A 144179-nucleotide genomic window follows, 5' to 3' on the forward strand; every position below is an offset into this window, starting at 1 on the left:
TAATTGTGCTATTATGTGGTCGATGAACACTTACGACGTGGAAGATGTGGACACTCGCATAGCCCCATGATCATGAGGGAGAGTGCACATCAGACCACTGTTTTGTCGTGTTGGTACCGTGATCATTTTTTACTGGTCTTATGATATTTGTGCATATTGCATGCACATATACATGTACATGCATCATGGATGAGGAGTGCATGGTGTGTATGGTGTGATCATGTGGAGATCATATGCATGTGGTAGAGGATGTTGGTACGAGGTGCACATGATGTAGTATGTGCAGATGTTATCTGGTCCGAGAGACCACGGGCTTGGTCCCTGGGTTGAAGTCCCTAAAGTGAATATATTGAGCTTGGTCCCTGGGTTGAAGTCCCTAAAGCTCTCTTGATACTGCATTATAATTTATATTTAAGTTGATACTGATATTACACTTATATCATTTCCATGATGAGTATGGATTGCGGTTAGATGTGGTTGGAAGAGGAGCCCGATTGGTGTTAGGGTGGCTTACATGCATGGCATTGCTTGAGTGCAATTATACTGCATAGTGTGCTTGTGAATTATCATTACATTTTGCATAGAATCCTTATGTGATGGATCGAACACCACAACAACACCGAGGTTATATTGAGGAGACCACCACAGCGGCATCGTGGTTGGTATATGTGGACACTGCAAATTTGGGTTTCTTTATACTGGGTCCCAAACCCCTGGGTGAAACTCCCTAAACCTCGAGTGGTACCCTCGAGCCTCATTGTCAAGACTGAGCAGATGCCATGGGTCACCTGGTGCCGAAGACCATAGTAGGCTTGACTCCCGCTTACGCCGTCGGGTGAGAAGAGGTTCAGCCATGCCTAGCTGAAGAGTTAGAGCGAATGCGATTGGGTTTGACTAGCCCCTAAAATGGGTCAACTACTGGTGTGTCAGGTGGGTATAGGCCCCCCACTGAGAAGGCGAGTATGCGAGGCCTCTATTCAACAAGTTTCGGACTTGCTCTGGATACTAGGCCCTGGTGATTCCCAATTATGATAACTGTATTGTGATGTGGACTTTTAGAGGAGGACTTGCATGCCTGCATACACTTGGCATACTTTTGTATATCATCTCTTGCATTGCATCCTGCCCACTTGGCTTTATGTAGCATTACCAGGTCACTATGTTTCAATTTGTGTACTCTGATATTTTGATTGTTACTGCATGCTTGTATACTACGCACACATGAGTGTACTCACTGGGCTTTTAGCCTAAGCCTTCCTTTTCCCATTTCTTTTCAAGGCAGGAGTAGCTTGGAGGAGTTAGCTTTCTCGATGCATTGTATCTATTTTCTGATTTGGCAATATTGACATTGTGTACCTTTTGGAAAGTATTGTACTTGTAACCATCTAGATTTATAATGGAGACTGTTGCTTGGTATTGCGATCATGAATCATCATGCTCAGGTATTATAGAATAAAAAAATTCACTGCAAGAAAATTTTAGTAAAAATAAAAAATAAAAAATCTTCCTTGTGGTGCGCTGAAGTTAGGACTTGGTGTATGAAAGTCGAGTGCTGAATTTGGGGCATTACAGAAGCTGTCCGTTCTAAGATTTGGGGCGGGACACTCTATCTAATTCTCAAGATATTCTAGAGGTTCTTAAACAAGTGAAGGCTAATATCCCTCTATTGGATGTCGTTAAACAAATCCCTTCATATGCCAAATTTTTAAAAGATCTATGCACTACCAAAGGATGGAAAAATATACAAAAGAAAATCTTTTTGACAAAAAAAGTGAGTGTCATCCTCAAGCAAGATGTGCCACAAAAATACAAAGATTCCAGTAGTCCAACCATCACTTGTGTAATTGGGAATTACCGGATTGAGCATGCACTTCTTGACTTGGGGGCGAGTGTAAATGTCAAGCCTGTATCCTAGATTGTACCATTCTGTAGGCTTCTGCGGTCCTCCGGTCGAATTCCGGTGACCCGCGATGCATAGATAATAGTTGCGCGTGACCCTGAATCGTATCCCATATTCCAAAGTCGGTTGGACCCGACACTCACACCCTTGTGACTACGCCATCGCCGCGGTTTCAACGTCTTGTCTCCCATGCCGATGTGATACCCAGGCTAGGAGATGTGGGTCCATGTTCAATTCAAGAAAAACACCGCGCATTTGCAAAACCCAAGAGAACATGTCAAATCAATCAATTAATCACATCAATCAAGTACACATCACTTGTCAAGTACATATCACATCACTCCATTACCAAAGCAACCCATCCCTTACATGTCAAGTACACATCACTCCATCACCCATCCCTCTCTCCTTACAACCCTTTCTCTCTCATTTCGGTACCCATCTTCCAAGCTACCATGAGAGCAATCGTCCAAGCTCCCCAAAGAAGCTAGTGTGGCATACCTTCCCACCACCCAATCCTACCCTCCATGATCAATCTCAACCATTGAATCATGTTCCATTAAAGCTCTAGGATGCATTGGTGGAAGAAGGAAGAGGAGATCTAAAGATGGGTGTTCATAGCATATTAAATTGTTGATTTTGTATATTTAAGGGCCCACATATGGTGGGACCCATCTTGATGTATGCATTGTATAGGGAGGGCCCATGGTGGGGGGTCCCTCCCCTTCTCACGTCTCTCTCTTCCTTTGTGTGTTAGCATGTGGCCCACTTGATCCACACTGCATAGCCGTGTGGGCCCACCTGATATATGCTTTTCATCCATGCCATCCAACCGTCCAGATGTTTTGGATAGTGGGGCCTTGCCTTGTGTTCTGTCCATGTTGTCCATATTGGACGTTGGATGAAGGGGAAATACAAATATCAGTTTGATCCTAACTGGTGGGCCACACTGGCATGGCGTCACCTTGATTTATGTACTCTATCCCCACCGTCCAAACCAGCAAAGGACGGTGGGCCTGCTATGATGTATGCGGTTATCCACACCGTCCCAACAAATGGACGGTCGGACCAATTGACATATGTGTTATATCTGTACCATTCGTGGTACCCACCTCGACGATGTATTATATCCTCACCTTCCTGAGAAGGTGGGACCTCTTAGCACGTGTGGCATCCACACCGTCCAGCAAGGATGGTGGGACCCACCATAATGTATGTATCCTCATCCAGGCCATTCGCCCAGATGTCCAGGGCCTGGATGTTGGAATACTTAAAAAAAAGTAAAATAATATAATAATAATAGTATATATAATATCATATGGTTAGCCCTATGTGGGACCCACCTTGTATGTGTGTGTACACACTATCCAAGGATAGGGACTGGATGATTTCAATATATATATATATATAATATATTATTACATGGCAGGTGGGTCACACGTGGGACCCACCAGATACATGCGTTTTATCCACTGTCCATCTGGACGTGGACACCACCATGATGTATTTATTTCATCCACACCATCCAGATTGTGTTGGACGGTGCTGGACAATGTTTGGACAGTGCTGATTTACATAGACAATGTTTGGACAGTGCTGATTTACATAGATAATGTTTGGACGGTGCCGTGGGCTCCACTGCGATGTATGTTGTACGCACGCTGCCCATCTGGTGGGGTCCATTTGCTGTGTATGCAGGGCCCACCTGTTATGTAAATTAGGCCCATGTGATGGGGCCCACCTTGGTGTACGTATTCTATATTCACACCGTCCACCTTTAGACGGTGCCACTTGGGGCCTACCATTGATACATGTATTATATATCTATGTCATTCATTTGTGCGACCTACCATGATGTGTGTGCTGCATGCACATAGTTCATCCACTTTTTTAGGCCCATTGGTGCGGCCCATTGATGCGGCCCACTTGATGTATATGAGGCCCATTGGTGCGACCCATTGATGCGGCCCACTTGATGTATATGAGGCCCCATTAGTGCGGCCTATTGATGCGGCCCACTTGATGTATATGAGGCTCGATATGATGTATTTATGGCCCATGTGCCAAGGCCCATTGTGATGTATGTGCGGCCTATGAGTGAGGCTCATAGTGATGTGTATTAGTTCCTTATGTAAGGTCATGGGCCCATGATACGTTTGGCTCTATGTGGGCCACTCATTGGGAGCATTGATGGTTAAATATCCACATTGATGGGCGATGATGGTTAAATGTCCACATCGTGATCTTCCCTTAGGCCCTTTGTTAAGCTGATTATCAAAGTCGAATCTGATTGTCGAGGCCGATTCTAATTATCGAGACCAATTCCAATTGTCGAGGCTGATTCTGATTATAGAGACCGATTCCAATTGTCGAGGCCGATTCCGATTGTCGAGGCTGATTCCAATTATCGAGACCAATTCTGATTATCGAGGCCGATTATGATTGTCGAGGCCGATTTTGATTATCGAGACTGATTCCAATTGTCGAGGCCGATTCTGATTGTCGAGGCCGATTCCGATTGTCGAGGCCGATTCCAATTATCGAGGCCAATTCCAATTGTTGAGGCTGATTGTATAGGCCGATTATCGATGCCAGTTGTCGATACCGATTATGAGTATGTGACAGCATAGCATCATGATACATGCCCATACACATCATCCGCATGTTTGTTATGAGACGTGACTAACCATTGCATATGTCATAGGACAGGTTGTTTATAGGACTCCCTGAGAGACGGTGTTACCCGCATGAGCGGACGGTATGCACAGGATTGATACATAACTGGATTATACGACTCACGCATCTTACATTGTGTATTATGACTACTGTATGCCCTAACGACATCAGGGTCGTAGCCTCCACAAGCATGTCGTGGATGGACAGACGAGACACCAAAAATCTGTTACTAGCATCGAGGCACCATAGATGTTCCTGGGTGAAAGTCCCTAAACCTCCATGGCCAAGAGACGCCCCAACGACTAGACCGAGTGGATACATGAGCGCCTGAGTGCCGAATACCAGTAGGCCGCATCTCCCAATATGTAGTGGTCGGTTGGGAGGGGGTGTGGCCTTACCAGCCCGAGGGTAGTGGGCATAGCTAGGCTGAGTTTGACTAGCTCATAATTGGGTCCGCTATCAACGTGTTGGGTAGATATTGGCTAACTACTGGTCAGGCAGATAGTGAGATCTCTTTCGCTTGTATGGTTGCACGTCCAGTGGGCGGCGATTGCATATAGAGTATACTAGACCTTGGTGATGATCCCAGAGATGTACGGTATTGATATGTGGACTTATTGAGCAGGAGTTACATATTCATTCATGCACCATCCACTCGGGCTAGTGGTGCGCAACTATTTATTACGTGTACCTTCGCAATAGCTAGGATTTCGGTTGGAGCGCATGACTAACCTGAGATCAGGAGTTTACCACATTGAGTTTGACTATCCAAATTTAGGTATGGGACTAGTTTGGATAGAAGTCCCTTGTGGTGGACCCTATAACCTGTGATACTACGTACTATCATCCCGACTTCACACTTCAGCTTGGTCATTTCATTCGCATCGCATATTGTATTGCATCCTCAGCACATAGCATTTGGTTTATTGTGCTTCTGTATTGCATAACATACTTAAGGTTGATGATATTCGTGGACTCGGTATCTGATTTTTGGCTTACTATGTCTCCACATTGCATAACTGATCTACATTCTTTCCTCAGTATATGATGCTGGCCTATTATGATTTTACATTGCATAGCCTGGATAAGGTTGATGATATTTATGGACTTACCAGCATGTTTCCACATTACTTTGATATTGTATGATTTATGGATTGCCAGTATTTTCACTTACTCTGATATTTATATGCTTAGCATGTGCATCGCACACACTTTCACTACCCTCTAAGCTTTCTATAAGCTTATGCACAATAGATGTGTGCAGGTGGCATTAGATCGCAGTAGCATTGAGCTTGGAGCATGCAGCTATCTTTTGGAGCTTTGATTTTTGATATATGTATTTCCCTTTCAGCACTGTATTCAACTGTTTATATTAGTGGATATGTGATGATGATGTTGCCTTTGTGATTTGGGTAAACTTGTGGTTATGCTTCTTATGAGATAAATGTACATTGTAAAATCTTCCTTGTAGGATCCTAAGATTGGAATCTGGCATATGGGCGCTGGGAGCTGAGAATGGGAGACTACGGAGGCTATCAGCATCGGATTTAACAATCGAGAATTTTATGAGTCCGATTTCCAGGTTTGGGGTGTGACAGTAAATTTGATTCCTTACTCAATCTACGAACAACTGGGTCTTCGTAAATTAAAACCCACCGCACCACGTTACAACTTGTTGATCGATCAGTTCATATACTGAGAGGGATGATCGAGGATGTGTTGGTCTAAGTTGATAAATTTTACTACTTAGTAGATTTTATTGTTCTGGATACTCAACCCATCGTGGATGTGAGCACTCAGATACCCATCATTCTTGGTCGCTTATTCCTTACTACATTAAATGCTATCATTAATTATAGGAATGGGATTATGAATCTATCCTTCGAAAATATGACATTGGAGCTCAACATCTTTTTCAATATGAGCAAACAGTCAGAGGATAATGACGATACCCATGACATTAACATGATAGATTCTTTCGTGGAAGATAGAGCACTTTTGACTCTATACTCTAACACTCTAGAGACGTGCTTGGCCCACTCCCTTGATTTGGATGATGACACGATTAAGGAGATGGATGTCATAGTTGATGCTACACCGGTACTTGAAGTTAACCGGTGGAGGCCACAATTTGAAGAATTATCCCAAACTAATGTAGTGCCTCTACCATCTAGCCTCAAAGCGTCGAAGCTTGACCTAAAACTTTTGCCCTCTGATCTTAAATATGTCTATTTAGGTCAAGATGAGACATATCCGATGATGATTACTTCTGACCTTGAGCAAGATAGGAGAGTATGTTACCTCTACTCTCATTAAGTATAAAGGAGCCTTTAGATGGTTGATTGCGGACCTCAAAGGAATTGACTCTTTAATTTGTACTCACCGCATTCATCTTGAGGATAATGCGAAGACATCCTAATAACCACAACGCCGATTAAATCCAAACATGAAGGAAGTAGTTAAGGCCGAGGTACTTAAGTTGTTGGATGTGGGTATCAATACCCCATATCCGATAGCCAATGGGTGAGTCCAACTTAGGTGGTTCCTAAGAAGTCCGAAATCATCATTTTAGCCAATGTCGACAAAGAACTCGTGCTAACTAGAGTTACTACTGGTTGAAGAATGTGCATTGACTACAGAAAGTTGAATACCATCACGAGGAAGGACCACTTTCCGTTGCCCTTCATTGATCAAATCTTGAAAAGGTTAGCTGGTCACTTTACTATTGCTTCCTTGACAGATATTTGGGCTACAATCAGATAGAGATAGTCCTTGAAGATCAAGAAAAGACCACATTCACATGCCCCTTTGGCACCTTTGCTTATCGAATGATATCATTCAGACTGTGTAATGCCCTCACCACTTTTTAGTGATGCATGTTGAGTATATTTTCTGACATGGTAGGGCAATATTTAGAGGTCTTTGAAAAGGCTAAGCTATATGTCTTAGATGGGGGTGAATAGGACTATGCCAAATTAAACTTTTAACAGCGGAAACTAAAGAATATGATAGCCAACAAAAGAAATGAAACAAATCCCAATATAGGAATGTAAAGCAACCTCAAATTCAAGTCTTGAGAGGCTGATACAAATGTTGTTCTAAGGACAACCTTACACCATAAAAACTAAGGGTTTATGGCAGGACAACCTTACTAGAATGATAAGTATCAATATCCCAAACTGAAGAGGAATAATAAACGGAAATAGCAGAAAATAAAGTCTAAACTATTACAACATTCCCACAATGCTTGAAATGTAAATATTACAACATTCACATCCACACATACATCCCACAATTCTGAATGATAAAATATAGAAAAATTAAACGAACATTCAAACCACAAGACACAAAGAATTATAGTGGTTCGCGTGCGTGTACACCAACTGTTAAACAACAGCCACACAGCTACTCCACTCCTAATATCCTCACACAGGGGATATCAGCGTTCACTATCAAATTAGGTTTCACAGGTTCACCTAAAACCTTCACAATTGTGTCTTTTATATAGGCTTACACAATTCAAAAATCCCACTTTCTGAGTTTTCTGGCTCTCCTCAGATAACCAACACAATGAGATTTTTCTGGCTTAACCTCAAACAAAACCAAAATAATTGAATTTATAATAAATGTAAAATACCTGGATTTCTCCTTTTGTTGTAGCCTGGAAGAACCAATCGGAGTAGAAGTTCGAATGTGAAGTTCAATGTCCAATACTCACTTTAATATGGTTCTAAGTTCTAATTGATTTTAAATTAAACCAGTTGGGCTAGATATATTTGACTTTGATTCTAAGAAGAAGGAACACAACAATTCTTCTTTTCAATTTAGATTGGAATATAGAAACAAAATCAAATTAAATAAGCTAACAAAAGAGAATATTAAATAAGCATAATGTAGCTTAAAAATAAATACAAACTTATCTCAGAGTGATGCCTTGATTTTACTTCAATTGAGTTATCATTCTCTAAAATTCGTTGTCTATTTATAGATGCAAAAATCACGCCTACGACTGGTCCTGAGTACTCCACGACTGGTCGTAGATGAAATGGATTTTTGAATTTTCAAGCGGGATTGAAATAGACGGTTACACGATCGGTCGTAGGGTGTCTTTGACTGGTCATAGGACCTCTACAACTGGTCGTAGAAAACCCACGACTGGTCGTAGGACTCAAGGATTCATTGTTGTAGTTTGAGTTGAAGAACTAGGATTGGTCGAATGACTAGTCGACACTGTTCACACGACTGGTCGAACAGAGTCCAGGACTGGTCGTAAATGAACAGAAAATTCTGAACAATTGCAACAAACTTAGGACCGGTCCTGAATTTTCTAAGATTGGTCGAACCAGTGCTAGGACTAGTCGAACAAGGTCCAGGACTAGTCTTAGAACAGACCAAATACTTATAAAGTGATTCAATATGAATTATGTATTCAAAATGACCTACCCTAAGGTCAATTTAAGGTCTATCATACCTGAGACATGAAGTATGAACATTGAAACTTCATTCAATCAGATGAAGGTTGACCTTTGAACCTTATGAAGCTTGAGATCTCTACTTGATGTAGCTTAATCTTGAGATCTTCTATAGCTTGGATTTGTCTTCTTAGAATGTACTTCATTTTTTAACATCATCTTTAGACTTGAACAAGCTCTCTTCTTATTGACATAGTTCTAAACATTGAAGCTTACAGAAGAGGATCAAGTACATGACCTTGCATTTCTTGAAGTAGATCACTGTACTTGACTTGAAGCATTGATACAGTGTCTTGAACATCCATACAACAATAAACTACACAAGACACATATAGAGGTTTTGGCATCACAAAATTTGACAACCAAAGGAGCATGAGAACATAGCACTTACAATCTCCCCCTTTGTCAAATTTGTGACAAAACACACTCCAAAGAAGAGAAGCACAACTCATATATAAAAGAACCAGTTACAGCCTGATTAAAGAATTATGCACCAGTTGTTAACTTAACAAATCATGCACCAGTTGTTAATAAGCACAAATATTATAGCCTGGTTAACGAATCATGCACCAGTTGTTAACAAGCACACCAGTTGTTAACAAGCACCAATATTACTCCCCCTGAGTAACACATATAAATCCAAAAGAAATGCTTATGCTACTACTTCCACAAGTATCAATCTATATACCCAATAAATTCTCCCCCTTTTTATCACAATATGACAAAGGAAGAAATAAAAGGATAATTAGCAGGAGAGTAAGTAATGGATGAAGTAGTCAAGATATAAGCAAGTTAAAAAGTTCACACACCATAAGCTAGTTCAGACAAAATATAGTTACTTAAGGTTCATACACCACCAAAAGTAAAAAGTAATAAAGTTAATACAGACCAATATAATCACTTAATCAGATCCTGAAGAAGGAGTAGGAATAGAAGGATCAAGTTGATGAAGGCCCTTGTTTATATGCCTGAGACACTTGCGCATATATTTAAACCTTAAATCGTGGGCAACATTCATATTTTCTACCTTCTCTTCCAAAGCACGTAAACGCGCATCAAACTCAGATGGCTCATAATCAGGATCATTTCCAAAGTCAGATACTATCTCATCAAAAATGTCATCCATGTTAATATCATTAGGAGGAAGATCACTAGCATCTTCTTCATTCCCAGCTTCAGCTCCACTTCCACCAACATCCACTTGGCCAGGAGCCAATCCCAATTTCATCTTGTTTATATTAGAATTGTTGAAAATGAGATGATGGATAGGAGCCTCTGCAACAAGCATAGCCACTAGCATATGATTAGCTAAAACAGTCATAAGATATGCAAACAGAATATCACTATGACCTGGATGGAGATGAAACTGAATAATTGAATGACATATCAAGGAAGGCAAACAAACTTTAGTACCAGAAATGACAGAATGCAGGACCCGAACCATAAAAGAAGTTAGTTCAGTTTTGTTACCTAAACGAGGATACAGATTTGAAATAAAAATTCTATGGAGCACCTTGTATCTGGGTAACAAATATTTTATGGGGAGTGCATTCCCTTTATACATCCATTGCACATTCATATTGCATAGATCTCTAGTTAGCATATGTTTCTATGATTCAGAGGGTTTTTCAGTTAAAGTATGAATAGAAATACCCTCATCATTAACAGGAATATCCATAAGGCCAGATATCAAATAACGATCTACATGAAATGGCCCTTCTCTAGCATCAATCTTAAATGATAAATTTTCAGTAGAAAAGTCAGAAAGACATGCAAACATGGCCTGTGCAATAGATTGGAATGTTGGCCCACCCCAATGTAAGATGTTATCCTATCCTACAGCTTGGAGTAGAGGTAGGATACCAAACTGAGCAATATGATTAAGATCAACCGGATGTTCGACAATGACATTGTACATACGCAAATCCCGCACATATGAGGGATCATCTTCGAGAGACCGAAGAGGTCATCGAGTAAAATTCGACCTAGAAGAGGAAGCACCACGTATTGTTTTCTTTTTCCCTCTGGAGTCCATTTGCAACAAGAAACTCAAGGAAATAAGAAGATACAAAGGATGTAGAGTGGGGTTTCGCTAGATCAGATTTTTCAAAATAAAACCCCAAAATTGCAATGAAAGATCAAATAGATTACTCCAAGAGTGAAAATGAAGTAATATAGACTAGAATCTACAAGAAAAAACGTAAATAATGCACTGAGCTTGAAGATCTAAGTCGGTGGCTTCGACTGGTCGGCTCGTTGGAGAGGGAATAGGAAATGAGGAAGATGAGATTTTTTTCCCAAATTATAAAAGATCCAACGCGCTTCACAACAGGTCTTGAGCTGTCCTCGACCGGTCGTACCACGACCGGTCGAGTACACCCACGACTGGTCATGTACAGGAAAAAACATGTATTTTTTCATAAAAATTTGTAATTTAACCACATAAAGTATTATATATATATATATATATATATATATATATATATATATATATATACACACTATGATACATACATGCATGAATAATCAATTTTGAATGAACATACCAAGATTAAATTTTAATTTATTAAACTTGCTTTTGTCAAGTGGTTTAATGAAAATGTAACAAGTTGAGTCTCAGTCGGAATGTATTCTAAAGATATTATTTTTTCTTCCACTAATTCACGAATATAATGATACCTAATGTCAATGTGCTTGGTACGTGAATGTTAGATTGGATTTTTTGAAATATTTATCGCACTGGAATTATCACAATATAATATCATTGATTCCTGTGCAATTTCATAATCGCTTAACATATGTTTCATCCAAACAAGCTGAGTACATGCATTTCCTTCTGCGATGTATTCAGCCTCAGCAATTGAGAGTGATATAGAACTTTATTTCTTGCTGAACCAAGAAACTAAACAATTTCTAATATAAAAACAACCACCACTGGTTGATTTCCTATCATCGATATTACCAGCCCAATCAGCATCAGAGTACCTGGCCAATTGAACACTAGTATCATATGGATACCAGAGACCCAATTTAGCAGTACTTGCAACATATCTCATAATCCGCTTGACCGCAGTTAGATGTGACTCTTTAGGCTTAGACTGATATTTAGCGCAAATACCAACACTTAAAGCAATATCAGGTCTACTAGCAGTTAAATAAAGTAGACTACCAATCATACTTCTGTACAGTCTAGGATCCACATCTTTACCTGTAGAGTCTTTTGAGAGTCTTAAAGTTGTACTCATAGGAGTATCAAAGTTCTTACCATTCTCAAATCCGAACCTTTTAATCAAGTTCAAGGCATACTTGGTTTGAGAAATAAAAATACCATCAGGTTGTTGTTTTACTTGCAACCCTAGGAAATAGTTTAATTCCAACCATGCTCATTTTGAACTTAGATTTCATTAAATCTACAAACTCAATAGTCATGTTAGTACATGTTGATCCATAAATAATATCATCAACATAGATTTAAACCATTAAGATATCATCATTATGTTTCTTAACAAAGAGCGTCTTATCGACACTACCCATTTTAAAATTATGACTTAGTAAAAACTTAGTCAATTTTTCGTACCATGCCCTGGGAGCTTGTTTTAAACCGTAGAGAGTCTTTTTAAGGCGATACACATGATCAGTGTTCTTAGGGTCTACAAAACCCATTGGTTGTTCCACATACACTTCTTCATGTAGATCACCATTTAAGAAGGCACTCTTTACATCCATTTGATAAATTTTAAACTTCTTAAAGCATACAATGGATATAAAAAGTTTAATTGACTCAAGACGAGCTACTGGGGCAAAGGTTTCATCATAATCAATGCCTTCTATTTGAGTGTACCCTTGTATAACCAGTCTAGCCTTATTTCGAATAATATTACTAAGTTCATCAGACTTATTTTTGAAAATCCACTTAGTTCCTATAATGTGTTTATCTTTAGGTTTAGGAACTAGATACCAAACATTATTTCTCACAAATTGGTTAAGCTCTTCTTGCATCGCAACTATCCAGTTTTCGTCAGAAAGAGCTTCTTTTACATTAACCGATTCTATCCGGGATGTGAAGCACATGCAATTACATATGTCTTCTAGTTGTCTATGAGTGTGCACACCAGTGAGAGGGTTTCCAAGAATCTGAGTAGTTAGATGATCTTTAACTGACCTCTGTTCAGTATTAGTTTGATTTGATGAAGTATCTGGTTTGTCAATTAAAAGAACTTCATCATTATCTGAACTTGAGGCAGGTGTATTCAAATGATCGTCTATGACCACATTTATAGATTCTTGAATCACACCAGTCCTTTTGTTCAGTACACGATATGCACAACTGTTTAAAGAATATCATAAAAAAATTCCTTCATCACTTTTTATGTCAAATTTTTCGAGATTTTCACAGTCACGCAAAATATAGCACTTGCTGCCAAAAACTCGAAAGTATTTGACAGTAGGCTTCTTATCAAACCAAAGTTCATAAGCAGATTTATTATTAGATTTACATGTATAAACTCGTTTAATAATATAGCATGCATATTTACGGCTTCAACCCAAAGATTTCTAGGGAGCTTCATACTATTCAACATTACATTTCCCATTTCTTGAAGCAATCTATTTTTCATCTCCACAATTTCATTTTGTTGTGGTGTTTTGGGAGTAGAGAATTCATGCAATATTCCCTGATCGCTACAGAATTTCTCAAAACTACTATTCTCAAATTCAGATCCATGATCACTACAGATTTTACTGACTTGAGAACCTTTTTTAATTTGAATCCACTTAAGCACTCTTTTTACTTCATCAAGGGTTTCTGATTTATCCCTTAAGAAGGCTACCCATGTGAATCTGGTATAATCATCCACGATCACTAGAATGTATTTTTTACTACCTCTACTCTCTGACCCGGTTGGTCCTATAAGATTCATATGAAGAAGTTTGAGTGGTCTTGATGTGGCATTGGAGTTCACTTTCTTGTGAGGGCTCCTTATCTATTTGCCAATCTGGCATTCGCTACATTTTTGTCTACTTTCTGTATTTTTAGGTAGACCTCTTATTAGTTCTCTTTTGCTCAATCTAATAGATTACGGTAGCGTATATGTCCAAGGCGTTTATTCCATAATTTCGTTTCATCGGTATGGACCATGTAACACAATTGATTAGATGAGCTACCATCGCATATAATATAGCAGTTTTCAGAAGTCCTGCGACCAGTTAATATTATAGAACCCTTTTTGTTTAAGATTTCACAACCTTGATTTGAAATTTTCATACTATGATTGTTATCGCATATTTGAGATATGCTTAACAATTTGTGTTCTAGTCCCTCAACATATAAAACATTCTTAAATAAGGGAAGATTATAGAGTTGAACCATACCTTGGCCAATAATCTTGTAGGTGCTACCATCACCAAATGTGACTGGCCCATCAGTTATATCTTTAAGATCAGTAAATAAAGCCTTGTCGCTTGTCATATGCCTGGATCATCCACTATCTAGGTACCACTTTGAATGACTTGTAGCTTTGAAAGTAGTATGGGCAACCAAACAAGTAACCTTAGGAACTCATTTCATAACAGTTTTGGGTTTAGGAGAATAGTTGGTCTTCTTCTATCTGTTGTTGTAAGAATGACCTACTGAGTTAGATTTTAAAAGCTCCTTAAGCAAATCAACTATTTTTTTGGCTAAAGGACTTCGGTTCTGATTTTTATAGTTGACAAAATTGCTTTTAGGTTTTTGAAAAGTTTTAGCATTTTTAGAAAAACCTTGAATAGTACTTTTCCCTTTTGAGTTAGAGGTTTCTCCTTTCACAAACTTAGAAGGAGAATTCTTTTGTTTAGAAGGTATATTCTTATCGGAGCCCAACCTGGATCTGTCATCACATTTTCTAGATCCGGATAAGAGTTTTTCAAACTTTGAATCTCCTTGGGCATACCTCCATGTATCCTTTAAACTCAAAAGTGAAGAGTTTTCAAGTTTAAGTTTGTCATTTTCAGATTTAAGATTTTCAATCAGGGAGGTTTTGAATTCTAAATCGCATTTAGTCTTTTCAAAACAATCTGAAATATGGAATTTTTCTAAAATAAGAGACTCATAATTTTCTTTAAGCTTTGAAAATTTTTCTTTTTGAAGTTTAAGTTTGACAGCAATTTTACAACTTTCCTTGTATAGGGCATTGTAAGCATCTTGAAGATCATCTTCATTTTCACAATCACTATTCAGATTTTCTTCACTTGTTAAATCATCATTATCTGAAAATGTGAATTTGGCCAGAGTTATAAGAGCTTTAACTTCACTACTTGACTCGGTTTCAGAATCTTTTGATTCAGAAGAGGCTTCAGAATCAGAGGATTCATCCCAAGTAACCAACATACCCTTCTTTTTGGGTTTGTCCTTTTTAGGACACTTGTTTGCCAAATGCCCATATTCTTGGCAGTTGTAACACTAACAGTCTTTTAATGATTTTTAAGATTTAGATTTAGGTTTAGATCTTTTCTTATCATTTGCTTTTTGAAAATCAACCTTCTTTTTACTTTTGAAAATTTTGTAAAACTTTTTCTCCAAAAGGGCCATATCATCTTTAGAGTTTTCTAAACTAGAATTTTCTTGAAAACTATTTTTAGAAGATTTAAGAGCAATTGATTTTCCTTTTGGACCTATAAACGTTAACTCATAAGTCTGTAAAGAGCCAACTAATTCCTCTACCCTCATATTGTCCGTATCACGAAGTTCCTGAATCGCGGTTACCTTAGAATTGAACCATTCAAGAAGTGAGCACAGTATCTTTGCACACACTTTACTTTCTGGGATTTTATCACCAAGACCCCACATAGAGTTCACAATGTCATTTAATCTAGTGTAGAAGTCCATAACATTTGATTTTCCTCCATATAAATTTCTTCAAATTTGGACTTTAGATTTCTTGATGATTGATGTACCCTCGTGTGTCATTTCTAATATATCTCAGGCTTGCTTTGCAAAATCACAAGATATAATTCTTTTGAACTCATCCGGTGATAGTGCGCAAGTGATTGCATTTAGTGCTTTTGCATTTGCACTACTCTCACTTTTCTGAAGTGTGGTCCAAGAAAAATAAGCTATTATTCTCATTGTTTTTGAACCATCAATACCAGTCACTTCAGTGGTAGGAGGGGTCCATTCATTCACTGTGGCTAGCCACACACTTTCATCCATGGATTTAAGGAAAATCCTCATCCTGGCTTTCCAATAGGCATAATTGGTGCCATCAAATGGTGGAAGCCTAGTGACTGAAAGGCTATTAAAATTTGACATTTTATATATAGCTTAGATCGTTAGCTCGGGAAATGAATTCAAGAATAAAGAATTAAAAACGAGCTATTAGGCTCGAATACCACTTGAAAAGGCCAAGCTATATGTCCTAGAGGGGGGGTGAATAGGACTATACCAAATTAAACTTTTAACAGCGGAAACTAAAGAATATGGTAGCCAACAAAAGAAATGAAACAAATAACAATACAGGAATGTAAAGCAACCTCAAATTCAAGTCTTGAGAGGCTAATACATATGTTGTTCTAAGGACAACCTTGCACCATAAAAACCAAGGGTTTATGGCAGGACAACCTTACTAGAACGATAAGTATCAATATCCCAAACTGAAGAGGAATAATAAAGGGAAATAGCAGAAAATAAAGTCTAAACTATTACAACATTCCCACAATGCTTGAAATGTAAATATTACAACATTCGCATCCACACATATATCCTACAATTCTGAATGATAAAAGATAGGAAAATTAAACGAACATTCAAACCACAAGACAAAGAATTATAGTGGTTTGCCTGTGTGTACACCAACTGTTAAACAACAGCCACACAGCTACTCCACTCCTAATATCCTCACACAGGGGATATCAGCATTCACTATCAAAATAGGTTTCACAGGTTCACCTAAAACCTTCACAATTGTGTCTTTTATATGGGCTTACATAATTCAAAAACCCCACTTTCTGAGTTTTCTGGCTCTCCTCAGATAACCAACACAATGAGATTTTTCTGGCTTAACCTCAAATAAAACCAAAATAATTAAATTTACATTAAATTTAAAATACCTGGATTTCTCCTTTTGTTGTAGCCTGGAAGAACCAATCGTAGTAGAAGTTCGAATGTGAAGTTCAATGTCCAATACTCACTTTGATATGGTTCTAAGTTCTAATTGATTTTAAATTAAACCAGATGGGCTAGCTATATTTGATTTTGATTCCAAAAAGAAGGAATACAATAATTCCTCTTTTCAATTTAGATTGGAATATAGAAACAAAATCAAATTAAATAAGCTAATAAAAGAGAATATTAAATAAGCACAATGTAACTTAAAAATAAACACAAACTTATCTCAGAGTGATGCCTTGATTTTACTTCAATTGAGTTATCAATCTCTAAAATTCGTTGTCTATTTATAGATGCAAAAATCACGCCTACGACTGGTCCTGAGTACTCCACGACTGGTCGTAGATGAAATGAATTTTTGAATTTTCAAGCGGGATTAAAACAGACGGTTACACGATCGGTCGTAAGGTGTCTACGACTAGTCGTAGGACCTCTACGACTGGTCGTAGAAAACCCACGACTGGTCGTAGGACTTAAGGATTCGTTGCTATAGTTTGAGTCAAAGAACTAGGACTGGTCGAATAACTAGTTGACACTATTCACATGACCGGTCGAACAGAGTCCAGGACTGGTCGTAGATGAACAGAAAATTCTAAACAATTGCAACAAACTTAGGACTAGTCCTGGATTTTCTAGGACTGGTCGAATTAGTGTTAGGACTAGTCGAACAAGGTCTAGGACTAGTCTTAGAACAGACCAAATACTTATAAAGTAATTCAATATGAATTATGTATTCAAAATGACCTACCCTAAGGTCAATCTAAGGTTTATCATACCTAAGACATGAAGTATGAACATTGAAACTTCATTCAATCAGATGAAGGTTAACCTTTGAACCTTATGAAGCTTGAGATCTCTACTTGATGTAGCTTGATCTTGAGATCTTCTACAGCTTGGATTTGTCTTCTTAGAATGTACTTCATGTTTTAACCTCATCTTTAGACTTGAACAAGCGCTCTTCTGATTGACGTAGTTCTGAACATTGAAGCTTACAGAAGAGGATCAAGTACATGACCTTGCATTTCTTAAAGTAGATCACCGTACTTGACTTGAAGCATTGTTGCAATGTCTTGAACATCCATACAACAACAAACTACACAATACACATATAGAGGTTTTGGCACCACAAAATTTGACAACCAAAGGAGCATGAGACCATAGCACTTACAGTCTTCATGGACAACTTCTCTGTCTTTAGTCCATCCTTTAGCGAGTGTTTGAAAAATCTGAAAAATGTGATGAAGCAATGTTAGGAAAAGAATTTGGTATTAAATTGGGAGAAGTGTCATTTCATGATTTGTAAGAGAATTATTCTTAGACATATCATCTCATCCAAGGGAATTGAGGTAGATAAGGCTAAAATTGATCTTATCTCTAACCTACATCCACCTGAGAGCATACGAGACGTGCGATCCTTCTTAGGACACACCAGATTTTACAGATGATTTATAAAGGAATTCAGTCACCTCTCTTATCCTTTATGTAATCTACTTCAAAAGGATGTACGATACGAGTGGACTAAGCAATGCCAGGAAGCTTTCACTAAGCTCAAGGGCATGTTGACTACTGCACCTATCATGAAACACCTGATTGGAGCATTCCTTTTAAGATTATGTGTGATGCGTCTGACTATGTTATTGGGGTAGTGTTAGGCCAAAGAAAAGAAAAGAAGCCTTACATTATTCACTATGCAAGTAACACTTTAAATCCTGCTCAAGTGAATTACTCTACTACGGAGAAGGAACTCTTAGCTGTAGTGTTCGCTTTGGATAAATTTAGGTCCTATATGATCAGATCCAAGAACATCATCTACACTAATCATGTGGCATTGAAGTACCTTCTCTCTAAAAATGATGCTAAGCCCCACTTGATAAGATGGATCCTCCTAATCCAGGAATTTGATTTGAAAATTCGGGAAAAAAGGGAGTAGAGAACGTAGTGGCTAACCATCTTTCGAGACTTGATCTCCCCGATTCCCTTGAAACGCCACCTATAAATGATATGTTCCCTGATGAACAATTGTTTAAACTCTCCTAATTACCTTGGTTTGCTAACATTGCTAATTATCTTGCCATAAGTGTCACGCCGACTTATTGGAATGCGCAAGATTAAGAAAAAATTCTTTGCCGAGGTTCATAAGTTCTTCTACGATGATCAGTATTTATTCAAATATTGCCCAGACCAAATTCTAAGGAAATGTGTGCCCGACAATGAATATCAAAGTGTCATCTCCTTCTATCATTTACAGGCTTGTGCTGGTCACTTTTTTGTTAAAATGACTATGGCCAAAATTCTGCAGTGCGGCTTTACTAGCCCATTATGTTCAAGGACACTCATAAGTTTTGCAAAGCTTGTGAGCGTTGTCAAAAATTGGGTGCATTGTCCCATCGAAATATGATGCCTTTAAACCTCATTCTTATCATTGAAGCATTTTCATGGGTCCATTCCCACAATTCTTTAGGAATTTGTACATTTTTCTAGCAGTAGACTATGTCACTAAGTGGGTCGAAGCGATCCTGTGCCGGAACAATGACCATTGTACGGTGATTCGATTTTTAAAAGAAAATAACTTTTCTCGGTTCGGAACGCCTCAGGCCATCATTAGTGATGGAGGTTCACACTTCTGTAATAGGCCATTTGAAAACTTAATGAAGAAATATGGCATCTCTCATAAGGTGAGCACTCCATACCACCCACAGACAAGTGGGTAAGCTGAAATTTCCAACAGGAAAATTAAACACAAGATGGTTTACCAATGTTTTATAGGCATACCATATAGCTTTTAAGACCCCCATTGGAATTTCTCCCTTTAGACTCGTTTATGGGAAAGCTTGCCACTTGCCTATAGAGTTGGAACATAAAGCCTACTGGGCTATTAAAAATCTAAACTTCAATTTGAACAACTCTGGTTCACAGCGCAAACTACAGTTGAATGAACTTGAGGAAATCTAGAATGATGCATACGAGAACTCAAGAATTTACAAGGACAAGATGAAGGTGTTCCACGACAGGAACATCCTTCAGAAATCATTTATAATCGATCAAAAAGCCCTTCTGGACAATTCTTGGTTATAACTTTTTTCGGGTAAACTCCAATCTTGATGGACCGATCCTTTCACTATTACTAATGTCTATCCACATGGGGCCATTGAGATAAAGAATCCAATGAATAGCCATGTTTTTAAAGTGAATGGACATCATTTAAAGCCATTTGTTGAGAATTTGACTCAGAGGACATGTCCATGCCTCTGAATGATCCTGTGTACTAGGATTGATCTCCTAGTCTGATGGAGGTGTAGTTAGCTTTTATTGCTTTCGTAGGATTTAGGATTGGGATAGCTTGCTTTCAGTTTGTTTGAGTCTTTGTGTTAACCCATCTTCAAATTGAGAACCTTAGAAAAGCTTCAATCCCCTTTCTTCAGGTACTACTTTTCCATCACTTCTCATTTCTTTTCATTGTCTCATATGCATTGCATGCTTATATTTTTTTTACATTAAAGATAATGTAGATTTTAGGTTGGGGGTGTGGATCAGGTAAACTAATAAGTGTTTTCTTAGTTCTGAGCAAAAAAAAAAAATTGAAATTTTCAATGTTTCAAGTTGAAATCTGTTTGGAAAATGATAAATTGTGTGTGTAAAGTATGATGATAAGATTGAGATTGAATTTTGAATTGTTGGAGTTTGATCAACTAAATAGTCTATCACCTACAATTCTTGAACTCAATTGATTAAAAAGAAGTTTGAATATCTTGTTAATCTAAGTCACAAGACACGTTCAAGTTGCTTTTTGTGAATTATGCTAGAATTTCTGATTGTTAGTATGAGAAGCATTGATAGATGTTTGTGAATTAAGTCTGGAGAATTTTATCTACCTTAAAAGATGAAAAGAACTAGTTAAAAAAAACAGTGAGATCAACGAAAAAGTCATATATGATGAAAAGACTGGAAATGAATGAAAAGACTATAAAAGAATGAAAAAGAATGGAAAGTCTAAAAAAAATGAATAAATAAAAAGAGATCGTCGATATAAAATCAAAAAGTGGAAAAAGAAAGAAAGGAGGATAAGTTCGGAATCAGTACTTGATTATTCAATTAATCTTGAGGTGATGATCATGGTTAATATTATGTAATGATAATATATTTTTGTGAATAATAAGCTGGAATTCACTAAGAACATTAGAAAAACTTGATATATGAACTTATGCTCTCATTTAATCGATAAAGAACTATTTGATGGATTGCTTATATGATTCGACTCTAAGTTTTCAAAATCTCACTTTCTCGTCTTAATTCTACTCATCCATACTTAATTGCACAAAGGATTGATTTCTGAAAAAAGGTTTAAACATTGAGAATTGAGAATTACTTCACGTATGTTTTGCTCGAGACTAGCAAAATGCCAGTTGGGGGGTGTGTTGAGTGTAAAATATTGCATATTTCTCTCTATTTCCACCTTGGTTTTATAAACATGATAGTGCTTAATGGATTTAATTATACATGTTTTCATGTGCGAGGTGATTTCGAGAGCTTAAGGTGAAATTAATGCCAAAAGGAAGATTTATAATTAAAAGATTACTAAATGAAGATTTGGAGATTTAGAAGTCATTAACGAAGAATTCACAAGATCCAAGAAAACCAAGTGAGGAAAGAAGAGAATCAAAGATTTGAAGTAAAGAAAAAGAATCCTGAAATTGTCTCGAAAACAAACATATTCCTGAAATTGTCCTGAAAAAGCATATTCTGAAACTCGAAGTCTATTTTACCTGTGCAGAGTGAAGTATATTTTGGAAAACTGCACTAAGTGAAGTTTAATTTAGCAAATTGCAGAGAATGTGTAAATTTGGGGTGGTTTCTAGGTTTTTCCAATTAGGTGCGAAAGTTAGAGTTCCACAACTATAAATAGGACTCCCTAGGATGCTCCAAAGCATCTTCTAGGGTTTGGAAAGGTCCCAAGGAGTATAACTAAGGGGTGAAGCAACCGCCAAAGAGTTTTTCTTCTTCCATAGTTTATTTCTCATGCTATATTTAAGATATTTGGTTTCAATCATGTCTACGGTTGGCTAAACCTCTTAGCCAGATATAAGAGGTGAAGCTTGTCGTGTGTTGGGATGTTTATTTTGCTTTAATTCTTGTTCTTATTGAACTTCATTGATTTCTAGTTTGATATTAAAGGAATATTTTCAGTTTTCTATGACTTATTATGACTCAAATTACAATACATGTTATGATAGCTTTGGATATCTTTTTTTCCTGTTATAAGATAGTGAGATTGGTAAATTCCATTATTCACCATCGTCTCATGGTCCTGATAGGGTGATGGAATGCCTTCCAATTTTCACAATTCTCCTCCATTGAGAATTAGGTCAATGAAAAGTTCATATTTGATTTAAATTGTTTTATCTTCCAATTGGATAGGATAGGACTCCAATTCCAATTGTGTTTGTTGAATCAATCAAGGTAGCATCTTAATAGCTACATGTGGATCCTTAGCACCCCAGTTCTCACCTTTAATTGATAGTTTAAACATTATTCATAATTACTCTCTGTTCACAACCCCAAGTATATTGTCGCAATGTAGTAATAATCTTTGTCAGACTAAGGTTGAATCCATAGGGACTAATCTTGTGTGTATTCTAAAAGTAACTAGAACTAGAACTAGAAGAAGATGTAAACCTAAATCTAAAATATTTGAGAGAGTGATCTTGAATAAGGTAATTAAAATTTATAAATTTAAAAGTGGTAACTAGGATTTTCAAGGATCCACTTGTTCGTTCTCAGGATCCTACCTTGCTTGATTCAAGGACACAACTAGAATCAGAGTCCTATCCTATCCAATTTGTAAGAAAAGATTTGTCAGATCTCTAAACTTCTCATGGATCTAATCATCAATGGATGAGAGTTGTGAGGATTTGCAAGTGATTCCATCACCTAACCATGCCCAGGAGACAAGTCAAACAACAGGATTTACCAATCCCACAACCAACATAAGAGAATTGTGAAGGTTAGGAAGAATTCCCTCATCCTGCCATGCTCAAGGGACGATGGTGAACAATAGGATTTTCTAATTTCACAATCTCAATTTAGGAAAGGAAGATATTTTAAGTTATCGCAGATCTATTGTCATTTGTCACAACAAACCATTAAAAACTAAAAATATTCCTTATAATCAAACTAAAATCCAAGAGAGTTCAACAAAACATGAATCAAAATAAAAGAAATATCTCAATCATGCTACAAGCTTCACCTCTTAGCCTTAGCTAAGAGGTTTAGCCAACCATAGACATGATTGAACTAAGAACTCATAAGAAAAGCATAAAAACAACTAAGGAAGAAGAAGAAAAACTCCCATATGGCGGCTCCACCCTTTTGTTCCACTCCTCCAACCCTAGAAGATGCTTAGAAACGTCCTAGGGACTCCTATTTATAGTTTTGCAGCACCTCCTTTCGCACCAACTTGGAAAAATCCAAAAACTGCCTCAAATTTACGCAGTTCACGCAAAATCTGCATAACCTTAGACTGGTCGAGGACAACCTTCAACTGGTCGAGGGTCACCTTCAACTAGCCGAGCGTCTCCTTCGACTACTCAAGGATGACGGGAATTTAGAGGATTTTCTCACTGGAGTTCGAGTCGAGAGGCAGATTTTAGGGTTCCTCTTCTTCACTTCAAGTCTTCAATGCACTTCATTCCTTATTTGGTTTTCTTGGATCTTTGGCATATAAATTCTTCATTCTTGATCTCATAAGATCCATCTTTGGCTTTGGTGATTCTTGAGCGTTAAATCCATGCTTTTAGCATCCTTTTCAATCCAAGCTCTTAAATTCACCTTGCAACACAAACATGATTAAAATAGAATATTAAGCATTATTATGTTCATAAAACCAAGTAATAAATAGGGTCCAATATGCAATATTTAACCCTTAACACAATCCCCAACCAACATTTTGCTAGTCCCGAGCAAAGTATGCGAAAATTATTTCGAGAACCACAAGACAATTTCTATAAGCTCAAGTGGTCTTTTAAAAACAATCCAAATAATACAATTCTAAGATACATCAATGTTGAGCATCACCTTCTCATCAACTCTTGCACTCAGTAAATTTCACAATCTAGTTCAAAGTATTAATCCTCTAATTAGAACAATTCTTATCATCGAGTTCCATGAGTGTATAATGAAGCTTAGACTTATCACACTCAAATGTTCAATTCTCCATTTTCATGATAACATTAATAATTAAAAGAACATTCAGACAACCAAAACCTAAACCAAAACTTGCCTTACAGTTCATCTTTTCATTCTTCTAGCTTTTTATTTTTTCATTGATGGCTTTCACGTTATGTGAACCTTTTTAAAGATCTTTAATAGGTACCCATTTTCGATGACAACTGCTTTTTTTTAGCTGGGTATTTTCTTTTTCTTTCTTTTCAATTCTTCCCATTAAACATGATGGACAAATTCCCTAGGTTGGTTCCTTCCATGCTTAATAATCATCAAGTTAACAATTTAATATCAAACTGACATTTTAATATGTAAGCTGGATGTGACATATAAAATCATGACTCAATCAATGTTTAAAACTTCTAATCGAGGATCAATGACTTAACTTAATTTTGAGACCTCCTAAGTGACTACAATCCAAGTGACATAAGGTATCAACATTAAGTATCTTGTAATTCTAATTCATGTATTAACTTCGAGATCACTTAAATTTGTAGAAATTTCAGAATTTTTTTTAATTTTTCACAACTTCACCCAAAGACTAAGAAAACAACTGATTAGCCTGCTTAATCCACACCCCCCCAACCTGAAATCTACAATGTCATTAATGTAAAAGATATAAGCATTCAATGCAAATGAGGTGATGAAAAGAAAAGGGAAGTGATGGAGAGATAATACCTGAAGAAGGAATTTTGAAGCTTTTCCAATGAACTTAATGCGAAAAATGGGTTAGCATAAAAGACTCAAACCAATGATAAGAAAACTATCCTAAAACAGCTGAAAGCAAATTATCCTAAATTCCATGAAAGTAATAAATTAATCCTAAACTAGGAAAGCAAGGGAAAAGCTACTCAGTCATGCCGCAAGGTTCCTCCTCTAGTCAATATCTTGATAAATTTCTCAGTAGGTTTCTCAATAAGATCATCCAAAAGCCCTTTTTACAATAGGCTTGGATGCCCTGGAGCATGAATTTGTAGAGAAATTTATGGACCTCAGTATAAGGTTTCCTTTTAATCTCTCGAGGTATCCAAAGTATATATGATTCACCTGTGACAGAGAAAGTTTTAGAGTTAGTACCCCATGGTGAATCAGAGACTACAAATAGATAAAATTTAAAAAAATTCTCAGTAGATGATGTAGTCTCAATACATTCTGAAGTTTTAGACTTCGGTTTAATTGTCAGCTCTCCCTCTTGTAATGGTAAACATTTAGGATCTGGGGAAGGAGGGGCTTCAGACTAAGGGTTCTCTCGGTCAGTGACAAATATCGAAGTATTGTCTTGTGAGGCATCTACTATTTCTTTTATCATAGGATCGTTTGAATCTGTAAAGTGTGACAAGTAATCTTTCGAATAGTTGGGAAATTCAATTGAGAGTGGCTCATTCTCCACATTGAAGTTTGTGATGATCTTCCTAAGGATTCAATCATCTTTAAAAGTGGATGGACGCATGCTCTCTTGCTCTTGCTCTACATAGACAGATTGAGGATCAATAGGCAAAGCCTTGATGTGAAAACTCTATTCATTGGTACCACTCAATTAAGGCATTGTATTATTAATGGTTGACAACTAAGATGGTGGCCTCAACTGGATGGTTTCAAATTCCAGAGTCATATCGAGCAACTCATCCATCTCCCAAATCATATCATCATTTAATTCAGGAGAGTGGTCTAAACATACCTCAAAAAAGTTGGAATGGTTAGTTGAAAGTGGTTCATCTTCCACATTTAAATTAGCCATGTCAGATGGGTGGAGTAGATCACTATGGTCGACAACTTCATGAACCTTTTAATCATTGATATGGGCCAAAATTGAGATTGATTCCAGGGGAATTTAAGTTATACATTCATGATTGTCATCCCAATACTCATCATCTTCCAATTTAGTGCAGTACACATGTGCAATAGGATCGCTTTCCTCACATTCTGTTTCTAGATTGGGTTGAGGTTCGAATAAACTAACCTCTTCCTCATCATTGAAACTAAGTGTGTCATGTGAGTGAAGTGTGTCAGTATCATTATATTTAAAAGACACCCACGTCTCTTGATCATACCTTTGGACCATCATTGAGATCGATTCTTTGGGAAATTGAACCATATGCTCATTAACACAATCCAACTCTTCATTCTCAATTTCAGTATTCTCCACAATCACATCATGTGAACCCCACTGTTGTATATCTTTGATAAGTTCTTGGAATCTTTGGAGTGTGTTTTGCTGGATGAGTTCTAAAGTTTGTGTGAAATTCTGAAGTGAATTCTCTTGGATCGTTTCTTGTTGGATCTTAGAGGTATAGGACCCAAGAGAATTGTCACTATGATGCATTGTTGATTCAACTTCCCAATCTTGATGTTTCCACTGATCATAAGTAAGGAGTTGGGAATGAAGAATTGGATTGGGTTGAGGCTGGGGTGAACTAGCCTCCATTAGCTTATCGAGGTGCAATTCAAGTGCTTCTATCGTTCTTCTGATGCCAACAAAATCGTCTGTGTCACCCTGAAGTGACTCCTCTTGGATCGTTTCTGGTTGGGTTTTAAAGATAGGGGAGCCAAGAGAATTGTCACTATGATGTATTGCTAGTTCATCTTCCCAACATTGATGTTTCCACTGATTATAGTCATACGGGTCATAGGTGGGAGAATCTGATGGTTGTTGCTACATTTATCACCCATAATATAATCTCTCATTGTTTTCTTCTTGTCTGATGGGTGATAATAATTTTCACTCCCATATTTATGATAAACCCAACACTCACGTACTGTTTTCTTAATCCATGGGGTGTAATTGTTCTCCCGCATATGATTGCGTAAGGATTTCTTAACCAGTGGAGCATTGTATTTTGGTTAGTTCTCGATGATATTTTCAGAAAAATTTTGAGACACAAGCTGTTTCTTATCATAGTCATCATACATCCCTTCCCAATGTCTCTTAGCTATCTCAACATACTGACGTTCCCACTCTTGCATGGTGAAACCCTAACTCTGAATCTAATCCTAAAAAAGAATAAAAGAAAAATCCTACAGCAATATGGAAAGTAAGTAGAGGAGAAGTTAGAGGGAAGTTACCAGATTGGAGGAGATCTATGTTAAGACCCTACAAAAGAAAAGGGAAAGTGAATTAGTTTTTAAAAAATAAATAAGAAAGCAACCTAGTTCCTAAAAATAGAAAATAGAAAGTTTCTAAAAAGAGAAAAAGTTAGTTTCTAAAAACAATTAGGAAAGTTTCTAAACCTAAAATTAGAAAGTTAGTTTCTACAAACAGAAAAGGAAAGTTTCTAAACCTAGAAATATGAAGCAAGGTTAATTTCTAAAATAATTCAAAAAACCCTGATTTAGAAAAAAAAATCCTTAATCTTAAACTAATTCCAAAACTAGTCAATATCAGAAAAATGCAACCGTTAGTCCCCAGCAACGATGCCAAAAACTTGTTCACAACCCCAAGTATAGGGTCACGATATAGTAATAATCTCGGTGAGACCGAGGTCGAAAGCACAGGGACTAATCTTGTGTGTATTCTGAAAGTAACTAGAACTAGAACTAGAAGAAGATGTAAACCTAAATCTGAAATATTTGAGAGAGTGATCTTGAATAAGGTAATTAAAATTTATAAATTTAAAAGTGGTAACAAGGGTTTTCAAGGATCCACTTGTAGGTTCTCAGGATGCTACCTTGCTTGATTCAAGGACACAACTTGAATCAAAGTCCTATCCTATCCAATTGGTAAGAAGAGATTTGTCAGATCTCTAAACTTCTCATGGATCTAATCATTAATGGATGAGAGCTGTGAGGATTTCGAAGTGATTCCATCACCTAACCATGCCCAGGAGACAAGGCAAACAACAGGATTTACTAATCCCACAACCAATCATAAGAGAATTGTGAAGGTTAGAAAGAATTCCCTCATCCTACCATGCCCAAGGGACGATGGTGAACCAGAGGATTTCGTAATTTCACAATCTCCATTAAGGAAAAGGAGATATTTCAAGTTATCATAGATCTATTGAAATTTGTCATAATAAACCATTAAAAACTAAAAATATTCCTTATAATCAAACTAAAATCTAAGAGAGTTCAACAAAACATGAATCAAAACAAAGGAAACATCTCAATTACACTACAAGCTTCACCTCTTAGCCCTAGCTAAGAGGTTTAGCCAACCATAGACATGATTGAACTAAGAACTCGTAAGAAAAGCATAAAAACAACTAAGGAAGAAAAAAAAATCTCCCAGACAGCGGCTGCACCCTTTTGTTCCACTCCTCCAACCCTAGAAGATGCCTAGAAATGTCCTAGGGACTCTGTCATGCCCCAAACTCAGAAACCGGGCTCACAAAATTTTCAATTGCCGAATCCGGTGCCGACAGCCTCCGTAGTACCCCATTCTCGGCTCCTGGCACCCATACACCAGGTTCCAATCCTTGGATTTTACATGGAGGATTTCTAATATGATTTTGATTCGTAATGAGCATAACCATAAGCATAACCCACGAACAATAACTGCAAGAACACCATCACAAAATACACAATGATAAAAAAAACTTTGAGTACAATGCATATGAAGGGAAATACAAGATAATAATAGAAACTCCTGAATCCCGACTGCACGCTCCTACTGCGGTGAAGCTACGGCTGCAACCTGGCATCACCTGCATGCATCAATCGTGCATAAGCTTATAAAAAGCTTAGAGGGTAGTGTAAGTGTGTGCGTAATGTGAACGTGCTCAGAATGCAATGTCAGAGTAATGCGGAATCATGCTGATGGGTACATGAATGCAATCAGTCGTTCCAAGGCTATGCGGTGCAAGATATGAATGTTATCGGCTATATTAAGACCATGCGATGCGAGATGCAACTCAAGTATGTCAATCTCATCCAAATCCACATATCAATGCAGCTCATCACTAGAGCATCAAACATTAGTACAGTTCTCATTTTGGATAATCACCAGGATTTAGTACACTCCAAATGACACTGTCCCTTTTTCAGGCGCACAGCCCAAGTGAGCATAAGAAACCTCACTATCCGCATGGCCAATAATCTGCCAATACCTATCCGGCACGTCGATAGCGGATCCATTCATGAGCTGGTCAAACTCAGCCTAACAATGCCCCCTACACTCGGGCAAGTAAGGCCACACCCCTTTCCAACTGACCACGACACAGTGGGAGACGCGGCTTCCTGGTATTCGGCCCGTGTGCGCTCATGTATCCACTCGGTCACGACTTTGGAGTCATCCTCTGTTACCATCGGGTTTAGGAATTTTCACCCAGTGACATCTATGGCGCCCTGATACTAGAAATAGTATTTTCGGTATCCAATTCGGCAACCCACGATATGTATGTGGAGGCCACAGCCCAGATGTCGCTAGGGCACACAGTAATCATAATCACACAAATGCAAATGTGCATGAGTCACGCAGTCCAATCATGCATTAATCCTGCGCATACCGTGCGCTCATGTGGGGTAACTCTGCCTATCAGGGAGTCCCATAAACCACCCGCACTAAGGCATATGCAATGGTTAATCACATCTCATAACAAACATACAGATGATGCATATGAGCATGTATCATAATGTTATGCTATCACAAATTCATAATCGGCAACGGTAGTCGGTATCGGCAATCGGTACTGATAATCGGCATCAATAATCAACCTCGACGTAAGGTAGGGTCCATAGATGGATGGCCGATGATGGACCACGAAAATCAATGGGGCCCTAGCGTTTGGGTTAACCCATAAGAGAATGATGAGGAAGGGCCTAACATGGCCTAAGGGAAGGTCACAATGTGGACCTTTAACCAACATTACTCCCAAGGAATGGCACTTCTAGGGCCAATTGGATAGGGCCCACGGCCTAACACAAGGGCTTAATATACATCATCATGGGCCTCAATTACATCGAACGGGCTGAATCAATCAAATGGGCCAAATCAATTGGGCCGATCAAATGGGCCAAGTCAATTGGGCCGAATCAAATAGCCAAGTCGAATGGGCCGAGTTGAATGGGCCGGTCAAATGGGCCAAATCAATTTGGCCGAATCAAATAGGCCAAGTCGAATGGGCCGAGTCAATTGGGGTGAATCAATTGGTCCAAATCATTTGGGCCTAATACACATCACTATGGGCCTCTACCCATGGGCTCCACATACATCACAATGGGCCTCAACCCATGGGCTCCAAATACGTCATATTAGGCCTCTCAAATACAATAAGTAGGCTGCATTGCTTGGGCCACACCATTCATCCATCTATAGAGATCATTTTAGAGCATTATCCAAACAATGAATCAGATCAAAAGATCAGCTAGACCATACCACAAATAACAGTGGTGATAATGATTTCCACTGTTAAAATTTAGAGGGGCCCACCATAACATTTATTTTCCATCCAGTCAGTTCATAAGGTCACAAAGACCTGAATTGAGAGGAAAAACAAATATCATATTGGTCCAAAACTTCTATAACCCAAAAGGGGTTTCAATGGCAGACGTTCAACTCCACTGTTTCTGCAGTGTGGTCCACCTGATAATTGGATCTGTCTTATTTTTAGTCAAGCTAGCTAAATGGATGGACGACTAGATAGTCCTTAGCATCAGGGTGGGCCGCTGGATGGCATGACTAAAACATATACATTAAGGTGGGATCTCCACCGTCCCAGTCAGCAGACGATGGAGATGAACAGTCTAGACGTTACACATACTCCGTGATCAGACCCTCTTGTTGGCGTCACCACAGCAGGTAGGTGGGACCCACGGAGTTGCTGACGTCAATGCAGCAACCCCACAGCTGGTGCAAGTTATGCTAGTCAATCTGCTTCTATCCACATCCTGGATTGGACGGTGTGCATAGCCACATATCAAGGTGGCTCCACCGTCCATAGCTGGACGGTGGATGAATGGATGAAATACATGCTTCTGGTGGGTTCCACGTGGAAGTGGCCCACCATCTCATCTCTTTAAATATAGTATAATATATTATATAATATTATATATTATATATAAATACATAAAGAAGAGAAAAAAAAGGCAGAGGGCTGCCCAGAACCCACCGTCCAGATGAATCTGGACGGTGCAGATATATATATATATATATATATATATTAAAGGTGGGTTCAACGTGGGAGTGGCCCACCAGCATAAGGTAATATAATATATAATATTATATTATATAACAATATATTATATTTATATATGTATACGTGTGTGTGTGTGTATGAGAGGGAGAGAGGCCAGCGTCCAGACCCACTGGACGCTGGATGGACGGCTGGATGAAAGAAGCACATCCATCATGGTGGGCCCCACAAGAATGGATAGTCTGGATGACCCCATGCCACACTATGGCCCCACATCCAGTGGGCCACACTGTGGAACAAGCTGACTTTGTGTTTCCTTTCATCTAGGACCATCCAAATGGACTGTCAGGTGGGCCCATTCGGTGGACGGCATGAATGAAATACTTCATAGTGGGCCACACACACACACCATCCATACAAGAGAGAGAGAGAGAGAAACGATGAGATGGAGGGACCCCACCACTATGGGCCCCTCTCTCATACAATGCATTCATCAAGTGGGTCCCACAACAAGTGGGCCTTACAAACCAAAATCAATGGTGGATCACCCACCTATCGGCCTTCTTCTTTAGCTCCTTGGACTCGTATGTTTCGTGCCTTCAATTTTGATGGAGGTTGATGAAGAATGAATGGTTGAGATGGGAGATAAGAGGGTGGGCCACACTTGGCTTTTGGAGAGAGCTTGGGGAGTTGGACGTTGGATTTTTTTTATTACTTAGGAGTGAAGAGAGAGAATGAGAGAGAGAGGGAAGTAATGGGATGAAAAGATATGGAGTGATGGGTGATTGGTGATGGGTGATTGGTGGAGTTATAAGAAAGGGATGGGTGGAGAGAGAGAGAGAGAGAGAGAGTTGACTTTGGAAATGGGAAAGGGATGGGTTTCTTATACTTGTGTTATGGTATATAGTTGACTTGATTGATTGATTGATTGATGGGATAGGTCATAGAGATTCTCTCAGAATTCGCACGCGCGACGTTTCTTCGGAATGAACGCGAGCCCACATCTCCTGGCCTGGGTATCAGATCGGTGCACGAGTCACGACGTTTGAACCGTGGCAATGGCGCGGTCGCTAAGGTACAAGTTTTGGGTCGTGCTGATTTTTGTATGTAAGACTCAGCTTAGGATCACGTGCAAATGTCAGATACAGGTCGAGGGTTGCGAAATTTAACCAGGAGGACCGCGGAAGCCTATGGAACGGTACGGACTAGGGTACGGGCCTTACAGACTCCTATTTATAGTTTTGCAGCACCTCCTTTTGCATTGACTTGGAAAAATCTAGAAATCACCTCAAATTTATGCGGTTCGCACAAAATCTGCGTAACCTTAGACTGGTCGAGGATAAACTTCGACTGGTCGAGGATCACCTTCGACTGGTTGAGGGTCTCCTTCGACTAGTCGAGGATGATGAGAATTTAGAGGATTTTCTTGCTAGAGTTCGAGATTTGAAGAATGATGAAAATCGAAGTGAAGATATCCTAATTGCTTGATTGGTCGAGGAATTTTTGACTAGTCGAGCAGGATCCTTCGACTAATCGAAGATGGGCTTAAACTAGTTGAAGGATGCAGATTTTTAGGGTTCCTTTTCTTCACTTCAAGTCTTCAATGCTCTTCATTCCTCACTTAGTTTTCTTAGATCTTTGGCATGTAAATTCTTCATTCTTGGTCGCATAAGATCTATCCTTGGCTTTGGTGATTCTTGAGTGTTAAATCCATGCTTTTAACATCCTTTTTAATCCAAGCTCTTAAATTCACCTTGCAACACAAACATGATTAAAATAGAATATTAAGCATTATCATGTTCATAAAAGCAAGTAAAAAATGGGGTCCAATATGCAATATTTGACCCTCAACAAAATCCCCAACCAGCATTTTACTAGTGCCGAGGAAAGTATGCGAAAATTATTTCGAGAACCACAGGACAATTTCTGTAAGCTTAAGTGGTTTTTAAAAACAATCCAAATAATAGAATTCTAAGATACATCAATGTTGAGCATCACCTTCTCCTTAACTCTAGCACTCGGTAAATTTCACAATCTAGTTCAAGGTATCAATCCTCTAATTAGAACAATTCTAAACATTGAGTTCCATGAGTGTATAATGAAGCTTAGACTTATCACACTCAAAGGTTCAATTCTCCATTTTCATGATAACATTGATAATCAAAAGAGCATTCAGGATGACCAAAACCTAAACCACAACTTACCTTACAGTTCAATTTAATTTTTTATTCTTCTAGCTTTTGATTTTACTATTGATGGCTTTCACGCTATGTTAACCTTTTGAAAGATCTTAAATAGGTAGCCGTTTTCGACGACAACTGTTTTTTAGCTAGGTATTTATTTAATTTTCTTTCTTTTCAATTCTTCTCATTGAACATAATGGACAAATTTTCCAGGTTAGTTCCTTCCATGCTTAATAATCATCAAGTTAACAATTCAATATCAAACTGACACCTTAATGTGTAAGCTAGATGTGACATGTGAAATCATGACTCAATCAATGTTTAAAACTTCTAATCATGGACTAATTATTCGAACTTAACTGTGAAATCTAACAAGTAAATGAACCTAAGAGTCATAAATCACGAGCATTAAGTATCTTATACTTCTAAATCATGGATGAACTTCAAAATCACTTGAATTTACAAAATTTTTAGAAAATTTTTACAATTTTTTTCTCAAAGACTAAGAAAACACTGATTAGCTTGCCTAATCCATACCCTCAACCTAAAATCTACATTATCCTCAATGTAAAAGATATAAACATGTAATGCACATGAGACAATGAAAGTAAAGGAGAAGTGATGGAAAGGTAGTACCTGAAGAAGGAATCTAGAGGCTTTTCCAAGGGTCTCAAAGTGAAGATGGGTTAGCAGGAGGACTCAACAGACGATAAACAAACTATCCTAAAATAGTAGAAGCAACCTACTCTAGTCCTATAAAATTAATAAACTAATCGTAAACTAGGAAAGTAAGGGAAAAGTTACACATTCATGCCACAAGGTTCCTCCTCCGGCCAATATCTTGATAAATTTCTCAATAGGATTCTCAATGAGATCATCTAAAAGCCATTTTTGCAATAAGCTTGGATGCTCTGGAGCATAAATTTCCAAAGAAATTTATGGACCTCAATGTAAGGTTTCCTTTTAATCTCCCAATGTGTCCAAAGTATATATGATTCACCTATGATAGAGAAAGTTTCAGAATTAGTACCCCATGGTGAATCAGATACTACAAGTAGATAAAATTCAAAAAAAATCTCAGCAGATGATGTAGTCTCAACACATTCTGAAGTTTCAAATTTTGATTCAATTTCTAGCTCCTCCTTTAATGGTAAACATTTAGGATCTGGGGAAGGAGGGGCTTTAGAATAAAAGTTCTCTCAGTCAGTGACAACTACCGAGGTATTGTCTTGCGAGGCTTCCACTATTTCTTTTATCATAGGATCATTTGAATCTACAAAGTATGTCAAACAATCGTCCTAATAGTTGAGAAATTTAGCTGAGAGTGACTCATTTTCCACATCGAAGTTTATGATGATCTGCCCAAGGATTCCATCATTTCTGAAAGTGGATGGACGCATGCTCTCTTGCTCTTGCCCTGCACAAGCAAATTGAAAATCAACAGGTGAAGAATTAATGTGAAGACTTTGTTCATTGGTACTACTCAGTAAAGGCATTGTATTGTCAAGGGTTGACAACTCAGATGGTGGCCGTAACTGGATGATTTCAAATTTTAGAATCATATCGAGCAACTCGTCCATCTCTCGAATCATATCATCCTTCAATTCAGGGGAGTGCTCTAACCGTACCTCACAAAGGTTGGAAGGGTTATTTGAAAGTGGTTCATCTTCCACATTTAAATTGGTCATGTCAGATGGGTGGAATAGATCACTATGGTCAACAACTTCATGAACCTCTTGATCATTGATATGGGCCAAACTTGAGATTAAATCCAGGGGGATTGGTGTTATACATTCATGATTGTTATCCTAATACTCATCATCTTCCAATTCAGTGTAGTACACACATGGAATGAGATCGCTTTCCTCACATTCTATTTTTATATTGGGTTGAGGTTCGAATAAACTAACCTCTTGCTCATCATTGAAACCAAGTGTGTCATATGAGTGAAATGTGTCATTATCATTATATTTGAAAGATACCCACATCTCTTGATCATTCCTTTAGACTGTCATCGAGATCAACTCTTTAGGAAATTGAACCATATGCTCATTAACACAATCCAACTCTTCATTCTAAATTCTAAAGTTCTTCAAAAGCAAGTTAGGATCACTTTCCTCACATTGTATTTCTGGACTGAGTTGAGGCTGGGGTAAACTAGCCACTTCCCTCTTATCGAGGTGCAATTCAATTGCTTCCAATGATTTCATCATGCCTGTGACAAGTTGGTTGAGTTGTTCTCGATAGTCCGTGAAATTCAAACGTGAATCCTCTTAAATCGTTTCTGGTTGGATCTCAAAGGTAGGGGATTTAAGAGAATAATCACTATAATATGTTTTTAGTTCATCTTTCCAATTTTGATGTTTCCACTGATCATAGTCATATGGATCATAGGTGGGAGAATCTGATGGTTGTTGATACATATTATCACCCATAATATAATCTCTCATTGTTTTCTTCTTGTCTAATGGGTGATAATAATTCTCACTCCCATAGTTATGATAACCCCAACACTCACGTAATGTTTTCTTAATCTATGGAGTGTAATTATTCTCCCGCATATGATCACGTAAAGATTTCTTAACCAGTGAAGCATTGTACTCTGGTTGGTTATCGATGATGTTTCCAGAAAAATTTTGAGACATAGGTTGATTCCTATCATAATCATCATACATCCCTTCCCAATATCTCTTATCCATCTTAGCATACGGACGTTCCCACTCTTACATGGTGAAACCCTAACTCTTAATCTACTCCTAAAAAAAATAAAAAAAATAAAATCCTATAGCAATATGAAAAGGAAGTAGAGGAGAAGTTAGAAGGAAATTACCAGATTGGAGGAGATCTATGTTAGGATCCTGCAAAAGAAAAAAGAAAGCAAATTAGTTTTAAATAATAATAATAAATAAATAAATAAGAAAGCAACCTAGTTTCTGAAAACAAAAAAGGAAAGTTTCTAAAAGCAGAAAATAGAAAGTTTCTAAAACCAATTAGGAAAGTTTCTAAACCTAGAATTAGAAAGTAGTTTCTAAAAGCAGAAAAGGAAAGTTTCTAAACCTAGAAGCAAGGTTAGTTTCTAAAATAATTCAGAAAAGCCTTAATCCTCAAAAAAAACCAGAAAAACCCTAATCTTAACCTAATTCCAAAACTAGCTAATCTCAGAAAAATGCAACTGTTTGTCCCCGGCAACGGTGCCAAAAACTTCTTCACAACCCCAAGTATAGGGTTACGTGGTAAGACCGAGGTCGAATCCACAGGGATTGAACTTGTACGTTTCTGAAATTAAGTAGAACTAGAACTAGAAGAAGATGTAAACCTAATTCTGAATATTTTAAGGGAGAAATTGTAAATAGATTAATTAAAAACTAATAAATTTAAAGGTGGTAACTAGGGTTTCCAAGGATCCACTTATAGGTTCTCAAGATGTTACCTTGCATGATTTAAGGACACAACTGGAATTAGAGTCTTATCCGATCAAATTGGTAAGAAGAGATTTTTCAGATCTCTAAACTTCTTATGGATCTAATTATCAATGGATGAGAGCTATGAGGATTTAGAAGTGCTTCCATCACCTAACCATGCCCAGGAGACAAGGCAAACAACAAGATTTACCAATCCCACAACTAATCATAAGAGAATTGTGAAGGTTAGGAATGATTCTGTCACCCTACCATGCCCAAGGGACGATGATGAACAATGGGACTTACTAATTTCACAATCTCAAATCAGAAAAAGAATATATTCAAAGCTATCGTAGATCTATTATAATTTGGCACAACAAACCATTAAAAACTAAAAATATTCCTTCATAATCATACTAGAATTCAAGAGAGTTCAACAAAACATGAATCAAAATAATGCAAACATCTCAATCACGCTACAAGCTTCACCTCTTAGCCCTATGTAAGAGGTTTAGCCAACCATAAATATGATTGAACTAAAGACCCTTAAACAAAACAAAAAGACCAACTAAAGAGGAAGAAGAAAAACTCCTGGACGGCGGCTCTACCCTTTTTCTCCACTCCTCAAACCCTAGAAGATGCCTAGGAATGCCCTGGGGACCCTAATTTATAGTTTTGTAACTCCAACTTTCGCACTGAGTTGGAAAATTCCAGAAACTGCTTCAATTTTCTGTAATTCATGGGCTGTCTACGTAACCTTAGACTAGTCGAGGATAACCTTTGACTGGTCAAGGGTCACCTTCGATTGGTCGAGGGTTTCCTTTGACTAGTCAAGGATGACGAGAATTTAGAGGATTTTGTCACTAGAGTTCGAGTCGAGGAATTTTTGACTGGTCGAGCAGGATCCTTCTATTGGTCGAAGATGGGCTTAGACTAGTCGAGGGATGGAGATTTTTAGGGTTCCTTTTCTTCACTTCAAGTCTTCAATGCTCTTCATTCCTAACTTGGTTTTCGTGGATCTTTGGCATGTAAATTCTTCATTCTTGGTCCCATAGGATCCATCCTTGGCTTTGGTATTCTCGAGTGTTAAATCCATGCTTTTAACATCCTTTTAAATCCAAGCTCTTAAGTTCACCTTGCAACACAAACATGATTAAAATAGAACATTAAGCATTATCATGTTCATAAAACCAAGTAATAAATGGGGTCCAATATATAATATTTGACCCTCGACACTCAATGATTCTAGCCACGGGCTCGGCTTCCACCCACTTTGTTAAATAATCGACCGCTATAATATCGTATCGAGTTTGCCCTTTGCCCGGGGGTAATGGCCCTATGATGTCGATACCCCACTGAGCGAACAACCAGGGTCCATTTATAGGGGTCAGCTCTTCAGCGGGTTGTCTGGGAATGGCAGTGAATCTTTGACACTTGTCGCACTTTCGAGCAAAGCACTTGGCATCTTCTCAGAGGGTCGGCCAGAAGTAGCCTTGCCGGATGACTTTGTGGGCTAAGGCTCAACCGCCAGAGTGATTGCCACATATTCCTTCATGAATTTCTCTCAGGACGTAGTCAGACTCTTCTGGTCGGAGGCACCTGAGATAGGGTAAGGAGAACCCTTTTTTATATAGGACATCTCCGATCATCATGTACCGGGTCGATCTGAACCTGAGTCATCAAGCTTCCAGCTTGTCTTTGCAGAGCTTTCCTTCCTCGAGGTATTCTATGATTGGGTCCATCTAGCTTCGAGTCACGTGCACGGGTTGAACGATTTCCTGGTTGGCTTGATCAATGCTCGGCTCACCAAGGAACTCTATCGGGATGACCTCTTTTGTCGCAGATTCCAGTTTTGCTAACGCATCTGCCCATGAGTTTTCCACCCTTGGGATTAAATTGATACTATATTTCTAGAATTTGCCTATCAATTTATGACCCTCACTCAGGTATGCGATCATTCGCGTCTACTTCACTTGATATTCTTTGGAGATCTGGTTGACGACAAGCTGAGAGTCGCAACGAACTTTAAGGACCTGAGCCCCATGGTTATTGCTATTCTAAGCCCTCCTAGCAGCGCTTCGTATTTAGCCACGTTGTTCGAAGTGTAAAAGCTAAACCTTATAGCGTACTGGATGCTGGATACCGCAGGCATCCTCCTCAGAGAATGTTAAGCTACATGGGCGCATTCTCTACTCTTTGGATGGCTTGTTGGCAAGATGAATGTAATGGCCCGGGTCAGTACTTCGAGCACGGGACTTCCGAGCTCAGTTTGAGTGACCACCTCCTTTGGGGCCGCCATAGATAGTACGAATTTCGAGGCTACCATCGGTCGCTCTACTGGGCTGCTCGTCTTTCTGACTTGGTCGTTCTCCTTTGACATACTCTCGCAGATGCCCACTGCGGATGAGGGTCTCGATCTCTTCTTTGAGGTCGAAGTAGTCGCTGGTGTTATGGTTGTGGTTGTTGTGGAAGCAACAGTATTTCCTCTTGTCTCGCTGGTCTGCACTAGTTTTCATACAACTCGACCATTTCAGTAGCTGTTGATCCCGTACTTCTAGGACCTGTTCTAATGAGACGTTAAGAGGGGTGTATGAGCTAAACCCGCTCTCAGGACGTTTGCTTGGTTGTTGTCCTCTCGTGGTATTCTTATCTAACCTCTTGTTGTTTGAAGACGCTTGATCTCGGGAGTTAGGCTTTGCTCGACACTCAAAATTCAGGGCGTTACACCTACGCATCGCGACAATTGAGGAAACACGAAGAGAACTATCCCACGAATGACCTGGAATTGGCGGCAGTCATCTTCGCATTAAAGTTCTGGAGACAGTACCTCTATGGAGAGGAGTTCGAGCTCTTTTGAGACTATAAGAGCCTCGAATATATTTTTACGTAGAGGGACCTGAACATGAGGCAACAACGATGGATGGAGACCTTGAAAGACTTTAAGTTTGAGGTCCCCTACCATCCTAGTAAGGCCAACCTTGTGGCCGATGCGTTGAGCCGCAAGAAGACAATAGAATTTACAGCTTCGCTGATGATAGAAGAGTGGAATATGGTAGAGTTTGTGTGAGACTTCGAACAGAAGCTTACAATTGAGGAGCCTTTCAAGAGCGTCGCACATATCCACATATAGCCACTTATCGATGATCGGATCATTGTGGCTCAAAAAGAGGACGAACTGTTGGTGATGATGAGAGAGCAAGCAAGTGACAACGAAGAATCTGAATGGAGAGTTAGCTCCGACGGAGGGTTACGATATCGTGGCCACCTGTGCATCTCAAATCTCCATGACTTGAGAAGGGAAGATGCCGCTCACAATTCAAGGATGGTGATGCATCCTGGCAGTACGAAGATGTATCGAGACATGAAGCGTTGGTATTGGTGGGACAACATGAAGGCCAACATAGCAGATTATGTATCCTATTATCTCACGTGTCAGCAAGTCAAGGCCGAGCATCGCCGACGTCCTAATTTACTTCAGCCCATGCCCATAGCTGAGTGGAAATGGGATTTCATATCTATGGATTTCATTTCTAGATTACCGAAGATGAGAAAGGGGCATGACTCCATCTGGGTGATTATGGACGAACTGATGAAATCAGCCCATTTCCTCCCGATCAGAATTTTTAACTCCGCAGACGATTTAGCCAAGCTTACATCAAAGAGATTATTCGGCTACATGGAGTGCCTATGGAGATTGTGTCGGATCGAGACACGCGATTCACGTCCATTTTCTGAACTCAAATTCAAGAAGAATGGGAGTGAAACTGAATTTCAGTACCGCGTTCCACCCACAGATAGATGGGGAGACGAAACGAGTAAATCAGATATTATAAGATATGTTGTGAGCTTGTGTGCTCGATTTTAATGACAGTTGGGATGACTGTCTTCCCTATGTTGGGTTCACTTATAACAATAGCTTCCAACCGAGCATTGGCATAGCTCCTTATGAAGCCTTATATGGGCGCTCATGTCGAGCACCACATTGTTGGGCAGAAGTTAGCGAAAAGAGTTTGGTTGGCCCAAATTTAGTACAGGCGACCTCAGAGAAGATTGATATTATTAGGCATTGACTTCTTGCAGCCCAAAGCAGACAGAAGAGTTATGCCGATACAAGACGGTGGCAGCTAGAATTCAAAGTTGGGGACCATGTATTTCTTAAGGTTTCTCCCATGAAGGGAGTCCTTCGATTTGGCAAGAAAGGGAAGCTTATGCTGCTATTTAGTGGTCCATTTCAGATTCTAGACCGAGTGGGTGTGATAGCATACTGCCTTGCTTTGCCCACACCACTCGTAGGCGTGTACAATGTGTTTCATGTATCGATGTTGAAGAAATATGTTCCTGACCCTACTCATATTATCAAATGGGAGCAGGTGCAGCTAAGTGAAGATGCTACCTATGTACTACGACCAACACGTGTTCTCGATAGGAAAGAATAGGTGCAACGCAGTAAGCTTATCCCGCTTGTGAAGCTATTGTAGACGCACCACACTGAGGAAGAGGCTACTTGGGAAACGGAAGCCGAAGTCCGTAAGAACTATCCTCAGATCCTCGAGGAGTACGAAAAGGTACTAATTTCAGGGACAATTTTTTTAAGGGGGGTAGATTGTAACGTCTCGAAAAAATCCGTACAAGGCCCGAGTACCACCTCAGGCAGAAATCCCTAAGGACCGTACCCTGTAGAAATTAGACGAAAATTTAGTTAAGTACTAAACTAAATAATCGATGGATTTGGATCGAACCACTATCTATACAAATGGCAAGACCCAAAATCGTCAAAATCACTAACTCAACACTACTTAAAAACCTAAGAGGAATCTCAAAAGTCGGTTGCTCTCGGGAGCACATTAAAACTCCATATCGGACCTGGACCGCACGTCGAAAGTTCGATAACCGTGAAACTATAGGATTATGACCATCTTCTTGGGCTTAACAACCATCGCGGGAATCGAGCCCAGATAGTATCCTGAAGTGCACAATTTCAGCCCTGAGAAAAGTGTGTGAGAAACGCAAATACCTTTGAAAAATACATTGAACCTTAAGTGAATTGGGCTATTAGCTTGCGGGTGAAATTGAAGATTTCAGACCTTCAGTTTCTGACTAAACTGCGCCTATGGATCAGAAAAATTTTCCTGCACACTGTATACTTGTGGCCCTGATCGAGCGACAACGACCATTGATCTAACACTGGTCCTCCTCGGTTGATCCGCTAATCCGATCGTACCGAAATCATAACTTGGCTTAGATCCATGGTCAGGGAACTTGCTCCATGCCGTAGGTGAGTAATGGACCTCTAGATGAGCCCCGCCTGCCCGAAACAGACGCCCTTTGGATACAAAATAGGTATACCATGGCCCTGGGGCCAATTACATCAGTTCTGGGCCTATATAAAGCCCTTAAACCACCCCATTCCCATTCCATACGAATTTCTCTAACCCTAGGAGAGAGAAGAGAGAAAAGAAGAGAAAAGAGTGAGGAGAGAAGAGAGAGTTCGGGAGATCATTGTTGGGATTCCTTCCCACAACTCCACGCACTAAATCGCCTTCCTATTACACTACATGATCCATCTCAGCTATGATTTGGGTAAGAAATCCTAACCCTGATCTTGATTTAGGAATCCAAATAGAATAATCGATGAAATAGCTAACCTATTTCATTGCTTAGGTGCCCGTCATTCAGTTTACAAGAACGTAGGATTCGAACCGCATCCGAGTCGAGTATTCCGACGAAAGGTGCAGACTATAAACGTTTAGGTTATGGTTTTCAAGGCCTTCAATGTCAGCAATGATTTATGTCTGACTTGATTGCTGCCATATGATGTTAGTTACGACATATTTGATAAATTATATATGTGTGTGAGATATGTTGAAAATAAGATGCATTCTATGTGTTTGTTGAAATGTTTGAATGAATATGAAATTGTGATCTCTGCTTGCCATGCTTTCTAATCTAAGATCCATGTTGTTATATGCTTTATAACCAATGTTGTGTAATGAATTGCTATAGTTCATGTTGTAACTAATCTAGTTTATGTATTTAGTAATGTGTAATCTAAGTGTTTGATAAAATGTCTGAATGAGAAATGATTAATGATTTGTATTTAATAAGAGTATTGAGATAGGATTCTCAATTACCTTATCTATATATAAAGCTTCCTTCATGTAATTATAATTTCGATTACGAAACTTATGGATGAAATGCAGATATTTGGTAACATGTTCAATGTGTTGACAAAATGATCAAACGAGTGTTATATTTGGATTGTTCGTTAAATGCTCATATGATTATCACATGTATCTGCCTATTGCACATGAGTGAGATTGAGGCCATAACCTGACCCAGGCAATTGGTAACAATTCCTATTTGAGTGGCGGAATTAGTCTCGCCACATTTGATACCTTTGATGAATCCGGGTCATACGACGATTGTCGACAACAGTTAGGCCACGTAGTGTAAGACCCGTATCTTAGTCCGTACTGTTCCGTTGACTCCCATGATCCTTCCCATCGAATTTCGATAACTTACAACCGATACTCGACGTTTGTGCACGATCCTAAGTCATATACTGTAAATTTGAATCGGCTTAATTTGAGACTTGTACTATTACGACCACACCGTCACCGCGGTTCCAACCCCACATCTTGCATACCGATCCGATACCCAGGTCAGGAGATGTGGGCCCGCGTTCAGTTCGAGAAAAACACCGCGCGTTTGCAATCCTAAGAGAATCTCTACAACATGTCTCATCAATCAATCACTCAATCAATCACCTCATGTCAAGTACACAACCCATGCTTTCTTTCTCCCTAAGTCAAGCAATCTACCCCAAAAGTCAACTAATCTCTCACCTCACCCATCACTCACCTCACATCCATCACTCACACCCATCACTTCTCTTACAACCACCCCTCTCTCTCTCATTTCTCAAACACAAAATCCAAGCAACAAAAAAATGCACGTCCAAGCTCTCTCAAGAGAGAAAAATTGAGTGTTGTGTGTCCCACTTCCCACCCCAAGATCTATCATCCTAGCCCTTCATTTCTCATCTTTTTTCATCAAAGTGAAGCACAAGGAGATCGGCGTTCCATCGGACCACGAAGATCGAACGGTGGGTGCTTTATAGGCTAGATTCTCATGTTTTGATGATGGGCCAAGTGAGGCCTACCGATTGATGGTATGGATCTCACTTTGGACTCTAGGTGTGGCCGATGGCCCACCTTGATCCTCATGATCATTCCATGATGGGGCCATTTTCCATGGACCCCATTATGATGTTTATTTTCCTTACATGAAAAGAGGTCATCTAGTCCTTTCATTTTGGTGGAGAAGAGATCTCCACCGTTGATTTTAATTTGGTGGGCTCACCTATATTGGGACCCACTTGATGTAGGATTGAATGCATGGAAGGGAGGGCCCATAGTGTTGGGGTCCCTCCATCACACGTGTCTCTCTCCCTCTCTCTCTTTTTCTTTTTATGTGATGATGTAGTTGTGTGGACCACTCGGATGGACCCCACCTTGGTGTATGTCTTATCCACACCATCCATGCATATGGTGGCCCACCTGAGCAAGGCCCACCTTAAATGCATGTGTTATGGCCAAACCATCCAGTGTCTAGAGATGCTGGACGTGAAATGAAAACCAAAATATTAGCTTGATTCAATAAGCTTTTGGGTGGACCATTCATGTAGGCCCCACCTTAATGTATGGGTCCAATCCACGCCGTCAATTCCATTCCCCAGCTCATTTTAGATGTTGAGCTGAGAAATGAAGTTAATTCGATTATCTGGTGGGCCATTTCATAGAAAACATTAGTTCTTACCATTAAAATCTACTCTAATTTTCTACACGCCAAAACATACCGCATATTGGGCTTGTTTGGTCTGTCTTGAGCCATAGAATGCAATGGCTGGAATGGATCCACCTGATGCGGGCCCCACATACGAAAAACTATGGAAATACTATTTTAAAAAATATAATAAAATATATGTGCAGCGCCTGTTACTGACGCTGCTGCGTGTGAGGCAGGGACGGGGTCCTAGCCATGGGCCCCCATCATGATGTGTGCCGAACATCCACACCGTGCATTTGGTGCGTCCCCACCGGACCTCCCAAAAATCAGCCGTATACAATACTCAGGTGGCCCACGTTATAGGAAACAGTGGGATTGGATGGCTGCCATTGAAACCCTGTTTGGGTTCACAGAAGTTTTGAATCCATATGAAATTTATTTTTCCTCTGCATCCAGGTCTGCGTGACCTTATGAATAGATTGGATGGCAGATAAACGTTATGGTGGGCCCCACATGGGACCCACAATGATGTATGTGTTTTATTCACACCATCCACGGTATGGGACGGTGGAACCCACCATGGTTTATGTGTTTTAACCACACTGTCCACACCACTGGACTGTGGGACCCCCAATAATGTATGTGTTCTCTCCACACCGTCCATACCACTGGACGGTGGGACCCACCATGATGCATGTGTTGCATCCAATCTGTCCAACCATTTTGACATATCATTTCATGATATGAGGCAAGGAATGAGTCAGATCTAAGGTTCAAATGGACCCCACCATTTAAAATAGTGGGCAGTGACCTCCACCGTTCAAACTTCTAAGGGCCACTATAGTTTTCAAATAAAGTTGATATTTGTTTTCACTTCATCTATCACTATGTTAACTTATGAATTGGTAGGATCTCAAATACATTACGGCGGACCATACCAGGATGTGTCCAGCCATTGATCAGGTGGACCACACCACAAAAATAGTGAGATTTAAACGTCTATCATTGAAACCCATTTGAGTCACGAAAGTTCTGGGTTAATGGAGAATTATTTTCCCTCTTAATCCAGGTCTTTATGACCTTATGATTAGATTGGTTGGAAAATAAACTTTATAGTGGGCCCTGTGAATTATTTAACCGTGAAAATTATTATCTCCATTGCTATTTGTGGTATGGTCTAAATGATCCTCCAATATGATTTTTGGGGATGTATGAGGCCCATCTTGATTTATTTGTGGCCCGTTCATTGAGGCCCACCTTGATATATATGAAGCCCATATGATATGGCCCATTTGATGTATCTAAGGCCCAATGGGATGTACATAAGGCCCATTGTAATGTGATTTCACCGTGGTTTATGTGTTAATGTTTAGGGTGGGCTATGCCTTGGGAGCAATGATGGTTTGACGCCCACATTGTAAGTACAATGTTGGTTAAATGTCCACATTGTAACTCTCCCTAGGGCCCATTGATAGGCCCATAGTTGTTGTGTGTAGGCCGTCTAGGCCCATCTGCGTTGTAAGGATAGTTCATTACTTTATAACATGCTTAGTATAATTCTATGACTCATGCCATACGCATCATATGTATGCTTGATATGAGTAGTGACTGATCATAGTATATGCCATTAGGCAGATTATTTATGGGATTCACTGATAAGAGTTACCCACATGAGTGCGTTGTATGCGCAGGATTGTTGCATGACTGGACAGTGTGATTCATGCATCTCGCATTTGTGTGTTATGATCATTATACGCCCTAGCGACATCAGGGCCGTGGCTCCACAGACACATCGTGGATGGCCGTATCCAAGACCGAAAATACTTGGTTCTAACACTGTAGGCACTTAGGATGTCCTTGGGTGAAATTTTCAGAACCTTTTTGGTACCAGGAGATGCTCCAACGTCTAGACCGAGTGAATATACAAGCACAAAGGTGCTGAATACCAATAGGCCGCGTCTCCCACTATGTCGTGGTCGATTGGAAGGGGGTGTGGCCTTATCCACCAGAGTGAGGGGGTTGTAAGCTAGGCTGAGTTTGACCAGCACATAAATGAGTCCGCAATCGATGAGCCGGGTAGGTATTGGCAGACTACTGGTTATGTGGATAGTATGGTCTCTTCCACTTACTAGGCTGTGTGGCTAGGGAGGCAACAGTCAGTGTGAAGTGTATTAGACACCGGTGATATCTCAGAGAGAAACTGTACTGATATGTGTACTTGATGAAGACTGACATGCTTGTTTTGCATCTTGCATATGACATTTGGCTATATAGACCTCGCATCGCATGGCCTTGGTATGGCCGATAACATTCATGCCTTGGATCACATAGCCTTGGTATGACTGATAGTATTCATGGACTTACCACATATTTCTACATTACTCTGATATTATATACTTGGACTTGCCTTGCGCACATACTTACACTACCCTCTAAGCTTTTGTAAGCTTATGTACAACTGTTGCATGTAGGTGTCATTGGATCACAGCAGCGCTGAGGCAGAAGTACGCATCAGATTATTTTAGAGTCTTTTAATCACCTTGTATTTCCCTTTCCATATTGTACTTAAAGTTTTTTATATAGTAGATATGTAGTGATGTTGTTTTGTGACTTGGTTATGCATGTGGTTATGCTCCATTACAAAAAAAAATCATACTGAAATTCCTCCTTGTAGGATCCCAGGATTGGAATCTAGCATACGAGTGCTGGGATTCGAGAATGGGGCACTACGGAGGCTGTTGGTGCTGGATTCGGCGATCAGCAATTTTGTGAGCCCATTTTCTGAGTTTAGAGTGTGTCACGTGGAGTGCTTATGCTCTCCATGTCGATTAATTCAGCGTGCACTCGTACCATCGAAGTTATCTAACAAAACTGATTAGCATATTATGTGTTTACCATGTATGGACATTCCTGCTTGAATCTAAGGTACCACTTACCAATGTAAAGACCCGTTTCAACCATAGTACCTCGATCTGCTAAGACTCATAAGCCAGGCATAGTGGTATGGGACACCGTGGTCGAGCTGTCGGCCTACGCTGGGGTGACGAGCCTCCCTGTAGTGACCAGTGAGCAACTCAAACTCGTTAGCCGAATATAGTGGTATGGGACACTGTATTCGAGCTATCGGCCTGCGATGAGGTGACTAGCCTCCCCGTAGTGACCTCGAGTATAAACTCTTGAATTTGCCTATCCACTACTTTCATTAGGAGTGATGCCCTACAACTTGCCTATCGTATGTGATTAACTTGGATTAACGACCCCAGATGGATCTTCGTTTGAGTTAATGATATAAAGGGAGGTACCTTAGCTTCCCAAATCTGCTATGTGAATGAGCCTAATTAAATACTTAGCTAACATGACCATGTACCACATCGTATGTGCTTTGGCGAGGAAGTATACGTTTAGGGAGTTTGTCATGCGCGAACGGTTGATGGAGTCGCTTGTGAGGGAACTTCGTGCGAGGGCATGCATCATTACAGCATACTATCCCTGCATTAACAAGAATATTTAGGATATGATTGTTGTAACATTACTTCTTGACTGAACTGATAACATGTTAACCTTTGCCTTGTAGTACCACTGAGTTAAACACTCATTCCCACCTTGGGACGGTATTTTAAAACACCAACCAGACTCTGGTTTAGATGCAAGTGATGCTGGAGTTTATGTTGTTGATCTGGACTTCATAGATGAGGAGGAATTCTCCGATGTTCAACTATCAGGCGGGTCTATATAGACCTCGTGCTGATTCGACGGGATTGCAGGGATATATGAATTAGTCGAACACTTTACATTTGGCATTTTGTATATTGTGAAACAACTTTTGTATATATTAAACCCTGTTACATCATCATACTCTGGAGGTTGTATAACATTTACCGTTCTGAGATACCTATATTTCAGTCTTCTGCTGCTTAATTTAATTACATCTAGAGTATGATATGTTGTTTTAGTATAATCCCACTCATGTTTAAGACATTAATATGGACAACATTTAAACATCATTATCAATGTTGCATAAGTGATGCGTTGGATCTTGGGAGTTGAGCTTTGCTCGGCCCTCGAAATCTGGGGCGTTACAAGTTCGTATCAGAGTATGATTTGGATTAAACTGGACCTGGGTTATAGGTAACACGATGCACTCTAACACATTTTGACTTAGAAAGGGGGCGATGAAATATAGAAATGACCATAGAATCCCAAATTTTCACCAACGGGCGAGATTGACCATTGTAGTGTAGACCTACAAATCCGAGATCATGTGAAATGATCTCAGCCCTTTTTTTAACCATCAATCGACGGGTTTGAACGATAATTCGGCGAATCCCACACTTGAAATAATCCAAAAAGCGTGAATACGCACTTGTTGGACTGAGAAAACACATCACACGGGCTTGGGGGGCCCGAATCACAAAATACCGTGAGACCCAGGGGGTCCCCCGCACCTGTACAACACACCGGGAGGGGGTGGCCACCTCCCCAGGGCAGAGCCATCGCCGGCCAGTCTAGGGAGGCGCGGCAGCACCAACCGGCCCTCCAGCGGACCGCGGCGGCACCGCGCTGCCGGTGGCGCACTGCCCACCGCTGACTGTGTGGGGCCCTCTCACATGTAGGGCCCTCTATTTCACTCCCCTAGCCCCATCTCACCCCCCATTTCATGCTATTCAACCCTCCAAAACCCCATTTCCCTCTCAAAACCTCTTTCTCTCTTAAATACACTCTCCCATACACTCAAGCTTCCTTTTTCTTCCACATCTTGCATCCATCTACCACCATTACCCAAAACTCACTCCTTACAACTCTCCATATCCCTTATTTCCCCTCATTTAAGCACACAAACCCATCTTTGTGTCTCATAATTCCTAAACTCTCCCACCCACTTCAATCTCCAAGCTTTTCATCCTTCATGGCTCTCTTTGAGCTTGTCACCGCCATCTTTTCCATCTCAACGCTTCTTTCCCTTATGGGAAAGAGAAGAACAGCCCCGGATGAGGCCGGGCTGAGCTGTCCAAGCCGCTCGAGGAAGAAGACGGGCGCCGAGGCTAGCACAAGTGCCGAGCGAGAGCGAAGAACGAAACGGGATCTCGATCCCCAAATCCCGCTCGAAAGATCTCTACCGACGGGCACCGGACTTGGTAAGTTTTGTAACCACAAGGTTATATTTGAAGCACACATCGATGAAAAATTATTTGGATTATATCCAGTAATTGACCTCTTGTTGGAAACCGGGTGGGGTCCCATATTCGAAGGCAAGGCTCATGCAAGTGAAGGCACTGTCCGAGCCTTCTATGCCCATATACGGAACCCACTGCTAGAGCCACTTTAGTTTACTATTCCTTTGGGGAGGAAGGAAGCCAAAAGTTAATGTGGACGTCATAGCTTGAATTATGAGAATTAAATATGGTGTGGTACATGCTAGTGCATCTCATCTCACTAGTCGATGAGCGAAAGATCACCGCACACGTTTTCTTTATGGCCGACTGGCTCCTTGGAGGCGAGACAATAGCCTCGCATCGACTAAGATGATTGCAGATTTTCGCCTACTCCACCACATATGCACGTACAACGTGTATCCTAGGTGGAGCAACCGTACAGAATGCACTCTTCAGATGCTAGACTTCCTGTATAGAGCTGGATAGGGAGACAAGCTGTGTCTGCCTACTTTCGCCCTAACACAGATAATCAGGACCCCACGCTCTACTCAGGTGACGCCTCACTCCCATTCGGTGGACTTATTTACAAGATTGCTCATAATTTCGGCTTCAGACTTAATATGAATGATCTTGTGCCGATTCATTTCATTAATGATACTACACTCAACAACATGGGAATTGGCCCTAGGTAACACCAAGCCCTGGCTCGATGAGTATGGGGATGAGATAGAAGAGGAAAGTGAAGAGAAAGAAAGTAGTGAAGATGAAGAAGGAAATGAAATAGAAGAAGGCAGTGAGGAAGAAGCAAGTGAGGATGAAGGTAGTGACGATGAGGAGGGAAGTGAGGAGGAAGAGCAGGAAGAAGAAGGGGAGACCCAAGATTAAGATGGGGGACCTCCTCCTGCTATACATGAAGACCAACATGATTGGGCTGCCTTAGAAGCCCGCATGACCAAGATTGAAGAGAACCAGGCAGCCCTGAGACAGGAGGTCAAGGAGAGCCGGGCTTATCTGAAATAGAAATTCAAGAGAACGTCACGCACCATGAAAACTCTCCTATGTTGTATACAGGATAAGGGTGCGCCTCCACCTTCGCCAAAGTCAACGGACTAGTCCTGTGCTGTAGTGGTCTTTTAGCTTTCTTTGTTTCTTGTTTTTCTACGAAATAGCCAATGTCGGCTTAGTTAGATGTTAGAATAGTTGCTGTTAAAACTTGTACTAGATTAGCTCACATGCATCTTCTGTCATGATTTTTGTAATGCTACATCATATGTATCATGATAATTTTGGCCAAATGAAATGCATGAAGATTCTTTTGATTTGAAATGTGTAGAATGTTTGGAAAAGTGAGTAATATTATTCTAAATCTTACACACGTTGCACCCTATGTTGTAGATAGGGAATGCCTCTTAAAAATACTCAGAACATAGCACGTCTCGCACTTGGCGGATCGAATGACGGGGCACCTCCCCCAAGCAATAGCCATACGGACCCTAGTTTGGGCTCGGATAGTGATACAATGCCAGATTCACAGCCGGCCACTAGCCCCACCAATGGGCCAACACCTTGTGCACTACCAGTTCTAAAACAGAATCGTGCATCTACATCAACGCCACACATGCCTCAGGCGGCTCCTCCCCCTGATAGGTTGGAGCAAATGATGCTCCTAATGTAGTAACAACAGCAAGTTTGGGCCATTATTACGGGGGCCATTGCCCAAAACATGAATGTGGTCCCACCTATGCCACCTGTGCAGCCTGCTGGAGCCATGAACACTAGTGGCTTATTTGAACGCTTTCAGCATTTCTGCCCTCCTACTTTTGCGGGTATTCACTGACCCGAGGAGGTGGAGTATTGGTTGGATCGCATATCTAAGATGCTGAAGTCATTGCACTGTACTAGGCAGAGCAAGTAGAGCTAGTTACTCATATGTTTGAGAAAGAAGTCAGTCTTTGGTGGGACAACATCCTCCAAACTGTTCTCGTAGGATACGTGTGGACGTGAGACGAGTTTGAAACTCATTTTCACGGAAAGTACTTTCCCCTCACTTATCGTAATGAAAAGGAGGGTGAATTTCTTCACTTCCGACAAGGGGATATGACAATGGTTGAATACGAGAACTGCTTTACGGAGCTGGCCAGATATGCTCTACTAATCCTAGCAGACGAGTCGATGAGAATGCGGCGATTTTCTGAGGGTCTGCGGCCCGATATCTACATGAAGATGTGTTACGCTAGCATTCCCAACTATATTGAGCTAGTGAACCGTCCCTACGAGCTGAGCAGGATGGAGACAGATTGTCCTGGAACCGTATGCCCATGGGCTCAAGGCTTCGACCTGAATTGCCGAACCGACCATTCCTCAGCAAGAGACCACGTGCAGATTCGCCTCTCAGGCTTATAGCTCCACTAGCCCAGCAAAGGCGATCGGACCTTTGGTGCACCTACTGTAAGAAGATGGGCCATAACGAACCCTTTTGCTTTACTAAGATGAGGGACAACGACTTTATGCCGCTTCGAAAGATCAACTGCCAGCTGCTACAAGTCATTTTGGCTCCACCTCTACAATCTACGCCACCAGTACAGCCGTACAACCGACCTCCCGTATCCCAAACTAGGCTGCCTCAACAACCTATGACAGCGCAACCCAATCATTCTCAACAAGCGCATGCACATGCACTTGCAGCTGAAGTATCTGAGTCAGCAACTGGGGTGCCTTTAGCCTTTGAAGCCACTGCCCACATTCAAGGTATACCTGTATTTTTGTTGGTGGATACCGGGTCCACTATTTCGATGATATCATACTCTGCAGTCAAGCGTTTGGGGTTAAATACTACCCCTATGGTTGAAGTGAGGGTTATCACAGCAGCAGGAACTTTTACTGACACCACTAAGCTGTGTAAGAATTGCTTAATAAACTTAGGAAGCAGGGTGGTGTGCATTGACCTGATTGTCACCACGATATACCATTACGACGTCATCCTCGGCATGGATTGGTTCACCAAAATGAAGGCAGAGATCAATTGTGAAACCAGATTAGTGACAGCTCATGGGCCTGAGGGCACAGCCTTCACTTTCCCAGTTCAGGTCAGTTGCCCTTTCCGCATCCGTTGTTATGCTTCCTTATTGAAAAATGTTAGGGGTTCGACACTTGGGAATATGCCAATAGTCCAAGACTTCACGGTTGTGTTCAGAAAAATCCCTGGACTATCTCCTCAGTGCGAGATCGATTTTACCATCGACCTAGTGTCGGGTGCGACACCTATCTCTTTACCGACGTACCGCATGCCTCCATGTGAAATGGAGGAGTTGAGGACACAGATTGATGATCTATTGAATTCAGGTTTCATATGACCTAGCATATCTCCTTGGGGAGCACCTGTGTTGTTTGTTAAGAAGGACGGATCATTGTGATTATGTATTGATTATTGCAAACTGAATCACATCATCGTTAAGAACAAGTATCCTCTGCTTATGATAGATGACCTGTTTAACCGGTTGAAGGGGGCACAATATTTCTCCAAAATTGACCTACAGTTCGGGTATCATCAGTTACGTGTCAAAAATGAAGACGTGTAGAAAACAACATTCAGAAACAGTTTTGGGCACTACGAGTTCCTCGTGATGCCGTTCGGACTAACAAATGCGCCGGCTGTATTCATGGACCTCATGAACCAGGTGTTTCGGCCATATCTGTACCGATTCATTATCGTGTTTATAGATGACATCTTGATATACTCCGCGAGTTAGAAGGATCACGAAGAACACCTGCGAGCTGTCTTCGATACTCTCAGGAAGAATCAATTGTTTGCACAATACCAGAAATGCGACTTTTAGAAAGAAGAAGTCAAGTTTCTGGAACACGTGGTTTCCAAGGAAGGAATAACCGTGGACCTTTCTAAGGTGGCCATGGTTCAGGACTGGGAGCAGCCCGGTTCGGTTACAGAAGTGAGGAGTTTCCTTAGACTTGCTGGCTACTATCGCTGATTCATTAAAGATTTTTCCAAGATAGTCAGGCCGTTGCCTCAACTCACTGGGAAGGATCTTAAGTTTGCTTGGAACGAGAAAGCAGAAGCAACCTTTCAAGAATTAAAGGACAAGCTGACATCCGCACCTGTACTAGTATTGCCAGAGCAAGGGGTCAGATACACTATATACACTGACGCGTCTCATTTTGGTTTGGGTTGTGTTATTATACAAAAGGACAGAGTAATTGCCTACTGTAACGTCTTAGAAAAAATCCGTACAAAGGCCCGAGTACCACCTTAGGCAGAAATTCCTAAGGACCATATTCTGTAGAAATTAGACGAAAAGTAATTAAGAACTAAACTGAATTAATCGGTGGATTAGCTTGAACCACTATCTATACGAATGGCAAGACCCAAACCCGTCAAAATCACTGTCTCAACACTACTTAAAAACCTAAGAGAAATCCCAAAAGCCGGTTGCTCTCGGGAGCACATTAAAACTCTGTATCAGACCTGGACTGCACGTCGAAAGTCCGATGACCGCGGGTTATGACCGTCTTATTGGGCTTGACAACCATCTCAGGAATCGAGCCCAAATAGTATCCAGAAACGCACAACTTGAGCCCTAAGCAAAGTGTGTGAGAAACGCGAATATCTTTAGAAAATAAACCAAAACTTAAGTAAATTGGGCCATTGGCTTGCCGACGAAATTGAAGATTTCAGACCGTCAATTTCTGAGCGAACGACACCCATGGATCAGGAAAATTTTCCTGCATATATCGGTATACGTGTGGCCTTAATTGAGTGACAATGACCGTTGATCTGATACAGGTCTGTCATGGTTGATTGGCCTATCTAAACGCACTAAAATCGCATCCTGGCCTAGATCCATTATTAGGGAACTTATTCTGTGACATAGACCGGTAATGGACTGCCAGATGTGTCTCGTTTGCCCGAAACAGACACCCTTTGGCTATAAGCTAAGTATACTATGGCCCTGGAGCCATTGACATTAGATCTGGGCCTATATAATGCCCTTAAACCACCTCATTCCCATTCTATACGAATTTCTCTAACCCTAGGAGAGAGGAGAAAAAAGGAGAGAAAAGACTAAGGAGAAGAGACAGAGTTCGAGATATCGTTGCCGGGATTCACTCCCACTACTCCACGTGCTGATTCACCTCCCCACCATCGCTGCACGAATCGTTTCAACTACGATTTGGGTAAGAAATACTAACCCTAATCTTAATTTAGGAATCCAAATAGAGTAATCGACGAAATAGCTAACCTATTTCGTGATTTAGGTACTCGTAGTTCTGTATACGGGAACGTAAGATTTGAACCACGTTCGAAACGAGGATTCCAACGGAAGGTGCGGACTATAAATGTTTATGTTATGGTTTTCAAGGCTTTCAATGTCGGCAATGATTTATGTCTAACTTGATTGCTGCCATATGATCTTAGTTATGACATTTTCCATATATTATACATGTATGAAATATGTTGGACAAATATGCATTCCATGTGTTTGCTGAAATGTTTGAATGAACTTGAAATTATGGTTTTGTGCTTGTCATGATATCTAATCTAAGATCTGTGTTTGTTATATGCGTTATAGTTTATATTGCGTAGGAAATTTCTATAGTTCATGTCATAACTAATCTACTCTATATATTTGGTAATGTGTAGGCTAAGTGTTTGATAAAATGTCTGAATGAGAAATTGTTTGATGAATTGTATTTGGTGTTGAGATAGGATTCTCAATTACCTTAATATATGTATGATTTCCTTTATGTGACCTTAACTTCGACTACGCAAGTTATGGATGAATTGTAATGTTCAGTAACATGTTCAATATGTTTGATAAAATGCTCAAATGAGTGTTGTACTTGGATCATTGTTAAATGTTTATATGATTGTCACATGTATCTACATGCTGCATTTGAGTATGATTGGGACTACAATGTAGTCTAGGCAATCGGTAACGGTTCCCGATTGAGTGGTCGAATTAGTCTCGCCACATTAGATATGTTCGACAAATCCGAGCCGTACGATGATTGTCGATAGTGGTTAGGCCATGTGGAGTGCTTATGCGCTCATTGTCGATTAATTCACCGTGCGCTTGTACTAATCGAACTTGTCAAATAACTCGATTGGCCTATTGTGTGTTTACCATGTATGGACATTACTGCTTGAATCTAAGGTATCACTTACCAATGTAAAACCTGTTTCAATCATCGTACCACGATCCACTAAGACTCATGAGGTGGGCATGGTGGTATGAGACATCATGGTCGAGCTATCGGCCTGCGCTGGGGTGACAAGCCTCCCCGTAGTGACCAGTGAGCAACCCAAACTCGTGAGTTGAATACGGTGGTATGGGACACTGTATTTGAGCTTTCGGCCTACGCTGAGGTGACGAGCCTCCCTATAGTGCCCTCGAGTATAAAATCTTGAACTTGCCTATCCACTGCTTTCATTAGGGGTGATGCCCTACAGCTTGTCTATCGTATGTGATTAACTAGGATTGACGACCCTAGATGGATCTCCATTTGGGGTTAGTGATATAAAGAGAGGTGCCTTAGCTTTCCAAATCTGCTATATGAATAAGCCTAATTAAGTACTTGGCTAACACGACCATGCACCGCATTGCATGTGCTTTGGTGATGAAGGGCTCGTATAGGGAGTTTGTCATGTGCGAATGGTTGACGAAGTCGCTTGTGAGGGAGCTTCGTGTGAGTGCATGCATCATTACAACATACCATCCATGTATTAACAAGAGTACTTAGGACATGACTATTGTACTGCTTGACTGAATTGATAGCATGTTAACCTTTGCCTTATAGTACCACTGAGTTGATCACTCACTCCCACTCTGGGACGGTGTTTTAAAACACCAACCAGACTCTGTTGTAGATGCAGGTGATGTTAGAGTCTATACATTTGAGATGGACTTCTTTGACGAGGAAGAGGAGTTTTCTTATGTAAAGCTATCAGGCGGGTCTATGTAGACCATGCGCTAATCGACGGGATCATAGGGATTATATGGATTAGTCAGACATGTAAATTTTGAGATTTTGTAAATTTTGAAACAATACATGTTTATATTCGGCCCGGTACTATACTCATACTCTAGAGGTTATCAAACACGTATATACTTTATATATTTATCTCAGTCTTCCGCTTGCTTAATTATATTAACTCTTGAGTATGATATGCTGTTTTAGTATAGTCCCCCTCATGTTTAATGCACTAACATGGACAACATTTAAACAACATTATCTATGTTGCATAAGTGATGCATTGGATTTCGGGAGACGAGCTTTGTTTGACCCTCGAAATCAGGAGTGTTACACCTACGCATCCGACAGTTGAGGAAACATGAAGAGAACTACCCTACGCATGACCTGGAATTGGCGACAGTCATCTTCGCATTAAAGTTCTGGAGACATTACCTCTATGGAGAGGAGTTCGAGCTCTTTTGAGACTACAAGAGCCTCGAATATATTTTTACGTAGAGGGACCTGAACATGAGGCAACGACGATGGATGGAGACCTTGAAAGACTTTAAGTTTGAGGTCCCCTACCATCCTAGTAAGGCCAACCTTGTGGCCGATGCGTTGAGCCGCAAGAAGACAATAGAATTTGCAGCTTCGCTGATGATAGAAGAGTGGAATATGGTAGAGTTTGCGTGAGACTTCGAACAGAAGCTTACAGTTGAGGAGCCTTTCAAGAGCATCGCACACATCCACATATAGCCACTTATCGATGATCGGATCATTGTGGCTCAGAAAGAGGATGAACTGTAGGTGAAGATGAGAGAGCAAGCAAGTGACAACGAAGAATCTGAATGGAGAGTTAGCTCAGACGGAGGGTTACGATATCATGGCATCAGTCTTCTGCTGCTTAATTTAATTATATCTGGATATGATATGCTGTTTTAGTATAATCCCACTCATGTTTAAGATGTTAATATGGACAAAATTTAAACATCATTATCCATGTTGCATAAGTGATGCGTTGGATCTCGGGAGTTGAGCTTTGCTCGACCCTTGAAATCCAGGGTGTTACACTGGCTATCATGGTGGTGAGAGCTATTTTGTTTGAATAGTCGTTGACTTGCACCGCTTCGCTGTTAAACCATATAATGTAATCGTTCAAAGTTTCACCTTCTTTTTTACTTGATAGTGAGCAGGTGAGTAGATGACTTTCGCCGTTCTTTCCCGATAATAAATTATGTTAGGAATGCTTTACTGAGGTCGGCGAAGGAGCTGATCAACCTCGGCTTTAGCTACCTGTACTATCTCTGCATAGCCCCCATCAAGGTTAAGGAGAAGGCGCAGAACATAATCGATTTGGATGCTGATTGAAGTTCCATCCAAGCTTTATAGGACTCTAGATGCTCAGTAGGATTCCAGAACACGAGTATGGGGTGATGGGCGGCATCCGGAACCTTAAGGGTAAAGCCGAGCTAGAACACGAGTATGGGGTGATGGGCGGCATTCGGAACCTTGAGGGTAAAGCCGAGCTAATGATCTCGCTGGTGAACGACGGTTCCATTTCTTCCATCATTGCATCTATCGAAGCTGGGGCTTGCGCCCGCTAAGCCTGGTGCATGATACCAATCTGACCCCATAGCTCGTCAAGTTGGACCTCCTAAGGATCCTTGTTTTCGACGACAATTTCGGGGCCAAATCTTCCTTGGGCGTTTTTTCATGTCTCCTCTTCTCTAGTTCTTGACGTAGATCAGAAGGCGCCAACACTGAGGTCCCTGAAACATGGAACGGTGCCCAGGTGGATACGCCCTGAGACACTTCTCTCGCAGAACCATCAGGCGTAGAGTTTTTGGCAGCTACCGGGGCAACTGCTTCTCGATTAGGGAGGGGGAGTTGTCTTTCTAACAGTTGTCTCATCTGGTCGAGCTCACTGGCCAACGTTTCAACCTGGTTTTGCAAGGAATTGTAATAGCCTCCCTGGTTCTGAGATCGTTACATCGGGCCTGTAGGAGCGGACTCGGCTTGGAGTTGGGAAGACGAGTTTTAAAGGTTAAGCTGTCCAGCAGGCTCGGGGCTGATAGTAGCGGTAGTGGGAAGTCCTTTCTTTCTTCCTTTTGCCATTGTTTTTTCTTTGGTAAAGCAGGAATGACTTTGATGTCGTTCCCATAGATGACGCCAAAAAATGTTGATGTAAAAATCTGGCTCACCCTCCCTGGACAGCTGGACCTTCAAGCACCTGTACAGGAGGAAGACAAAAGAGACCCTAATTAGAGCAGAGGACCCTCCGATGCCAAAGTCAGGCTAGGAATCCGGGTCTGGTAGTACGAGGGGTTTTGGGTGAAAGATTTTGCGTACCTTTTCCTATAGATGACCCCCTTATTTATAGTATTCATAGGGCAAGATAGTCCGTAATCTTAAGCACGATTCTAGCCATTAGGCGAGATGTGCGCGAGTAATGAATGTTGTCTGTTACCCTGGAGTCACGCAGTGGACGGTTACGCTCAAGTGATAGATGTTAGCAGTTACTTTTAAATCGTGCATAACTGAAGAGGGTCGTTCACTCAGCCAAGGAGGTAGGTCGGCACGATATGGATTCCTCTTTGTTTGACAGGATATGGACTAGGTTGAGCTGATCCGAGACAAACTCTATCGGTCAAACCGAATATGGGCTGAGCGGAATTGAACTGAACCGAACAAATTTGAGCTGAACTGAAACGACTTGAGAGTCCTGATTTGATAGTTTGTGCCATTAGCTTTTTGAACTGTAGGTTGGACCTATCTTCCTGTGAATTTCATTTGCTCTTGACGGGCTTTCGTCCGTTTTCACCTCGCCGAACCAATGCTCGGGACCTGCTCCTGAGCCAAGCTGGGCGGATCGGAGTGCTGTGGGGGACATAGGAGTGCTGTGGTGGACATTGGTGGAAGCTCTCAGAACAGCTATAACATGTATGGGCGAGATGGCAAAAGGCTGCGCTTGGGGACGCGAGCTCTAACATCTCTAGGCGAGATGGCGCACGAGTGTACACTCGTCAGCCCAAGCCGACCTCAACTGTGGTCAGGTCATATTTCCTATAACATCAACTGGACCAGTGTACTATACTTGTATTTTGGTACTAATCAATGGCTGGACATTGTTTCAGATGACGTGATTCGCCTTAGTTGTATATTGAGCTGATTTTTGCTATTAGTGAACCTCCCTGAGGACCGAACCTATTGAAAGGGTTAGATTTCACATTCACTTGACAGATCGGAAGTTATCCGGTGGGTGGACCATACCTTGTAGTCCAACCAGTTGGACTTGAGACCTCTTTTTTCATTAGCCGTGGTTAATTCCAAGAGAATCTATTTACATTCTACGCCCACCGGATTGATTTTTCCAACCCCTATTTGTTATATGGGAATCAATATAACACAGACTAGTAGGAGGATTAATGAGAAGAGAAATAGGTGATTGCAAGCTAACCAGGGTGGGTTTACATATCAATTCCTGTAATCTGTAAAACGAAAGCTAACCACGGTCTGGTCTGGTCTGGTCTGGTCGTTGCCATTCGCGGTCTTTTTCAGCTTCCGCATCTTTCCGGAGAAAACGCCGGAGAGAATGGCGTCATGGCATTCTCTTCCCCTCGAAATCTCATACCAGGTTCTGGGTTGGATCGCCTTTTTCTCTTGGTCTTTAAGTTTCTACCCTCAAGTCATCCTCAATTACACGAGGAAAAGGTATTTCATTTCTATTCATCTTTCCTTCTGTCCCTTTTCTTGGATATCTATTTTCTGGGTTCTGTTTCTTGAACTGCCTTGGGTTTGATTTCAGCATCTTCTCTTCTTTTTCTTTTTCTTTTTTTCTTCTTCTTCTTTTATTATTATTATTATTATTATTATTGGGTTTTGGTTTTTGTAGCATACTTCCATTCATTTTCTGTAGCTTATATTCTTTTTCATTGATTTTAGTTTCTGTTTTATGTTTCTTTCTGTTGCATTGGGTTGATTCAGTATCTTCCCTTGTGGGGGGTTTTTTTTTGGAAGTGTTGTTGTATTGGATTTCGGCATCTTATCTTCAGTTCCATGGATTATAACTAGTGGGTTATTTTTTATTGAGTTGTTGTGGGATTTAATTCTTTATCTTCTGTTAGTCTTATTGATGCAATCACCCCGCATCCCACATGTGCAAACACCATATGTGTGCACAAGAAAAGACCCACTTTCCTTTTTTAGCTTGTTCTTAATTTCCTTTCTTTCATATTAGGAAATAAGTATTATTTTTTTTTTCTTGTTTAAGGGTTTTCTTATTTTAGAGATATCTAATTTCCTTTTTTTCATATTCCTAATTTCCTTTATTTCATATTTCTATGTTAGGAAATAAGCATTACTTTTTCTTGTTTAAGGGTTTTCTTATTTTAGACATTTTTATGTTAGTTAATAAGTGTTATTAGATTTTTCTTGTTTAAGGTTTTCCTTATTTTAGATATCTTGGCAAAGAATCCTAATTTTAGATTCTTTAAATTATGTTAGGGATGAGGAAACCCTGTAAACACATTATTTATAATACGTATGTCCTATGGAAAAAACACAATTGAATGATATTTTCTTTGAGCTAGTTCTCTTGTTTCTCGACGTAGTGTGTTGAGGGTCGGGGGGTTGGATGTAGTGATCTCTAGTAGAAGACTAGAGAACTGATTAGCTTGCTCACAGTCATTGCATCTTTCTCTTGTGTGATTTGAACTTTCAATATGGTACATTGAACTTCATTGCACTTAGTTTTTTTCTTGATTTGGCATCATAGCAAGTTTTGCTCTTGGGTGATTCTTTTCTTTCACTTTTCTCTTCTCTTACCCCATATATATATATATATATTTATATATCCACAAATTCTGTCCCAATTTTCATTCCAAACCTACTCTTAAATCAGTCCATCCATCATCGACACATTGATTCGACCGTTGGATTGCGATCGGGGACCATTATCACCATCGGATTGAGATTGCGACCACCTGTGGGGCCCAATGGATGACATATAGGGCATTTGATGATAAATTTTTTTTTTTAAAATTTTTTATTTGTTAGTTTATTTTACATTTTGGACCTTTTATGAGCTTTATCAAATTTTGGTAAAGGTATAACAAGTACCAACTCTAGGGGAGGTAAGGTGTTCCAAAATGGTAACGGTGGCTGTAACGGCCACCACCATTACTGTTATGATACGGGCCGTAACAGCCGTTACGGCCCCCATATCCACTGTTATGACCATTTTTTGTTTTTGAAAAAACTGTTACAGGACCGTTACGGGGCAGTTACGGTTCCATTACAGGCCGTTATGGCCGTTTCGACCCTGTAACGCGTAAGGATTATGACTATTTCTGTTACATAACAGCCGCTACGACCATTACGTAACCGATTTTGAATACCTTGAGGGGAGGTGAACAAGTGCAATGTTTTAATTGCCAAGGATTCAGTCATTTTGCGCATCAGTGTCCCTCGAAAGAGAGGAACAAGCCCCTCATGCTTGGCAAATGTGAAGAAGAGGTAAATGAGTAGGGCAATTAAGAAGAAGAAGTATATCAACCTGATGCGACTGGTGCTAGTGATGAAGATGCAGAGGAATATGAGAGAATGCCATTTGCAATAGTCAGATGTGCCATAACGTAGGCTAAGGAGAACAACGATTGACATAAAACAGCCATCTTCCATACTTATGTCAAGTGTGCAGACGAGTTGTAAAGTGATTATGGGTAGCGGTAGTTGCACCACTGTGGTCTCAGCGAGCACAGTGGCTTAGCTAAGTTTAAAGCCCATCTCTCATCCTTGACCATATCATGTTGCCTGGGCTTGACACATCCTCCATTCTAGTGTCCCAGCAGTGTCTTATCCGTGTCCAGTTTGGATCTTATAAAGATACGTTGCTTATGAATGTTGGCCACATCATCTTGGGTAGGCATTGGTTGTATGATAGAGACGCAACATAATTTGGTCGCTTGAATGTGTATTTATTTATGTATGAACGCAAGAGGATTATCTTGAACTCTCTCCCGCCCAAGAGCACCTCGGATAAGAAAGTAGATGTCAAGAGGGGTGATCAGAAGGATGTGAAGAAACCTCAGTCCAGGTCTTTGCATTTTATAAACACAAAAGAATTTAAGAAAGAGACTAAGGATGATTCCGAGGTGTATGCCTTGGTGGATGGAGAAGTTACACCCTAGGTTGATGTAGAGTTGCCACATGAAGTGATTTCGATGATAGAGGAGTTTAAGGATGTTTTTCCTAATGACCAACTGGATGAGCTACCACCTAATTGAGACATACAACATGCCGTTGATCTTGTCCCGGGGTCAACTCTCCCTAATCTCCTGCATTACCAAATGAATCCCACAAAGCACGTAGAGTTAAAGAAGCAATTTGATGACCTTTTGAGGAAATGATTCATTCAGGAAAGCATGAGCTTGTGTGTTGTGCTTGCCCTTCTCATTCCTAAGAAAGATGATACGTGGCGCATGTGTGTAGATAGTAGAGCCATCAATAAGATCACGGTCAAGTACCAGTTCTCATACTGCGTCTTGATGATATGCTAGACATGATGGCGGGTGCTACCATTTTTTCAAAGATTGATCTCAAAAGTGGGTATCACCGAATCCGTATACACCCTTTGGGTTGAACAATGCTCTAAGTACATTTATAAGGGTTATGACCCAAGTGTTGAGACCTTTCATAGGGAAGTTCCTAGTGGTATAACGATATCCTCATCTATAACACCACTAAGGAGCAGCATCTCAACCACTTGAGACAAGTTAACAGTGTACTTAGGACTGAAAAGTTATATGCCAACCGTAATAAATGTTCCTTCATGATAGATAGAGTTATTTTCTTAAAGTTCATTGTGTCATCCAAGGGAAAGTCAGTGGATCCAGAGAAAGTTAAACTCATTGTCAGTTGGCCTGAACCGCGGAATATCCATGATGTGTGCAACTTTCACGGCTTAACTACATTTTATAGGTGGTTCATTAGAGGGTTTAGTTTCATTGTGACTCCCATCACCGATTGTATTAGAAAAGGGGAGCTCTAATGAGTGAATGCAGCCTCTAAGGCTTTCAAGGAGATAAAAGTTAAGATGACAGATGCTCCTGTCATGTGTCTTCCTAACTTTCCAAAGTTTTTGAAGTTGCGTGTGATGCATTAGGTGTTGGTGTAGGTGAAGTACTAAGCCAAGAAGGACATCCAATTGCTTATTTTAACGAGAAACTAAATGAAGATAAACAACGGTATTTCACTTACGACAAAGATTTCTATGCAACTGTTCAATCATTGTGCCATTGGCGTCATTCTTTGTTAAGGCAAGAATTCGTCTTATTATCTGATCATGAGGCCTTGCATTACCTTAGTTCCCAGAAGAAACTAAACCCTAGGCATGCTAAAAGGGTTCAATTTCTTGAGGAATAAAATTTCGTTCTCAAATACAAGGCCAAGGTTGAGAATAAACTAGGTGATGCCCTTAGTCGTTGAGTGGGCTACTACAAAGCATGAGTGTAGAAGTGATTGGGTTTGAGCAACTAAAGGAAGAGTATCCTATGTGCCCAGATTTTAGAGAGTTATATGCATCATTGGGGGATTGCCAGTCGAGAAAAAATCGTGGTTTTATCATCATTGATGACTTCTTATTTAAAGGTGACAAACTCTTCATCCCCCGTACGTCCCTCCATGATTTTTTTAGTTTGGGAACCTCATACTAGAGGAGTAGTTGGTCATTTTGGGAGAGACAAGACCATTGCCTTTGTGGAAGATAGATTCTACTAGCCATGTCTTAAGCGAGATGTAGCTAAGATCATTGAGTAGTGTATGACTTGTCAACTAGCGAAGCAAAAGAAGCAAAATGCGGGATTGTATACGCCTTTGCCAATGCTCCGTGCTCCGTGGAAAGATATCAGTATTGATTTCGTGTTCGGCTTACTAAAGACTATCAAGAAATACAATTTCATCTTTGTTATTGTGGACCATTTTTCCAAGATGGCCCAATTCATTCCGTGCTCTAAAGCATTGGACGTCTCCAATATTGCAAAACTTTTTTTTTTTGGGAAGGTGGTACGCTTATATGGTCTACCTAAGACCATAGTGTCTGACTGTGATGTGCGCTTTATGAGCTATTTCTAGAATACACTATGGCACATGATGGGAATGAAACTTCAGTTCTCGTCAGCTTATCATCCCTAGATAGACGGACAGACTAAGATCGTTAATAGGAGTCTTGGAAACCAGCTTAGATGCCTTGTGGGAGATCATGTCAGGACTTGGGATACCGTTTTGCTTGTTATTGAGTTAACATATAATAGTTCCATCAATAGATCCATAAGCATGAGTCCATTTGAAGTTGTGCATGGATACAAACCTAGGAAGCCTATAGATCTCATACCCATGTCAGTGTCTCATAGGCAGAGTCTACACAAGCATTTGCACGCCACATTCATGACTTGTATAGTGAGATCAGGAAGTGAATAAATCTATGTAATGAAAAATACAAAATACTTGCTGATTCTTGTCTTAAATTTCAAGAATTTTTACTAGGAGACTGATGATTTGTATGATGCCTGAAAAGTTTGCACAGGGAGCCATTAAGAAATTACAAGCACATAGTGTAGGACCATACAAAATACTAAAGAAATTGGATCCTAATGTTTATATAGTAAACGTTGCACATACCATGGGAATTAGTGTTCACTCCCCAAGTGTAGGGTTGTGATGTAGTAATAAACTCGGTGAGACCGAGGTTGAATCCCAAGGGACTGGAACCTGCACATAATCTGAAACTAAATGGAACTAGAACTAGACTAAGATGTAATCTAAATCGAATGTAATTGAGGGAATAATGATGAAATATTTATCTAAAACTTAGAAAATTCAAAGGAAGGAAACTAGGGATTCAGAGGATCCACTTGTAGAGATCAAGGAGATCTTATGCCTGCTTCAAGAATTCAACTGGACTTAGAGTCCCATCTTCATCCAGTTGAAGGGTGTACCCATGAAAATCAAAACTGAACTTCCTTTGATCTAGTTTTCAAGAGATGAAAGGTATAAGAATTAAAATGGATTTCATCACCAAACCATGCCTAGGAGACAAAGTAAACAACAGAATTAAACTAATTAACAACCAATCAGAGGATATATGAAGGTTAGGAAGGGTTCCGTCATCCAACCATGCTCAGGAGACGATGGTGAACAACAGGGCTTCCTGACGTCATTATCATAAAAAGGAAAGGAACATGCTCAAAGCTATGCAGACCCATTATAATTTTAGTCATAACAGACCATTAAAAACTACAAACATTCCCTTAATTAAACCAAAATCAACATCAGTTCAGTCTAAACAAAGGGCACAAGCAAAAAGTCTCCCATTGCGCTACAAGCTTCACCTCTTAGCCCTAGCTAAGAGGTTTAGCCCGACATGAATGGGCTAGATCTTTCAAAAAGCATAAGAAAACTAACAAACCAGAGAAAAAATATAAAATTCTCTCCCTCTTCCTCTCTTCCAGACTGACGTCTCAAAACTTGGATGCCTCCACGGCTGCTCTCTCCCAGCCCCTTTTCTCTCTCACGTCTTCTTACTTTTATAGATGATGCAGTTGGCTACATGCATAGTCGGTGGAGTGGTCGGCTGCGTAGCCCTTCGCAGCAACAAAATCGGAAACATCTTGTGTAGCTAAGAACTCCCCTGCGTAAGCTCTGTTACGCAGTCAAGAAGACAGTCCAAGAAAACGCCATTTTTCCTTGCTTCTGTCCAAAAGAACACTGTCCCTTGGGGCGTTTTGGACAGGCCTACACGATGGACGGTCCAGATCGGCTGTCCGATCATGGCCATGATCGTGCAATGGCCAAAAAAGTCATCCAGCGTTCGTGCAAAAACAGGGCCTGCAAAAGGCACTTGCGCTGATGCTTGGTGGGTCCCACTGCGTCTGTCATTTGAGAAATCCACACCGTCCATCAACTTCGTGACGAAATTTCAGCTGGAGGGTTGGTTTTGGATTGCTGCTGACACAACCCGCTTGATTTTCCATTTTGCTGTCCATCCTACGTTTTGACGGTTGAAATCTAATACATGCTACTTCTTGGAAAATTTCCACCTAGGTCTTAATTGTTGGCTCGTTACACTTCGAATGGACGGTCTAGATCATCCATGTGGACCCCGATGTTGGGCCACAGCGAATCCCAACTGTCGTCCGTGCTGACGCTGTTGAGAGGAAAACATAACTCCCGTTTTTGTGAAGAAGACTCGGTCAAATCGAGTTTGACTGGCTTAAGCGGTCCGGTGCACATCCGGTATACATGTGCTGGTGTACACACTACTCGAGGTGGGGTCCACAGTGATGTAGTGTGAGATATCTGCACCATCCATATCCTTCCTCATCTTATTTAAGGGGTTGGAACCAAAATCAAGGCATATCCAGATATCAGGTGGGCCCCATGTCATGTTTTAAAGGGCTAATCCATCCGTTGAGCCACTTTCAGAGGGATCCAATGGCTCAAATTTGATGTGTATGGTTAATTTATGGTTCTCAGGCCATATATGAAGTTTCGAGCCGAACGGATGGTTGGAACCCTGTGATCTTGCATTCTGGACCAATTTTGGGCCACTTGAACTTCAGTTTCTCGATTTTCTCGGATCTCTGGCGTGTAAATCCGTCGATCTTGGTCCCCTGAGGTCCGTCCCTTGCCTTGGTGAATTCTGAGCGTTAAATCCGTGCTTTAAGCATCCTGTTTCAGTCCAAGCTCGTAAGTACACCTTGTATCACGAACACGATTAAATGGGGCCGTTAAATAGTACCATGTTCGTAAATCCAGACGATAACTGGGGTCTGGTATGACTATTTGACCCTCAACAATTAGCTCTACTTTCAATGTGGAAGATCTAGTACAGTATAAGGGTTCTGTTACTTCACCTTTTGGCCCGTATTTAGATCTTCACATAGACCCTGACAATAGTGATCCTGACCTATCCCCTGATTCATGGCCTTTACCTGATCCATCATCCTAGCCCTTGCCACCCTTACCTTCCTTACCTGCTAGAAGCATGATGTGTCGTAAAGGCCGTTACGTAAAGGTAATGGTGGCAACCGTCACACATTACGGGGTCGTAACAGTCGTTATGGAAAAAAATGACCTATAATTGCCGTTAACAGCACGTTAAATTCCCTATAAAGGCCATAATAGCCCCATAATGATCTATTATGGGACATACATGTTTTTCGTACTTTTTAATCAACATTACGGGGCAGATATAGGTTTTTTTTGGGTTTTTTTAAATTAAAAAAAAATAGAGACCGTAATGACTGTTATGGGGCCGTAACAGTCGTTATACCCCATATCGTAAAGGTAATGGCGGTGGCCGTTATGACCACCGTTACCATTACGGAACGCCTTGGCTAGAAGTGAACAAATTGAAGACATATTGGATGAGCAAGTGGTCTCCACCTGTTATGGGGAATTTTGAAAATTCCTCGTCAAGTGGAAGAATAGGTCGATTTCCGATAACATGTGGATCATTGAGACAGAGCTACAACGTTTAGACCCGAATATCCTCTAGCGATACAGGAGCTTTAGTTTGCCAGAGGCGAACTCTTTTCAGCCGAGGAGAGTTGATGAGGACATTTGCACATCATCTGTCCGAGTGTATGCGAGGAGAAGGGCATCGATATCTCTTTGACTAGACGACCCGTACATGGGGCCCACTGGGCCCGAATAATCATGAGCTACATTCCAAGGAGTATTGGGCCATTGATCTTCATTGACACATTGATTCGACCGTTGGATCGCGATCGGGGACAATTATCACTGTCGGATTGAGATCGCGACCACCTGTGGGGCCCGATGGATGACATATAGACCATTTGATGGCATAGATTTGTTTTAGGGTTTATTTGTTAGTTTATTTTACATTTTGGACCTTTTATGAGCTTTATGTCATGTTTCTTTTTAAAAAAAATAAATTTAGGGGTGATTTGGTAAAATGACAATAAGGGCATAATTGTAATTTTCTCCCAGGTTCTCTCTTTCTTCATGCGACTTGAAGATTGCTTCCAAGTGATTTGGATAGTAGGTTTGGTGTGAAACCATTCCTCTTCGAGGTAGGTGCGAGGCTTCATTTTATTTTTCATCTTCTCTCTCTTTGTCGAAAGGTATTCTTCTCAAACTTTCACCATTTTACTCTTCCCTTTTGATCTATACCCATCCGAATCCCTTCCTTCTTCCTTTCATCGTCCTAATTAATCCCAACCAAACACAAACCTTGAAACCATCAAACCCTATCCAAAATAGTCCACACGTGTGACCGTATGGCCACACGTGTAAGCCATCATAGCTGGTTGTACGGTCAAAAATACACCTCCCTTACTCCCTTACTTGTTTCCCCATAAAAACACATTGTATCCCTAACCCTAACCCTAATTAAACCCTAGATCCCCAAATTTCCCAATTTCTCAAATCGTCTAAACCCTAGGTTCCTAATTACCCTAATTGGCCTAAAATCCCAAACACCCAACCCTCCAATTCTTCAATTCCTAACAATTAAGACTTAAAACCCCAAATCCTTCAGCCAACCAAACAACCTAAACCCTAACTGATGCAGGACATGAAAATTAAATATGATATGCGAGATTTCAGGCTTAAGATCACGTTAGTTTATAAATAATTACACAAATTCCATATCCCACACGAAAGTTCAAACATTCAATTAAGGGGAATCTATGCGGGTCCAGGCCTACACATGATAGGTTTGGATCAATAAAAATTATGAACCAAACGATACTCAAAGAGAAGAAATAATCATCCACACATGCATAATAATCAGTCCCTAATCCAAGGGATTCACCAATTTCAAATCAAGGAACCCTAGGGTAAGAAAAGGAGCATAAAATTGGAGATTTGAGTAATTTAGGGTTAGGTTTAGGGATTTTGGGTGAAAGCGGAGTGAAAGAGAGGAGAGACGAACCAGAGAAATACCGCACGAGTGGACAACAACAATGACCCAAACGCAAGTGTATGATCCCGGCCGCACGTGTGTGAGGCCCACTATTCAGAAAAAGGCCACCTTGGCCCTGGTCGGCCAGGGATGGACTCCAAAACCCCCATATCTCAGCTCGATCTGATGTACGGTTTGTGCGTAGTGCTCCGTTGAAGTTTCAACCCTCTTGTAGGGTCAGATTTTGAAATTCTAATGTGAGGAGGAGAATTATTGCAATAGATGATTGATTCAAAGTGTAGATGATGGGGTGAGATGAGAAGTAGGGATGATAGAAGATGGGTAGTAGAGATGACGATAGTTGGGGGCGAATCGGGATAGATGTGGCTTCGCACCACGGTAGTTAACCCTTCAATGAAGGGAGGGCTTCACACCCAATTAGGCTTCACAACTCAGAGAGTAGGAAAACGCAGATTTTTTTATTAATCTTCAATAAATGAAAAGAACTACAAGGGGTGTCTATTTATAGGGAAAACCCTATACCCCAAAAACTCGCACCATGTGCGCAACCTATTACTTGGCGATGAAGTAAACTAAAATAAAAACCAAACAAAGAAATCTAAAGCATTCACGATGTTCTAAATAATAACAATAAGCAAAACCTAAAATATGAAATCAATTCGACGAGTGGGTCATGATCATGAGATCCCATGATGGACTTTTCTTGACTATCGGGCCCATCCTTTTGAACCAAAACTTTGTCTTCTAGCTAGGAGACCCTTCCTAGACGTCGTCATAGAGCCAGATCGATGGTGGGGCCCTCCTGCGTACATACGTGCGTAGGGGGGTAGTGTGCGTGCACGTGCGCGCATGATGTCCCCATCACTAACTTCAGTTTTCCTCTAAATCCCATGAATCCTAGGTTAACCTAAACCCTAATTGAGAAAACCCTAACTAGTATTAACTTCCCCTTGAAGGTAAATTAATTCCTATGCTAATTGGATGTTTCTACATCCATAAGATCCTATCAATTAGTGTTTTAATGGTCATGCAATGCATAATTATTACATGTGGACTGAATTTCTCATAATCAAATGCTCAATTCTTGATGTGTGATGATTTAGCGTGGTTTGTGAAATTTAATTATTTAGATTAAATTGCTGATTGATCTCAATTGATTATTTAACCACATGCATGCCTTCTGCATCAGTAGGCCATTGATTAAGAGTGTTTGTGGCTCAGACTCTATAATCCTGGTCTTGAGATTCAATTGTGTGAAAAAAAAAAAATCCAACTGCATGATTACTCTGCACACTTCAGAAGCAAATACTCTGATGAGAGTTACTCTTCTTCTAGACTACCAACCTCATTTCCCAATGTTTGTAGTTTGTCTGTGCACGCTCATCGAGACCTACTTAGCAAAACTATTTGATGCTTACTTTGGTATTTCGACATTTGTGAACAAGAATATCATCGCCAATAGATTGCTTGAATGCAAACAACATTCCTTCCGACTCCAGACGCCACTTCTCCGTCTAAGCATGATTTGACAATAATCTATGCTAGATATACACATTGTTGATGCAGAAATCTGGTTAGCCCCTTCCTGGACCTGTTCACCTGCACAAGGAATGGACAAGGAAGACCCTAGCTAAAGCAGGGGACTCTCCGATGCCTAAGTTAGGGACAGGATCTATGTCGAGTTGAATATCGAGGGTTTAGGGCTAAAGATAGTGCATACCTTTCACCATTAGAGGCCTCCCTATTTAAAGTTGAGGAGAGGTGGTAGCATGGAACAGATTTTCCTGTTAAGTAGGAGGATCCCCTGAGATCCTCGGAGAGGATCTTGGGTTCATGATTGTGTCACGGATGAATCCCATGATCTCTGGAGAAGATTTCGGGTCTATCTTCCTTAGATAAGGTCGGACCATCTGGAATTGACATAGAGATGTTAGTTGGAGACGGAGCTTAATTGGACTGACCTCCCCTTGAGGTCGGACCAAGGAAATGGCCGCGCACTAGAGACATGTTGAGTATTGTCTGAGGACATGAGGGAGCTCGTCCACGTATGTCGAAAAAGTGATGGCCTTCCATTTATAAAGAAGGTCCTTCTGATGTCCAATTTTTATAGCCTTTAACTTCTTCATGAGTCCTGATAGCCTCTTCCCATTGCTTTTACACGGGTTTGCTCCGATCTTCCAATCCAGAGAGAAGTAGGGGATCTGGGATGTGTCGACCTAGGTCGTGTCGACCTTAAGGTGCTGACCTTGAATGCCGACCTTGAGTGCCAACCTAGGTCGTACCGACCTACTTGCTTAGTCGGGCGGCTAGGCTTCCTCGGGGTTTGTAGTACTTCCTCCATCGAACTCGATCTCATCCCTTGGGCTTTGGAACTGTTTGTTGAGTTGGATACGTGGGTTCCTGACCACGGGATTCATTTGTGACACAATCGTGAGCTCGAGATCCTCCTACTTAACAAGGAAATCCGTTCCATGCTACTTCCTCTCCTCAACTATAAATAGGGAGGCCTCTAATGGTCAAAGGTACACGCTATTTTTAGCCCTAAACACTCGATATTCAATTAGACCCAGATCCTGTCCCTGACTTAGGCATCAAAGGTTCCCCTGCTCTAGCCAGGGTCTTCCTTGTCCGTTCCTTGTGCAGGTGAACAGGTCCAGGAAGGGGCTAACCAGATTTCTGCATCAACACACCTCACCTTCATAAGATCAAGTATATTTACAAGCAGTTCAATCTAAAACCAGATCATCAATGTGATTTAACTTTAATGGTCAGATCCATACATAAGAGTTGTTCAATTTGAAGTAGACCTCAAATCTAATCCTGTCCAAGCAAATGCCTACAAGCTCCATTCCTACAATTAGAACTAATGTTCTGATACCACTTGCTCAATCTCACAGAATGGAAAACTTACTTTTCTTGGGCACACTCATTACATTGAAGCCAAAATCACACGATCTTGCCATATTGAGACAACGAGTGTAGGAAGATTGCGAATAAATCATGTTTTTTCTTGAAGGAAAATAATGAAGGGGAACCCTCTTGTCCCTACCACTGTTTGCATGTAAATAACATATTTCTCAAGGCAAGAACGGGAAAGCTTTTGTGGAGAATGCAATGCTGGTTGCTTTGACAATGCCCACAAAGTGTGGGAGGAGAGATGTATTTGAATGGGCCGTGGTTCTTATACATATTGACTTGTCTATAGCTCAGTCTATTTTGTTTCCCTAATCTTCTGTTCTTGTTTTTTCTGCTGGCTTTTGCTGGTTTGCTTTCTAATAAAATTCCATTCATAGCTCTTCAAAAAAAGAACGGGAAAGCTTTCAAGACCACTAGAAAGGGTTTTCTCTTTTATGAAGAGAACAACTTTATTTTTTAAAATATTTATTAAGTATAAAATGCAATGGGGAGGACTCCTTTATATAGAGGAGAACCAAGCATACCTTCCCTCTATGAAGTGTGAGACTAAAAAATTATTGTCGTCATCATCATCATCATTGAAGCCTTATCTGTGAATTGGGGTTGGCTCACTACCTCTGTCATCATTGAAGTATGCCTTCAATTAATTGGGGTTGGCTCCATGAATCTTGTTCTGCCGTTCCACTCACTACCCCCATCTATGTCCTTTTGAGCCTTCCCCTTGTCCTTTTAGAGCCTTCAACTTGTACAAGCTACTCCTAACCAGCATGTTTCTTGGTCTTTGTTGCACATGACCAAACCATCTAAGTCTACTTTCCCTCATCTTATTACCTATTGGTGCTACTCCTAAGGTCCCTTGAATGCATTCATTTCTAATTCTATCTTTCCTCGTCTTGCCACTCATCCATCTCAATTTCCTGATTTTAGCTACACATCCTATGAACATGTTGTTCCTTAACTGCCCAACATTCCCTCCCATAAAGCATGGCTGTTCTTATAGATATCCTATAAAAATTCCCTTTTCAGCTTGAGTGGCACACGGTGTACATAAAACTCTAGAGGTGCATCTCCATTTCTTCCACCCAGTTTGAATTCTATGGGAAAAGACTAATAAATAAATAAACGAGTGAACATAACCCAGGCACAAGCTAAAATATCCCAGGACCTGCATGTGATACTCTTTAGCAATAAACTGAGCTCTAACGTTTTCTTGTTTTTATTTTTTATTTTTTTATTTTTTTCATGTGTTTTAATTTCTGGGTTTTGTTCTCTGAAATATTGTTGGATTGAATTTTGGAGTTTCTCTTATTTTTCAAGGATTTTTATTTCTGGCTTTTATTTGTGTTCTGAAGTGTGGTGGGGTTGAATTTCGATTTCCTGGTGCTGAATATGACGAAGCACTCTTCGTATCTCATCTACAACGTGGCACTCTTCTTCAGCCCCGTTATTCAAAGGCAATATCGTGAGAAGTATGGTTATGATGAGGTTTGTGTTTTGCAGTTCTCTATTTTTATTTTATTTTATTTTATTTTTTATATTGTTTACTGGTTTGTTAAGTCCATGAATTTCTTGTGATGATGATGTTGATGAAGTTGAGAAGCAACCTACACGAGTTGTTCTTCTGATTATTATTATTATTATTATTAGTAGTAGTAGTACTACCACTACCGCTACCACCACATGTACTACTGCTGCTACTATAATTATAATTGAAATTGAGATGGTGAATTTGATCATTGGACTGACATTAATTCACTACCAATGCTGCTTCTTCTGTGGGCCTAAAAATTACTATAATTGAGAAGAAATTTGGAGAGTTCCATCTAGCTTCACACTCAATTAAGCTTACTAGACACTATGTGCATTGGAAGGTTGACTATAAAAAGGAATTATGATAACCTTTAGATGGAAGTTCAGTCCTTGTTTGGACGAATGCACAGCCAGTGAATTTTCTAGTTCACTGGCTGCCCGATGTATGGATATGATGATATTGGGTCCAAGAAAATCATCTCATTTGAGATCTTGGCTAGAAATCCAAATGACACAACCACTAGATCTATGAGTTTGTGGTTGGTTAAACACTCCCACTACCAAAATTTGTAAAGGAGACAATGTCCCAGTTTGCCAGTTATCAGACATCCAAACAGGCCCAGGTCAACATATTTGCAATTTTATACCTGATATGAGATGTCATTGCTGCTTTTCAAACCAAAGCTTCATCAATTTTAATATGCTTAGTGTAGGCATAGATTAGTGGATATTGTTGTTTCTGATTATCATTGTAGATTTGTATAGAGATTGAAAAAGAAGAAAGGAAGAGAAGAAGAGAGAGAGAGAGAGGGGGGGGGGGGGGGGGGAATGATAGAAGAAAATAGAGGATTAGGGTTTGCATGTCCCCACTCCTCTTTGCTTAAGTGATAAAAAGAAAAATGGCAAAACTACCCTTAATACAAATATCTGTCTTATATATATACCAAGACCAACCATATGGCCATAACCATATCCAAGTGGGCCATAGGCCCATACCATAACCGGCAACACTCTCCCTCAAGCTGGAGCATAGATGTCTTGCATGTCCAGCTTGGAAACAAGTTTGTCGAACTGAGACTTTCCAAGAGCCTTAATGAAGAAATCTGCGATTTGATCATGAGATGAAATATAAGGGGTGTAGCATCTTAACATCAAATTCTAAAGGAAATAAGCTCGGCAAGGGAGCTTCCACAAATGTAGTTTTGACAGTACACTCATTTTTAACGTAGAATGGTAACATTTTCAAAGATGGTGACGTCAACAATCACAAATTGATTCTTAAGAGTGGGGGAATAGCACCGATAAACCTTTTGAGTATGAGAATATCCCAAAAAGATACACTTAGCTGAACAAGGCAAAAGTTTATCTCGACCTAACCCAAATATATGAGCAAAGCAAGTACAACCAAATACTTTTGGAGTAGGAAAAATTGGTTGATTAGGAAACAATAGAGAGAATGGTGTTTTACCATCTAAAACTGATGAAGGCATCCCTATTGATTAAATGGCACGCAGTAAGTACTGGGTCACCCCAAAAGATCTGTGGAACATTCATTTCTTACAACAAGGCTCGAGTAACTTCCACCAGATGCCTTGCACTCAACCACCAACAAGGCTCGCATGCTTTACACTCCAACTTTAATACTTTGGGAAGTGATGGGATGAAAGTCTATAGATTCTAGAGAGACGGATGTCCCAAACAGCGATGCTATTGAATTGTTGAATCCGTAGGAAGCACTACCACACCTACTGGTTCTCTGTCCAAGTAGTATAAACCATTCCTCTCACGGCCTCCACTATTCATCCTACCTATCTTGAGGTCCTAAAACACAATAAGAATGAAAGAAGGGCGTAGAATAATTCAAAATTGTAGTTATAGATAAAAGGCTAAATGTAAACTTGGGTGCATGTGGAACCAACAACATGGAGATAGATGCATTAGGTTGAGTGGTACCAGCTTCAATGACATTAGATGATGTACCGTCAACTAAAGTAACCAACATATTTGATGAAACATAATTAAAGGAAGAAAAAGATTGTGGTTACCAAAGATATAGTCGGATGCCCTAGAGTCGATGATTTAAGAGGAAGCAGAAGATGACAAGAGACAAGATCTTTACCTGATTGAGCCAAAGTGGCTATAGAGGTGGAGGGAACATTGTTGGATGTAGAGCCACTACAAGATAAAAACGTGCATATTCATCCCATGATAGTGAAACATTAATCTGATCACCATTAGTATTAGATGAAGTGAGAGTGGCGGGTCCGCCATCGAAAGAAGCATCCTCCACCATAAGGGATTGATTAGTCTTTGGGGTTTCCCTGATGATCCCAACAAAAGTATACAATATGAGTTGTCGAGCCACAATGAGTATGACATACGATCTCCTCAACCACCACGACCACATCTACCTCTCCATGGGTATCTACCGCCTTTATCACAACAGAGAGCACCATGCCCAACACGTCCACCATGGCCTCCACATAGACTAGAATAACTGGACGAAGAAGCCAATGCAATTTTATCAGATGCATTAACATGAATATTGTCAAATTCATTTACCAAAAGGACTCTTTGAAGCCTTGCATAAACCTCCTCCATTGAAGGAATGGAAGCTCCTCTTAAAAATTGATCTTTTGCCGATTGATACTCTTTCAACAATCCAAATAGAAGTTTCACTACTTTCATATCTTCCCACTGCTTCTTCATGAGGGTGTCATCTGAGGTAATTGCATGATATATGGAAAGCTCTTCCCACATTCTACTCAATTTTGTGAAGTACTCACCAAGGGGCTTATCCCCCTTTTGAAATGAGAAGATCTCCTTGTATAATTGATACACCTGAGCAATATTTTGTTTTGAGGAGTACATCTTCCTCACAGTATCCCGGATGTCTATTCCTGTGTTTAAGAATGTCAATTAGAACCCACCTCAGACTCCATGCTATTCCACAACCAAGTTCAAATTTGGGCATCCTCACGCATCTACTGTCTATATCTAGAATTAGATTCCTCTGGTTTAGGATCCATGAGGTACTAATCTTTTTCGCGGGCTGAGAGGAATACCTCAACAGACTTGACCCATAAAAGATAATTCTTCCCATTCAACTTTACAGAAGTTATTGATGCATGGAAGGGGGGTCCTTGCATTTTCCCAGGAGATGAGGAACCAACGACTACACTTTTGGATTCCATAGCCATTCCATGATCAATTTACTTAAACACCAATGAAAACGCTAATCTTAGAAGGAGATACAGACACAACTACATGTCGAAATTAACATAGCATAGAGATTTTTTGTATGTTATTACCCTAAACCATGTCAATACCATTCCCACATCGCACACAACTTTACTGGTGAGAATATTCTACCGAAGAACTACATCACACAATGCAACCAACATAAACGAGCAATTTTAAACATCACCTGAAGAAAAATCATCAAGCCTTCATCATCCGTTAAGGCATCTACTCTCCTTTTTGTGAGCATTTTCTTATACTTGAAGAACAATGTAGAAAACAACATATTTTCTGCACAAAAGAACACCGAAATATGTTTCCTTTAAGGTCCAATCAGTCCCCTACGTCTTTAGAAGGTACCCAAAACTAGATCGAGCAACTTGGGGTTGAATGGGAAGGATTACGAGGCCTGGACCACTTCTAGATGTGCTCTAATAATGTGTAGATTTGAATAGAGATTAAAAAAGAAGAAAGTAAGAAAAAAGAAGAGAGAGAGAGAGAAGACAAATTGAGAGAAGACGAGGAGAGTTTGTACATCCCCACTCGTTCTCCTTTATACTCAAGTGATAAATAGCGAAAATGGTAAAACTACCCCTAATACGAATATCTATATGTCTAACATATCCCAAGACCAAAAAGATTAGGAAACAAATGGATTGTAGGCCCATAACCATATCCAAGTGGGGCATAGACCCATACCCATAACCGTTAACAATCATGGTGCAAAGAATTCTCTTGAGCTTTTTGTTATGGTTTTGAAGTTCTGCTTTAGGGCTAGATGTAGACATTGGATGCTATGTGAGTTGCATTTGAGATTTCTAGATAACCCCCTACTAGACCATTGGAAATGTTATAGTCTTCCAAAAGGTCCCTATAATAATTATTTAGAAGCAATTTGGTTGGGATGGGCATAGTTTTCTTGCATACATCCAACTTTTGTGAAGAGATGAATAACATTTGTTGAGAGCAATGTTTTAAATAGCTATGCTATGTAGTGTGTAGCATATGCTACATAGCGTAGCTTAGCCTTAACGTTATGTAGCTCATTAAAATAGCTCAAGTCGCGTGCAGTGTTCAAAGTATCGGTATCGCTACAAGTTTTGCTGGCCAGGGATACAGAAACAATATCGATATCATTGATAATGGAAAATGCGGGGAAACATGGGAAAAACGGTGGAATTTTCAGCCTAACTTCAAGAGATGTTAAAATGTACATATTTGCATATTTAGAAATAAAAAAATTGCAAAAAGAATGCATACACAACAAGTTTCCATTTACTGGGGCCTTAAAAGCATGTGTTGTTGTAAGAAATCAATCCAACTGTCCCATCCAGCCTATTTAACCATCCAACCTTATATCAATATTGCAAAATATCAACAACACATGATATTTCATAAAAAAAATCATCAACAGTTGAAAAGGAAATGAAAGATTGTGGTCTCAATATCGTGCATGTTGCGATATCAATAATATTGAGATATTATCAATATTATCAATATTATCAATGAGAAATTGAACATTATATACAACCTATGCCCATGAAAAAAATATGAAATAATTATTATTTTTTCTAATAAACAAAATTTTGATGATATCAATATGTTGGCGATATTATTGAAATATAATCGATACACTTATGATACGAGCAGTACCTAAATTTACATAGTCGAAAATAGTGGCGGTACATTAGCAATATTGATGCATTGGCAATACAAGCAACACCTAGAATTTACATAGTTGAAAATATTGACGATTACATTAGTGATATTTATACGTTGGCGATACTTAGCGATACATTGCTAATACATGGAATTTCTGATACTACCATTGTTATCGGTATTGCTACTAGTGTTATTGGTATCACTGAGCTGGACATAAAGATAATATTAGGGATATTTCAATACTATTGGAGATAATTCGAACACCGGTCGCGTGTACCCTACACTACATGATAAGTTGCATATGCTACACGATACAGTTTATACGCTACACACAATGTACCTTACATTACAAGTTATTTTTCACTATAACATTAAAATCAATTAATGTTTTCAATGATTTGTTACATTTCTATTTTCAATAAAATTAGATAATCTGTTCAATGCTTTTAGTAAAATAATATAGGTAACGATATTAAATCATTTTTGTTGCTCCTCTTTAACTTTATATTTAATCATTGTCCTTTCCTATCACTTTAGGTTGCATTTGGTTGCACCGAATATCATGCAATTTTGTTAAATTTCATTATTAATCAGTATAATTTGGTTCAAAATTTCATGAAATTGGTGTAACCAAGCGCAACCTTGAATAAAAATCTTGTAGCATGTAGCTTATGCCTCATGCTTCAGAGTGGTGAGCACTGCACTACATGCTATTCACTAGTTAAAACATTGGTTGAGAGAGAGACAAGGTCCTCGGTGCAGTGACTCTTAATTCACAATATTTCAATGGTTTATTACCATGACTATCATCTCATTTAGGGATTATCTATACTCAATCAACAACATGAAACTTTAAAATGCTTTTTTTTTTTTTTTAATTATTATATTTAAAGAGTAATCCATACAACTGTTCTTAGAGTCAATTTTTAATGATGAAAACTGATTTGATCAAGTCATTGACATGGTGCTTGCTAAAAAAACACTGTAGTTCTTCATTCTGAAAACCTGAGGAGGGTGATCTACCTTAAGCTTGAAGTTGTTGCATAAACTTCTCTTGTGTACATGTATTCATTTAAAAAATGAACACTATACAATACATCTATGACTCCAATACCATTTGAATTTGAAGACCATTACAAAAAGAAAGTCTATTTTGATGAGTGAAGATCCAAAGAGTTAGTTACTGGAGACTGCAGCATACAATATTTCTTTTTAAAAAAGTTAACATTGTTGCACTACATGAAATATAGCTCATTTTATTTTATTTAGAGCCTTAACTGAATGTCCCAGGGAATTAGAATCAAGTGTGGAATGTGGATAATTGAAAAGTGATGAACCAATTTGAAATATTTGAGTGGTCATGATGATGATGTGATGTTTGTAGTTGGTTATGGGCCTCACAGTGAATGTGACAGTTCTTTTGAAGGTGAGATAACATGGATGATGCTTCACTTGAAAAGGGGCTCATCTCTATTCTATTCATATCATCATCATCATCTAAGCGTTATCCCAACTAACTGGGGCCAGCGTCTATCATATCATTAATTTTCAAGTTTCAATTAAATGGAATTTATCAGTTGAAGTTTGAAATCCAGATACCCTTCTTGCATGATTTAACGGCCGGAGGTCTTATTCCATGCTGTTACAAGCAATTTAAAATAAAAATAAAAATGACAGATATAACAATTATGGTTGTCTGAATTTGTCTCACCTAAAGAATTATCGGTGGTATCAGTAGACATATATGTTACAATAGCTTCCTTTGTGGCAGATGATTCCTGTTGCTGCAAATGATGTTGCTTTCTCGATACATGCTGTTCTATTGACAGCAATAACCCTGTACCAAGTTCTCATCTATGAAGTAAGTGATGTTATTGCTCTTTGAGTGGCATTGTTTTTTATCCTAGTGTTGCTGATGCAGTGTTTCTTAGACAATAAAGCATCACAACTTTACCTGCCTATCTTTGTGTTCTGTACAGCGTGGAAACCAGAAGGTCTCCAAGACCTGTCTTGTAATCTCTTCCGCCGTGTGGGCTGTTGCTGTAGTTTGCTTGATCATAGCTTGGCCAAGCCAATCTTGGCTTTGGCTCATCTCTGTGTTCAAGTAAGTTGATACACTTGCTGGAGCACTGTTCTTGAGCTTTTTACATTGTGAGTGAATGAACAACTTGAAATGGTTTTCTGCTACAAGATGTAGTCAAATAATTCCTAGCGAAGAAAGTATATTCATGGTGACTAAATGATGGAAATGTTCATTTCATTCATAAGTACATCAATATTAATATCATATAGCTATACATACCTAGTCAGATTGATTTATAAATAATGCTATTTCCATGAGTTTTGCTTGGATTGAGATGAACACAGATGTATATTATTGCCTTGGGACCTGTCATATTCTTTTTTTCTTTTTAATTTTTTTTTTTTAATTTTTAACAATGTTATCTAAATCACCAAAATCCCTACGTTTTCCATTCTGAATTTCATGATCCGAATTATGGGCCATTTGCAATCTGGATAGCTATTTTTGGCGAGGGAAATTATGATTGTATACTCATACTGTTGATTAAGTTGTAATGCAAATTTACATTTACAATGTAGAGATTTAGGTGCCGTTTGGTAAACTGAAAAATAAGGTCTGAAAATTAATTTAAGAAACGAAAACTTCAAAGTGCTGAATTTTACTACTTATAAGTACGTAAAAATTTGTTTGGTAATTTGTCTGAAAGAAGTCCTAATATCTGTAAAGTAAAACTGGGGCGCAGCCCCACTTTTTTGTTTGTAAGGAGGGAGAGATAGAATGGAGTTCTTCACAAAGTTCGAGACAAAGGAACAAAAAAGAGTCTCTATGGCCTCCTCGTTTTGGGACATTGAGAGTAGAATGCAATGCACATTCTTTTCGATGCAGTACAGTACACTGAACACCAACAAAATCTTGATAGACCGCAATTATGATAAGTTTGTTAGGTGCTTCGCTATATGGTTTCATCAGTAGTCGTATGTGGCTATTTAATGCAATCATTAGCCTGTTCAGTAGGTGCTTGGGGTGCTCCTTGATTGAATTGACAGGTCAATTTGAGGCAACCCCTAATGACATGAGCCTATCACTTTCTTCTTATTAGATTGACAGTTGTTGGTGCTTGCGGGACCGGGGGGTTGCCCACCTGGGTTCAAGCATCCAGCCAAGCCCAGCTTTGACAATAATTAGAAACATGGGAACAATATTTCCTCCTTTCATTCGGAAAAGGCGGCAAGAGAAGGACCATGGCGAGCTCGATTGTAACACCGTCATTCAGGAACAAACACTTTGCTTAATTCTTTGTAGTCTCAGCCCAGATTTTCCCCACGGAACAATTACTTATGACCACTGAACAAACTTGGTTGAAGAACATGGTTTAAGCGTTGCTAATGTAGTGGCTTGTTGAGCATTTGACAAACTCACACCATCCATTTCAAATGGGATTTGTCCCATGGACACACGATCAATCCAACCCGTAGTATTTCCTATGTGGGGGTGCCCCAATAGAAGAATCGAATCCTCCTAAATTTGAGGATGCTGAAGTGAGAGAAGTCTTGGTCTCGTATGATGCAGTGACAAAAACGACCAATGTCAGAAATTGATAAGTTGAAGTATCTGAGGCATCAGTTGCAGAAGCTACTGATGAAGAAGGGGCAACTTTCGTTTAGTTTGTGATTTGATGTAATTGTTTAGATTTTCTCTCGGATAAATCTTTCTTTTTTTAGATCTCTTCTAGTTCCTCAATCTTCAGAGAAGGCGGCATTGTATTATTGTCAGTTCTCCAATCCTGAAAGACCACTCTTTCGTCTAAGGATGCCTAACTACCGCACCGATCATTTCGAGGGGTGGGGCGGGTTAGGTATTGCAAACCATTCAATGGAATTGGTGAGATAGTTATCTCTTACATGGTTTGCCCAGAACGACTTCTCTAACTGCACTTTCCATGCGACGTTTCATCATGATAGCCGTCTTTACATCTTCTAGACGCCTGATGCCCGACGCCTCCTTGCTTCGGAAGACAAATGGTTGGCCACAAGATCCAGTGGTGTTTGCTAGAGGTATCCACACCACCCGAAAGGAATTGGAGAACAATCTTAAGTACTTCTTTCACAAAAAGCTATTTGGTAAATACAAGCCATAAATGTCTGAAACTTAGCAATTTGTCATATTTGCCCCTATTTTCTCAATTTCTATCTTTTGTAGAAGTATGAAATAAAGCTTGTTATTTTCATGCCACCAAATTTTGCTTACCTATGCTCAATTCATATGTCTCTCAAAAATAATTTTTTGATTGATGGACCATGCACTATATCCTTCTTAATAGAATTATAATAACCCTTCGATTGGTGTCCTTGAATTGGACAACTAATAAGAGGCGCAGGACAACATCTAATATTTAAAATCCGATAGGGCTCACCTGTACGAATAAGATCCGAGAAACCATGTTGACAGTGTTGTTGATCATGAAACCAAGGGGCTCACCTGTACGAATAAAATCCGAGAAATGACCCATACTTGGAAGTTTTTGATGGTGGCCATTCAGTCATTGCTTTTCCTGTGTTGTAGTCCACCCGTGATTTGGATCAGCCTCTTTTTTGGTCTCATGCCCTAAAATAAGTTGGAAAAATAGATGGACAACATGGATAAACACATACCTCATGGTGAGGCCCATAAAACACCATGATGTAGAATCATTGAATCTACCTTGTATGCCACCCAGGCCCATCCCAAAAAATGAGATGGCCCACATTGATATCTATGTGAAATCCATGCCACCCCATCATCATTTTGCCAACTTATTTTAGGGCATGAGCCCAAAAAGATGAGGCAATCCAAATCTCAAGTGGACCATACCATAAGAAACAATGGTAATTGAACCCACCCAATGTTGTCAAATAGCATATGCGATCCTGTGTGATTGCAAATGCGTGTGCGCATATACGATCGCACAATCACATATGCGGTCGCATTTATTTATTTATTTTTTTCGCATTTTTTCAAAAAATTTAAAAAAAAATCAAAAAAATCAGAAAAAATTCAAAAAAAATCAGAAAAATCAAAATAAATTATTACATGTCATTGGGACATGAAATACATTTAATTTAAGTAAAAAAAAAAAACCAACCAATTACATACATATGAATGTATGATAAATTGATAATGATACATCATACATTTACAATTTACAAATTACTATATAGTTAACTTCTTAAATCTTAACAATTAACATTTTAGTTACATTTAACAAATAACAATAACAAATATGAAATATGAAATACCAAATACCATATTCAACATTCAACACTACATGTACAAGATACAAATCATACAATACATAATATATCAAGTTATCAACAATCAATAACATCAACATCAACACACTTAGACTTATGAGACAAGCATTAAACAAAATTAAGAAGTTATGTATTTATTATTTATCTAATCAATAATCATTAATCATATACATTGATCTAGCATCCATTGTGGCACATCACCACCAAGTCCACCACCACCACCACCACCACCACCATCATCATCATTCGAGTCATCTCCTTCTTCCACATACACTTCTTCTTCTTCCGTTTCTTCGTCATCTGTACGTACTAATACTTCATCAACCTCCAATGGTGGATGATCTTCAATTTGATCATCATTATCACCTTCTCCTTCTTCAATCTCCTTAATCTCATCAACGGGTTGAGGGCTACTACTCGCCCCCTGGCTCCCCCCCGTCCTTCGCCTTCGAGTGGTACTACTACCTTCACCAGGTGTTGATCCATATGCGGCATCTTCAACTTATGCCTATGTCAGATCCTCTCCAGCAAATACTGGGTCCTCCGTCTCTACGAGCCACTCGTTATCTGCATCCAACTCATCTAAGTAGATAGGGTCAAAGAAACCGGGCTTTTCTTTCCTACTTTGGAATCGTTCTCGCAATTTTTGATTGTATTGAACGAAAACTAAGTCGTTGAGCTTTTTTTGCTCAAGGCGATTCCTTTTCATGGTATGAATCTGCAAGAAAGAAAGCGCATTTGGCATTAGCTATTTAGGTAATTAATTTAGCTTAGGCCACTAAAAAATTAAAGTTTACAAAAAAAACAAAACAATTACTAAACAGTCTAAACTTACCGCCTCAAACGTGCTCTAATTGCGCTCGCAACCACTGGCAGAACACGTGAGTCCAAGAATCTTCATAGCCAGCTTCTTTAGAGCTGGATCCTTCCTGTTCGGGTCCACTCCATAGGCAGCCCACCAGTCAGCTGAGAAAAACAATTTAAGTATAGGTTAGAGTCTTCGTCTCTTAGAGACACTTTGTAGAAAAACTTTTTGTAAGAGTTCAGTACACAGTTGATAGTACACTAACATTCATTCATAGCAGTACTTACTGGGTAATTTCATTGTCCGATGTCTTATTACGATATCCCTTTACTTTTTGTGTAGAAGTCCAACAAAGTTGAGATCTTATCCTGTTCTTCTCTATCTGGAATCATTCTTTCCAAGACATCAATAAATCTAACCATATGCATAGTTAGTGCTTCTGCTGGATCAGTAAAAGTGAATAAACAGGCTTGGTTAAGGATGTAAGCAGCCGAATATAATGGGGATGGGATTTGGCTACCCCATTTTCTATCTATAATATCTAAAATTGGCTTGTAATCACGATCTCTATAGTTAAAATGGTCCATGATCTTATTTTTTGCCTTCTCCATCGCATCATATATGTAGCCCATTGCGGGCTTCTCATCCTCGTCCACCAATCGCAGTGACTAAGGGCTCAGATGATTTTAGCGCCTTTACCACTTGAGTCCAAAAACTTTGAGAAAGAATTGTTTGTTGAAGCCGTTTCCCTTCAGCCTTCTTTGAACAAGGCCCACTTGTAAAATTGGCCGACACTACAAAGCTTCTAAGTTCTGATTTCTTTGCATATAGCCTTTGTAGTGTTAAAAAGGCTGTAGCGAAATGGGTGACTGCTGGATGTAGCAAGTTACCCCCAATGTGTTTTCTCGTTCTATTGAGAAGAAGGGCATGTTTGTACATAAAGACCGTGATTCTTCTAGCCCTTGCAATCACATTTATAAATAATCTACCTATATCTTCTAACATAGAATCAATACAATGGGCCGCACAGGGGGTCCAAAATAAACATTGCCTCTTCTCCATAAGAAGACGGCCGACCATTACATAAGAGGCTGCGTTATTTGTAATTACTTGTACAACGTAGTCCTCACGTATTTCTTCAACTACACTATTTAGTAAGTTAAACGAATATTTTCCTGTGTGAATGGCCCGACGCATCCACTGACTTCAAGAACATTGTCCCAGCTGGACAATTTACCAAAAAGTTAATGAGAGACCGACCAGATTTATTGGTCCATCCATCGGCCATTAGTGAACAACCATATATTTTTCATGATTCCCTATATTCAACTATGAAGGATAGTGTATATTCAACTTCAGTTTTTAGGCATGTCTCCCTCATTTCATGATATGAAGGAGGTTTAAGCCCAGGTCCAAATTGACCTATAGCCTCAATCATTACTTTGAAGCTTTTTGATTTAACGGCGTTGAAAGTAACGCCGGTTTGGTAAAACCACTTAGCAATATATTGAATTGTGGTTTTCTTATTTTTTTTTGTTTATACCGGTTCTTTAAAGTTGTTTGAGCCGGCCCTTTCCCTCTACCCCTTTGGTCGACCACATCCTCGGGGTGTGGTCTACACCATCTATCATGGGCCCATGCCCTTGGGCTCTTTTCGATGGTTGTACTTGTGGTCTAGACTGGCCTGTCGAAGTAGGGGGAGTGGGAGTAGCTTCATCTACATTTACTACATTTATATCTTCATATGCATCTTGTTCCATATATTCCTTCTGACGTAGGGCACTATCGCATTTCTTTCTTGATTGTTTTTCCATGTACTCCACGATCTCCCTTCGGATTTCTAGAGTAATTTTGTCGCATGCTTTTGTATTTGACTCCGGTAAATGTGCAAGGTGTTGCTTGTGCCTTGCAATGCCACCGAAACTCACAAACTCACATAACTCACATACTATGTGAGTCTTTTCGGTAGCACTACGGTAGTGCCCATACTTCCAACCCGGGTCATTCGACTTGGGCTTCAAAGAGGAAGATTGGGAAGAAGACATTATGATGGTGGATGGTGGTGTGTGTATTAGCACTAAAAAGTAACTAGCTAGCTACTAACTAGAAACTACAAAGTAAACTACAAATAAAAAGAAACTAAAGTAAAGTAAGAGACTAAGAAGTAAGAAGAAGAACCAAGAAGTAAGAAAGAAGTAGATCTAAGAGAGTAAGTAAGAGTAAAGAGTAAAGAGCCTAAAAAGATGGGACTTGGGGGAGAGAGAGAGAGAGAGAGAGAGAGAGAGAGAGAGAGAGAGAGATACTTACACACTTACACTTGTAGAAACTAGAAAGGGAGAAGAAGAGGGAGATAGAGAGTTGAGTTACACACTTACGCTTGTAGAAAGGGAGAAGAAGAGGGAAAAGAAAATGAGAAAAAGAGAGTTGAGTTACACACTTACACTTGTAGAGAGAGAGAGAGAGAGAGAGAGAGAGAGAGAGAGAGATTTACACACAAATAAAAGTAAAATTATAATTTACAAATGTAACAAATCTAAAAGAGGTTCCCAACTTCCAACATTCAACTTCCAAATTCGACTCTAAGTTGTCTACTTGTCTTCTCTTCACCTTTGCCACTTCACTTGAGTATTGATCTTGAAATCTTGTTGTAACTTGTCACTTGTAAGTTGTAAGTTGTAACTTCAAACTTGTAACTTGTATTCTAAGTTGTAACAACTAACAATTAACAAAGTAACAAACCAATTAACAAACAAAATATTAAAAAAAATAAAAAATGATAGAAAGAAGTTGTTAGAAACTTAGAATTAGAAACTTAGAACTTAGAAGTTAGAACTTAGAAAACTTAGTGGATGGAGATTGGAGACGACTAGAGGAGTGAGGAGGAGTCTCTTGACTCTTGAATCTTGATTCTTGAATATGGATGGTAATGGTATAATGTATCATGTATCATGTATCTTGGATTCTTGATTCTTGATTCTTGTACCCTTGATTCTTGATTCTTGAAAGTTGAAAGAAAAGAAAAGAAATATGGAAATGGAATATGGATGGAGAGGAGTGGAATGTAGAATGTAAATTGTAAAGTGCTTAGAAGTTAGAATTAGAAATATGTAATGTAAGAGAGGATGTAGTAAGAGAAATAGAGAATAGAGAGAGAGTTTGAGTTTTTTTTTTTTGCAAGTAGGAATGCTTAGAATGCATATTTATAGAGTAAAAATCCGGATTTTTTTTTTTGTTTTTAAAAAAAAGGTCAAAAAACTGACCGTTGGCCATTGCATATGCGATCGCATACATCATGATTTATGGGCCCACCATGATTTATATATTAGATCCATACCGTTCATCCATTTTTTTGAAATCAATGTAGGTCTTGAGCCCAAAAATGAGGCTGATCCAAAGCTCAGGTGGACCACACTACAAAAAACAGTGAGGATTAAATCTACCTTTGAAAACTTCTTGGGGCCACAAAAGTTTTGATCAAGCTGATATTTGTGTTTTCCCTTCACCCAGGTCTGTGTGACATTATGAACAAATTTGATGGCAAATAAACATCATGATGGGCCCTAGGAAGGTTTCAACAGTGGGTGTCATTATCCACATAGCTTCATGTGTTGTGGTCTACTTGAGCTATGGGTTTGCCTCAATTTTTTTGGCTCATGTCCTAAAATGATCTGGTAAAATGGATGGATGGTGTGGATATAACACATATATCACAATGGAAGGAAAAACCTTCTCCATATCAAGACGGCTTCGTCCCTAAGAATTAGCTCAGTGAAAGCCTGCACCGGAAGTTATTAGAAAAAGGGTAAAGTTCTCATTTAAAAAAAACCCAAAATTACTTACCGGATTCTATGTTAAGTGTTAAGTAAGAAGAAGGAAGCTTTAAAAAAACCCTAATTTTTTAAGTGAAAATATTAATTAAGCACTTAATTTTTTTAATTTGCCAAACAATCCGAATTAAGGAAAATCACTGAAAATGACCAATTTCAGTGATAAGTTCAAAAAATAAGTTTTACCTAACGGGCCCTTACACTTGAATTTATTCAGGAACATGCATATAATATAATACTATGTATATGGGGTCTATAAAAATAATATTCATCACTTCACATATGAATTGCAATATGAAGTCGTATTTAGTAGGACATTGAATACAATATATGTATTGTAGCAACTTATATACTACTACTAGCATACCTCATATTGGAGGAAGTAGTGTACCACGCGCTGGTTCTTATATCACGTACCAAAGTGAAATGTTATCCAGGTAACCTTGGTTTTGAAGGCATTTTTCAGAGCTTACAAGTAATTTTATATCTACCATTTGATGGAATGAGCGCGGCATGTGCCAGGATATGGGATACAGCTACTGTAAATGTTCCTGTTGCACCTTGCAATTTAAGTTGAACTGTGATCATTCTTTTAAGCCTCAGAGGAAGAAGACTTTTTGCAGTTACTGAATTTACAATCTTTAATGTCATGATTTCCTATTTCAGCAAGAGCCCTTTTTTTTTTTTTTTAAGGTGCATTCTTGTTTGTTTGTGTTCGAGCTAGCATTGTCAGCCTACTCATGGTGTTATTTCATGTTATAAGTGGACTGCAATGAAATCTATTTTTAACATTTCACAATGCATGCCCATTGCAGCTCAATACAAGTTTTCATGACAGCCATCAAATACATTCCTCAGGTTAGACTTACGTCACATTTTTTTGGATCATTTTATGGGGCTTTTAGATATTTCAAAATTTACATATTTCTCAATCCCTAATCCTTATAATGTGCATGACTTGTGGATGCATCTTATCTTTGAAGCAAGAGTACAACATCTTCGAAAGGGATTATTAAAATTTTCATTCTAAGGGATAATCTTAGGGTTTAGGTGGTTTATACAAAATTTAGATTCACACAGGTGTACTGGAATTTTTTTATTTTTTATTTTTTTATTTTTGCAATTATATTTGTAATCATGCGGATCATGCATCCGATTCCTATCTTGTTACCCCGATGACTGTAACTTCCAGGTAATGTCAAGTGTTACTATGTACAATATTTTTATCATTATCAATCTGTCAAGAAAGACATGATTGGCATGCCTACTCATTAATAGGAACTTCTAGAACAAGAATTAATCATCGATCATCGATCATCTAAGCCTTATCCCAATTAATTGGGGTCAGCTACATGAATCATGTTCCCCCATTCGACTCTGTCAAGGGCCATAACTTTGGTTAGACAATAGCAACAAGCTTTTCTTTTCTTTTTTTTAAAATCTTTTTAGTTACAGTAATTTTATTAAAGACCCACTAGCAAAGCAAAGGGGGGAAGGAATACAACATGGGAGAAAACAAAATTACAACCCGAAGAAGGCAAGGAGATCACAATTAGACACAATTTAAAACTTTTATCTTAATCTTTCCCACCACCTTCTCCTTTGATCCTGCTCTATTCTGAAAGCAGTGGCTATTTCTCTCCCCAAATAACCCACCATATAGCTGGAAGCACGAGATGCCAAATATTCATGCCACTCTTTCCCACCCCACCTCCATAGAATGGGGCATTACCCACTGCATGTTGAATAGAACAATAAATTACACCCAAACCTTGAATGTGAAGGGACAATGGATAACAAATAATCTACTGACTCTGCCGCTTTCATGCATAAGGAAAACATGTTGGGAATGAACACATACCTTTTTTGTATATTGTCTATCATTAGGACCTTTTTCCTTCACACTAACTGAGTGAATGCAACGACCTTGGGAGGAGCACCATAGTACCAGAAGTGGAAGGCATGATTATAGGAATTATATGACCTAGACGCCCGAAGCAGCCTATAAAAGGATTTAACCAAAAATCGCCCGAACTGTGAATGTGCCACAATTCTTTTTTACTAGTCACCCACCACATCCTCTTGAGCAGACTCAAGTCTTTCAATGAAAGATGATAGCCAAAAGCCGTTTCAAGTTTTCACCCATTGATAGAATACTTGCAAGAAACAGAATCCCTAAAACCCATTTGTTGTAGTATACTGCTTGTCAAGATCATAGTTAGTGAACGATTCATGAGTAGTTAAGTAAGCAAGATCTCCTCACAACCAAATCTACATTCAAATATTTAAGAAAAAATAATAAATTCTCAAATTTATATAGTGCTCGAAGGATGGAAATAAAGGAACACCTGGGAAAGAGGTATAAAAGAAGTTACTGTAGAACGATAAAGGAACAACAAAGGATAAGCAGTTCTAGTTTTTCTATCCCATCTAGGGAAGGGAATTCAAAATTCAAATAAGTAGAAATTTATGCAACCATGATAGCATTGAAGGTACCTGGGTATCTTTCTACAGTCCAATTATTGTGGAAAGTATTTAAAGTGTGATATCTTTTGTATCTAGAAGGAAGTATAAATCATGGAAATTCTCCTTTATAGTTAATGAGACCAACTCCTTGACTGGGTGCTAGCGTTGTACTCATTCCACGAAAAGCAAACATGTTGGAAAACTCCCTCAGTAGGGAGGGAGTTAACTTATGTTGTATTTGTTTTACTTCCTCTTATCCATGGTCTTAATGGATCCTTTATTTCTATTTTTCTTATTGAATAAACTTATGTTGCTAATCATAAATAAATAAATAAAGAAAAGAAGCTATTTTCGGAGAGTAAATGCTGAAGTCATTTTGAATTTCAGAAAATAAATGAAATTGAAACCAATCCATATCTAGTTCTCGAACCCAAACATTCACATACCCTAGTTTCCCTCGCCTGCCAATGTACATATTGACATATTCAGACCATTCAAGGAAATTTGTGCCATACAACTTCATATGATTGTACGGTGCCCTTTTTTCATCAATTTCATCACAATTCTTTAAAATTTGATAATAATAATAAAAAGAAACGATTCTTGTTTTTAGAGGAAGCAAATAATCAAATGTACCAAACCCATGTGGACAAAATTCCCCAAAAAACTTTCACAAAGACACAAGACAGAGATACAAAATTGTCTACTGTTTTGGGCATTCTCTATTTTGAAAAAAGAAACTTTAAAACGTACCAATAATATTGAAAAAAAAATAAAAATCACCAAAAAACTTCTCGGACCATCCTCTTTTGAATGCCATACTTTTCTCCATCATCAAGGGACCTAGTCGAATGTACATTGCTGACATCACCTACATGACGTGATGCCAAGTAGAAGATGCGGGTTGGTGCTAGGACAGGAAGATTGGAGGGGGGGGGGTGTTTGGTAGTTAGGCCGGCTGCCCTATTCTCGTTCTTTTATAAAAGTCTTATAAATAAATTGCAAATAGGCCCTTCACATTCCTTTAGTACAAAGGCAGCCATATGGATGGAATAATAATGTTTCCCTTACATAGATATCGATTTGACTACCAACTTGAAAGAGATATGGAAATGAAATTCATTTACTTTTTTCAATGTAATTTACACTGCTTCAGTGAAACTTACTACAGTTACTGGTTTATAAGGTCTGTGCTTTTGGTAGTCTTAAGCTTGAGACAATTCATACATATTACTTGTATTTACGGACACTAACTAGGACACTTATGCTAGGCCTGCATGAACTTTGGTCGGAAAAGCACAGAAGGATGGAGCATTGGCAACATTTTACTTGATCTACTTGGAGGCGTGACAAATTTTGCACAGATGGGTGTGCAATCTTTAGACCAGGGTCTGCTGCTACTCCTCAGAGCTGTATCATTTTGAACTGATTATTTATCTGCTCGTTCAATGAACAAACTCTCTTTTTTGCAGGTACATTTGTAAATTTTTATGGTAACATTGGGAAGACCTTGCTTTCCTTGGTACGGACTACCATTACCTTCTTTCATTTAGCAGAATTAATCTGCAAATGAGAAAACTACCTATTATTTTTATTGATTTCTTTCATGGTGTGCTATTTTGTGTCTTTAGTCTTTTATATGCTGGTACTTTTGTATCTCTTCTCTTCTATCCTTTTTCATGTTCTGAGGCACACATAGAAGCATGCATGTGCATTTGCTTTCTGTAGATGCATGCAACCTTTCCACAGTGACAATAAAGAAGTGGTCTAGAATCCCACCTGGCCTTCGGTTGATTGTAGTATGCTGTGACCACTAAATCACCTTGTTTGAGACTTCTGTTAGCTGGAAACTTGCACATCATGGGCTCAACCATAGAAGCAATCAAGATGGTTCTAAACTTGTTGAACAGTGAATGTATGTACTTTTCTGGAGATGGGCATCTTATATGTTGAAGGCCATACTTTAGATGGGCATTTTATTTGTTGATTACCATCTTCCTTCTGTAGGATCAGAGGTCCTTTCCTCAATGGTTGCAGCCTTCTCAGTACCAGTAAAAGGAGTCAGGTCATCATCAACATGATGATAGCCTTGTCCCAGGTATTCTGGCAGCTTGACAAGTCCCGTTTCATGTGTTTTGGAGAAATTTTTTGTTTTATTTTCACTTCCAGATACAACATTCACAAAAGAGAAAAAAGACCAGCCACCCACCTGCTGCCAACCGTCCTTTACCCGGGCTTGGGGTGACCTCGTCAGCGTATTCCCATCCTTAGCATTTGTTTCCTCTCTCAAAATAGGGATAACTATGGACCATATGTTTCTTCATTGTGTGTTCACCCAAACCATGTGGTCACTTCTTTGCTCTCTTTGATAAAGTTGCACTATGAACATGTCTCCCAAAGAGGTGATGGGAGGGTGGGTGACTGGTCCATTTAATCATATAGGGATGATTATGTGGAAAATGGTGTATTACACAGTAACGTGTCTTTGGAAGGAAATAAATAGTATGGTCTTTGATAATATTTTCTCTTCCTTAAACACCATTAAGAGCAGAATCTCCCCTATGATCATCGATGGGGCTGTCTGCAAGTCTTATCAAAGTTAATTGTGATTGCGGCTCTCTAAGCAATCATCCTCTTTCAAAGATAGGTGGTATTTTGAGAAATGACAAATGGGAAGTGACTATAGCTTTGTCCAGCCCTTGTAGATATGGGGAATTGATCACCGGGGTGTTCTTTGCAACTAGAGAGGGGCTGCATATATCTTCCTCATCAAGTTTCGGACTCCTGTAACCTAGGGGATTCTCTGCAGGTTTTCCAGTGGGTTTCTGGTCCTAAGTTGAGCCCATGGAGGTTCAATTAGTGTTTCCTCAAGATTAGATTTGTTGTTGTTTGTTTAGGAACTAGATGCTCTTTGGTCCCAAATGGTGCCAATGAGATAGGTAACGGATTAGCTAGGGATGGAGTGACAAGAGGGTCCCATTTGGATCTTTTGTTAATTCTTTTTCACTTGCCTTAATAATATTTGTCATCTTCTTATCCACACATGCATTGATGGTTTAAAATGGATAAAAATCAAGAAGATGGCAAATCTATTGTTGACAACTATTGATGGTTTTATACAATCAAGAAGAAATGAGATTCGTGTCGGCTGATAATCATTACAGGAACGCTCTAATGGATAAAAAGCATGAATGTAGCAAACCTGTTGTTGACAATTATTGATGGTTTTTATACAATAAAAAAGAAATGAGATTCTCATAGGCTGATAAGGGAAAACTAATCAGGGTCAAATAAAGTTTTCACAGTGAGTAAAATAAATAATAAAAGATAATTGTCAGTTGGTACCATGCCAATGTTTTATTTTTTATTTTTATTTTTATTTTTTATGTTTCTATTTTGGCATCCTGCAACTTTGATTTCTATAATTGACAAAATCCAGCAGGATTTCCTTTGGCAAAGGTTGGAGGATAAACAAAAATGTCATATCCTCAATTGGAAGGAGATGTGCAATCATACACCACAAGCAGGAACATGAATCCGATCTATTCAAGTTGTTAATGAGGCTTTGTTCGGAAAGTAGGTGGAGTGTCTCGCTACCAAACAACTGGCATTTTGGAGGAGAGGTGGTGGAAAAGTATGGGTGACGTGAGGATGGTAGAGGCATCACACCATCAGCAAGATATAGATGCTCTGGCTGGTGGAAGGGTATGTTGTTGACAGAAGCGAAGGTGCTCCAAGGTATGGGTCTCAATGGAGGTGATGGGTTGTTGACTCTATTTTGGGATGATTGGTGGTGTGGTACACAACAATGAAAATTTCCCATCATCTCTATGTCATTGCCAATAGTAAGGAGGCCAACGTCAGGGACTATGTTGATATCATGGATGATCAGATTGTTTGGACCCTAGTCTTTAGAAAGAATCTATCTGAAACCAAGGAGGAAGAGCTCATGAGACTCTCCACTCCCTTTCTCACTTGAAGATTGATACTTCGAGGGAGGAGACTGTGGTTTGGCATTGAGATTCCTCTTGCCAATTTCAATCAAGTCTATGTATAGAAGTTTGACAGATGAGGGTGATCCTAAAGCTCCTACTGGATGGTTTTGGAAACCGAAAGCCCTTCCAAAAGCCATAGCCTTCGCATGGCTCACAGGTCAGGACTGCTGCTTATTACCAATCATCTTTGTAGAAGGAATATGATCCTGATTATAAGGTGCTGTTTGTGCCTTAGGGATGCAGAGGACTTCAACAGTTCAACTACCTTCTAATCCACTGTTCTTTTGGGGCTACCATGTGTTGCTGGTTCAACAATTCAAGATGGCGTGTTGGATACTGCAATCTACTCAACAGCTTGCAATGGCTCAGAGGATGTGTCATTTTGGGCAGAAGCATAAAATTGTGTGAAATCTCTGTTTTGTGCTATCATTTGGGATATTTGGAAAGAGGGAACAACTGCACTTTTAATGGTATAAGTACTGGTCTCAACCATCACTTCTCAAGTTAAACACCTTGTTTGTTCTTGGATGGAGGCCTCGATTTCCTTTCTTCCATCTTCTTTGGTTGGTGCTTCCATCTAATGGTGATGCAGGGACATGTGATGGCCTAACCTTAGATGCATGTATAATCAGGATAATGAGATTCAAATAAATAAATTAATCAACCAACTGTTTTCAATCAAAGGGATTAGGTAAATCTCGACACAGAGATGAGATCATTCTGTCAGATCATGCCCCTTAGCATAAAATCACATAAAACAGTAAAAAGGGAGGACCTAGGGATATGAGGATATCCCAGATCTGGCATAAGTCAGTCCACAATCAAGTTTGGATTTGATTCTATTGACTAGCCATCCCTCTTTTCTGTTTAAACCAAAAGAGAATGTCCAGAGGAACGAAAGGGATAAAGAAGGGAGGGTTTGAGATGAAGAAAGTATAGATCCTTTGTCATTGAAAGAAAAGAAGGCGGATGATTCTTACCCATGATGTTCCGTAAAGGCCGTTACGTAAAGGTAACAGTGGCAACCATCACATGTTATGGGGTCGTAACGACCGTTACGGATAAAATGACCCGTAAAGGCTGTTACAATGGCCCCTTACGTCCCTCGTAAAGGCTGTAATGGACCTGTAACGGCCCGTTACGGGGCCGATAGAGGTTTTTCAGTTTTTTTTTTTTTTTTTTTTTTTTTTAATAGAAAAAAAGAGAGACCATAATAGCTGTTATGGGGGCTGTAACGGCTGTTACAGCTCATATCTTAAAGGTAACAATGGTGGCCGTTATGGCCACCATTACCGTTACGGAATATCTTGTTCTTACCTTTTCCTGCACCTCGAAGATATAGGAAGAATGAAACCTGAAACCGGGGTGGAATCCTCAACACCCTAATCTCTTTGATATAAGAGGGAAAAAAAACATACGAATTCTTATTCATTCTATTAAATGAAGGTTTCTTACAGTGTATATATAAGCCATGGAGAAAGTAAAAGTGCACTAAAGCCATTGAAAACAAGAAAAATAACAAAAAGATGAAAAAAGTAAAAATTGCACTAAAGCCCCTGAAAACAAGAAAAAGAACAACAAAAGCCTAAAACTAAAAACACCCGCACGACAGAGTGTGAAATTCGACCCATGGGCCTACAATCAGGGTGCGGTCATGCCGCTCTTGCACTCGTACTACATCAGAAAATGGGTCTGATGGACCCAGCGTCCATCCACATCAACTCCTCCGCTCTGGTACTCGGTTGGCGACACTTCCTTTGGTACACTCTAAAGGGTGCACCACTAATGTCCGCATCAAATGGTCTTTTTTGTTTTATTTTTAAAAGGTGAGAAATGCACACACTCTTACACCCCCATGCACACATGGGTTCTCGAACCCGTGACCTCAGAGTTGAGATAGTGTCTACCATTGAGCCTTTTTTCTTTTTAATAAAATTTAAGTTGCCGATAATGAAAAAAGATAACTGATGTATTTGCACAAATACCCATCAAGAACTCTCTTGGTTCTTTTCTTGCGCATTTTGTCAGCAATTCATGGAAGATCCTGTTATTATTTCTTCCTTCACTATCCTCACGATCCATGATTTGTGAGCAAAAAAGTCCATCCTACTATGAAATTCCTCCCAGCCCTTGCTACATGTTGCACCTAACTAGGAACTTGTACCCAGTGTTCGAAGTATCAGTATCACTACAAGTTTCTTTGGCCGGGGATATGGAAACGATATCGACATCGCCGATTACTGGAAATGCAGGGAAACATTGGGGAAATTTGGACAAAACAATGGATTTTTTTACACATATTTGCATACTTGGGAATAAAAAATTTGCAAAAAGAATGCATGCATAATAAGTTTCCATTTAATGGAGGACTAAAAGCATGAGATATCATAAGAAAGCAGTCCAACCATTCCATCCATCCAACCTTCCAACCTTCCATCCAAACAGCCATCAATATTTCAGAATATTGACAACTCATGATATTACAGCAAAAAGTCATTGACAACTTGAAAGGAAATGAAAGATTGTGGTCTCGATATCACCCATGTTGTGATAATGATAATATTGCAATATTATTGTTGACAAATTGAACACTGTATATAACCATGCGCCCATAAAAATTTTGAAATGGAATTTTTTTAATAAACAGATTTTTGGCAATATCGATACATTGACGATATTATTTAAATATCATTGATACACTAGTGATACAAGCGATGCCTGGAATTTAGATAGTTGAAAACATTGGCGATATTGATGTATTGGCAATACTAGTGACCACTAGAATTTACATAGTAAAAAATATTGGCAATACACTAGCGATACATTGCCGATGCCTAAAATTTCTGATACTACTAGTGTTATTGCTATCGCTATCAATTTTATTAGCATCGTCAAGTTAGAGATATGAATAATATCAGTGATATTTCAATGATATCGGGAATACTTCAAACAATGCTTGTACCCACCTAATCAAAATCCCAGTTTGCAAATTGGCTCTTAGAAGTTAAATGGTCGAAATCTCTTTAATTGTTCCAAATGGTGTAACTTTGTTTTATTCTTTGGAGGAAAAGTGAAGTCAGGATGTGGATGGGCCACTTACCTAAACAAGCCAAAGCAATCCATAACAATGTCGTCGTTGCATCTCAAAAGGAAATTGTATTGAATGCATAGAAATGGGGTCAATGTTCAAAATCCATGGGAATTCAAAATTTGGGTTTTGATGTTTGTTTGCCTATACTTTTTTTTTTAAAATTTAAAAAAACCCTTTGGAGCATGCATGTAATAGTTTTATGGGGGTGAATATCGGATGGGACCATGGTGGCATGTGAGTGTAGGAGTGGAACGGACTGGGTTCTAGTCAATAGGCATATACTCATACCCATGCCTGCCAATGGCAACTGTACCCATACCCACCCATGTCTAACCTGAAATAGATACCCATACCTGTACCTATTAGGATGCCAAGCAACCATTGGTATTGGGCTACCATTTATTATATGAAATTTTTTTTTTTTAAAAAAAAAAAAACAAATAAAATCTAACCAATACCAGTTTGAATATTTGGACTACCCAATTACAAATCCAAATCACCTCTTCTGCCAAGCAGAAGGGAAATTGCAACTTAGTTAGAGCCAAATTTGAAATGATGCTAACAAAGGCCAAAATTCAGGCCTTGTAGTTGGACTCTTATTGGCCAGATTGACTGGCCTAAAGTCAAGTCCCATCATTAAGAAACTGGGACACCAGCTTACCAATTACTAGAGCCTGATCTAGATGAACTTCAAAGGCCAAATCCCCCATATAATAGGGGGGCTAATGGGACGAGTAGCGCAAATTCACACGCTCTTCAATCAAAACAATTATTCACTCTCAAGGCATTGACAACAGTACACAAATTCATGACATTTACCTTCCTCGTGACATTCAACGATTCCTACAAGATGAAGATGCTTATGTTAATTGAATAACACAAGGGGACTTGGGAGACAAAATAGGTTATAAAAGGCCTTAAAAAAATGTAACATGCCTGGTCATGGTTCGACTACGAGGATTCACTCGAATCATTTTTTTATTTTTTTTCCATCAAAGAATGGGCAAGAAAGAACGACCTCCCTGTTAGGACCATTCGCCTGAGCGCGAATCAGCATAGTACGGTCATTCGCATTAACAAAAATCAAGCTTGTTATTCATTCTCATCAATCAGGGTGAATGCTTTGCGTTCTTCTGGATAACATACTTAGAAAAGGAGAGCTTAAGATGTCTTAGAGAGGGGGTGACTAGGACAATGCCAAATAATTGAGAATAAGTGCTGAATATGTAAATAAAACAAAGATCTCAATTGCTCAAGTATTGAAACGTTGATTCCAGATAATTCGTAGGACAACCCTATTTCACGAATTTCATTAAAATCAAAACCTCAAACTTGCAAGAGTAAATTAAAATATTACAACATTCACTACTCAACTGAAATTAAATACAATCATTCACCATAAATACAATAAAGGCATTCACCACATGACACAAAGGATTATAGTGGTTCGGTGCTTAAAGACAACTAGCTACACCTACTCCACTCCCAAAATTACTTCCCTCGTAATTTTGGCTTTCACTATGAAAAGGTTTTCCCAGGTTCACCTTAATAACCTTATACAATTCTTGTGATTTTCACAGGCTATCACAATCAAACTCAAATTGATATTTTCAGGCTATCTCAGACAAAACCTAAACTGAGATTTTAACAGGCTATCTCAGAAAAACTTAAAAGAGTTTAGAAGGTATACTTATCTTTACCATAGAAGACGTATCAGAAGCTTGTAGCGTAAGAACCTCTTTTTTGAATGTAGATTGTTCCTTATTCAGTCAGATAGAAAGGGTCTAGGGTTCTATTGATTTTAATTAAATTAAATTCAAAGGCTACTTGAATCAATTCTCTTAGATATCAAAAGTAGAGTATTGGTTACTCTCTTTAGAATCAAACTTGAAAGATCTGAGATAAATGGAATTGAAAAAAAGCTATATAAATTAAATTATAAATACCGTTTAATAGCTTGCTAATAACTTGAGCTTCTCTCTCTCTTGCAAAAGGATTTCGATAATTAAATTGTGTAATTCGGAATGAGAGAGGAGCTCAATTTATATGTAAAGAAGTTGGAACTTAGGCTAACCTGAGTCAGGCTTCGGCTAGCCTAAGTTCAGCGGATTCGGTTCAATGGACTTCGGATAGCGTAGGATAAGATTTATCCAAAATTCGGCTGGCCCGAGGTCTACTTCAGCTGGCCGAACAGCCCAGTTCGGCTAGCCGAATTTGCCCTTCGGCTGGCCGAATTCCCCTGAATTCCAAAAAGAGTTGTTGCTAGAATTTGACTTGAACTTTCTCGGGCTAGTCGAATTTCAAGCTCGGACTGGTCGAACCAAAACTCGGGCTAGCCAAATTTGCAACAAAAATCAATTGTTGCTTCGGGCTTGAAGTTGGCTGGCCGAGAAAGCTTAGGCTACCCGAACTAAAAGTTAGGCTGACTGAATTCCAAGCAAAATAAGCATAAAAACCTAAAATAACACATTTTTGAAAGTACTTGGTCCTAAGGTCTTTCTAGGGTTTTATACCACCTGAGATATATCAAATATCTGTTCTTCTTTGACTTGAACTAAGTCTTGGAACTTCATCTTGACTTTGAGCTTGATCTTTTCTTGAACGTTAGTCGATCTTGAGCTTGATCTTCTCTTGAGTATGGACCGGTCTTGAGCTTAATCTTCTATTGATCTTAAGCTTGATCCTCTCTTGATCTTGAGCTTGATCTTCTCTTGAACATAGACCGATCTTGAAGATCTATTGTTAAGTTGTTTTAGCTTTACGAAATTTGACAACTAAAGTGTGCTCAACATTTTAGCACTTACAATCTCCCCCCCTTTGTCAATTTCATGACAAAACAATTATCATTATAGATATGTAATCACTGAAGTCTTGTAACGGATCATCTTCTTGTAATCTTCAGTTTACTAATCAATGAAGAAGAACAACTGGAACTCCCCCTGTGAAAACATACAGCATTCCATATACATACATAGCGTTCATGCCATTCATTTCTCATTCATTCCATTCAATTCAAATCTCCATTAATCATTCTACTCTCCCCCTTTTTGTCACAAAATGACAAAGGAAGAATAAGATAAATCTCATAAAGCATATGAATTGTCCAATATTAAGGAACATGTGGAAGGAGAATAGTATAAGCATATGAAAGTGCTCATAATAGTAATTCATAAAGCAAAGCATGTGAAGGTGAGTTTAAGTGTCAGTGAAATCATCCAAGTATCAAGACATAAATTAAAGTTAAGTTACAAACCCATAATAACTTTTAAAAGAAAGAAAATTTGGCTCAATCCAACCAAGAGGAAGGAGCCAGCAGTGATGGATCATGTTGGCTCAAACTCCTGGTGATACGATGGAAGTACTTCTTCATGTACTTCACTGAAGACTTGTGGGTTTGAACCAATGATTCCTGCGATATATGCAAGGCTTCAACTTTCTCCTCCAGTGATTTAAGTCGCTCATCCACTCGAGAGGGTTGGTAGTCGGAATTAGCTGGATCATCTGAATCATCATCCAACTCATTAAAGATGTCTTCCATGGTAGTGTTTGCAGCTGGCTGTGCTTCCTTCTCTTCTTCATTTTGTGTAGGAAGCAAGGTGTCCCGTATCCATTACGATACGGCCGTATTGGCCGATACGTAACGGTAACGGCCGACACCGTTACGCGATATGGGGTCGAAACGGGCACCCCCTCGATTCTATGATCGTAACGCCGTTACGGGACCGTTATGGACCCGTAACGGCTGTTACGGGCCTTGAAAAATAGGAAAAAAAAAAAAAAAAACTTACCTTTTTTTTTTCTTTCTTTTCTTCTCCTCCTTCTTCTTCCTCCTCTTTTTCTTCTTCTCGGTTAGCTGCGGCCTTCTTCGTCTTCTCCTCTCTCTCTCTCTCTCTCTCTCTCTCTCTCTCTCTCTCTCTCTCTTCTTTCCCTCTTCTTTCTTTTTGGTTTCCCTCTCCCTTCTTTTTTTATTTGCAGGCGTACCACACACCAGCTAGCTGTTGTATGTACGTGTCATGCTAAGACGAGCGCTGACACTTCTCGAGCTCCGAGTTGTACGAACGGTTCAAAGGAGATCAAAGTTACAGGGCTCCACAGTGATGTATTTATTATATCTACACCGTTCATCTATTTTCATAGATCATTTTAGAGCACTACCAAAAAAATGAATTATATCCAAAGATCGTTTAGACCACACCAAAAATAGCAGCGGAGATAATGATTATCACCGTTAAACAATTCGTAGGGCTCACCGTAACGTTTATTTTCCATCCAATCTGTTCATAAGGTCAAAAAGACCTGAATGAAGAGGAAAAACAAATTTCATATTGATCCAAAACTTCTGTGATCCCAAGAAGGGTTTCAATGGTAGACGTTCAATCCTCCACTGCCTTTTGTAGTGTGGTCCACTTGATAATTAGATCTGTATTATTGTCCATGTCAAGCCTTAAGACGAGCTCGTCAAATGAATGGACGGTTTAGATATAACACATACCTCATGATCAGACCCGAGTGGGCCCCACCATGATGTATATATTTTATCCATGTCGTCCATCCATTTTGCTACATCATTTAAGGTCAGGATCCAAAAAGTTAGTAATATCCAAATCTCAGGTGGACCACACCATAGGAAACAGTGGTTATAGAATGCTCACCATTAAAATTTTCTTAAGGTCCACTGTAATGTTTATTTTCAATCTAACTTATTAATTGGGTCACACTAAGGTGGATGAAGGGAAAACACACATGTCAACTTGATCTAAAACTTTTGTAGCCCCCGATAAATTTTTAATGGTGAACGTTTAATTATTGTTGTTTCTTATGGTGCAGTCCACCTGAGCTTTGGATGTGCCTCATTTTTGACCTCATGCCGTAAAATTATTTGGCAAAATGGATAGACAGTGTGGATATAAAACATTCATCACAGGTGGGGCCCACAAAACTTTGACACGTGTGCTACACTTCACAATCCGAGTCCCGCTTAATTCGGGCCCTTAAAAAATTGTACACGAGACATATATTAACTTAAAATTTACCAATTAAATTATGGACTGCAATTGCTAACTCACAATGCCAAAATCAAATTGTTTGAATAGTTTTAATTGTTAATTTGTGGACTTATTTTTTAAAATAGGGCCTTTTGATTTTTTTTCATGATTCACTATCCAATAAATGTCCACCAATTCATAAGTGGGATAATGGCAATAAATTGCATGAATTTGAGGCTGATTTGGGGCATAGATTGGTCCTCCAAGTTAGCCCTAAATTGGCAATGCCATCTACCTGAATTTAATTTCATTTTTTAAAAAAGAACTATTGGGAGAAATGATATCAAATTGTTAAGTATATAAATTAGATATTTAGAAAATTAAACATATGAATTTTGTAATCAAATTCAGGTTACCTGGTTCAAAAATTAATCAGACAGTCCGATACAACTTCTCACCAAAGAGTAGACCGTTACACCACCATAAACATGTTCCAATTTATAAATGAATGCATATTTGGAATGCTTAGAATATTTCGGATTTAATCCATATTTTTTCATATTTTTTTGGCAAAAATAAAAAATAAAAAATTGCATCGTTACGGGCCGTTACGCCCCCGCATTGCCGTTACACCCCTATATTTGTATCGGTATCGGTAGGAAGAGGTTTAAGGTTCATCATAGTTAGATTGGAATTATTAAACAGGAGTTCAGATTCCGGTGGCTCAAACGAAGGAATTTGCATATTGTAATGAAACGCAAGGCAAGTCATAAGATGAGCAAATGGAATCGAACCATGCTTGGGATGCAAGCGAAACTGAATAATGATATAGCAAATTAAGGACGACAAACAGACACGTATACCAAAAATAACAGAGTGAAATACTCTAACCATGAAGGGTGTAAGATTAGTCTTATTCTCGGCTCGAGGATAAACATTGGATGTGAAAATTCGATGTAGTACATGGTATTTAGGGAGCATTTGGTTTGCGGGGAGAGCATTACTTGACCGCCATTCTACATTAAAGCGACATAGTTTGCGTGTGATGGTTTGTTTTTCAGAGTTGGACATTTTCTCTGATAATGTGGCAATTTGTATGCCATCATCCGCACAAACTATATCCATTAACGCTGAAATAATTCGCGATATTATTGTCAATGTCCCTTTAATAAATTTTACTGAGAATGATAAATTCTCAAGTGAGACATCACAAATGGATGCGTACATTCCTTGCACAATGGAGCGATAAGCCATTCCACCCCATCCCAAAATGCGTTCCCAACCAACTTCAGACAGAATAGGAACAAGACCAAAACGAGCAACGTGGTCTAAATTAACCGATTTTTCAATGATGGTATCTCTAGTGCGAAAATCCTGAATGTGCTCCGGATCATCTTCCGGCGACCATAGGGTTCTTACACCAATCGGAGTTGATTTACAAGAAGAAGTGACACGATTTTTGTGAGCTGTTTTCTTAGATCTATACTCCATACTAGTTTGCACATGAAAAAAAATCAAAGAAAATGATGGGAAAATGAGTAGATCAGATTTGGTCAAAACCCACAACAAATAGGGTTTCAAATGATGAAAAAACTAGTCAAATATGATTTACTAGCAAAAGACCACTAAATACTAGAAGAAATTTGAAAGAAAATCACTTACTAGCAAGATTGGAAGATGGGTTGGTCGAATGGGGCACCGGCTAGCCAATGAAGAAGAGGTGGAGTGAAAGAAATTTGGGGATTTTCCCCTTTTAGAGTCAAATCTGCGCGATCCTCGGCTAGTAAAAAAATCTCAAAAATTGTGATTTTTTGACATTTAATTTTTATTAAAATTTTATTTTCAATTCATGCATTTTATTATTACAAATAAACATAAACATAAATGCATAAAATAAAATAATTATTTAACAATACATAATCCAATATCATGCTTCAAGTTTGAAATTTTAGATTTGTCGAGCGGCTTAGTTAGTATATCTGCAAGCTGCTTCTCAGTTTAAATGTATTCCAGCATGATAGACTTGTCTTCAACTAATTCTTGAATATAATGGTATCGTATGTCAATATGTTTCGTACAAGAATGTTGAATTGGATTTTTAGAGATATTAATTGCACTTGAATTATCGCAATATGAAGTTATTGTATCTTGTATAATTCCATAATCAGCTAGCGTTCTTTTCATCTAAATTAGCTGAGTGCAAGCATTTCCTGCTGCAATATATTCAGCTTCAGCTGTAGAGAGATGGAATTTTGTTTCTTGCTGAGCCAAGATACTAAGCAGTTTCCAACGTAGAAACATCCACCACTAGTAGATTTTCTATTATCAACATTTCCTGCCCAGTCTGCATCTGTATATCCGGCAATTTGTACAGACGTATCATGTGGATACCATAGACCTAAGTTCGCAGAACTTGCGACATATCTGATTATCCGTTTAACAGCAGTTAAGTGCGATTCTTTAGGATTAGATTGATATCTAGCACATATTCCAACACTAAATGCAATATCAGGTCTACTAGTAGTTAATTACAAAAGACTACCAATTATACTTCGGTATAAACGAGAGTCTACACTTTTACCTAATTTATCTTTTGAGAGTTTAAGAGTCGTACTCATTTGAGTATCAAAATTTTTACCATTCTTAAAACCAAACTTTTTTACAAGGTTCAATGCATATTTGGTCTGTGAGATGAACATTCTATCTTCAAATTGTTTAACTTGTAATATAAGGAAATAGTTTAGTTCGCCGACCATACTCATTTCAAACTTGGATTTCATTAGATCTGCAAACTCAATAGATAAGTTAGCGCACGTAGATCCATAAATGATATCGTCAACATAGATCTGAACTTATCAGGATATGATCATTATATTTCTTGAAGAATAGAGTTTTATCAACACTACCCATAACAGAATTATGACTAAGTAAAAATTTAGTCAATTTTTCATACCATGCTTTGGGAGATTATTTCAACCCATAAAGAGCATTTTTAAGACGGTAAACATGATTTGGAAGTTTGGGATCTTCAAAACCCTTTGGTTGTTCAACATATACTTCTTTATTTAAATCATCATTTAAAAATGCACTTTTGACATCCATTTGATAAATTTTGAATTTTTTATGGCATGCAATAGAAATAAATAACCTAATTGATTTAAGGTGCACAACTGGTGCAAAGGTTTTATCATAATCAATTCCTTCTGTTTGAGTATACCCTTGTACAACCAGTCATGCCTTATTTCTAATAATGTTTACCATTTCATTAGTTTTATTCTTAAAAGTCCACTTGGTTCTAATCACATGTTTATTAGTAGGTCTGGAAACCAAATACCATACATCATTTCTAATAAATTGATTTAATTCTTCTTGCATGGCATTAATCCAACTTTTATCAGCAAGTGCTTCATTTACATTGCCTGGTTCAATTTGGGAAGTAAAGCAGACATGATTACATATATTTTCTAGTTGTCTTCTTATCTGAACGCCAGTGCAAGGGTTACCAAGTATTTGATTAGTCGGATGGCCTTTGACTAACCTTAACTCGGTATTGTCTGATTTAGATGAAGAGTCAGGTATATTAATCAAATTGACATCATCATCATCATCTTGATTAGGACTAGTTGTAATTTGTTGATCATCTATCACAACATTTATAGATTCTTGTATCACCCCAGTTCTTTTGTTAAGAATCCGGTATGCTCGACTATTTAGAGCATAACTTAGAAATATTCCCTCATTGCTCTTGGCTTCAAATTTTTCCAAATTTTCTCGGTGAAGTAATGTAAAACATTTGCTTCCAAAAGTTCGAAAATATTTAACTGTGGGCTCTTTATTAAACCATAATTCATAAGCTGTTTTGTTTTTAGCTTTTCTAATATATACACGATTTATTATATGGTATGCAGTACTAATAGCTTCAGCCCATAAATTTTTTGGTAGATTCATGCTATTTAGCATTACACTAGCCATCTCTTAAAGAATTCTATTTTTTCTTTCAACAATACCATTTTGTTGAGGTGTTTTTGGAGCAGAGAATTCATGCGATATACCATGATCATTATAGTACTTCTCAAAAATGTTATTTTCAAATTCAGTACCATGATCACTTCTAATTTTGATCACAAATAACTCTTTTTCAGTCTAGATACATTTTAAATTTTTTCTGACCTCATTAAGAGTATCTGATTTTTCTCTCAGAAAGGCTACCCGAGTATATCTAGTGTAGTCATCAACTACAACCAGAAAATATTTCTTTCCGCCTCTACTCTTCGTTCTAGTTGGCTTGACTAAATCCATATGGAGAAGTTTAAGGGGTTTAGCCATGGCTAAGGAGTTCACTTTCTTGTGACTATTAATTTACTTGCCAATTTGACATACGCCACACACTTTTTCTATTTTTTTCAGTTTGGGTGGGCCACGTAAGTGATCTCTTTTACTCAATTTATATAGATCTCTATAGTTTACATGTCCAAGATGTTTATGCCATAGTTTAGTGTCGTCTGTTTAGACCATGTAATATGAATGGTTTGTTGAGCAAGAGTTATCAATTATATCGCAATTTTCAGATGTTTTGTGACCATTTAATATTACATTTCCTTTTTCATTTATAATCTCACATCCGTGATCTGAAAATTTTACACTAAGCTTATTATCACAGATCTGAGATATACTTTAAAGATTGTGTTTTAATCCTTCAACATGCACATTTTCAAAGAGAGGAAAGTTAGGAAGTTGTACATTACCTTGGCCATTTATCTTGCAGTTGCTTCCATCTCTGAATGTAATTGAGCCACTATTTACTTCATTGATGTTTGAGAATATCGCCTTATCACCTGTCATGTGTCTCAAATATCCACCATCCAGGTACCACCTTGAATGGCTAATTGCTTTGAAAGCTGTGTAGGCAACAAAACACTTAACCTTTGGAACCCATTTCATTACGGTTCTAGGTTTAGGAGGATCTCTTATTTTTCGCTGTATTTGGGAGTTATGATTTCTCCTTTTTCTATATACTCCTGTCTTATCCGAGTTGGATTTCAATAGCTCTTTAAGCAAGTCCACAATTTTTTCAGCTAAGGGAGGTTTATTATTCTTTTGATGTTTATAGTTGATGACATATTATTTATTTTAGAGACTTGAAATGGTTTTGAGTTTTTGAATTCATTCTTTTTACAATTTGAATCTCTTAGAGTCTTTCCTTCAGAGTTCGAGGACTCTCCTCTTACAAAGATAGGAGCAGAATCCTTGGTTTTCAAAGAGTTATTTTTAATATAACCCAGACTAGACCTGTCACTACATCGCCTCGATGAGGTTAACAGTTTTTCAAGTTTTTGGTCACCAAGGGCATATTTCCAAGTATCCTTTGAACTCTGAAGGGAAGAAACTTCAAGTTTTAATTTCTCATTTTCTGTTTTAAGTTTTTGCAATTCGGAAGACTTAAAACTTAAATATAATTTTGATTTTTTCAAAACAATCGGAAAAATGAGATTTTTCTAAAACAACCTTTTCAAATTCTACTTTTAGTTTAGCATAATTTTCTTTTTGAATTTTCAAATTGACAGCTATTTTACAACTCTCTCTGTATAGGGCATTATAGGCATCTTGAAGATCATCTTCATTTTCAAGGTCACTTTTTAGAGTTTCATTGTCAGACATATCACAATTCACAACTGTCTGAAGAACTAACTCTTGCTATTGTCATAAAGGCTTTCACATCGTTTGCATTTTCTTGGTCTGATTCATCAGATTTAGAGTTAGTTTTAGACTCTGACGATTCATCCCAAGTAGCTATCATGCCTTTTCTTTTATCCTTTTTAGGACATTTAGAAGCTAAGTGCCCATATTCATAGCAGTTGAAACATTGACTGTCTTTTGTTTTAGATTTCTAAAATTTTGATTTTGATTTTCTTTTATCAGATGGTTTTTGAAAATATGTTCTTTTCTTATTTTTAAAAATTCTATAAAATTTCTTTGCTAACATTGCCATATCATCTTCATTTTTTTCAAAATCAAAATTTGCATTAGTTTCTTTTGAATTAGATTTAGAAGATTTAACAGCAATGGACTTAACTTTAGGAGCTTTGAAATTCAGCTCATAAGTTTGAAGAGAACCAACTAACGCCTCAACTTTCATAACATCAGTATCCCCTAACTCTTGTATAGCAGTAACATTTGAATTAAACCTATCAGGTAGTGATCGCAATATTTTTGCGCAAAACTTGCTTTCAGGGATTCCATCTCTAAGACCCCACATGGAATTTACTTTGTCATTCAATTTTATATAGAAGTCCATAAAAGACTCATTTTCTTCCATACGAATCTCCTCAAATTTGGTTGTGAGGATTTTAATTTTAAATTATTATTATTTTTTACTATAATAGTTCCATCATGTGTCATTTCGAGAATATCGTAGGCTTGTTTAGTTGTATCGCAAGAAATAATTCTTTTGAATTCATTAGGCGATAGAACACAAGTTATAACATTTAAGGACATTGCATTTGCACTGCTTTCACTTTTTTAACCATAGTCCAAAAAACAAATGCGGTTTCTTTCATTGATATGGTTCCATCATTGGCTACTACTTCCATCATTGGAGGGATCTACTTAGTTACAGTGGCTTGCCACACACTTTCATCCAAGGATTTGAGGAAAATCCTCATCCTAGTTTTCCAATATGAATAGTTAGATCCATCAAAGGGAGGTGGCTTGGTAATGGACAAGTTGTCGAAATTTGACATAATAAAGCTCTGGATCTAGCTCAAGGAGGTAAATCCAAAAAATAGAGCAACCCGCTCTGATACCATCGAGAATAAGTGCTGAATATGTAAATAAAACAACGATTTCAATTGCTTGAGTATCGAAACGTTGATTCCAAATAATTCGTAAGACAACCTTTACCTAAAGTTTTAGGAAGGACAATCTTATTTCACGAATTTCATTAAAATCAAAACTTCAAACTTGCAAGAGTAAATTAAAATATTACAACATTCACCACTCAATTGAAATTAAATACAATTATTCACCACAAATAAAATGAAGGCATTCACCACATGACACAAAGGATTATAGTATTTTAGTGCTTAAAGACAAGCACACCTACTCCACTCCCAAAATTACTTCCCTCGTAATTTTGGCTTTCACTATGAAAAGGTTTTCCCAAGTTCACCTTAATAACCTTATACAATTCTTGTGATTTTCACGGGCTATCACAATCAAACCCAAACTGAGATTTTTAGGCCATCTCAAACAAAACCTAAACTGAGAATTTAATAGGCTGTCTCAGAAAAACCAAATAGAGTTTAGAATGTATATTTATTTTCACCGTAGAAGACGTATCAGAAGCTTGTAGCAGAAGAACCTTTTTCTTAAATGCAGATTGTTCCTTGTTCAGTCAGATAGAAAGGGTTTAGGGTTCTATTGATTTTAATTAAGTTCAACCCAAAGGTTACTTGAATCAATTCTCTTAGATCTCAAAAGAAGAGTATTGGTTACTCTCTTTAGAATCAAACTTGAAGTTAAACCCAAAGATTTCAATTGCTTAAGTATTGAAACGTTGATTCCAAATAATTCATAGGACAACCTTCACCTAAAGTTTTGGAAGGACAACCTTATTTCACGAATTTCATTAAAATCAAAACTTCAAACTTGCAAGAGTAAATTAAAATATGACAACATTCACCACTCAACTGAAATTAAATACAATCATTCACCACAAATAAAATGAAGGCATTCACCACATGACACAAAGGATTATAGTATTTTAGTGCTTAAAGACAAGCACACCTACTCCACTCCCAAAATTACTTCCCTCGTAATTTTGGCTTTCACTTTGAAAAGGTTTTCCCAGGTTTACCTTAATAACCTTATACAATTCTTGTGATTTTCATGGGCTATCACAATCAAACCCAAACTGAGATTTTTAGGCTATCTCAAACAAAACCTAAACTGAGAATTTAATAGGCAGTCTCAGAAAAACCTAAAAGAGTTTAGAATGTATATTTATCTTCACCGTAGAAGACGTATCAGAAGCTTGTAGCAGAAGAACCTCTTTCTTGAATGTAGATTGTTCCTTGTTCAGTCAGATAGAAAGGGTCTAGGGTTCTATTGATTTTAATTAAGCTAAACCCAAAGGCTACTTGAATCAATTCTCTTAGATCTCATAAGAAGAGTATTGGTTACTCTCTTTAGAATCAAACTTGAAATATCTGAGATAAAGGGAATTGAAACAAATCTATATAAATTAAATTATAAATACCATTCAATAGCTTGCTAATAACTTGAGCTTCTCTCTCTCTTGCAGAAGGATTTTGATAATTAGCTTGTGTAATTCAGAATGAGAGAGGAACTCAATTTATAGGTAAAGAAGTTGGAGCTTCGGCTAGCCCGAGTCAGGCTTTGACTAGCCTAAGTTTAGCGGATTCAGTTCAACGGACTTCGAATCGCTCATGATAAGATTTATTTAAAATTCGGCTGGCCTGAGGTCAACTTCAGCTGGCCGAACAACCCAGTTCGACTAGCCAAATTTGCCCTTTGGCTGGCCGAATTCCCCCGAATTCCAAAAAGAGTTGCTGTTGGAATTTGACCCGAACTTTCTCGGGCTAGCCGAATTTTAAGCTCGGGCTAGATGACTTTGCAACAAAAATCAGTTGTTGCTTCGGGCTTGAAGTTGGGCTGGCCGAACAAAAAGTTAGGCTAGCTGAATTCCAAGCAAAATAAGCATAAAAATCCAAAATAACACATTTTTGAAACTACCTAGTCCTAAGGTCTTTCTAGGGTTTTATACCACCTGAGATATCTCAAGTATATGTTCTTCTTTGACTTGAACTAAGTCTCGGAACTTCATCTTGACTTTGAGCTTGATCTTTTCTTGAACGTTAGTCGATCTTGAGCTTAATCTTCTCTTGAGTATGGACCAGTCTTGAGCTTAATCTTCTCTTGATCTTGAGCTTGATCTTCTCTTGAACATAGACCGATCTTGAAGATCTATTGTGAAGTTGTTTTGGCTTTACGAAATTTGACAACTAAAGTGTGCTCAACATTTTAACACTTCCATACTTCATCCGCATTAAGGCAAGTTGAACATATATAGGCATGCTCACCTGCGCACGTGCGCACATGCACACCTTTGAACATGTGTCATGGGCTGAAAATCCAAACGGTCCATGTGATGCAGCACCCCATGAAACCCCCAGGTACCAATTTTCACCCTAATCCAAAACTCTAGTGGGCCATATCAAAGAGAGATGCAAATTAAGGGAAGAAACTGCTTTCTTTCGTGAGAATTGGTGTGTAACTGAGATTTGGGCTATATATATATATATATATATATATATATATATAGAGAGAGAGAGAGAGAGAGAGAGAGAGAGAGGAATGCTCACTTGCGCACCATATCTCACAAGAACCCAAAATCTAAACGGTCCACTCAAGGGAGGAAACTGTTTCCTTTTGCCATGGCCCACCAAAGTTTTGGATCATGGTGAAAGTCGGCACCCCAAGCGTTTCATGGGGTGCTGCATCACATGGATGTAGTGTTCAAATTATCTCCGATATTATCTTTATCTCTAGCTCAACGATACCGATACCACTGGTAGCAATACCGATAATGCTGGTAGTATCAGAAATTCCAGGTATTAGCAATGTATTGCTAAGTATTGCCAACGTATCAATATCGCTAATGTAATCGTCAATATTTTCAACTATGTAAATTCTAGGTGTCATTTGTATTGTCAATGCATGAATATTGCCAATGCATTGCCAATATTTTTGGCTATGTAAATTCTAGGTAATGCTTGTATCATAAGTGTATTGATGACAATGCATTGATATCATCAAAATTTTATTTACTAAAAAAAAATTTATTTCAAATTTTTTTTTTTTTTTCATGGGCACATGGTTGTATGTAGTGTTCAATTTGGCATTGATAATATTGATAATATCTCGATATGATCAATATTGCAACATGCGAGATATCGAGACCACAATCTTTCGTTTCCTTTCCAATTGTTGATGATTTCTTTGTAAAATATCATGTGTTGTTGATATTTTGCAATATCAATGGATGTTTAGATGGAAGGTTGGATGGTTAAATAGGCTAGAGGGGATGGTTGGACTGATTTCTTACAACAACACATGCTTTTAAGGTCCCATTAAATGGAAACTTGTCATGTATGCATTCTTTTTTCTTTTTTTTTTCGAAATATTCAAATATGTACATTTTAACATCTCCCAAAGTTTCGTTGAAAATTCCACCGTTTTTCCTATGTTTCCCCACATTTCTGGTTATCAGCGATATTATCGGCGATATCGATATTGTTTCCGTATCCCCAACCAACGAAACTTGTAGCGATACCGATACTTCAAACACTACATGGATGGTTCAGATTTTAGCCTCATATCACAGGGGGTGAGTTCTAAAAAAGTTATTAGGAGTTCTCGTGAGAACTGGTGTGCAGGTGAGCATTCCTCTGTATATAGAGGCATGCACATTTGTGCACGTGCACACCTTTGCACACGTATCATGGGCTGAAAATCTGAATGGTCCATGTGATGTGGCACCCCATGAAACCCCCAGGGACCAATTTTCACCATGATCCAAAACTCTGGCGGGCCATAGCAAAGAGAGATGCAAATAAAGGGAAGAGACGATTTTATTTTGCCATGGCCTACCAAAGTTTTGGATCAAGGTAAAAGTTGGGCCTTGGGGGTTTTATGGGGTGCTGCATCATGTGTACCATTCAGATTTTGGGCTCATATCACGTGTGATGAGTTCTCAAAAAGTTCTCACAAGAACTTGTGAGAACTAGTGCACAGTTGAGCATTGATATATATATATATATATATATATATATATATAAAACATTTAAAAAAAGTGGTAGTGGTTACATGCTATTTTAGATTAGACTCCAAAAGAACATCTATTCATGATGGGGCGCCCCACTTTCATGGTGCAGTAACCTTGTTGGGCAGGTTGAATGCCACATGCCCTTGATAAACCAATCTACGGGTTGGATGGGATACACGCTATACACACCATGCAGCCCCATATGCAAAGTGTTGTAGAACTCGTTTCCTTTTTTTGGTTTTGGGAATCAGAAAGGTTGTAACCATTATTACCAATCAGGAATGATGCTGGATCCTCTACAAGTATTTGTAGAAAAAGCTTTTTCTACAACTCTTATTCAACTACGTGTAGATAGAGATGCAAATCAAGGGAAGAAACTATTTTCTTTTGTCATGGCCTACCAAAGTTTTGAATCAGGGTAAAAGTTGGGCCTTGGGGTTTTATGGGGTGCTGCATCATGTGTACTGTTCAGATTTTGGGCTCACGTCATGTGTGATGGGTTCTCAAAAAGTTCTCATGAGAACTTGTGAGAACTAGTGCACAGTTGAGCATTGAGCTATATATGTATGTGTGTGCCTGCGTGTGTGTGTGGACATTAAAAAAATGTGGTAGTAGTAGCATGCTGTTTTAGATTAGACTTTAAAACAACATCTATTCGTGATGGGGCGCCCCACTTTCATGGTGCAGTAACCTTGTTGGACACGTTGAATGCCACATGCACTTGATAAACCAATCTATGGGTTGGATGGGATACACGCTATACACACCATGCAGCCCCATATGCAAAGTGTTGTGGAACTGGTTTCCTTTTTATAGTTTTGGGAACCAGAAAGGTAGTAACCATTATTACTAATCAGGAATGATGCTGGATCCTCTACAAATAGTTGTAGAAAAAGTTTTTTCTACAACTCTTATTCAACTGCCTGTAGATGTTAACTGTTACTGTCTGTATGGGCTCCACCATAGTGATTGGATGCCCAAAAATGAGTTTTACATAATTAGGAGGTGGGCCATGCCATGAAAACAATGCAAATCCACTCAAAAACATTCAAATTCACGCGATGGCCCATGTGATGGTTGGATTGGCCTTATTTTTGGGGCATCCAACCTTCCTAGTGGGGCGACCCTTCTAAATGGGTTGGATTTCGTACAAAAACCAGTGGGCCCCATGACCAAAGTTGTAGAAGAAGCTTTTTCTACGAAAGTTATAGAGGATCCAGCATCATCTGCAATTCCTAATTAATTCAAGTATTGGTCATATATATAATATTGGGCATATATATACATAAATATATAATACATATTATAATATAATGAGGTTTGGGTATGGGCAGGGAATACCCACACCTAGCCCAATCGGAACTCAAATTAACACCCAAACCTGCAGCCACATCCATTTAGCTGCACCTATACCCAGTCAATGTTGGGCTGGGCTCATGTACTTGTTGTGCATTCCCGGCCTGGCCCAATGCCACCCTTATGTGAGTGATGAGTGGTGTAAGCCATTGCTATGGCCTATTACGAGAGCCCAGGGTAGAAGAGGAAGGTCGATGTCTAGTGGGCAGTCAATGATAAAACTTCTGCAAATCTACCATTTAAAAGCCAAAATCCAAACTCATGGGAAGACTAACTTGATGATGATGATTATGAGACACATATATGAAAGTGCGTGTGTGCATGCATTGGTAGGACTTTTGTACTGATTTACATAAGTTGATTGGCGTTCCAGTGTTTCATGTGATGTAACAATGAAATAAAACAAACATTTGAAATGTAGAACAATTTGAGAATGGGGATAACACTTGCTTTGTGCCATTGAAGATTTCTTGTTGGGTACAACTACTTATCATCATCTAGTGGCATATGAATCTTACATATGAACCTGATTTGATTTTGATGAAATAAAAATTGAAGAATGGCTTCTTTATGAACTCTGCTTGCATGGTTATTACTCCTATACACTATATCTCTCAGTGTGCATCAGTCATTCACATTTGTTGAGATGCTTCTTCCTATGTCGCAATATGAAGATGGCTTTGATAACAAACATCAAATTGTCATTCTTTCAACTTCTTCTTGGGGGTTTGAAATCGGACTTCTTTTGCAGGAAGTGGTCTTTTTCGACCTTCTGTTCATCTTCCAGCATTATGTGCTGTATCGTCCCCTAAGAGAGAAGCCTTCTTCCACAGTTGATGAAGAAATTACAGCCCCACTTGTGAAGTCTTCTGGTTCCTCCCAAGCAGCTGATGTTTAAAGGCAGTCCTGTCTTTTGCGTGGAATGTGGTAAGAATATCAACATAGTTCACATGTCATCTGACATTTTATTCCTGTTTGAAAATCCATATGTTTGCAAAAAGCTGTAGATTTGGTTTCCTGCTTCATCAACTCTTCATATAGTGTATATCATGGACACATTCCTGGGATGGGATGAAATAGTTAAAGAATCATTATACATTGGTGTTTGATATAAGCAAAATAAAGGTGTTTAAAATCGTTCAAGCAGATGTAGAAGAGTATTTCTGGTGACCAAATTGCCAGTACTCACATGTGGACAATATTCGAAGCATCGGTATCGCTACGAGTTTTGTTGGTTAGGGATACAGAAACAATATCGATATCGCCGATAATATCGCTGATAACCGGAAATGTGGGAAAACATAGGAAAAACGGTGAAATTTCAGTGAAACTTCAGGAGATGTTAAAATGTACATATTTGCATATTTAGAAATAAAAAAAATTACAAAAAGAATGCATTCATAACAAGTTTCCATTTAATGGGGCCTTAAAAGCATATGTTGTTATAAGAAATCAATCCAACCATCCCCTCTGGCCTATTTAACCATCCAACCTTCCATCTAAATATCCATCGATATTGCAAAATATCAACAACACATGATATTTCACCAAGAAATCATTCATAACAAGTTTCCATTTAATGGAGCCTTAAAAGCATATGTTGTTGTAAGAAATCAGTTCAACCATCCCCTTTGGCCTATTTAACCATCCAACCTTCCATCTAAACATCCATCGATATTGCAAAATATCAACAACACATGATATTTAACCAAGAAATCATCAACAATTGGAAAGGAAACAAAAGATTGTGGTCTCAATATCTTGCATGTTGCAATATCAATAATATCGAGATATTATCAATATTATCAATGCCAAATTGAACACTACATACAACCATGTGCCCATGAAAGAAAAAAAAAAAAAAAAATTTGAATAATTTTTTTTCTAGTAAACAAAAATTTGATGATGTCAATACGTTATCATCAATGCACTTATGATACAAGCATTACCTAGAATTTACATAGTCGAAAATATTGGTGATGCATTGGCAATACAAATTACGTCTAAAATTTACATAGTTGAAAATATTGACGATTACTCTTGCTCGGGTGGTAAACTCTCTGGAGTTTCAACACCCGGTCAAGGGTTTGAGTATCCATAGGTGGTGAAATTCCACTAGCGTGGGTGTGTGGGGTGTGTGTGCGTGTGTTAAAAAAAAAGGTTATATGTGTTTTAAAAAAAATATATTGACGATTACATTAGCGATATTGATACGTTGGCAATACTTAGCAATACTTTGCTAATACCTGGAATTTCTGATACCATCAGCATTATCGGTATCGCTACCAGTGGTATCGGTATCGTTGAGCTAGAGATAAAGATAATATCGAAGATATTTCGATAATATCGGAGATAAATCGAACACTGGTAGTGATTTATACATAAAAGTAAGAGTGTGAATTTACTTCGGATGGTGATTTCATAGAAGTAGAGTGCTGCTATATGCTAATATATATGCTATGAAGCACTCAATCTTGGTACATGTAGAATGCATTTAAGAGACTCGAATGCAGCATGCCTACTGTGGATGAGGCATACTGTAGATATCAAAGCAATTGGTTAATCCTATCCTCTAATTGGACTAGTTTTGAGGATTCCAATTGGAGGCTAGCATCACCTCATGTGTGATTTTTGGCATATTGTAAGGCCCAACAGATGACTGTTTTGAATCCTGACTAAGCATTTAGCACTGTCTTCCTTCCCCCTTTAGCATTCATCATAACTATTACCATCATCATCGTCTAAGCTCCTAACTAATTGTGGTCGGCTACACGAATTTCGTTTCTCTTGTCTACTTTATTAAGGACCATATGATAGGCCATCAAATATTTTCTTACTACCTCCACCCTCGTCCTTTTGGACCTTTGGCTTGCCCTATCAAAGCCTTCAACTTGAACAGGTTCACTCCTAACCTGTATAGTTTTTGGTCTCCAATATGCACAGGCTAACCATCTGTCTAGTTTTCTTCATCCTATTACTTATGGGTGGTGCTACTAAATTTCCTTGGATGTGTTCATTTCTAATTCTATCATTGTTTTGCCTCACGTCAGCTACACTTATGCCTTTAGCATTAAGAAGGAAAATAAATTATTAGTAACACCATTCTTTTTAGAGCTGAAAGTCGGGTGGGTTCAACCCGACCGACCTGTGACTGACCCGACATTGGGTTGGGCTCAGGCAAGATGTATCTAGTTCCGTCTCGAGCTTGGGCTATACAAACACCAACTTGATAAAATTTTGGTCGGGCTCAGGTAGAGGTCTCGGGTTGCCTGACCCAACCCGAACCCGATCGATATCTAAGTTATAACTTATATTTGAGTGCGGATCATCTGTGTTGAAGGCACAGGCAAGGAATTCTAATACCGTCGCGTCTCATTGGTACACATCATTTCCAATGACTCAACTAGCAAGATACACCGGATTTCTCTCCCAAATAGATTGCGTGCTACACAACATGACTTTTGACGTTTCGAACTTCTCTGGGCCTCATAATTATTTGTGTTTTAGATCCACACCATCCATCAATTTTTACAAATCATTCTAGAGCATGACCCCAAAAATGAGGCACATTCAAAGCTCAAGTGGACCACACCACAAAAAACAGTAGGGATTGAACAAGCTACTGTTGAAACTTTCCTAGGGCCAACCGTGAGGCTTATTTTCCATCTGACCTATTCATTTTCCATCTGACCTATTCATAAGATCACACATACCTGAAGGAAGTTAAAATACAAATATCAGCTTGATCAGAGCCTTTTATGGCCCCAAAAAGTGTTCAATAGTAGCATCAATTCCTATTGTTTTCAATGGTGTGGTCCACTTTAGCTTTGGATCTTCATTTTTTCGGGTTCGTATCCTAGAATGATCTAAAAATTTAGATGGATGGGGTGGATTTTAAAAATACCTTATTGCGGGGCCCATGTAAATTTCACACGTCAAGAAATTCCATTGTTGTGTGGTGTAGGGAGCAGATTAGGTGAGAACCCAACCTCACCCAAGACTTTGCAGCCCTTACCATGGGGCCCACCTTGATGTGCGTATGCTATATCCACTCTGTCCATCCGTTTTTTCATATCATTTTAGAGTATGATCCAAAAAATTAAGAAGATCGAATTATCAGGTGGACTGTAGTCTAGGATAGAGTGGTGATTGAACACCCTATCGTTAAAAACTTCTTAGGACGTGATTGAACACCCTATCGTTAAAAACTTCTTAGGACGCAAATTAATGTTTCCGTAGATTTTTTTTGCTATCCAATCTGTTGATAAGTTCACATAAGCCTGTGGTCAATCACCAATGTTTCCTATGGTATGGGCCACTTGATAATTCGATCTGCTTCATTTTTTGCATAGTACCCTAAAATAATCTGGGAAAAAGGATGGACGGGGTGGACATGGAATACACACATCAAGGTGGCCACCATGGTCAGGGCCGCACCTCTTGGGTGAGGCCAGGGTCTCACCTAACCTGCTCCCATGGAGCATCTTATTCCAGTGGAGAGAAGAAAACTGGAAGTGTTGACGTGTAGAACTTTTGTGGTACCTATCGTAATGTATGTATCAGATCCTTCTTTTCGGTCTGCCCCATCATCTTTTCTTCTTCTTCTTCTACTCCTCTCTCTCTCTCTCTCTCTCTCTCTCTCTCTCTCTCTCCTTTTTCCCTTCCTGAAAGCTAGCGGAAATGACTCAATCATAGGGTCTGCCTTGGGAGAGTGGGTAGGCTAACCCACTCAACTCTTGGAGCTGGGGGTACAATCTAAAGTCCCTGTTTGGTAAACACCTAAAAACGAGTTCATCTCGTTTTAGATAAAATAATAATAATAATAATTATGTCTAATACAGATATACTGTTAACTGAAATGAGGAAAACTCATTTTTACGCGTCTACCAAACAGTGCCCAGGCAAAATTTTAGAGGAAAATGCAGCCTGGATTTCTGCAGGTAAACAGCACTGGTCTGAGCTGCTGCATAGAGAGATTTCTTGATGCCTGCTGACAGGATTTGCATTTCCTTGGGGCTGTCCAGGGCCCTAATTTACCACCACGTGGATAGGCCATGGCCCAAAATGTATTGATCTGATAATCCTAACTCTAGAGAAATTTCAGCCGCTGAATGTGGATTCCTTAGGTCTTTATTTCCTCAACTTTTTAATGACCTTCCATTTTCAGCTGTTAATGCGATGGGTTAGATAATCCGATAAGTGTGAGCCATAGCCAAATGATCTGTTATTCATAGCCAACCATTTAAGTGCCTTATTATTATTATTATTATTTTCTCATGTAAGTGGAAGCTTATTTCTTTGCTCAACTTTTTTTTCCTAACCTTCCATTTTCAGGATGCTAATTCAACAGCTAGGATCATTGCAATCAAAGTTCATTTTACATGTAGGGATCGCGTGTTTGGGCAGTGGGATTAGAAGGGATTAGGTGGGATGGGATTCATATTGTCTTGTGCCAATTCCACTCCATGTTTGGAAGGAACGGAAAAGCTTGGAATTAGATTAGATGGAATTGCATTGGGTCCTGTGCTAATTTTACTCAATGTTAGCAAGTTGTGTAGGTCCCACCATGATGTGTTGGCTATATAACCACACCGTTCACCCATTTTTTGAGATTATTTTAGAGCATCAGCCAAAAAATCAGGTAAATCTAAAGCTCAAGTGGACCCCACCATAGGAAGCAACGGGGATTGAATACTTAACGTTAAAAACTTCTTTGGGGCCACATAAGTTTTGGATCTACCTTATTTTTAGGCCCATGCCATAAAACGAGGTTATAAAACAAATGAACGGTTTAGATATAGCACATGTGTGTTATTCTCAGTAATTTCAAATGATGGTGGTTATATCCATTCAATGTACCACCATATTACCAACAAAGCATGGCATTAATCTTATCCCATGGCAACAGGGGACAATCCCTGCCAGGGGTAACAATTATATTTTTTTGAATCCCATCCCACCTAGTCCCTCCTAATCCCACCGCCCAAACACGCCCTAAGGGGTGCTGGATTAACTGTTGTGATTGATGGTGATCAAGTATGGCTAATTAAACCTCTTGCATTTATTATTATCATGGCTTTTGGTGCTCCCTTTTGGACATTAATGCAACACAGCTGAATGTTTGTACGGTAATTTGTGTGCTTTTAGTTCGTTCTAGTGGGGCCCATGGTTCATTGATTCAAAATTGCTCCGACTATGGATGGTAAATGTGGCCAACCCAACATTAGGTGGCTAGACGGTTAAAAAAGTGGCAGTGTTGAATAAACCAAGAAGAGTCCAAATATTCTACATATAGAACATTCGGGTCATTTGTATAATCCCGACATTATATAGGGCTTTGGTCCTGGTGCACCTACCAACAGATCTCTGCCATATATAACTCAAACGAGTGACAAAGATTCCAGCAATTAGTTTTACAAATTGGGTGTGAACAAAAAAAAAAACAAAAGAAAAAAGAAAAAAGAAAAAAAAAGAATGGGCATGTATGAACGCGGCTGACAATTATTTCCTTTGAAATTAGGAAAACTTTGATATATTGGTAGAATATGGTAATCACTGTGCGTTCAAGCTGTTCTAAAACCTGCATATTCAGTGGGCTCCACGTAGCTACATATGTTTGAACATATGTGATATTTTCCCTAGAAAGCAAAGTTTTATTATCCTAGGTTGAGTTTGGTTGTCTTAACATTAGAGCTTATTATTATTATTATTATTATTATTATTATTATAACAGCAACTTCTTTATTTGGGATGTGTTATTGTAGAGGTCAACTGTTCACATTTTACATGCTCGGCCTAACGTTAGAGCAATCTAAATTTTGAGCCATATATGTATAGTGAGGACAACCCAATAAATATACGTGAATAACCCCAGCCAAAAGGCGAGCATCACTCTTAAAATGATTGGATTGTTGTTCATTATTTCTAACCGTGCTTTTCTTATTGACCTGATTTTTTAGACGCCCAAAGCTCAGCTGCGCACCAGTGCGCTTCTTGCAAGGAACTCGTGCGAACATTTTTAGAACCCATCACACATGATGTGTTTCCAAAATCTGAACGGTCCACATGATGTAGCACCCCACGAAACCCCTAAAGCCCAACTTTTACTTTGATCCAAACTATGGTGGGCCCTGAAGAAAGAAGACAGTTTCCTCCCTTGATTTGCATCTCTCTTTGCTCTGGCCCACCAGAGTTTTAGATCAGAGCGAAAATTGGTCCCCTAAGGTTTCATGGCATGCTGCATCAAATGGACCATACAGATTAGATGCCCATGACACGTGTACAAAGGTGCGCATGTGCATAGGTGAGCATGCTTCTTTTTACACAGGGCATTGGACAACAGGCCCCACCTAATGAATGGTCAAATTTTCACCTGTATATTGTTGATGCATAAATTTGGTTAGCCTTCATTGAACCTTCATGTATTTGCACAAGGGACGGACAAAGAAGACCTTGGCTAGTATAGGGGACCCTTCGATGCCTAAGTCAATTAGAGAATTCGGGTCTAGTCGAGTGAAGGGTTTTAAGCTAGAGATTGTGCGTACTTTTCACCATTAGAGACCTCTCTATTTATAGCTTATGAGAAGCGATAGCATGGAATGGATCTTCCGTTTTGGTGGGCAGTATTGTAGGCAAAATCGGATCTTGGATTAATAGGATGATACTTCGAGATCCCTGGTGAGGATCCTAGGATCCTGAGTATGTTGAATATATTCTCTGAGATCTTAGGAGAAGATCTCGGACGGATCTCTCTTAGATGGGATTAGAAGGCCGACCTAGATGATGTGGACCTGAGCCATACTGACTTGGCTTCGACTTGGATTGTGTCGAGCTGCCTTCCTAGTCAAATAGGAGAACATGGGCTCTTGACGAACTGTGGAGATCTTCGAATTGATGGAGGTGGTGCTCTTGCGGGCATGTTACTCTGCCTCGAACCAAGAGTAGGAAGCCGACCCTTGTGGAATCCGAGCTTCGTGTTGGTCTTTCACGAGGCCGAGCTCACAATGTTCCGACTTGACCTCTCATTATAGGTCGGTCCATTTTTCCCATAATAGTAAGCTCCCTACTTCCAAGTCGGTAGAATAGGCTTGAGAAGTAGGTCAGACCCGGTCAGGTCGAATTGTTATTGCTTGGGATGCCAGGTCGTCTCGCCATTAATGCTGAATAAGGCAGCATGTGCAGGTATTGAGGCATTCCAGTAATCATAGTAAGACACTCTGGAGAAAGCGTGCCACGGTTCGAGGTCACGTGGGTTGTCAGGGCGCCTTTTCGGCGCCAGGCGAATGAGGCAATGACGCATGGCCTGACCTTGGTCATGGAGTCATGTGGCAAGTGGGAGCGCACCATGTGTCAAAACAAAAGAGCTGAGGAGCCGCTTTTCGGCCGTGCATTGATTAGGAGCAATAAATGCTTGTACACGTGGCTCCCCTATAAAAGGGGACGCCCTAATCGTCGGGCGGGGTTGTTTGCCTTTCCATACTATCGTGCTCTTCCTTCTTCCTTCGCGTCAAACAATTTCCGGTGACTCCATTTCTGACATCTGTCTCAGGTGATGCTGCCCTTCAGTGAGCCCCATTCCTGCCTTCCCCTCCCTTCCCCTTTATTTTCTTTTTCTTTCCCCTCGTTTCCGGCATTCTTGGGCCCACAACCATGCCAGAAAACTTCAGGCTCATGGGAGGGGACCCTAGGTAGTGATGGCGGAACAGAGAATTTGTGCCCCATGTTGAACCCACCATCACCCCTAATGATGATGAGTGACGTCGATTTTCGGACGTTGCAGGCTTCGCAGGTGCTCGAACAGTCCCCGGCGGAGCGGCCCGCTGAGTTGGAAGAGGACCTCCCAGTGACGGAGGAGGATTGGGAATCCCTGTTGGAGTTGGAGGAGAAGGGGCCTGTAGAGTCCATCTTGAGGGAGGCCGACCTAGTGAGGATCAGGTTGGAGTACCATATCCCAGAGTTCGTGGTACTCTAAGCTCCCTCACTGAGCGAGATTCTCGTGGCCATTTTCCAGGTTGTCCTCTAATGCAGCTTCAAGCTTCCTTTCCAGAGGATAGTGAGGCGAGTACTTGCGCATCTGGGGTTAACTCCAGGACAACTATTCCCCAATGCTTAGAGAGCGTTAGTGGGGTCATTCGTCCTTTGGTCTAAGCTAGACCAACCCGAGCTGACCATGGACGAGTTTCTCCACCTATACCAAGTGAAATCCAACCCTCTACATGAGGGTTGGTATTACTTCTCTGCCTATAGGGGGACTGGCAAGGCCTTGATCACGGATGTCCCGACCTCCAACAAGAACTAGAAGAACAAATGGTTCTGGGCGTTGGGAGATTGGGAAGTGCTAGGATTGTCTGGGCTTTGCTCTTAGGTCCCGACTTTCTTCTCTACACCAGGTTGGTATTGTCAGGACTTAGCTTTCTTTTTTTCTTTTTTACTTAGTTGTTCTCTGTATCCTAATTTAGTATATCTTCTCTGCAGTTCTTCCCAAGTACCCTATCGTGTTAAGTTCGGAAGCTCTTGCTCGAGTCGCTGGAGCAAGGTCGGTGGAGGCCGAGCTGAGATCCTGGAGGGAGCTTCTCGCAGTCAAGCTCTTGCTTAAATCAGGTCTTGACTCCACCTTAACAGGTATAACTTTTGTTTGTTTAGGACTTAGCGTACTTCGTGGATTTTTCGCTAACTGTTCTCTTACCGTGCAAATATGCCTGAGGCAAGGCCTTTAAAGCACACGACACCTCCTCCAGCGGAGCTATCACATAAAAAAGAAGAAGAAACCTACCTCCAAAAGTAAGGGGAAGGTCAAAGCTTCATCTTCTGCAGCTCAGGAGGTTGTGGAGAATGTGTCGGCCCCGACTTCTACTGTTGTCGTGATCAAGGAGACCATTGGGTCGGCTCCTCTTGCTAAAGCTCAGGTTGCTAGGCGAGCAGTTACGGAGACGACCAAACTTCCTATGCCCCAGGTGTGAGCCTCGTATCCTAGCCCGTACCGTTTCGTAGGCTTTCGCAGTCCTCCCGGTAGAATTTCGACGACCCGCAATCTTTTATCGGGGTTTGCGTGCGATCCTGAGTCGTGTCCTATATATCAGAGTCGGCTCGACTTGACACTTGTACCCTTGCGACAGCGCCGTGGCCGTGGTTCCGACGCCGCATCTCGCACGCTAATGCGATACCCAAGCTAGGAGATGTGGGCCTGTGTTCATTCCAAAGAAATGTCGTGTGTTGTGAATTCCGAGAGAATCTCTACGACCTATCCCATCAATTAATCAATCAAATAAACACCCTGTCTCAAGCACATCACCCATATCCAATGCCACCTCACCCCCTCACGAGTCAAGTCTCTCTCACCCCACCCATCCCTCTTTTACCCAAATTTCAAACAAACCCATACCTCTCCATCCCCTCCTTACAACACCCACCCATCCCTTATCATCCCATCTCCTCTCATTCTCTAAGCAATCTCCCAACTCCCAAGAGAGCTTCCAACGTCCAAGCTTTCCCAAAGCCAAGTGTGGCCCACTTTCCTACCCTCTCATCTCCCATCTCAACCTTCCATTCTTCATTAACCTCCATCAAGATCAAAAGACAAGGAGCATAGGAGTCCAAGGAGCTAAAGTAGATGGTTGATAGGTGGGTGATCCACTGTTGATTTCGATTTTTTTAAAGGGCCCACTTATTGTGGGACCCACTTGATGTATGCATTGTATAAGAGAGGGGCCCATAGTGGCGGGGTCCCTCCATCTCACCGTTTCTCTCTCTTGCTCTCTCTCTCTCTATCTCGTATGGATGATGGTGTGTGTGTGTGGCCCACCATGAAGCATATATCTTATCCATGCCGTCCACTTTCGTGAGACCCACCTGATGGAAGCGTTGGACGGAAGGAAGGAAAAATACAAATATCAGCTTGATCCCCTCAAGTGGCCCACTAGACGTGGGGCCACCATGTTGCATGAGATTTATCCACACCATCCAGCATGGGCGATGTGAATGTGAATAGGGTGGTGCATGTGTCCTGCATCCGGACCGTCCAGGCCTGGATATATATATATATATATATATATATATATATATATATATATATATATATATATATATATATATATATATTACATTGCATTGAGTATATAATATATAATATAATATAATATAATATAATATCTGGGTGGGCCATTCCCACATGGGACCCACTTTTAAGGTATGAACATCAGACGGTGCCATGAGGCCTGATGTATGTGTTTTATCCACATCGTCCACAACACAGGATGGTGGGATCCCACATGTGCAGCTGTTGTACGTCTAGCAGCAGCAACGTGGGCCACACAGTGAGGTATTTGTTATATCCACACCGTTCAATGTGTGGCCCAATTCCATCAGCCAGCTGCTGCATCATAGCAGCAAATTCTGTGGGTCCCGCTGTTGTATGTGTTGCATATGAACCGTTCATCCTTTTAGCAAGCACATCTCAAGGTGTGAGACTAAAAATAAGAAAGATCTAGTAACAAGTGGACCACAACAGAAATAGTAGGATTGAACGTCTACCATGGAAACCCCTTTTGGGTTACAGAAGTTTTGAATTAATATGATATTTGTTTTTCCTCTAAGTTCAGGTCTTTATGACCTTATGAACTGACTGGATGGAAAATAAATGCTTTAGTGGGCCGTCTTACTTTTAACAGTGGGAATCAGTATCACCACTGTTATGTGTGGTATGGTCCAGATGATCTCTTGATATGATTCATATATATATATATATATATATATATATATATATATATATATATATATATATAAAGTTGTATCAAAGCCAATCTTGTAAGCAGTTATATTTCTATTTAAATTTGTATTTAAAGTTGTATGTTTTTAAAGTTATATTTGTGTTTACGCAGTTTGTATTTTCAAACCTTTGCGATTTAGATTAATTCCTTATTCTGTACTTCGCTTGAAGTTAAAAGAGGTTCGAGGCTTCCTTGTCGTAATACCCTCTAGTCATTAGCCAGTGGTGCATAAGACTGTTTTTGGGAATTCTATTATTGACAAGCCACTCTTTTAATTAAAAGTTAGGATATGGAACCAGGAAGAAAATCTCTTTCTGAAAGGTCTGCTAAATATTCAAAATTAGATAGATCTAATAGCTCTGCTTCTGTTAGCCAAAATACTACTACCCCTTCTAAAAGTTTAAAATCCAAAATAACCAGATGGTTTTCTACCCAAAGTAATTTTGATTCAGAATCTGCAAAATCAAGCAAAACAATAGAATCTACTAGCATTGGCAAGACAGCCTTTGCTGAGACGATGTCTATTAAAAATCTAGAAGAAATTCGATACTCAGATATCGAACAATCACTCCAAAATTGGAACTTACCACAAGTTCCTACAAATGAAATATACATTGAGGGATCTTTCCAAAATGATGAGTCACTTGAATCTGATTTCATCATCAAAACTGTTGAACAAACAATTCCTATATCTCACCAAAATGAAGATTTATCTTTACTCTCTGTTCGAGAAATAATTCAAAATTCTTCTAAATACAATTACCTTCATCTAGGGTTTGTTCAGGTTGCTGTAAAACCATTAACTCGATTGGGTTTACAGACTTCTTGCCTGGTGACTTTAAGAGATAAAAGACACCTTGCCTTTAATGATTCCTTAATTGGAATGGTTGAAGCAACCCTTACTGATGGACCTGCATATTTTATATGTATCCCAAACTATGCTGTATCTTTAACAGATAAGCATTTATCAAGATTTCTAAGATTAGGAATCTATACCTAGGGATTTAATATGTTATCAGGAAGCGAAAATATTACGATCACATATCGTATATATTACAAATTAATGAAAACAAATGCTCCAGGGACAGCCTATGAAGACAGGGTTAAAGGTTTAACTACTCTTTTTATGGCTAACCTAAACCACAATATTGTGGTTCCCAAAAGAATTAAATGGGATGAAATCAATATTGCTAAATGGCATATTGAAGATGCCCATGAAAAACTTCCAAAAGAAATAACTGAACCAGATATTATACAAGTAAATAATGATGGTTCTGTTGATATCCTCTTTTCCAAATATTCTAAAGAATCAAGTTCTTCTTTTCAACCTACTTCTTTTCCACAGCCAAATTCTATTCCAAAAACAGTCCCTACTCATGTTTTTAGTCCTCGATACCAAGAGGATGAATATAACCCCACGGAAAGTGATTTTATACCTCGAGTAAATGTCATTTCCTCTGGATCCAACCTTCCAAAATCATTTGCTATAGATACTGAATATCTAAAGCAAGATTTCCAAAAACATCCTTTAACGAAATGGTATTTTAAAAATATACCTGAAATAGTTAAAAAGGATCTTAAAGAAAAATGGTATCTTCACATGGAAACAGTGAAAGAAACTATCCCTTTCTTTACATGGTTACATACTGAACAAATTCCAACTCCCTCAAAGGAAATTCTTATGCTCCAAAATCTCACAAGAAAATGGGAATCTCAAGCAGGAAATCAATTAAACCAAACTTTCCCTCCATTCCAATCCATCAAAATATCTGGTACTATAGCATCCCCTATAAAAATAGGAGAAAAATTTCCTGCAGATAGACCAGTTACTCCAAAAGATTTAGCCCCTATAGTTGAACAAAATAACTATACGAACACTTTTCTTCATACTCTTGGAGAACAAATGAATTTGAATAAAATACCCTTCTCCCCAGCATCTTCTTCTTCATCTCCAATAGAGCAACGAAAAACCTCTGCTTTCTTCTTACCTAAAGAAGCTGCTAAGCCAGCATTTCCAAATCCAAATTCACGATCAGATTTTATATCTGAATTAGCCAAAGAACTGGAAAAAGCAAAAAATCCTTCTGTTAATGTTCTTTCCCAAGAATTTCAAGAATCTTCTGAAATAAATAATCAACTCCAACAAATTCGTCTAGATTCTACTTCTGAATCTGACAATGACGATGAACAAAGCGATTCAGAATCTGGTTCTTGTACCGATCCAGACCTTGAGCGAATAAAAGGTCAATTTATTGAAGCAAGAAATCTTCCCCAAATTCAAAGCATTGTTAAACCTACTAAACAATATTACCAAAGACCTACTCCTGTTGATCTTCAGATAGAAGAACAACAAACATTCTCTAGACTCCATTTTGATGGAAACCATCTTTATGAATGGAATCTAGATGGTATGACTGAATACCAGATTCTTCAGTTATGCAACCAAATGTTAATTTACCAAAACGCTTGTTTAATTTACCACCATACAATTGCCAATATTGCTAGTGCTATTACGCAAGGTTTTACTGGCCAGTTATATGGATGGTGGAATTCCTTTCTTTCTCAAAATCAAAGAGATGAGATTCTTTCTGCTGTTAAAATGGATGCTCAAGGAAATCCCATCCTTGATGATAAAGGGAATCCAATTGATGACCAAGTTATTAGTCTGCTTGTTAATATAATCCAACATTTTGTAGGATCGACCGATGATGTTTCTGAAAAGAACAAAGAACAATTAATGAATCTTAGGTGTAAAACCTTAACTGATTTCCGATGGTATAAAGATGTTTTTCTCTCCAAATTATACAAAATTACTTCCTGTAATGATGTTATATGGAAAGAAAAATTTATACTGGGCCTTCCTCCTTTGTTCTCAGAAAAGGTCAAAGCTAAACTAAAAGATTTAAATTTCGGTATACTAAATTATAACCGGTATACTTTTGGTGAACTCATTCAAACAATTTGCCAAGTCGGTTTAGGAATTTGTACCGAAATGAAACTCCAAAAGCAATTAAAGCGAGAACAATCTAATGGCCGAAAAGAATTAGGTACATTTTGTTACCAATTCGGATATGACCCCATCGTTTCTCCTTCTACTCGAAAACACTCTAAATCCAAAGCTTACTATCCTCCAAAATACATTAAAAGAAGAAATAGGGATAATCTTCCTAAAACCTACTCAAAACCAAAACCCAAACCCAAGTATTCAAAACAAAGAAGAAATTCTTCTCCCAAATGTTATAAATGTGGCCTTCCTGGTCATTATGCAAATAAATGCTTTAAAAATACTCCAAAACGCCGAGTCAGAGAAATTGCTGCTGAACTTCCCTTTGATTCTTCTGATAAGGAAGAGAATCAGCAATGTAAATGTAAATTCTCTGAAGAAGACTCACATCATTCTTCTTCTACTTCTTCCAAACCAAACGTCATGGTGATCACTGCCAAAGATCAATTGATTCTTGAACTCATTAATCAAGTCCATGACCCTGAGGAAAAAACGAAATATCTTAAACAGGCCCTTGATCAGGCTTTAACACCTGAAGTCCCTAAAGAAAATTCTAGAAATAACTCAATGCCTTTCCAAAAAATTGTTGCTAATACATCCATGCTTGATGTGTATCAACGCCTTCAAAATCATCGTAACATTTCCCTAACCCAGATTAATTTGCAAGACCTTTATAAGGAAGTAAATATCCTTAAAAAGGAAATTTCTACTCTCAAAAAGCAAGTAGAAATCTTGCAATCTATTTCTCCAGATGAAGAACTAAATGATCAAATTGAAAACTATATTAATCCAAATATTGTCAATTCTTTGACAATTTACCAATTCCAAAAATGGTATACTCCTATTACCATTACGAATCAAAATTTTAAAAAAGATGTGATTGCCTTAATAGATACAGGGGCAGATGTAAATTGTCTCAGAGAAGGACTGATTCCTACTCAATATTGTGAGAAGACAAATTATACAATTTATACTGCTAATAGCCAAGAATCTCATATTGAATACAAATTACCAAATGTTCATATTTGCAAAAATGGAGTGTGTATTCCACTCACTTTCATCATTGTTAAAAACCTCCAACAAGATGCCATTCTTGGTACTCCTTTCATCCTAAAAATACAACCCTTTACTACCACTAGTAAAGGAATCCGAACCAGAATAAATTCAATAGACTTATTCTTTGAATTCATTAAACCACCTCAACATGGTTTAATATCGGAAGTTGTTAATTGTGTTTCCAATAAGGAGACCCAAATTCATTTCCTAAGAAATGAAATTTCTCATCTTCAAATCCAAAAACAACTTCTACACCCAAATTTTCAAAAGCAATTATCAAAATTCCAAAAAACTTTAGAACATCTTTGTTCTGAGGTTCCAAATGCCTTTTGGCATCGAAAAACTCATTTAGTTACTCTACCCTATATAGAGAATTTTAATGAAGCTCACATTCCTACTAAAGCTCGCCCTTCCCAAATGGATGCCCGACTTCTTAAACTCTGTGATGAAGAAATCAATTCTCTTCTCCAAAAAGGTCTTATAACTCCCTCAAAATCCCAATGGAGTTGTGCTGCTTTTTATGTGGAAAAAGCTCCTGAGATTGAAAGAGGTGCTCCTCGACTTGTTATAAATTACAAGCCTTTGAACCAGGTTCTAAAAACAATCAGATATCCAATTCCAAATAAAAAAGATTTATTAAATAGATTGCATAAAGCCAATCTATTTTCAAAATTCGATCTCAAGTCAGGATTTTGGCAAATCCAAATTCATCCTAAAGATAGATACAAAACAGCATTCACTGTTCCCTTCGGATATTTCGAATGGACTGTAATGCCTTTTGGCCTAAAAAATGCTCCTTCTGAATTCCAAAACATTATGAATGATATCTTTAATCCTTATAAAGATTTCATTCTCTCATATATAGATGACTTACTCATCTATTCCCAAAATATAAATCAACATTGGAAACACTTAGAAATTTTTAAATCTGTTATTGAAAGAAATGGTCTTGTCCTTTCTTTAAGAAAGATCAAGCTCTTTCAACCAGAAATTCAATTTCTAGGATTCAAAATCTCAAAAAATACAATCAGGCCAATCCAAAGAGTCATTGAATTTGCAGATAAATTTCCTGACAAAATTACTGATAAAAAACAACTCCAAAGATTTCTTGGATGTTTAAATTATATATCTGAATTTTATAAAGATTTAGCTAAAGACAGAGCTCTTTTACAAAATCTTTTAACCAAAAAACCAAAAACTATTTGGTCAGAAGACCATACAAATGCTCTCAAAAATATTAAATTGAAAGTCAGACATCTTCCTTGTCTCAATCTTTCAAACCCTGATTTTCCAAAAATCATCCAGACTGATGCTTCCGACATCGGTTATGGCGGAATTCTTTTACAAAAAGATTCAAATAACAAAGAGCAACTTGTTTGTTTTACTTCTGGTACTTGGAACCCAACTCAACAAAACTACTCTACCATTAAAAAAGAAATTTTATCAATGGTTTCTTGTATCCAAAAATTCCAAAGCGACATTTTAAACCAAAAATTTATTCTTCGTGTCGATTGCCAAGCTGCCAAAGAAGTTTTGAAAAAAGATGTGAAAAACCTAGCTTCAAAACAGATATTTGCTAGATGGCAAGCTATTTTATCCATTTTTGATTTTGATATCGAGTTTATCCCGGGAAAAAAGAATTCTTTGCCTGATTTTTTATCTCGCGAATTTTTACAGGGAAAACTGAATCGAGATCTACCCCAAAAACTCCAAAATGCCACAAAAGGCCAAAAACAAGGGAAAAGAACTAATGGAATTAGAAATCAAGAATTCCTTCTTTCCTCTTCTCCAGACTCCTCTCCAGATCGGAGAACAGAAAAAACCTTCAATCCAAATTGTCCCAAAGGATCCATTTCAAACAATCCAAAATCCTCCAAAAACAGCATTTATACCAAATACCAAAAATCCCGAAGAATACAAACCAAAAGGAAAACATAGGGTATTAACCCTAGATCCAGAATTCTCCAAACTTCCAGAAGAAATTCTCATTCAAAAACTTTTTCTTCCAAATAATCATTTTAACCCAAGACAGCCAAATTTCTCTAGAAACTTCTATGAAGCTATTCTGATCCAAACCAAAAGTGCAATTTTTGAGCATCGCACTAACCAAAACCAAAAAGAAATTTCATTTTCCAAAATGAAAATCATCAACATCATTCTCCAAAAGGAATGGGGAGATTCTCTTTCCCAAGTCCAACATATCCATAGTCCTGATGGAAAGTCTCATTCTTTTTCCTATTGGGATTATATGGTTGCATGGAAATATGCTCTTTTATTCCAAAATTCTGAAAATAGCCATTCGTGGTTTTTAAATTTTTCAAGACCATATACCAAATCTATCCCATCATGGTTTTATACTCAATGGTGGATTTTATTTGGTGGCCATTCAAACATCTTGCCAGAAAATTTACTTTCTCATTATTCACATCTTGAGAAAGCTCAAAATCCTGAATATCCAGGATTTTGTCTAATGCAATATTATGCTAAACATGGGATTCCATGGATTCTCCAATGGAAATATGAAGTTTTACCCTCTGAATATCAAAATGCCAAAGTCTTATTCCAGTCCACATACATCAAGTGGTGGAATAAATTTGATTGCTCCATTGTTCTCGAAGCAACAAAGAAGCAGGCTTCCTCCAAAAAATTGCCAAAGACATTCAAAGAGGCTATTATAGCATCTCCTCCAGATGAAACAGCCAAACTAAAGAAAGAGCTGAGTGCACTCAAAGCTGCATTCATTGCTTTTCAAGATCAAGTATCTAGCCGACAAGGATCAACTTATGTGGAATCCGAAGAATCTTCAACAGCTGCTCCTGATATTGATCTTCATCCGGATGATCAAGATGTATTCTTCTAAAAAAGTTTTGAGAAATTCAAAATGCAATTTCTTTCAAAACATGAAGCCAAATTAAAGCCAAATTGAAGCGCCAAATTAAAGCCAAATTGAAGCCAAATCCAAATGCAAATTGAAGCCAAATCCAAATGCAAGCCAAATGCAAGCACCGACAGTCGAAGCCGAAGCCAAGCTGTCTCCGCTATCTTCCAAAAGACACGTCAGAAAACTCCAAACGAGCTACTGTAGCGAATCTACAGCAGCACGCCTTTCACTGTAGCACTTTTACTATTCACTTTCCAGAATAGTAAAACCATACAGTGCCAAAACCAGTTACTGTGCGCCCACAGTATCATTCCCCCTGTTTTGTAAATCCGCTTTGTAATAGTTCTTTTCCAAACTCTATATAAGGAATGTAGTATTTGAGTTGTAAGCAGGAATTCGAATAGCGAATTCAATGTTTAGTCCAAGAAAGGGCTTGATTAGCAAACAATTGTGAGCCTTCTTAATTTCTCTTTGTCTCTGGTTTTTTCTTTTTTCCGTTTTTGTGTGACACTGCTGCTCGCAAGAAGATCCTGGTGAAAGCATAATACTCTAAAATGATCTCTATTGATAGATGAATGGGGTAGCGGTATGGCCCATTAATGCGGCCCATGTGATGTATTTTGGGGCCCATTCGGTGAGGCCCGATGCGATGTATTTTGGGGCCCATTCAGTGAAGCCCGATGCGATGTATTTGGGGCCCATTTGATAAGGCCTGATGTGATGTATTTTGGGCCCATTTGATAAGACTCAATGTGATGTATTTTGGGCCCATTTGATAAGGCCCGATGTGATGTATTTTGGGCCTATTTGGTGAGGCCCACTGTGATGTGTTTGGAGCCCGTGGAGCGTGGCCCATTGCGATGTGTATTAGGCTCATGTTATGCGGCCCATTGTGATGTGTATTAGGCCGATGAGTGGGGCCCATTGTGATGTATTTGAGGCCAATGAGTAAGGCCCAATGAGATATATTTTTCGGCCCATATATTGCGACCCATTTCATATATATGGGCCCATGTATCGTGGCCCATTGTGATGTATTTCTAGCCCATATATCGTGGTCCATTTTGATATATTTCCGGCCCATAAGTGAGACCCATCATGATGTGTATTAGCCCTTGAGAGAGGTCCATGGTGATGTACATTGGGCCATTGTGTCAGGTCATGACCCCACTATATGTTTGGCCCTATGAGGGCCACTTCTTGAGAGTAATGTTGGTTAAATGTCCACATTGATGGGCAATGATGGTTAAATATCCACATTGTGACTTTCCCTTAGGTCGATTGTATAGGCCGATTATCGAGGCCGATTATTGACGTCGATTATTGGTGTCGGTTTTCGATACTAATTATGAGTATGTGACAGCATAGCATCATAATACATGCTCATACGCATCATCTGCATGTTTGTTATGAGATGTGATTGACCATTGCATATGTCATTGGGCAAGTTACTATGAGACTCCCTGATAGGCGGGGATTATCTCACATGAGCGCATGGTATGCGCAGGATTGATGCATGACTGGATTGTATGACTTATGCATCTTACATTGTGTGTTGTGATTACTGTACGCCCTAACGACATCAGGGTCGTAGCCTCCACAGGCATATCGCGGATGGCTAAATGGGACACCGAAAATCTGTTCTAGCATTGGGCTGCCATAGATGGCCCTGGGTGAAAATCCCTAGACCCTCTTGGTACCAGAGGACGCTCTAACGTCTAGACCGAGTGGATTACATGAGTGCTTGAGTGCCGAATACCAGTAGGCCGCGTCTCCCACTGTGTCGTGATCGGTTGGAAGGGGGTGTAGCCTTATTCGTCCAATTTAGTGGGCAAAACTAGGCTGAGTTTGACCAGCTCATAAATGGATCTGCTATCGACGTGTCGGATAGATATTGGCTGACTACTGGTCAGGCGGATAGTGAAGTCTCTTCCACTCACCTGGTTGCGCGTAATGGGGCGGCAATCTGGTTTGGAGTGTACTAGACCCCAGTGATGATCTCAGAGATGTATAGTACTGATATGTGGACTTATTGAGCAGGAGTTGCATACTCATTCATTCATTCAATATGCACTTGGGCTGGTGGTGCGCAACTAATTGTTGTCTACCTTCACAATGGCAAGGATTTCGGTTGGGGCGCGCGACTAATCTGAGATCAGGAGTTTACCACATTGAGTCTGACTATCCAAATTTAGGTATGAGACTGGTTTGGATAGAAGTTCCTTGTGGTGGACCCCGTAGCCTGCGATACTACGTATTATCATCCCGACTTCACATTCCATCTTGGTCATTTCATTCATATTGCATATTGCATTGCATCCTGTAAGTGCTATGGTTATTTGCTCCTTTTGATTGTCAAATTTTGTAGTGCCAAAACCACAATTTGTGTCTTGTGTAGCACATTGATATCTATGTTCAAGGCAATGCATCACACGTATAAGGACAATGCTTTAAGTCAAGAACAAAGATCTACTTCATGAAATGCAAGATCAAGTACATTAATTCACCTTTAAGCATCAAAGTTTAATGATTTTAAAGTAACATCAAGACTCAAAGTGAAGCACGATTCAAGTATTACAGAGTTAAGCTTCAAAAGATCTAAGTACAAGCATCATGAACTTCTACGATCGTCTATCATCTGAAGAAAATAAGGTTCAATGTTCATACTTCATGGTTAAGGTATAAAAGACCTTAGATTAACCTTAGGGTAGGTCATTTCGGATACATAAGTCAATTGCTTATTTTATAAGTGTTTTGGTTTGTTCTACGACTAGTCTTGGACTCTGTTCGACTAGTCCTAGCACTGGCTCGACCAGTCCAAGAAATTCCACGACCAGTCCTAAGTTGTTGCAAATTTTTGTAATTTTTTGGTTGAGGTACAACCAGTCCCGGAGTCTGTTCGACCGGTCGTGTGAACAGTGCACGACTTGTTCATGACCAGTCCTGCAACTTTAACTCAAACTCCAGCAACTATTCATGGCTCCTCACAACCAGTCGTGGGCAGGTCACGACTAGTCGTGGAGACCATACGACTGGTTGTGAATTGCCTACGACCAGTCATGAAACGGTTTTATCTGATCACACTTAAAATTTCAAAAATCTGTTCGTCCTACGACCAGTCGTAGTGTCCACAGGACTAGTCGTAGACTTAATTTCTGCAACTATAAATAGAGTACGATTATCAGAGTTTGATATCCAATTCAAGTAAAATTAAGGCATCACTCTGAGAGATAAGTTAGTATTCATTTTAAGTTAAATTGTGCTCATTTGATATTCTCTTTTTATTAGCTTTTTATATTTGATTTTCTTTCTGCATTCCAATCTGATTTGAAAGAGGAATTGTGATATTCCACTTCTTAGAATCAAAATCAAATAGAGCTAGCCCAACTTGATTTAATTTAAAATCAATTAAAACCCAGAACCATTTCAAAGTGAGTATTGGACATTGAACTTTTAGATTCGAACTTCTACTCCGACTTGGTTCTTCCGAACTGCAACAAAAAGAGAAATCCAGGTATTTTACATTTTTGCAAATCTTCTGTTTTTGGTTTCTTTTGAGATTGAGCCAGAAAAATCTCATTGTGTTAGTTATCTGAGGAGAGCCATAAAACTCAGAGTGGGGTTTTTTGAATTGTGTAAGCCCATTAGAAAGACACAATTGTGAGGGTTTTAGGTGAACCTGAGAAAAATCTATTTCACAGGGAACGCTAATATCCACTGTGTGAGGATAATAGGAGTGGAGTAGCAAGCTGTGTGGCTGTTGTTTAACAGTTGGTGTACACACAGGCGGACCACTATAACTCTTTGTGTTTTGTGGATGTATGGTTTATTTTCTATACCTTTAATCATTCAATATTTTGGAATGTATTTGTGGATGTGAATGTTGTAATCTTCTACATTTCAAGCATTGTGGGGAGTGTTATAATAGATTAGATTTCATTTCCTTGTTATTTATTTAATTATTTATTCCTCTGTATCAAGTTTGAGTTTTTGATACAAAGATCTTTCTAGGAATCAGGTTGTCCTACCATAAACCTTGGTTTTTGGTGTAAGGTTGTCCTTAGAACAACATTTGAATCAATCTCTCAATACTCATAAATTTGAGGTTGCTTTACATTTCAGTATTGTGAATTGATTATAGTGATATCTTTCCTTTTATTGTTTAAATTCCGTTGTTATTGTTTTAATTTGGCATAGTCCTATTCACACGCACCACCCCCCACCCCCCCTTCTCTAGGACATATAGCTTGGCATTTTCACATCCTTAGCACATAGCATTTAGTTTACTGTGCTTCTGTATTGCATAACTTGATTAAGGTCGACGGTATTCGTAGGCTCAGTATCTGATATTTGGCTTATTATGTCTTTGCATTGCATAGTTAATCTATATTGCTTCCTCGGTATATGATATTGACTTATTATGTTTTTGTATCGCATAGCGTGGATAAGGCTAATGGCATTTATGAACTTGCCAGCATGTTTCCGCATTACTCTGATATTGTACGATTTATGGATTGCCAGTATTTTCACTTACTCTGATAATAATATGCTTGGCACGTGCATCACACACTTACACCACCCTCTAAGCTTTCTATAAGCTTATGCATGATAGATGCGTACAACTGATGTTAGGTTGCAGCAGCATTGGGCTTGGAGCGTGCAGTGGTCTTCTGAAGCTTTGATTTTCGATATATATATTTTCCTTTCAGTATTATATTCAAATGTTTATATTACTGAATATGTGATGATAATGTTGTCTTTATGATTTGGGTAAACTTGTGGTTATGTTTCTTATGAGACAAATGTACGTTGGAAAATCCTCCTCGTGGGATCCCAGGATCGGAATCCAGCATATGGGCACTGAGAGCCGAGAATGGGGTATTATGGAGGCTGTCGGCATCGGATTCGGCAATTGAAAATTTTGTGAGCCCGATTTCTAGGTTGGGGCGTGACACCAGGTAGGGGGCTTGTCTGACGGCCATGACGGAGAGGGTCAGAGGCCTCTCAGGTTGGTCTGGACCGCGCTAGAGAGCCTCTTGCCTTAGGCAGATCGGTATATTTCTGATGCCGATTTCACTAACACGATGGATGTGTGGCGGAGGGGATCATGCTTCAGTTGTCGAGGCTCTTCCTTAGGGTGAGTCTCCTCTTACTTGAGCCGGCTCCATTTTTTCTAAGTTTGGTCTAACTTAAAAAAAAAAAAAAAAATTATTTTAAGTACCCCCTGCCTTGTTCAACGTAGGCTGATTAACTTCGGACTACCTCGAAAGCTCAAGTGGAGAGTTCGCGGCCGAGCTGGAGACGTCGAAGAAGTTGCTTGCCAATGCCTTAGAGAGAGGGGCTCGGTGGAAGTCGGACCTGGTCGTGCTAAGGCACACCTTCGACGTGAAGGTCAAGGAAGCCGAGGTAGCAGTTGTAGAGGGTTTCAAGTCCTCCAAGGAGTACGCGGAGGATAGGGACGCTATGTATGGCGTAGGGTAGAAGAGGTACCTCGAGGATGTGAAGGGAGCACATACCAAGCTTGACCTCTCGTCCTTCAAGGAGGTTGACTCCGACTCCGAGGTGCCCCTAGAGGATGTGCCTTTCGAGCAGCCTCCTATGGCTTAACGGCTTTTGCTTTCCCTTTTACCGCTCTAATTTTTCTTTTTTGGCTGTTGATGTAATGTGCTCCTTGGAGCTTTATTAATACAACAAATTTTTGCCATACTGTTCGTTTGTGCGAATTTTTGTAAGTAGGAATGTCAACTTAACCTTTTTAGGTCGTGATGTCCAAGTAGTTTTCTGTAGGTCGGATACACGAATTATGTAACTTAAGTAGCGACGATAATATATGGCCTGACCTCTTCTTGACGTGTCGGTCCATGAATGAGGGCTCTTCTTCCCATGTATCATGGGAAGCCCCTTAGTAGACTTTTAGTAGTTGATCCATTCATAGACATCAAAGTAGAAAGAAAAGTTGTCCCGACCTTGGGATTTTATTGATATCGAAGTAAAAAGAAAACTTTCCACGCTGGAATAAACATAGTAGGTGTAAGTGCTAGAATGTATAAAGCACACTCTTGTTTGTTAAGTTTCGATGAGACAAAACAACTTATGATATAGTTCACCTTCAAGTGAATCAAGAAGATGGAAAGTTCACCTTCAAGTGATTCAAGAAGATAGAAAGTTCACCTTTAAGTACAAGTCATGAAGTTGGAAAGTGCAAGCTGAAATGAGTCCAAGTTCTACTACATTTAAAGTAGAAGATCAAGCTCCACCTTTGACTACACTTCAAGTATAAGATCAGACTATGCTTTATTGAAGATTCAAGAAGAAGATTCAAGTTTTACACTTCAATGTCCAGTCTTCTTAGGTATAATAGACCTTAAAAAGATCTTAGACTTAGGTGCTTTCAAAAGACAAACTTATATGAGATTTTATACTTTGGCTAGGCTTAAGTTCGACTATTTAGGCCTTGGATCAACTAGTCTAAGCTGTGACTCGACCAGTCTAAGATAATCTTCGACTAGTCCAAGTTAATTTTTTTTTAAAAAAAAAACTGGATATTTCTGGTACTTTCTCGACCATCGAGTAGATTGCTCGACTAGTCAAAGAGGGACCTTCGACCAATTAAGGGTCGCTCGACTCGAAGTCCAGCAACCATATTTTGGCTCCATTGACAAGTCTAGCAGGGCCTTCGACTAGTCAAAGAACAGTTTTATCCGATCACGCCTAAAATTTGAAAATTTATTAGATCTTGGACAAGACGAAGCAACAACATTTTAAACTATAAATAGAGGCCTCTCTCATCCTGAAATTATTCATTCAAGCTAAGAAAAACCTTCACCAAGAGAGAGAGAAGTCCCCACTATCTTCAAGCTATTGCATAGTATTTTAATATTTTGTTTATATAACTTTTTGTTTTAATTCATTGATCTCTTTTCATGAATCTTATTCTTTAAAGAGAGTTATTGCTCTTCCTTGAGATCTTGAGGAATTCAAACAAGTTGCTTTTGGTTTGAATTAATTTAAAATCAATCTATAACCTAGAACCCTTGTTTGTGTTACTGGACATTGAACATTCTACTTCAAGTGAAGTAATTCTACAAGCTACATCAAAAACGTCTTCAAAGAGAAGATAAGTACAATTCTATTCTTTGTATTTTTGGTTTCTTTGAGATAGATAGAAAATCTCATATGTTGGTTTTGACTGAGATAGCCAGAAAATCTCAGTGTGGGGTTTTTGTTTGTGATAGTCCTTCTAAAATCAAAATTGTATAAGGTTTTAAAATGAACCTATGAAAACCTTGTTTTTAGTGAATGCTAATATCACGTGAGTTGTGAGTATTGAGAGTGGAGTAGGTGTGGCTGTTTGAGAACAGTTGGTGTACACACCGAACCATATAAGTCCTGGTATTGTAGTGAATGTTTAATTTTTATATATGTCGTGAATGATTGTAACTTTATTTCTGCACTGGTGAATGATTGTAATAGATAGGTTTATTATCTCTTGCTTGGTTTGAAGCCTTGATCCTTGCAAACATTCGTGAAATCAGGTGTCTTACCTAAAACTTTGTTTTTGGTGTAAGGTTGTCCTACGAACTAAGTTTGAATCAAATTTTCAATACTAGTGCTATTGAAATTTGTGATTTTTTCTGATTTATTATTATCATTTTAGTACTTTTAAGTTTTTATTTGGCATAGTTCCCCCCCCCCCTCTAGGACTATTAAGTTCACTTTTTCCAAGTGGTATCAAAGCTAAGTTACTCATATTTTTATATTAAGTTCATGGAGTTTAAAGATCTAGAACTTTCATTATGTCAAATTTCGATAGCTTGTTTATTACCCGGTCACCACCTTTTGATGGCTCTAACTATGCATACTGGAAAGCCAGAATGAGGATTTTTTTAAAATCCTTAGATGAAAGCGTCTGACAAGCCATTGTAACCAAATGGAAACCACCTATGTTTGAAGTTCTAGGTAGTGATGAAACTAAATCTATGAAAGAAACTCTATTCTATTTATGGACTACACCTCAGAAAAGCGAAAGCAGTGCAAATGCTAAGGCCTTAAATGCCATAACTTGTAGTATATCACTTGATGAATTGAAAAGAATCATTTCATGCGATACAATTAAACAAGCCTGGGATATTCTTGAAATGACACATGAAGGAACTACTATAGTGAAGAAATCTAAAGTTCAAATCCTCACTATAAAATTTAAAGAAATTTGTATGGAAGAAAATGAAACTTTCATGAACTTCTTTACGAAATTAAATGATATAATAAATTCCATGTAGAGTCTAGTAGATGGAATCCCAGAAAGTAAGGTCTGTGCTAAAATACTGCACTCTCTTCCTAAGAGATTCAATTCCAAAGTAACTGCCATTTAAGAATTAAGAGACACTCTTTTAATGAAGGTTGATGAGTTAGTTGGTTCTCTCCAAATATATGAGTTAAATTTTAAAGCTCCTAAAAGTAAGTCCATTACTCTTAAATCATCTAAATCTATTTCAAAAGATAACTGTGTTAATTCTGATGTTGAAGATACAAAAGATGATATGACTTTACTTGCTAAGAAATTTTACAGAATTTTCAAAAATAAACAAAGATCTGATTTTCAAAAACTATCTGATAAAAGAAAAGGAAAATCTAAATCCTGAAAATCTATAAAAGGCAGTTAATGTTTCAACTGCCATGAATACGGGCATTTGGCGAATAAATGTCCTAAAAGGGATAGATAAAAAAGAAATGGCATGATAGATACTTGGGATGAATCATCTGGCTCTAAAAGTTCTTTTGAGTCAGATGAATCGGAACAAGAAAATTAAAATGAAGTAAAAGCCCTGATGACTATAGCCAGAGTCACCTCCTCAGATAGCTGTAATTTATCTGATCATGATAATCTTAGGAGTGACGCTGAAAATGAGAATGAAGATGATCTTCAAGACGCGTACAATGTGTAAGTGCTATGGTTTCTAGCTCCGATAATTGTCAAATTTTATAGTGCCAAAACATCTTGGAATCTGTGTCTTGTGTAGCGCATCAATATATTCAAGACAGTGCAAGGACAATGGTCTTTACTTCAATATTTTCAAATGCAAGATTACTTGTTCATGTTCAAGTACAACATCAAGTGTAAATTCAAGCTTTCAAGCTTCAAAAGTTCAAGTTTTTCAAGGCTTCGTACAAGTTAAGAAAAGTTTCTATACTTTGATCCTCAAGCTCAGGCTTCAAATATATCACAAATTCAAGCTTCAAAAGTCTCAAGTTCAAGCTTTTACGAATGATAAGATCTCAAGCGTCGTGAACTTCACAGAACATCTTTTAATCCAAGGAAAAGAAGTTTTAATGTTCATACATCATCTATAAGGTATGAATGACCCTAGATTGACCATATGGTAGGTTATTTTGTATACATAATTTAAATTGAGTCACTTTATAAGTGCATTGGCTGTTTCTTGACTAGTCTTGTACTATGTTCGACTAGTCGAGTCCAAGAATTCCTCGACTAGTCCTAAGGTTATTACTGATTTTCAAATT

General features: G+C 39.0%; 1 protein-coding gene and 1 long non-coding RNA gene across 3 annotated transcripts; one reads left to right on the forward strand and one right to left on the reverse strand.

Annotated features, from left to right (window-relative positions):
* The first annotated feature begins 60374 nt into the window (after positions 1 to 60374).
* Positions 60375 to 121343, forward strand: LOC131239915 (cystinosin homolog). Of its 2 annotated transcripts, XM_058237845.1 has the most exons (9): positions 60375 to 60681; positions 74188 to 74320; positions 81039 to 81128; positions 81247 to 81371; positions 90028 to 90070; positions 92950 to 93067; positions 93151 to 93200; positions 116703 to 116878; positions 121286 to 121343. In XM_058237845.1, exons 1-8 carry the CDS (start codon positions 60563 to 60565, stop codon positions 116847 to 116849), a joined length of 825 nt encoding a protein of 274 aa, XP_058093828.1. In that variant the 5' UTR covers positions 60375 to 60562; the 3' UTR covers positions 116850 to 116878; positions 121286 to 121343. The 2 variants fall into 2 exon arrangements, with proteins under 2 accessions (XP_058093828.1, XP_058093827.1); XM_058237844.1 differs by lacking the exon at positions 121286 to 121343 and having other exon boundaries at positions 60469 to 60681; positions 116703 to 117097.
* On the reverse strand, positions 84666 to 85788 carry LOC131239917 (uncharacterized). Its single transcript, XR_009168484.1, has 3 exons — positions 85673 to 85788; positions 85416 to 85546; positions 84666 to 85298 (listed from the first exon to the last, which is right to left on the reverse strand). It is a non-coding gene; the product is annotated as an uncharacterized LOC131239917 (long non-coding RNA).
* Positions 121344 to 144179: the final 22836 nt, after the last annotated feature.

This window comes from Magnolia sinica, chromosome 3 (genome assembly GCF_029962835.1).
Source record: "Magnolia sinica isolate HGM2019 chromosome 3, MsV1, whole genome shotgun sequence".
Taxonomy (NCBI): domain Eukaryota; kingdom Viridiplantae; phylum Streptophyta; class Magnoliopsida; order Magnoliales; family Magnoliaceae; genus Magnolia; species Magnolia sinica.

Bases quoted from the DNA above. Each gene is read 5' to 3' on its own strand.
- LOC131239915 (XM_058237845.1), top strand. From the start codon at position 60,563: ATGGCGTCATGGCATTCTCTTCCCCTCGAAATCTCATACCAGGTTCTG. The intron at 90,071-92,949 runs GTTAGACTTACG...CACTTATGCTAG, and splicing joins CCATCAAATACATTCCTCAG to GCCTGCATGAACTTTGGTCG. The intron at 93,068-93,150 runs GTCTGCTGCTAC...TCTTTTTTGCAG, and splicing joins TGTGCAATCTTTAGACCAGG to GTACATTTGTAAATTTTTAT.